Below are 144,179 nucleotides of genomic sequence, written 5' to 3' on the forward strand. Positions count from 1 at the left end.
CGTACTGTCTGCAACTCTCTTACCTTGCTTATCACAGAGGAAGGTTGCATTTAGTATTTTTTAAGAAATCTCTCTAACCCTAAAATTTTAATTTCTGTGACTCTACCAAAAAGTATTGACAGTTATTGTACAATTTATATAAATTATTATTATTAAGATCAAAGAGAAAGATTTGCTTCTAGATTCTAAAAACTAGAATATGCAAGATTATTTGCACTTTTTTTGCATTTGAAAATTAGCTTTAGGTTAATTTTAGGCTAACAGTGTTTTAAAAATAACTTCTCATTTAGGTCAGGATAGAATATCAGAAAGAATGTGTGTATTTCTATTATATTTTAGGTTTTAAACTTAAATATCCAGCTTGGAAAGTGTATTGCAGTGATTACTAATGTTGATATAATAAGAAACGCAGTAAAGTCCTGTTTTGATTTAAAAGAATTGCTAATTTGCTTGAAGCACTATTCTTTTATCGGAAGGCAAGGAGCTGGACCCTGGGAGTAACATAGTTGGTTGATGTGTTAAGATACATCTTTCCCTCTTTGGCATGAGAGTTAAGGTTGGACTAATTTATAGGATGAAATAGACTTTACAATGAAAAAACAACCTGTCAGAATTGTTAAAAGGTCCTTAAAACTCTTTAAACTTTACATGGCTATGAATTCCTTTATGTAAATTAATCAGAAATACATGAATTTTGTTATTTTAAACTATACTTTTATTTTTTAAATGAAGAAGAACTACACCTTCCACTTTTCTTAAGTTAGCTTCTTTAAAAATAAGCACAACAACAACAACTTCATGATGTTTAAGAAGCTACAGGCACAGCAAGGAGATACTCAACTAACAGAATTCATCCTTTCAAAGGTGTTGTCACTGAACATGGGAGACTGTGGCATTTTATTTTGTAACCTTCAATCTTCCTTGGAAAATGAAAGATCAGCTTTGAAGTTCATATTTTCCCATAGCCTGTGAGCAGAAGATGGATAAGTAAAAGAAGAACCCAGTATGCCTACTTTCTGGAGGGTTTTTATCATAAATGGGTGTTGAATTTTGTTGAAAGCTTTTTCTGCATCTATTGAGATGATCATATGGTTTTTATCCTTCAATTTGTTAATATGGTGTATCACATTGATTGATTTGTGTATATTGAAGAATCCTTGCTTTCCTGGGATAAACCCCACTTGATCATGGTGTATGACCCTTTTAATGTGCTGTTGGATTCTGTTTGCTACTATTTTGTTGAGGATTTTTGCATCTATGTTCATCAGTGACATTGGCCTGTAGTTTTCTTTCTTTGTGACATCTTTGTCTGGTTTTGGTATCAGGGTGATGGTGACCTCATAGAATGAGTTAGGGAGTGTTCCTCCCTCTGCTATATTTTGGAAGAGTTTGAGAAGGATAGGTGTTAGCTCTTCTCTAAATGTTTGATAGAATTCGCCTGTGAAGCCATCTGTTCCTGGGCTTTTGTTTGTTGGAAGATTTTTAATCACAGTCTCAATTTAATAAAGGCCATATATGACAAACCCACAGCCAACATCATTCTCGATGGTAAAAAACTGAAAACATTTCCACTAAGATCAGGAACAAGACAAGGTTGTCCACTCTTACCACTATTATTCAACATAGTTTTAGAAGTTTTAGCCACAGCAATCAGAGAAGAAAAAGAAATGAAAGGAATCCAAATCAGAAAAGAAGAAGTAAAGCTGTCACTGTTTGCAGATGATATGATACTATACATAGAGAATCCTAAAGATGCTACCAGAAAACTACTAGAGCTAATCCATGAATTTGGTAAAGTAGCAGGATACAAAGTTAATGCACAGAAATCTCTTGCATTCCTACACACTAATGATGAAATATCTGACAGAGAAATTAAGGAAACACCCCCATTTACCATTGCAACAAAAAGAATAAAATAACTAGGAATAAACCTACCTAAGGAGACAAAAGACCTGTATGCAGAAAACTATAAGACACTGTTGAAAGAAATTAAAGATGATACAAACAGATAGAGAGATATACCATGTTCTTGGTTTGGAAGAATCAACATTGTGAAAATGACTCTACTACCCAAAGCAATCTACAGATTCAATGCAATCCCTATCAAACTACCAATGGCATTTTTCACAGAACTAGAACAAAAAATTTCACAATTTGTGTGGAAACACAAAAGACCCCAAATAGCCTAAGCAATCTTGAGAAAGAGAAACGGAGCTGGAGGAATCAGGCTCCCAGACTTCAGACTATACTACAAAGCTACAGTAATCAAAACAGTATGATACTGGCCCAAAAACAGAAATATAGATCAATGGAACAGGATAGAAAGCCCAGAGATAAACCCATGCACCTATGGTCACCTTATTTTTGATAAAGGAGGCAAGAGTATACACTGGAGAAAAGACAGCCTCTTCAATTAGTGGTGCTGGGAAAACTGGACAGCTACATATAAAAGAATGAAATTAGAACACTCCTTAACACCATACACAAAAATAAACTCAAAGTGGATTAAAGACCTAAATATAAGGCCAGACACTATCAAAGTCTTAGCGGAAAACATAGGCAGAACACTCTATGACATAAATCACAGCAAGGTCCTTTTTGATCCACCTCCTAGCAAAATGGAAATAAAAACAAAAATAAACAAATGGGATTTAATGAGACCCGAAATCTTTTGCATAGCAAAGGAAACCATAAACCAGACCAAAAGACAACCCTCAGAATGGGAGAAAATATTTTCAAGTGAAATAACTGACAAAGATTTAATCTCCAAAATTTACAGGCAGCTCATGTAGCTCAATAACAAAAAAACAAACAACCCAATCCAAAACTGGGCAGGAGACCTAAATAGACATTTCTCCAAAGAAGATATACAGATTGCCAACAAACACATGAAAGGATGGTCAACATCACTAATCATTAGAGAAATGCAAATCAAACCTACACTGAGGTATCACCTCACACCAGTCAGAATGGCCATCATCAAAAAATCTACAAACAGGGCTTCCCTGGTGGCGCAATGGTTGAGAGTCCGCCTGCCGATGCAGGGGACACGGGTTCGTGCCCCGGTCTGGGAAGATCCCACATGCTACAGAGTGGCTGGGCCCGTGAGCCATGGCTGCTGAGCCTGCGCATCCGGAGCCTGTGCTCCACAACGGGAGAGGCCACAACAGTGAGAGGCCCGCATACTACCAAAAAAAAAAAAAAAAAAATCTACAAACAATAAATGCTGGAGAGGGTGTGGAGAAAAGGGAACCCTCTTGCACTGTTGGTGGGAATGTAAATTGATAGAGCCACTGTGGAGAACAATATGAAGGTTCCTTAAAAAACTAAAAATAGAACTACCATATGACCCAGCAACCCCACTACTGGGCACATACCGTCAAAAAACCATAATTCAAAAAGAGTCATGTACCACAGTGTTCATTGCAGCTCTATTTACAATAGCCAGGATATGGAAGCAACCTAAGTGTCCATCGACAGATGAATGGATAAAGAAGTTGTGGCACATGTATACAATAGAATATTACTCAGCCATAAAAAGAAATGAAATTAAGTTATTTGTACTGCAATGGATGGACCTAGAGTCTGTCATACAGAGTGAAGTAAGTCAGAAAGAGGAAAACAAATACCGTATGCTAACACATATATATGGAATCTAAAAAAAAAAAATGGTTCTGAAGAACCTAGGGGCAGGATAGGAATAATGACACAGATGTAGAGAATGGACTTGAGGACATGGGGAGTGGGAAGGGTAAGCTGGGACAAAGTGAGAGAGTGGCGTGGACTTATATATACTACCAAATGTAAAATAGATAGCTAGTGGGAAGCAGCCATATAGCACAGGGAGATCAGCTCGGTGCTTTGTGACCACCTAGAGGGGTGGGAGGGAGACACAAGAGGGAGGATGTATGGGGATATATGTATATGTATATGTATAGCTGATTCACTTTGTTATAAAGCAGAAACTAACACACCATTGTAAAGCAATTATACTGCAATAAAGATGTTTAAAAAAAAAAAAAAGCTAGCAGTCAGTGACCTGAGAGAGGACTCTATCACATCTAGAGTCTAAACAAAGCTTATCCTTGGGCCAGTCTTATACCTGCTGGAATGACCAGTGACCTCGGTGGTCACTTCCCATTGTGTTCAACTCTCCATCATGTTGCTGTCTATAGTGGGTTTCTGGACCCTAGTTATGTCATGCTTAGTCCCTCTTCTCTCACAAGAACCTGTTTATCCTACTTCATTTTCTCAAGTATTCCAAGTCCTTACCCTGTATTTCAACATGTCTTTGCAAAAGAACCCTGTTCTTCAGAAACATCTGTTTGTGTTCCTAGACTTTTCCATGTATGAAATATGGAACTACTTTCTGAATACTTGTGGATGCAGGAAACAGATACCTGCCAAATGGATTCAACAGTTAGTCAGTAATGAAAAGCAATAATTATTCTTACATTCTTCATTTTGCTTCACATAATCGTGAAACTCCCATGGCCTTTCCTCACTGCTTAGGATATATGGAAACGTTGCAGGGAAGAACTGAAAGAACAGATGTATGTGCCTGGGCTCTCATAAATCCTAGATTAAATGTTAGATGTCTTTTATACAAAATAATTTTTATTTATGTGTTTTTCTTTCTCAAACTGTGTCCTAATAGTTGCTCATCATTACTCTGTTAATATAACCTTCTTGGGACCTGTGACATCCTGAATTTGGTCATCATATGATGTCAGAATGATATTTATATTTTCTTTACCTCATGAGCATTTAAATATCTGAATGTAGTCAAACTAGGCCGAATAATAATAGCAGGTTACGTTTGTTGAGCGTTTATTATTTGCAGGTACTGTGCTGAGTCCTGTCCATGTATGATTTTCCTTAATTTTCTCAGTATCCCTGTAAGGTAGGTCTTAATTAACCACGTCTTACAAAAATGAAAGCTACGGCCTAGATTCTAAGTATCATGCCCAAGGGTACACAGCTAGTCCCTTGTAGAACTAGAACTCAAACTCACATTGAGTACAAAGCTCTAAATGGGGAATTTTATCTAACTACTCAGTTCCTCCTAAACAAATAATTTTCAAAGATATACTTGGAAAATATTAATAAGCTGGAAATAAATTACCAGCTGTCACGATCCTCTCGTAGCTCACAGAGTGCACCCTTCTACCATATAAAAACACATCGACAACAAACACTTGGATATGCTCCAGTGTCAATTAAAAGAAATTGCAGGATAGAGAACTCTATGGGAGCATTTCAAACTCAAAATTGTGTTTCATTATTGCCCCCACCAATGCCTTTTCCTCCTCCAAACCTGTGTCAGCTAGCGGTTACTTGTGCTCTTTCTTTCTTTCTTTCTTTCTTCCTTCCTTCCTTCCTTCCTTCCTTCCTTCCTTTCTTTCCTTTCTTTCTTTCTTTCTTTCTTTTTCTTTCTTTTCCTTCTTTCTTTTCTTTCTTTCTTTCTTTCTTTTCCTTCTTTCTTTTCTTTCTTTCATTTTCTTTCTTTCTTTCTTTCTTTCTTTCTTTCCTTTCTTTCCTTTCTTTTCTTTCTTTCTTTCTTTCTTTCTTTCTTTCTTTCTTTCTTTCTTTTCTTTCTTTCTTTTCTTTCTTTCTTTCCTACATTTCAGGTCCTATTTGTCAAACATTTTTGTTTGCCTCTTATGTGACTGAAATGATCAAATGAATAAGTTGCCCTCCACTGGCATGCTGGGGCATTTGGGGATGTACCACAAATGTTTCCTGAGTGTGCTGCCAAATTTTCAGCAATGTGTAAAAGGTATAATGTGTTTGGTTACAGCTAAGGATGTATATGGTCCCTGAGATGTCTGTCAGATGGAATATGGAACAAAGAAGTTCTATACTTTGCTCTGGAGCAGGTTAGGACTTTCTGAGGGGAGGGGAAGAAATAAAAAAAAGCTGGTCAGTGTGTTTTCAAACTGGCTTCAAAGTAACATGGGGGGTTCCTTAGTAAATTCCAGATTTTTGTCACTTGGGGTTTTAAGAAAGCATTTATCTGCAATTATCAGTTATTCTCAAGCAGAGACTCAGTGCTAAAGGTCAACCTCTTGAATCCCGGGATGACTATGGCTGCATTTATAGACTGGGAAATGTTGTTACACTGTGAATGTGATCATGTGGTAATCACTCTAAGTAGTGAAACAAATCCAAAAAGTTCAAGACCTGCTGAAATAGACTGACTTTTTTGCATATAGGCCTGACTTTAGAAAAAATTATCTTCCATCCTTTTCCTTCCAGCGACTTTCTTATCCTTCAGAAAACCAGTGCACTCTTGCTACTCTGGCATTTTCCATGTTCCCACTACTCTACCACCCTTGAGTCTGAGCTCCGAAATAGTAATCTTCATTGTCATACTAGTTCCTGGTTATGTCTCAGCAACCCAAGCCAATTTAACTGCTTGGAATAATTGACTACCTAATAGTCTGCCAGCATTAGTAATCTAAATATCTGAGGTCTGTGGGTTTCATAATCAGTTCTAATTTGTCACTTAGACAAAATAGTCAAACTGATTTTGCATGCCTACACACTACCATTGATTAAAAGATGCCTACCCATCCAAGTGACAAAAATGATCAATCCATAAATAACCATGTGTATATCACACACATATATTCAATCATCTACTATTCTGGGGAAAAAAACAATCAGTCTCTATATTTTTATGAAGAAAGCATGATTCTTACCTAAATTATTAAATGTTGAATGATTGAATCATATTTTCTCAAGTATTAGAAAAGATCCTAAACACTATTTGAAATATCAAAAATCATGAAGCACATTGCTCTACTTTTTTGGGATCACATTTTGACAAACTTATACACCGGCCATCCACCTATTTTCATAGGAGCTTTCACTTTCATTTTTTTAATCAAGTACAGAAACTGCTCTGCAAATGTGAGCCTATATTTGCCTATAAATGTGACATTCCTAGCCAAAAGCATAAATTCAAATTTGTAAGGCTCATCTCCAAATCCCACTAGTTGCCCTCAGTGAATGTGCTAATTGCATTCCTTAGCTCTCCATTTTCTTATCTTAGCCTTTGTGGTTTTATGCACATTTTACTAGATGTTACACTTTCTTGTGTTTAGGTTTTATTTGCATGACACCAAAGTGTGAGTCAGTTGGCTCATTGCATTTTGCATACATCGTGCATAATGAATACCAAAATGAAGATTATCTTTTCACAGAGCAAAACTGAAAACATGTGTTTCTCTGCCAGATCTGCTTTGATGAAAAACAGAGAAACCTAAAATGTTGGGCAGTATATGGTAATCTTTCTACAGTCCAATCTTCTGAGCCATGGGAGGCTTTGTTTCTTGCCTTTTTTATGTTATACATACCTCAATATTCTTTAAATTTGACAAGTGACATCTAAGAAAACCCTACTTAAATTCTTTAATCAAAGTGTAACATTTGTGTATGTATGTTTGTGACGTGTGTAGATATGGTTGCCATGTGATTTTGCACTTTGATAAAGTATGCTATATATGTTACATTATAATTCAGATTTATTCTTAAAAATATAGAAAGGAGAAACAATCATAAAGGAAGAAAATTGAAATAGGCCCAAATCTTAATAGTGTTAGCACAGTTTTTTTTAAACATACCATTTTTCTTATGCCGAATTCTTGTTGGCCTTCTGACTATTCTCGCCTCCTTCCATGTCTTGTTTTCACTCTTTTAAGTTTACGATGTTTTAATATCTAATATTGCAGATACATCCCTCATTACTTTAAATGGAATTGCATTGCATCTCTGGAAAAATTCATGAGAGAACTTTGTGCCACCACCCAATATGGGAAAAACCCTTCCTGGGGGTTTTCTGTTCCTTCAACTTCCCACTTCAGAAAGAAACTCAGCCTGTGCAGGGTTTCTTCTTGGAGAAACACCTGCCATTGTGTTTTTCATTTGTTTGCTGACTTGCTTGTCGTGGCCTCTGCTCAATGACTTTGCCCTCCCCTCACCAAATTATGGGCTGTTCGGGTTTCCTCAAATTATTTCCCAAGCACCCCCACATTTTCACAAGAAGGAGAACATAAACCTCTTTAATCTGGGTGCCCCTGCATAGCTCTGGCAGAAAGTCCCTGAAGTTTAGGGTCTGAAGATAGTAACCTTCAATCTTTTCAGCATGGATGTAAGTCATGGTTGGCAGAATAATGGTCCCTCAAAGGTGTTCAGGTACCAGGAACCTGTGAGTGTGTTACCTTGCATGGCAAAAGACACTTTGAAGATCTGATTAAGTTTGGAACTTTGAGATTGGGAAATTAGCCTGGATTATCTAGGTGGCTCCAATTTAATCACATGGGTGCTTAAAAGTAAAGAAGCTGTTGTTACAGAACTCAGGTTTGGCTGCTCACTGCTCAAAAGCCAATAATTCAAGAGGCAAGTGTCAGTAGAAAGGAAAGGTGCTTTAATCAGAAAAGTCAGAAAAAGGCAAGGAATTGAATTCTCTCTGAGTCTCCAGGAAGAAATGCAGCCCTGCCAACATCTTGATTTTAGCTCAGTGAAACCTGTATTAGATTTCTGATTTGCAGAACTGTGGCTAATTAAGTTTATGTTATTTTAAGCCACTTAAGTTTGTGCTAATTTGTTACAGCAGCAATGGAAACTACTACACAGGTTTCCCCACTTTTTTCCTTGCTTGTTTTTTTTGTTTGTTTTTATTATTCTATTGGACATTTCCCTGGGATTGCTGGATAGAAGAGGAGGTGCAAGGGAGTTAGATACCTGAGCTCTTTCACCACAGTACCAAAAATTTCTGTAGTGGGAGTGTTCAGGAAAGGAGGGAGGGAGGGAAGAAGGAAGGGATGAAGGAAGAAAAAGAAAGGAAAGAAGAAGGAGCGAGGGAGGGAGAAAGGAAGAGAGGGAGGTTGGTTCTTCTAATATTATGGGTATATTCCAGTTTTAAATTTTGCACCCAAGAAATTGAAATTTGCCAAATAATCTTTTTAGTTTTTAGAGAGTCTTAGTCTGATACATGGCAGCAAAGTGTCTTTACAATGGTATTTGTATCACTGGCAGTACACTGGAAGGATCGTGTTCTACATTATCGTGTATACAGACTTGACTGCTAGTTTTATCAACACTTATAAATGAAAGGATTCCCGAATTCTTTCTTTTATGATATTGAAATATAAAGAATTCTGTTTTCCAAGGTTATCAGCTTCAGTAAAAACTTACCTCATAAATTACAAAATGAACTTATTTATCTCCCAAGAGCTCCCAAAGAAATAATCTATGGCTTTTTATTATAATAAAGTGTTCTACTTAAAAAAAATTCTAAAATGTAATACTTCCTTTCTGTTAAAAAAAAAAAAGTATCCAGAACTTGAGAGTAAGAAAAAGAATGGCTGCATGTCCTTTCAATGGCATCCAAGGACTATTTAATTCTGTAGGGCAGTGCTCCCCAACCTTTTTGGCACCAGGGACTGGTTTTGTGTAAGACAGTTTTTCCATAGACGGGGGGTGGGGGGGGAATGGTTCAGGCGGTAATGGGAGCATTGGGGAGTGATGGGGAGCGGCAGATGAAGCTTCACTCGCTCATCCACCTGCCGCTCACCTCCTGCTGTGCGGCCCAGTTCCTAACCTTGCAGCCTGGAGGTTGGGGACCCCTGCTGTAGGGGATGTACTTTTGTTGCACTTACTATTTACTATTGATTAAGGCCCAGCTATGTAAGTTAACGTGAAATTGTATATTTTTGTCCGAGAGAGATGCAAATCACTTCTTTACAGTAGAAAAGGTAGCCACAAATATTACGTTTTATTGTTCTATAGGACATTAATCAGTTTTGTCTCTAACTTATCCAACTTATTTCACTTACTTCAGAGCTCCTTTCCTTACTGATGATGTAAACTGCTGTTCATAAAATTCACCACTTAATCGGCTTACTGTTCTGCTGTTTTACTCTTTAATGGCTTAAAAAATCTTTGACATGTGTTCATTTTATATTTGTATGAGTCATGTTTTTAAATTTTTGAAAATTATATTTTGGCATTCCAAAATATTTTAGCCATGTATATGTGTGTATATGTGTGCACATGAAATGATTAATGATGTCATTTAAGCAATATTAATAAAGGGATTCTATGTTGGTCTTAATTATATATGTAATTATGTGTGTGTATATATATGTACATAATATTAAGAAATATTAGAGAAAGTCTAGACAATACTTAATGTCTGAAATTCAGTTGCCAAGAAACTGCTAAACATAATAAATTATGTAATTATATACTATTTCTTATTCTGGGATAAAAATATTTATAGAAATATTTTTGAAAAGATAAAATGTAGAATCTAGCTTTTGAGTTTGGGGTCTGAGAAAATTATTTCTTGTTCTCTTTTACCCTCCATATAGAGTATATGCAATAATGTTTCATCAATTTTTAATTTATAATTTAAATACTAAGCAATGAAGAGATTTACATAAAAGATTTTACAACTAGTCATTTGCACGGTAAAAATGTGGTTTCTTATTATTTCTAGCTCTTAAAATGTTAATGTAATACATAGCTGTGTAATTTTATAGGACAGTTTAATTCCCTTGAAAATACGGAGCTCGGTGAAGAGTCCAAATTAAAAAGAAATTAATATGTTTTAAATATAAAGTTATAGTTCTGGTCTTCTGAGTTCTCTTATATGTTGGCCTGGTGAAAATTTTACTTAAATGAAGTTATCAACAACCAATCCTAGTTGGGGATTTTTCACATTACCAGAAAATAAAAATGCTTTTAGAATGGGTATTCCATATTTGTTTCATTATTTTAATTACTGTCAAATATCACAATAATCAAAATTCTGTTGGCATGGAAACTAGTAGAAACATATCCTTCAAATACACTAGTTGTTTCCCAGCTTTTTCTATGTAGAATAAAAATCTTCATCATTTGCTCTGTCCAGAATCTTTCTAGTTTGGGACCAGATGCTAGTTAAAAGGTGAAGTTAATCCATATATGTGAAAAGTTTACTTGGTAAGTTTTAATAATAGATAATATTTGAACTTCAAGTTTTATACCCATTTTATAGAAGCAAGAGTTATGTTGAAATTATAAAAACAGATTATGGCTCTAATAACAAATTTAGAAAACCTAAGATTCTTGGCCTGCACTGTCCAAAATACTAAACCCTAGACAACATGTAATATTTGTACATAAGATTAAGTTAATTAAAATTAATTAAAATGTAAAATGCAGTCCTTTATTATACTACTTTATTGTAAAATGCAGTCCTTTATTATACTACTACCACATTTCTAGTGCTCAGTATTTTCATGTCGTTGGTGGCTCTCGTATTGGACAGGGCAGATATAGAACATTTCCATCACTGCAGAAAATTCTAGTTGACAGCGCTGTTCTAGATTTCTGTCATGTCGGTCGTACTTCTTCCTCTTTTCAAATATTAATGATAAATTCGATCTTATCCAGAGCTTAAGCAATATTAGATCGGACAGATATCACACAAGAGAGCAAGCTCAGCACCCTTAATTCACGAAGCAGAGAATTTCAGTATGCTTCACATTTACCTGTTTTAAGTACGTAAAACATTCTCTTCTTATTCTTTAGATTAAGATGCGTAGAATGTGCTTTATTCATCCCTAAGATTTCTTAAAATGGTTTTGATTTTGAGTGAGAATTATTTAGAATATTAATGATATTAGAAAATAAATGGTATTTTATCAATTCACAATTCACTACTCTTGACCAAAGCCCAATAAAAATCAGAATATGGATAATTTTATCTCATGATGCTTTGTTTTGCAGACTGCAAAACTATTTACTAATTTTCTTTAATACATCTATGATTTCCATTTCTTGGGCCAAATTCAGTAGTCATTACTCATATAATTCAGCAAGAATAAAAGTTGAAATCAGTGATGGTTCCAGGCATCTTTTTTCCTATTCATTCTGATCGTAGGCCGATGATTCATACTGATAGTAATAATGCTTGCTTTAAAGTAATTTAATTTAAATACTTTCTGATTCTGTAAAATAAGGGTAAAATGGAATATCTACTATTTTACACTTAGGGATTTTACATGACATTGATCACTTCTTAATATTAATCCTGTGTTTTAATCTTTCTGTAGATCAAATTATATTTTTGTTCAACTTAATAGAAAGAATGTATTTAGAAATGCTACAGAATCCTGAAGGAAACCTCCCTTTATAAAGATTTATAAACTTATTATTTAGAATTTTAATAACAGGGATTTGCACTAAAATTAATGCAGCTTCGTAAACTCTGGAAAACTGTTTATATGTTTTCAGTTTTCAAGCAGTCAAAGGAAACCTCTGTGCCATTTTATTGAGAAAAACATGAGAAGAGAGGAATATTACTGATATCCTGCTTCTCCCAGGATCTAGATAACCCAACATTATATGTGAAGAAAGAGTTAACTTGAGTCTTGAGCTAGAGATTCTGATGTTATTGTAGCAGACAAGGTAGATCGTAAAATTACAATAAATTATATTTAAATATTGTGTATGTGTGTTTAATGCAATCTCCTATATAAAAAGAGCCTAATTGAGTAATTTAAAACCAAATATTAGCAATAGGGGAAACATTTAACCTAAACTAAAATTAAAATATGTGTTTTTCATTAAATTATATTGATTTAAATAAAACCACTTTCATTCAGATCACTGATGTAACAGTGAAAGTTTCATAATCTTGCCTAATTACAGCAATCAAAAAGTTCTGAGCCTGAGAAAATGATTATATCTCTTGTAGAACACATGAAATGCACATAATCTTGAGTTAAAAGCACTCTAATTTCCAACCATGTATTTAAAACAAAACAAAGTGCTGCTGGCATGAAAGAATGGTTAGCTATCAGAAGATTTATCAATGGAATTAACTGCATTAACGGATCAAGGAGAAGAATTGTGTTAGCATTTCATAAGGTGCAGAAAAAAGGATTTGATATAATAGATATTCAACTATGATTTTAAAAATAAAATCAAGAAAACAAGAAATAGAAGAAAATTGCCCTAACCTTATAAAGTATATTTAGCAAAACCTATAGTAAACTCCATAGTAAACAGTAAAATTTTAGAAGCAGTCCTATCAAAGTCAAGAGGAAGACAACTATGACTGTTAGGTCCAGTACAATATGTATTGTACCAGAGGTTCTTACAATAAGACAATATAAGGAGGTAAAAAAGTGTAAAAAAATAAAAGAGGCAAAAATTTTGTGTTCAGGCAACATGATTGAATGAAGAAAAAAATCAAAAGGTGTACATAAACTTTTATTAATAAGAGAGGACAATAATGTTCTTGGATGCAAGACCAACTTTCAAAAATTAATAGCTTTCCAGTACACAAGTAGAAATTAATTAGAAAATAATAGTAACAACAATCAAAAGGAACCTACCAGAATATGAGCAAGACTTTTGTTGAGAAAATTGCACCCATTGTTGAAGGACATAAAAGAAGATCTGACTAAATGTCAAGATGTACTAAGTTCACTAATGGGGTGAATCCATGCTGAAATTACGTTAATTCTACACTAACTCATATAGAAATGTAATGCAATAAAATAAAAATCCCACAGAATTCTATACGCAACCAGGTAAATTGAGTCTAAAATTCATATGAAAGACTAAAGTTCCAAGAATTGGCCAAACAATTTTGTGGAAAATGAAAAGAGAAAACTTGCTTTGCCAGACATCAAACCTATAATAAAAGTATAATAAAGAAAACAGCATGTATTATTTATCAGGGCAAAGATGGACAAATAATCTAATGAGCAAGATAGAAAGCCCAGAAAGGCACATGCATGTGTAGAAGTTCGGCACATGACCAAGTTAATAACTGACCATCATACAGGAGAAAAAAATAGGTACTCATCTTATAGCATATCAAAAATAAATTGCCAGTGCATTAAAACTAAACTCTTTTGCAGCGAAAGCTAAAACTTTTAGAAGACATCAAGATAAGAAAGAATTTCTAAAGACAGGAAGACCATGACCATAACAGAAAATATTTGCACATTTATCTATATTCAAATTTTAATAAAAGTAAGCCACATTACGGGGATATATTGTAAGACAACCTGAAGTATGGGAGAAGGTATTAAAATGTGACTTTTGATAAAGTTAAGTGCCTGGAATCCATAAAAAGTTCTTCCAAATCAGTAAGTTAACTGCAAATGACTGAATGGCCTGTAAATATACAAAAAGATGCTCAGCCTCACCAGTAGTCAACAAAATGCACATTAATACAATGAAATACCATTTTATAACCATGAAATTGGCAACATTTAAGAAGCTTTACAATACCAAGTTTTGTCAAAGGTTAAGGAAGAGAGTGAACTCTGCTATACTGCTTTGGAAATGTAAATTAGTTAAAATCACTTTGGGGAGCAATTTTAAAGTATCTAATAAATGTGAAGACGTACATACATTGTAATCCAATAATTCTACTTCTAGGGATATAGAGCTCTCTCATTATGTGGAAACTCTCTCTTATGCACATAAGGAGAAATAAGTAAGGATAATTGTTTAGGTATTATTCGTAATATTTAAAACTTAGAAACAACTTTGACATCCATCAATAGGAAAATAAATAAACAAATTGTATGTTGATACCAAGGAATACTATTGAGCAATAAAGTTAATGATTTGGAAGTAAATGCATAAACATGACTACAACTCAGAAAAATTATTTTTAAGTAAAATTTTTCAAAATTTTAAGGTTCTTCAAGGAAGAGTTTTCAGACTCTTTAACAAAAATGAAAGAAAGAGGTTTGTAATTCCTCCCCTACAGTAGGCAACAGCAGGCTGAAACTGTGAAGTGGCTCCCTTTTAGAGAGAACACATGCTTTCACGTTCACCTTGGTCCCCATCCTACCCTTCTGTATCTCCAAAATGAAGGCCAAATATCAGTTGCTATTTTATATCATTTTGGTAGAGTTTTTCTTATAATATACAAGTGTTTTTCTTTATCCATGCCTCCATCAAAAGATATATGGAGAAGGCTTTTCATATAAAGTTTTAAAACACAAAAACTAACACAACATATTATCTGTAAACATTTACACAAATTATTATATTACACAAATTGTAAAATTGTTGAAAACATGGATAGGAAGGATATATATCTTAAGGAAATTGTATATATTTCTGAAGGAGGAGGGAGTGAATTTGATTAGAGTGGACTAAAACCTTACCTGAACATTTGATTAAATGTAGAAGATCAGCAAATCTGGCCAAACATTGACATTAGTTAAATGTAGATGATGGATATACAGGTGTTCATGATACTATTCTTGTTGGTACATTTTGAATTAGTGTGAAATGGTTAAACAATAATTTAAAAAGCATTCTTTGCAAACAGAAAAACAGTAGAGAAATAGAGAGCAGGTTTTTGAAAAGTTCAATAAAGTTGACAAATCTCTAGCAAGACTGTCAAAAGAGAAAGACAGAGAAAGAGACAGAGAGAAGACTGAAATTACAAACATCTGGAATGAAATAGGCAATATCACTGTGGACCCCCCAGATACCAAAAAAATAATAAAGAAATACTGCAAACAAGTCTCGACACATACATTTGACCACTTAGACAAAATTGACCAACTCCTTAAATAACACAAACAGCTACAACTCATCCAATATACAGCAGATTGTCTGAATAGCCATGTAACTATTAAGGAAATTGAATTTATAGTTTTATAAGCCCCCCAAAAAGAAATTCCCATGCCCAGATAGTTTTGCCGAGAAATTCTACCAAACATTTAAAGAAGTAACACCAATTCGACACAATCTCTTCCAAAAAATAGAAGAGCAGGAAATATTTCCTAACTCATTTTTTGAATCTTATCTAACCTGATACCAAAACCAGCTAAAGAGAGTACAACAAAAACAAAAACAAAACCTGTAGACCAATACCCTTCATGATTATAGATATAGAACTATAAAACTCCTAGAAGATAGCATAGGAGAAAACCTAGATAACTTTGGGTATGGCAATGCCTTCTTAGATACAGCACCAAAGACATGATCTATAAAAGAAATAATTGATAAGCTGGACTTCGTTAAAATAAAAAAATTCTGTTCTATGAAGGACTCTGTCAAGATAGTGAGAAGACAAGCCACAGACTGGGAGAAAATATTTGCAAAAAAACCTATCTGATAAAGGACTGTTAAGTCAAAATACACAAAGAACTCTTAAAACTTGACAATAAGAAAGCAAATGACCCAATTAAAAAATGGGCCAAAGACCTTAACAGACACCTCATCAAAGAAGAAATATAGGTGGCAAATAAGCATGTGAAAAGATGTTCCACATCAAATGTCATCAGGGAAATGCGAATTAAAACAACAATGAGATACCACTACACACCTATTAGAATGGCCAAAATCTGGAACACTGACAACAGCAAATGCTGGAGAAGATGTGGAGCCAGACATGTCATGCATTGTTGGTGGAAATGCAAAATGGTACAGCCATTTTGGAAGACAGTTTGTCAGTTTCTTATAAAACTAAACATACTCTTGCCATAGGATCCAGCTCCCACATTTTCTGGTATATATCTAAAGGAGAAGAAAATGTGTGTGCACACAAAAACCTACACACAGGACTTCCCTGGTGGCGCAGTGGTTAAGAATCCACCTGCCAATGCAGGGAACATGGGTTCAAGCCCTGGTCTGGGAAGGTGCCACATGCTGCGGAATAACTAAGCCCGTGCACCACAACTACTGAGCCCGTGTGCCTAAAGCCCATGCTCCACAGCAAGAGAAGCCACCACAATGAGAAGCCTGCGCGCCACAGCGAAGAGTAGCTCCCGCTTGCCACAACTAGAGAAAGCCTGTGTGCAGCAGTGAAGACCCAGTGCAGCCATAAATAAATAAATAAATAAATAAATTTTAAAAACCTACACACAGATGCTTATGGCAGCTTTATTCATAATTGCCAAAACTTGGAAACAACTAAGATGTCTTTCAGTAGGTGGATGGATAAATAAACTATGGTACATCCAGACAATGGAATATTATTCCACACTCAAAGGAGGTGAGCATCAAGTCATGAAAGACATGGAGGAATCTTTAGTGCATACTACTAAGTGAAAGAAGCTAATCTGAAAAGGCTATATACTGTGTAATTCCAACTATATGACATTCTGGAAATGGCAAAACTATGGAAACAGGAAAAAGATCAGTGGTTGCTAGAGGTTAGGGGGAAAATGTGGGGCACAGAAGATTTTATGGCAGTGAAAATACTCTGTGAGATTCTATAATGGTAGATACATGTCATGATACATTTGTTTAAACACATAGAATGTACAACACCCAGAGTGAACTGTAATGTAAAGTACAGACTTAGGGTAATTATGATGTGTCAAGGTAGTTTCATCAGTTGTAACAAATGTACCATTCTGGTGGGGGATGCTGATAATGAGGGAGGCTGTGCATTGTGTGGGGTGGGGGAGGCAGAGACAATATGGGGTATATGTATACCTTTCTCAGTTTTGCTGTGAACCTAAAACTTCTCTAAAAAATTGTCTTTTGAAAAACTTAGTACAATGCCCAAGCATTGAATAAATATTTGAACTCAAACATATTCTAACTTATAACACCTCCTCCTTGCTTGTCGTCCAGTTGCAAACTCCTTAGGCTGATCTTTAAGACTGTCAGTAATATGAATCTGGCTTACCTACCACTGCTTTCCCCTACATCCAGCCCTTATTGTCCACCCCAGCTGAGCTACGGATCTTGTTACCGAGTCCAAGCTTGTACTGGCTCACCGAACGACAGGCCAGTAAATCGAGAGACGAGGCATTGGGGCAAGGAATAGCAACTTTATTCAGAAAGCCAGCAGAAGGAGAAAATGGTGGGCTAGGGTCCCAAAGAACCTTCTTACCCGAGTTAGAATTCAGGCTTCTTTTATATTAAAAGGGGAAGGGTGTAGTTGGTTGTTGCTAACCTTTTGGTGTCAGAAGGCTTTGTTCTTGCAGCTGTCAGGGTAGGTAAGATCACAGTATTCCTGTAAACCTCCAGCAAGACGACCGTTATTCTCTGTTCTGCAACTTTATCTCTGTACAAATGGGAAAGTGTTATACCCTTAAAAGTCAGAGCCTTGAGAACGGGCTATCCTGTATATTTCAGACTATAGTCACTTTCTTAACCTGTAGCAGAAGCAAGAGAGTACAAAGGTTAAAGTACAAGAAACAGATCCAATATGGAGTCAGATTTGTTTTTCCATATTACGTGCTTATAGTTCCTGCCTCTGTGCTTTACCCAGTGGAACCTCCTCCACTAGGACCCTAGTTCCCCATCATCTCTACCTGTCAGGTGTTTGTCCATTCTTCACCTGGTTCTTTCTCTCTGAGGTATTTCTCTCCTTATAAACTAAAAGTTGTCACCCCTTTCTCTAAAAACGCTCCCACCACCACTGAACCTCTTTTACGGCACCAAGAGATCAGACACCCCTGTGTGTGATTATGTGTGTGTTCAGCTGATATTTGTCCATTTTTTATCTCCTCAGAGATTTCCTGGCACAGAGTGAGTGAGCAATAAATAAATTTATTAAATTAAGTAGCGTTTTTTTTTAACTGTTTAATGCATGATTTTTTATTCTGGATCATCATTTTCTGCATAGAAATAACAATTTCTTGGACTTTTTAAAAGGACTTAAAATATGGCATTGCAAATGGTATGGAAATGCTGCAATGTAAAAATAGTCACCTATTTCATGCAACTGTAATGAACATAGCAAAAGGAGGTGCCCAGCTTTATATCATCTGGAATATTTTCATAAAATTAAAACATTTAAGAAATACTTGGTGACGGATTTGGAATGCTAATCCTTGGCAATGTTAAGTATAATTTTTCTTGGGTAATATGACGGAAAATACAAATAAAATAGTTTGCTGTGACTACTAACCTAGAGTGATTTTATATGTTAGATAACGAGTAAATCAGTATATCTGTTATCTGCATTATCCCAATATGATTGTCAACATTCGTGTCAGTTACTCTGCTCCATTTATTTGGCTTCTCTCTGTAAAGCAGATCAGTCAGTTGTTGTTTTGTTGGAACAATGCACATGCTATATGTGTTTTGCTCATCATATAGCACAGAGTTAATTAAGATTTAAAATAAAAATATTTCTTTTACTTTATAGATACTCCAATTACCAGTCACTTATTTATAAGTTATAATAATATTTAGATACACTCAAGCATGTACATTATCGAGAACAAGATATTTATCTATTATATTCAGTAATACAATATTTTAATCACCTAGAAAGTTTATAGTCTTACTTTATTCCTCATTAGTACTTTAATGTTATAAGTCAACATAACAGTATAAATATTATAACAGTGTGGATCCTCTTGGTCAGGAATGTTAAGGAATATTATAATATTTTATTTTTGGAGAAGCGTTCTTCAGGTTATATGGAAGGATCCAGAAGTGTTACCATCTGAATTGTTACTAAAAATACATCCACAGCTCTGGGAATTAATGCCTAGCAAACAGAAAGTACCCCTAGTTGTCAGGGTAATTGGCTTTACTTTAGTGTGCCTGAGAAGTCTTAGTTACGTTCAACGGTCTGTCTGAGTCAAATGCTTGTTATTTTTTAAAAAACTGGCACCAAGTAAAGCCAACATAACATTAAGTTCTACCTTATTAACATCAACAGTTTAAGTGTTTCTCAGAGCAACAGTGCCACTATGACATCTAACTTATTAGGCTTGAATCCTTCTCCTATCCAAATGGTTCATTCAATCATTCATTCATTCATGTAACAGATATTTATTATTATTATATCTAATATATCCCAGGCACTGTGATATAGAAAGGTACTAGTATTTAAGAAATTCAATCTAGTGGGGGATCTATATTATCAGAAAGATTATAATAAGATATGGTATGTATAACTCATTAAACCATTCAACAAAATTATATTGAACACTCACTATGTATGCCTGGTAGTGGGTATTCAAAGAACTAGAAGTAACATCACAAGTAAACACACACGGTCATTGTCTTTAGGGAGTTTGTAGTCTCGAAAGTTCTTTAACAAATAAATAGAAGACAAAATTGATAGTTATTGGTAGTTATCAATAGCTGGGTTATATAATCGATGAGTGAGAGTTTAAAGTTGAAGAACACACAAACAATTGCTTTCAAGGTTCTAACATGGGTTTGTTTATTTGGTTATTCATTTATTTATATTTAATACATGCTAGGCTCCGTTATAAGCACTTATTAATTCATTGAATCCTCCATAACAACCCTACTGCTGTTTTATCCCTATTTGTGAATGAGAGGTCAAGTAACTCCCCCAAGGTCACAGAGCTATTAAGTGTTAATACTGGAACTCCACCCAGGCAATCTGGCTCATGAATCCATATTTCTAACCACTAATCTAGGCTGCCTTTTACAAGTCACAGGTGACAATAGGCATGTCCCATGGCCTGTTGCCATGGAAAATAAAAAAGGATAGCTCTGATGGGGAAGACGTCGGTTTGAGATACTTAGAGAATGTAACTATCGGTAGGTGGCTTGCTGGATGTGAGTCTTAAATTTAAGAAACAGGGCTGGGCTAAAGATAAAGATTCAATAGTTGCTAATTTATAGAAATTAGTGAAAGCCTTAAAAGTAGGTGAGCTCACTTAGTGGTGATCCACAGACCATTTGGGGTCTATGTTGAAACTTAGCAGGTCTTCGCAAAGTAGAGAAATAAGGATTGTTGAAGGCTTTAGTACCTGTGATGGTTAGTATTATGTGTCAACTGGACTGGGCTGAGGGATGCCCCCAGATAGCTGGTTATTGACAAGACATGGAAAATTAAATAAATAAAATAAATACAGTTATTAATCTCATAGAAAATACAGTTGTTATGCAGCAAATGTAATCATAATATATTACATGGTCCAGCTTTTAAAGATGCAATAATGTAAATAATGCATATTTTATAACCAAAATTACTCTCTAACCACATTGATGGGAGGGGGATAGAAAATGTGTGTTGAAGAGGGAAGGGTTATGGGACAGAAGGGTAAAAGAGCAGTAAACTTTTATCTTCCAAATTGTCAAGTCAATAGACAATGCCTAAAACTCAAAATAAAAGCTGACACATTTTATTTAGAAATATAGAGATAAGTACAAATAATCAGTTAAGAATTGAGTGTGAAAGTTTCCGGTAAGGAAGAAAGAAGGCTTGGGGACTACTGTTTTTCAGAACAGAATCTGTGGTGCTATTGAATTCTACTTAACTGTGTATACATGTAATTTTTATTTTAAAGCTAAATAATATGTACACTTGAAGAAGGAAAACACAATGAAAGCCATAGATAGCAGAATTTGTATTGGCAAATATTGAAATAGTAAGCTCCTGGAAGATGGGGTTGAAAAATTCCACCAGAGACAGAAAGTTCTAATATTTGGAAAATAGGAGTTTCCAGAGAAGAAGGGAAAAAAATAAAGTTTAAAAAAGATTGAATGGATTCTTAGGATGACAAAAAATAACAGATAACAAATATCCTGTTTCTGACTCATTATAGTGAAATTCAGGATTATCAAAGACAAAGAAAAATTTCTAAAAGCTTCCAAAGAGAAAGAGCAGATCACTCATCAAGAAAAGAATGTTAATCAGATTGACATCTGACTCCCCAACAAAACTGCTGGAAATAAGACAATGGAGGAATATTTTCAAAATATAGAAGAAAAAGAACTCCGATTTTAGAATATATCTTCCTAGACTGTCATTTAAATGTAAAAGTGAAATTAAGACATTCTCATGCATTCAAGGTATCAGAGGTTTTGTGTAACAGTGATCCTCTAAAAATACTCTTTGAGGAAGTGCTACAATAAAAAGTAGAATATTACTAGAAATATGAAAAGAATTGGTGAACAAGTAACTTAGCAATGTTATTGTGGTATGGAATAGCAAGAACCAAAATTAAAAAGAAAAAGCAAGCAAGAAAAAAAATAGAACTCAAAAAAAAGAGGAAAAGGAAATCCATTTCAACACAAAACTAACATTCTGGAACTTATATGGTACCAATACAGTAGCAGAACCAAAAGTTGGAGAGGTGAAAAGGTATAAAATATTTATCCTGTGTGAAGGAATATATAGATATTGGTAAATTCATGAAATTGGCAAGAAAAATTAACCTTACGTGTGCCTTAAAATGTTAGTGACAATGGACAAAGAGAAATAAATATGTATATTGCATTTTAATCAGTGAAAAATTTGGTTTATCTAATGCAAAACAGGAAAGAATGAAAAACAAAAATGTGTACAGTAAAGAGAAAATATAAAATAAGATAGAATTTTAAAAATCTCAATATAGAAGCAAGTATAATAACTATAAATAAATTCAAATCTCCAATAAAACGCCAGAGACGATCAGATTAGATTTAAAAAGCAGTACCCAGCAATACCTTGTCAGAGTAACGCAAGATAAACTTACAAATTCTATGGCACTTTTTACAAACAGCAAATAGAAAGCATACCATTTTCAATAACACCCAACACTCTACACTACAGAGGAATTAAAGAATTTACAAGACCTCATGAAGAAAATTGCAAAACTCAATCAAAAATCATAAAATTCTAAGTTTCTAAGTGAAGAGATACCCTGTGCTTGTGTAAAGGGTGACTGAATATTATTAAGATGTCTTTTCTCCACAAGTAATGTGTACAAGCAATGCAATCACAATTAAAATCTAGCCAGAATTTTTCTGAAGGATACAACATGTTTATTATAAAACCAAAATAACAGATTACAGATCAGTAAATAACTATGTTAACTTTTTAAAAAAAATCTGCAAAACTGGGAAGAGAGGTTTGGCATCTAGCCTACCAACATTCAACCATACTAATAGTCTTAAAAGACAGAACAGAAGCATAATCTTTTTTATTTTTTTAATACATCTTTATTGGAGTATAATTGCTTCACAATGGTGTGTTAGTTTCTGTTGTACAACAAAGTGCATCGTCCATATGCATACATACATCCCTACATCCCCTCCCTCTTGAGCCTCCCTCCCACTCTCCCTATCCCACCCCTCTAGGTTGTCGCAAAGAAGCATAATCTTTAAGTAAAAGCATATAAATTAATGGGTTTGAATGCACCAAAATAAGAATATTTGTTCAAAAGAAGAATATCCTAGACAAAGCTAATGAACAATGACACTATAGGAGAAGAACTTTGCAACACCTAAAACTGACAAAGGAATGATATACAGTAGGGGTTAGGAGGAACTAATACTTCAGGAATATAAGAAAAAGAGAAGAAACCCAAACTTGATAAATACGCATTTAAGAAAGGGGGAAGCACAAATGTTAAATAATTATACGAAGAAATACTCAATTTCAATTTGTAATGGGACTAAAGTAAATCAAAACAAATGGATCCCACTTTAAACCTTAAAAGACTGAAAAAAATTAGAAAATGGACAAGGATATGGGGAAACAGAAACCACCATAGTTCAACTGGTGCTTCCTAGAGTAGTGTAGCTACTCTGGAGAGCAATGTGGCAGTTATTAGTAATATTAAAGAAAAGAACACCCTACGCCCAGCAACCCCTCTACCGGAATTTCCTCTCCAGAGACAGTCTCAACTAGGGTACATGCCAGAGTATGCATATTGCAGGGGGACTTGAGGGCATCTAGCCGTCCCTCACTGAGGGGAAATGGGCAGGGTAAAGGGGGTGGATGCGTACTATGGAATATTATTCAGATTAGAAGTATTAAGCTTCTTAAGATGTGCCCTAAGGACAAAGATGTATCTTGAAAACATAGTGTAGAAAAAAGTGAAAACCAAAATGGGATCTATGATGAAATTAACTTTATGTAAATTTAAAATATATGCCAAAATTTACTGTATATTTTATATATTAAAATCATTGTCCATACAGGGGAGAGCAATTGAAGGATAATAACATGAGAAGAAATATGTTAACAAAACAAGAGACGGGTCTTGTGGGACAATGCTGATACCAGAACCTGAACTGAAAAGAACAACTCCATGCTCTTTAGCTGAGAAGGAAGGAAAGGGAAGAAGGAGAGAGGAAGAGAGAGAAAAGAAAAAGTAAAAGTTTAAAAGTTCAGACCTTTAAATATCTATCATTTTCTAATTAAGTTAGTCCAGTTATTATCAATTTATAACATAACCTGTGCATACATTTGTTTTCTCTCTTAAATCTATGGAGTTCCCAGAACGTCCAAGTTCTGTCATATGACAGTCATTCTACACTCTCCTGTTTTGATCCAAACAAGGGGGCAAAAAACAATAGACTGTGGACATTTCCCTCCCAGGCCCCAGGACTCAGGGGCTGCCACTGATGTGAAGTCCAGCAACCTTGAAGCGAATGTGTTGAGAGTGCCCCAAACAATGAGCCTCTGGACTAATTTAAGTGGTAGAATCTCTGATCTTTGGGGGTATCACCGTAGTTCTATCTTACTACTAAACAAGACAGTAGTTTCCTAAAATATGCTTTTGTTCAAAACCTTAATTCTTAATTCCTTCATGAGACTATCTTTTTGGATTCCAGTAGTATAAAATGTTGCCAACACCCTTAAGATAATAAACTGTGTTCAATAATCATTATTTCAGGGAATGCTTTGATGATGGAGATTTTAGATTCCAAAGTAAGTGGTGTGACTTCATGAAGAGATTTCCAATCTCATACAAGAGCTAGTGTGGAGCATTTAAAATAAGGAATAGAGACAGGAAAATTCCAGAAAGCCAGGGAAATTTTTGAAAGTGACAGTAAGCAGGCAATAAGGTGAACATTGGCAAAAAGTAGTAAATGCAGTGAGAAGACAGGAAAAGATAAGCATTAGGAAATAATGACAACAACAAAAATAGAATAGGGAAATGGAAAACCAGTAAAATATGTGCTTAGGTGATGTTGTATTCATTCATCCAACAACATTTATTGATTGCCCACTCTGTGACTGTCTCTGTGGGAAAACGGCTGTGAATAAAACGTTACCTCAGAACTAACACTCTGAAGTGGAAGACAGGCTAAAAAATAATGAAGATACAATATGTTAAGTACTATAATAAGGGTATAAAAATGCTGTGGGAAGACAATGGAGAGAGTAATTAATTCTTACCACAGGGATTAAGAAAAGATTCACAGGATGGCATTTGACCCTCAATCAAGAATAAAGAGCAAAGATTGTTTGAGGATAATCACTGAGTAAATAATATATTCTTGTAATTTATTAGTATTTTGTACTTACCAAAGACTCCTTATTCTAGAACGATCTCTGCCTGGTATGAATATGAAAATTATTTTAAAAAAAACAAGTCTTGTGGGCTAACACTGATTGTTTTGATGGAAACACAGTTTTGAAAGATGAGTTTCACAATACAATTCTTAACGAGGTGTTTGCCCAGATTTTCCCTAAATTGGCCTAAAAATCACTCACTTCTCTTTTATGAATTAAAAAATGTATTCTTTTCAAAAATAAGATTAGTTTTATTTGAATTTAACAACTCCTAGAGCATGACTCCAATCAATCCAGTATAATTTTAATTAATGCAATTTGAATGTAAAATGAATAACACCATAGTATCATCTCAGTTTAGCTTTGAAGATAATAGAGTAATTTATCAAAATACTAAATGATAAAGAAGTTATCATATAGGTTAATGCCTACCCCAGTGCCTGGCAGGCCATAAATGTTTTCTGATTAAATAAATAAACTATAATATATCAACATGAAGAAGTTAATCATTTTAAATGAATTTACTAAATTAATTGAGAATGAGATTGGTCAAACTACTTACTGAAATGAATTGGCCATTTGTCTGAGTAACTCAAATATCTAGTCAGATCCTGTAGTCAAAACAATTTTCCACGTAGATGAAGATTTAGTCTCCATCTCCATGTGGAAAATAAGCACTGGCAATAATGAACATTAATGGAGTCTTCAGTACAGGAAGAAGGAAAGGTCAAATCCTTTCTAAAAAACAGCAGTCTTTGGTTCTCTAGTCCTCATTGGTTCTTTACTGGTTTGAAAACTATTGAATTTACGTCATCCAACTTAGATGTAAATAACAGTAGTAGGCAGTATGCTGAATTTTCCCCATGATAAGAGAAGAACAAAAGAAAAATACACAGGAGTTCTTGGGAAAACAAAACTAACACAGAACAGAAAGTATAATATATGAGGATGATGAAAGATGCTAGCATATCTCTTTGTATAATTCAATGCCTGTTTTCATTACAAAAGAAGATATTATGACAAATTCAGAACTCCCTTTGAAATCAAAACCTAAATGCTCAACCGGAACTTTAAAATTTGTTGTTCCAAGTTCCTTTTAGAGACAGAAAATTGAGTCCTAAGCTGTCATTTGTTTCCAAATTGTATTTCAGTTTCCCAGAAGACAAAGGAAAAAGGAAAAAAAATCCATTTTGCAGAAACCATGGCAGTTTGAATAGTTTGATTTTGCTGTTGTTTATAATGAAAGATTGTTTAAAAGATAACACAAGTATGGAGAGGAGACCGAGAATTGAAAGTCACCTGTCTTAATACTATCCTCATATAAGATAGTTCCTTCAGGACACAGAAATATAACATAACAATATACATGTTTGGTGACAGGGACCATAGTTCCTTCTGAACTTTAGTAATAGAGGTTTGTTTCATCAGTGATTTCAAAACTGTCGGAATGTTTTAAAATTTTAGAAATAGATTTGTAACAAATATTTACATATCTATTTTGTTCGATCATGGTACTCAAGGGTTGGAGAAGGAGGGAGTGGAATTTTATTCTTTGTTCTGACGAGAATCAGATATACGACCCACACAAAGCAGGTCAGTCAGATTTCCACGGTGCCGTATTAGCTGCTTTCCCATAGATGCAGGTTAAGGGTTGTAAGGCTCTTGGTGCAAGCAACAGAACCAACTGGCTGTCAGGAGTGAAAAGGGAATTATTAGAAAAATACAGAGTCTGCAAATTGGAGGGACTTGTTCTGGACAATGTGTGAGACCCAAAGGGATTCTGGAAGTTAGGCAGCATGGATTTTCTGGCCAAGATACTAACACTGCACACAACAATTGGACACTCATTGCTACAGCTCACCACACCTTCATTCAAAGCTCTAGAATGCTTAGTTCTGTCTGCCAAGAGGTAGGGAGAGAAAGGAATTTTCCCATTCGGGCTCCATAACAGAAGTGGGGCACCAGATCCCACTGATACTACACCCAATTACAGTCTTCCTAAAAAGAAAGGCAGGGCTTCCCTGGTGGCGCAGTGGTTGAGAGTCCGCCTGTCGATGCAGGGGACACGGGTTCGTGCCCTGGTCTGGGAAGATCCCACATGCCGCGGAGCGGCTGGGCCTGTGAGCCATGGCCGCTGAGCCTACGCGTGCGGAGCCTGTGCTCTGCAATGGGAGAGGCCACAGTAGTGAGAGGCCCGCATACCGTTAAAAAAAACAAAAAAGAAAGGCAGATATTAGATGCCGAACAGAAACAAAAAGAAGAAAGTAAGAGAAAAATATTTATGGCATTCCTGTTCCCTCTTCTTCTCTAAAAGATATAAAAGATGAAGACAAGAGCAAGAGATAGAAAAGCTTCCTCTTTTAGGCTCACCTGATTACGTTCTGAGCCCTGGACCCTGTGTGCATTTTAAAGGCTAATTTAAATGACTGTAATGCATTGGAATGTCTTAGATGAAAGACAGTTTTCAAAATAGCATTTCAGTCAACTGGGATTTCAATGAAACCTCAAACATAATCTATTTATACGTTTTATAAATGACATGACACAAAACTGCTGGTTAAAATGTGAAGGAAGCGGTAAACTAACAGGTGTTCTGTTAACATGGTATCTATATTTTTGGAAAGGTACAGAATGACTTTAAGAATGATACCTTACTTAGGGAAAATCGTAGTCATTGAAATAAATCTCTGATTTGTAGACAGAGATGGCAACATGAAGAGGTTAAAATCGCAGGCCAAATACATTATAATAAATAACATAGCTGTCAAAATTGCTTTATGACGGGTAAAATAAAACAAAAATCTAGTACAGCTAGAGTCCTTTGGAATTAAACAAAAAGGAAATCAACCCATAGAAATAATTTTCAACTTTTTTTTTTCTAATGGCTCCTGAAAAGTGCTTTAGATGCCTAAGTTTGAAAATCTCAGCCCAGAATATAAAATCTATGTCCAAATCCATTTTTCACATGGGAACCAAAGTGAACTTTCTAAAACACAAATTGGATCATGTACTTCCCCTTTCTTAAACCTTCCAGTGTCTTCTTATGCCACTTAGAACATAATTCAAACAGCACACCAGAACCTTCAGTCCTCTCTGTTTTCTGCTCCTGAAACCTCACCTCTAGCCAATTCTCCCCTTTGTTTTCTGTTTCCTGGACTCACTGACATTTCAGGTTCTTGAGCAAGCCCAAGCTCCTTCCCACCTCAGGATCTTTGCACACTCTGTTTTCTTTGCTTAGAATGTCCTTGCTCTTCCCTTCCTTCCCTTCTCATGGCTCGTTACTTCTCAACCATCAAATCTCAGCCTACATGAGCACTGCCCCCTCAATATTTAGCAAAATGTAAAACCTTTATTTATTTAATGTCTATCACCCTCACCACAGGACTATATACATCTTGAGGGTAGTGGACAGGTCTTTCCCTCCCTGCACATTTCATAGTATCTGGCATGTAGCAAGTAGTCCATTAATATTGGTTATACAAATTAATGTTTTGAATAAATATTTTATTCTATCATTTTCAAAAAGGTCAAGTATATTTTATATGAAATATTTTGTTTCATGATTCATATGAATTCTTTTTCAGCAGATGAGATAAAAGTATAAATTATCAAGTTCACTAAGGCAAACTAATTGGCTGAAGTTTCAGAGTAAGGGGATACCCTGTAATTAAGACAGAACTCTGAATGACCCAGTAGCTAAGAGTGGAGACCAGGGAGACAGGCTGATTAGGTTGGAATCCAGGCTGACCTATGTATTCGCTGTATGACCCTAAAAACGTTAGTTTCAGAAACTCAACTTTCTCATCTGAAAATTGGGAAAAATAATCCCCTCATTGGTTTGAGGTGAGAATTAAATAAGACACCATAAAGGAAGCATTTGAAATAGCACCTGACATATTATGAGCAATTATTATTATTACCCAAGTAAAACCTCCAAGTTCAGTGGACCTTAGTACATTGAAAATTGCAACATTTTTCATAATCATTGACCCTTCCTAGTTACTTGCCAGTTGCCATAAGTGATGAAGATCATTTTAGAGTTTGTGTTATGCTATCTTTCTAACCTCATGCCAAAAAAGCTCTGGTTATAAGGAGCTTCGTCAGTTACTTCGGAGTATCTGCCTTAGCCAGCTATTCTGATCTGTTTCCAACTTTAACATATTTTGGTTATTTGAAATGTTGGTGTCAACATTTTTAAAAAGAAATTGAACCTGATTTGCACCTGGCATTATTTATTACTCCAAATCATTTAAATCTTATGCAACTTCAAACCCCCATCTGTAAAAAGTGCTGGCAAGCAGAGAAAAAATATATGAAACTATTACTTGTTATAATATGCTTTCTCTTCCCCCAATCTCTTATCCCCATGACTCATGGAATAATTTTGAAGTTATGTGGAACATAGTATCAGTCTAATAATCACCTACTCACTGTTATCAAATGGTTTTCAGGAAAGAACAATACTTGTATAATAACAAAAAAATGAAGGAAAACAGATTTAAAGATGCTTTCTTTATGAAAAATGAAATGGCTCATTACCTGAGCTCATAGCAGATGATCATGGTCATTAAAGACATATATAGAACAACATGTGCATATTAAAAACCCCTTGTAATCCTTGTCAGTCAGAGTTCTATAATTATTGCATCTTCCTTTCAAACACTCTGGAGCCCTCCTCCAGCTTACATTTAGTCTTATTCCATATACTCAACTGTTTCTACCAGGAATTTATGAGCAATATTGTTAAACAAAACACTGTTAACCAGTGTCCTTAGACTTGAAAAATATCTATACATAATTTTTACTTGTGTGTAGGGAAAGAAAATTGTAGAATCATAAAATACAGACTTCAATGGGGCCTAGAAAATATTCTAGCTCAGCCTTCTAGAGACTTTTGTACAAAGCACTCACAACTTACATCACTCACTCTATTTGTACACATCTTTGCTAATGGAATTGTTTGGATTTAATTAGGTTCAAATGTGCCTTCCTGAAACTTTTGGATCTGCCCCAGAGAGCTTCACAGAATACATCTAAGCCTTTTCCTACATGGCATTCCATAAAAATGAGAAGATAGCAATTGTATCACCCCTCCCCTGAAAAATAATTTAGTCAGTTTTTGAAATATTGAATTTATTATCTTCACAAAGAAGTTGGACTCAGTCTACACCCCTAAGTTTCCAGTTTTCATTTCCAGGGTCTGAAGCGCTTCAGGTCTTTTTGTTAGCGGGTGGTTCATTCATAATTAAGAGCTTATTCTTGGCCTCTCCCTTAAGAAATGGAGTTACAGAAGTCAAATCTATTTGGGTTAATTTTGTTCTTCCTTTATTTTCAGAATTCAATAATATTAGACCCTGTATTGGGTTAAATGGTGGCCCCCCAAAAGATTGGTACTCATCCTAACCCCTGAAACCTGTGAATGTGTCTCCTTTGGAAAAGGGGGGTTTGCAGGTGTAATTAAGTTAAGGATCTTGAGTTGAGAGCAGCCAGAATTTAGAGTGGGCCCTAAATCTAATGACCAGTGTCCTTATTAGGGACACACAGAGGAGAGACACATGGAGAGAAGGGAAGACACAGAGAACGCCATGAGAAGACAGGGGTAGAAATTAGGGAGAGGCAGCCACAAGCCAAGGAAAGCCTGGAGCCACCAGAAGCTGGAAGAGGCAGGAAAGATTTCTCCCCTAAAACCCTCAGAGGGAATGTAATTTTATTTCAGACTTCTGGACTCCAGGACTGTGAGAGATTAAATTTCTGTTGTTGTAAGCCACCCAGTTTGTGGTAATTTATTATGGCAAACCTAGGAAACTGATACAGAGTTCTCTCTCATTCTGCATTTCCAAATCTGTAAAACAGAGCAGCTACCGAAGGATAGCCTGTTCTCCTTTTGTCTCAGAATAACGTTACCTCACCTTCCTTGGTTTTCATTTAAGATTGATTTATTTGTCATTTTTAATCACATTTTTAATGCTTACTATGGGGAAAGATCCAAGAGATACCCTTGGATTCAAGATGCTGACTAAAGAAAGCTCAGATGAATCTGGAAAATCAAAGTTTGCATACTCTTGTGTCATAAGATGATAAACATTCATGAGCTGAAGATATCATGAGAACCCTCAAATTAAAATAGGGATAAATGTCACATTGGAGGCTCATTTTTTCCATCTATCTTGATTATGCGCCTGCCACTCATCATGAAAAGTGGGTTGTTAGAAGAGGAAATTGTGAGATTGTGCAAAAGAGAAAAAAAAAAATGTGTACCAATAGATGCAAACACACACAATTTTACATACAATTTTATGGATCCACCATTGACCACACAAGAGTGAGTAGCCCTGTATTAGTTTGCTAGGGCTGTCATAACAAAGTCCTACAAACTGGGTGGCTTAAATAACAGAAATTTATTTTCTCATAGTCTGGAAACTAGAAGTCCGAGATCAAAGTGTCAGCAGGATTAACTCCTTTGAAAGCTGTGAGGGAGAAACTATTGCATGCCTCTCCCCTAGCTTCTAGTGGTTTTCTGGCAATCGTTTGGCATTTCTTGGCATGTAGAAGCATCACCCAGTCTCTTCCTTCATGTTCACATGGCGTTTTTCTTATATGCTGTCTACCTCCAAATTTCCCCTTTTTATGACACCAGTCATAATGGATTAGAGGCCCACCTACTTCACTAAGTCCTCATCTTAACTAATTACTTCTGCAATGACCCTATTTCCAAATAAGGTCACATTCTGAAATACTAGGGGTTAGAACTTTAACATATGAATTTAAGGGGGGGGGACGCAATTTAATCCATAATAACCCCCCAAATTAATTACCCTTGAGGTATGTACTACATGTTCAGAATTGTGCCCATTGTCATGTAAAGTAGAAAGAATTGTGTCACGATCTCTGCTCTCAGAGAATCTCCCTAAATGGGCATGTGAAACAATGACTGAAAAAAATAAGATTATTTACTATGTGTGACATGGAGACAAATACTGTATGATTCCACTTATATCAGGTATCTAGTCAAATTTATATAAATAGAAAGTAGAATGGTGGTTCCCAGGACTGGGAGTGGGGATGGGTAGTAAAAAGGGGAGCTGTTTTATTGTTTAATGGGTATAGAGTTTCAGTTTTGCAAGGTGAAAAAGCTCTGGAGATCTGTTTCACAGCGATGTAAATATATTTAACACTACTGAACTGTACACTTAAAAATGGTTAAGATGATAAATTTTATGTTATATATCTTCTACAACAATAAAAAATAAAATAACTGAAGCAAAAAACTGAGTAGATGGGTACATGAACAAATGAGATTCTAAAGTATGAAGAAAAAGTAGTAAGAGTGACAAAAAATAAGATTTCGTGAAAGTCATGAAAGACAAGAAAAGATTGAGGAAATATTAAAGGCCAGAGACAAGTGAGGAGAAATCACTCCCAACTTCAAGGGAGATTCTGGATTAGAAAAAGGACATTAGTGAAAAGCTGGTAAATATAATTAATTAATTAATTTTTTAAAATAAAATTTAGTTTAGTTAATAATATTGTCCCAAAGTTCCATTCCTGTTCTTGATAATTGTACTATGGTAAGGTCAGATTAGTTAACATTAGAGGAAAGGGTGATTGGAGTTATAAGTTCCTCCTTTGACCTATTTTTGCACTTTTTTTGTGAGTCTAAAATGTGTTCATAATGTTTTAAAAATAGCCTTCCAGCACAGTATAAATTGCTGTGTTCAAATTCGTTCAATTGTGTTCAAATCCTACTAGCTGTGTGAATTTGAGAAAGTTACTTAACCTCTCTGGTATCATATTCCTTATATGTAAGCTGGGAATACTATAGGCATATACTTCCCTTGGTTGTTATGGAGATTAAATGAGTTAATATTAGTAAAGTGACTGGCACATAACAAATACTATAAAAGTGATAGATAAAAAATAAATTATTGCTAAAAGGATGTGTTGACTAGTTAAGAATGTAATTAAATAGACTTGCAATTGGTTAATAAAATATCCAGAGTCTCTGAGAGAAAGCAAGGAGAAACAAGTCATTGAGAAGAGGCTCGGCTTTGGACAACATAAAGGATACTTTTTCCACTGAGGCTGGAGGAAATATTGTGGGATGGGTATATACTAACGTTTATCATTGAAAATAGGAAGTCAAAGGACTTTCCTACCTAAAAGATGCTTTATAATTGATAAAATAGAAAGGAGGATTCTTGACTAAATATGAGATGGCAGAAGGAGTTAGAGCAGTTGGCCTGTGTGTATTTGTAGTTGGGGATGGAGGAACCTTCTGGGGAAGGAAAAAAATTAGGAGATCCGTGTAGACATGTTGATAGTTGAACACCCTGTAAATAGACTGATGATATTTGCTAGAAGGAGAGCCCTTATCTTTGGAATTCTTTTAACAGGATGTTCCTATTTTAGGATTGCTCATGATAAACAGACCCAGGTCATAAGGATTTATGGTGCATGGCTCTCTGGAAAATGTCACACAAGCTAAGTGACTACTTGGGGTCCAAAATGGAGACATTTCATAACCTAAATGCTCCTGCTTTATAAAGTAATAACCCATCAGCATTGCTTAGAGACCTCATCTATTACTCTGGACCACACAGTGCATGGCTAATGTGGGAATGATGGACCATGAGAGCTTTGCAAGATTCTTAGACCTCTCCAGGCTTCCCTTATGTCTCTTGATTGTTTGTATTCTTGAATGTTTTAGTAAAGCTTGATACTGGAGAAGATCTCTCATTTATGTGAGCCAATTTGATAATCAAATTCTTTAGGTTAGCTCAGTGACTAGGAAATAATGGAGCAGGTGGTGTAAGGAAAAAAATTTGGAACAGAGAAGGGAGGTGACAAAGGACACATAGCTAAAGTGCTCAAGACCCAGCTGGACTAGAGACATTGAATGGGTAGTGTCACCAGTCCTCGTGGACATGTGATCTCTCCAGTAGTTCCTGACAACCCGAATACAGGAACAGAGAAGGTGGATGATTCATCTAATGGAATCAGAGAGAGAGAGAGGTTGAAGTGAGGTGTTAGGAGGTAAAGTTTGAATATGGAAGCGTAAGAGCTGTATGGGGTAGGCTATGGAGCAACTAGACCTGAATTTGAATCACTGTCCTCCCCCTGCCCTTAAGCCTCAATTTCCTCATGTGTGAAGTGGGATAATAATTCCTACTTCATAAGCTTGCCATATGGTTTATGTGAGATAATGTGGTAAAGCACTTTGGACAATATAAGTACACAGTAAATTGTAATTTTTATTGAATAAGTTGGTTGAAAGAAAATGGAGAGGTCAAGGAGATCAAAGCTCTGATGAAGTTAAGACATGCTTGGCAGGAACATAACTGAGAGGATTGAAAGAATCTGAAGTTGCTCAGAGAATGGAATGTTAGAGTTTACGATTTCAAGGATGGAACAGTCCCAGGGAATAAAAAGGTGCAGAATGGGGACCCAGGGTTCCATGGGTAGCTAACATGCATGAGTACGGTGGTCACTGACGTTCACGGAATCCCAGAACTGTGAGGCTTCTGGGACAGGTCCCAAAAGAGTCAGTTTCAACATTTTTGCTTTTCACTAATGTAAGCATCATGCAGCTACAACTTAACTCCACCTTATATCAGTAAATTCTTAAATAACGCTCTGAAGTGTGTGTTGAAAATAGATTGATTTGGTTTTTATTATTTCCTATGTAATGAAAACACTGGTGAGGACAGTTGTGCCTCTCTTATCCTGTTAATTTTAGTGCATCTGGTTCTGCTGTTTCCCCATGAACAACATATTACCTGAGGTCCATGAAGCAATGAGGCAAGAAACGATGTAATGGCAGTTTTCATTTAAATTATAAACAACATTCCATTTGGCTAATTTATAAGATCAAAGCATAATTATTCTAGCATAGTTTCTAAAGAACAAATTAGTTCAAATCACTAACAGATTTGCTGAAATTGGTTATGTAATATAGTATTTTAGCAGAATAAATGATTTAAACTAACATAACTTGTTGAAGTTAATAGTAACAAACTTGAGAATAATTCATAGACAAGGTTAGAAATATACTAATATTAATGTTAATGACATTAACGTGATTCTTCTATATTTTAGTGATGTAACTAGTCCAGAAAACACATAGTAAGTAACAACAAGAAAAAATTAGAACCTCCAATAGTGACCAATGCTGTTGAATATAATTATAAGAAATTATAAATTGGCAGGTAAAACTCTAATCCTAAATATTATATCCATGTGATATCCCTGTAATTTGTTTTAAGTGTAGATTAAGATCCTATTCAGAAGAATAATTTTATTTCTATTTTGAGTTTACAAAAATGTTATGTTATATTTACAAATAATTTTTTTTTTTTTTTTTTTTTTTTGCGGTAACGCGGGCCTCTCACTGTTGTGGCCTCTCCCGTTGCAGAGCACAGGCTCCGGACGCACAGGCTCAGCGGCCATGGCTCACGGGCTCAGCCACTCCGCGGCATGTGGGATCTTCCCGGACTGGGGCCCGAACCCGCGTCCCCTGCATTGGCAGGCAGACTCTCAACCACTGCGCCACCAGGGAAGCCCACAAATAATTTTTTTTCAGTTTAATCTATTCTACAAAATATCAAGCATTCAAATATTTAGGGACATTGGTATGACTGATTTTTTGGTATAATATTGTAGTAAAGTATAATATATACATAAACATAGTAATATAATAATACTACAGTTTCATGTTTTATAAAATTTTAGTTGGTGGATTTTGCCATAAATTTTCATCAGAATAGTTTCTTCTTTCCAAGTGAAAAAAGGAATGGTTTGACAGCTATTTCTACTATCATTGTAGACCAGTAGCCAAATCCATTCTAAAGTTACAGTGAAGATAAGATTTCTGGTGTTTAAATCCGTCAAAAGAGTAATATGCTGTTGTATAACATTCATCTTACAGGTTTAAATGCACTTTATCTTCTTTTTCTTGCTTCTTTTCTCACATCTGCGCCTTTAATGCAAGATTTGGCCAAGTTCCTATTCTCTGGCCTCTTCTATTTTCTCTCCTTTAAAATAAATTATTGCAATCAAAATAATGCATGCTTATTACAGCTACTCAAATACTACCAAAAAATGTGATGGCAAACAACAGTATCCCTCTGCTTTTCTACCAATCCCGCTTCTATTCCTTAGAAACAACTCTTAATAATTGCAATTTTAATAACTAAATAGTACGCTTCTATATACTTCAGTTTATTGATTTGACGACTCGATACTATCTATTGATTCAGCACTATGAATTTTGAGATTTAGCATATTTATACTTTCTTTTTCCCACCTCTGCTTCCTTCTCCCAATGTTTATAGTTAGATCATTATCTTTAATACTCCTGTTGCTTACATTTATCGTATTAAGTAAAATATCCTTAAACTTCTCTCTTGTTCTGTTCATTTTAGGCAGGATCCCTTAACTCTCCACTTAAAAAATTAAGGTATTTGGCTTCATACCCTTCCTTCCACTTTTCTTCCATCTCCATATCCCTTCCACATCCCACCTTCTACCACTTACCTCTTATTTTTGTGTTTTCAAGGCTGTTAACATTCACCTTCTTTCGTGCAACCACAGCCCAACTTTCCATTCTTTTCCACAGATTAGCTCTAAATGTAGTGACCCAGAAACAGCATTTACATTATCATTACTATATAAATGTTGTTCACAGTTGGACCAAGTACTATACTAAAATTGTATTACTTTTTTCTGTAGTTCTAAAGTTACAACCTCCAGGGACACTCAAAGGAGATTGTGGTGGCTTTGTAATGTCAATGTGTAATGTGATCAGCTAGGCTGAACTACATTTCCCAGGATTGCCTTCCCCACATGATTCAAGTTAGAGTGGGCCCGGAAATTTTGTGTGAGATTTTGAAGGCCAAAGTGAAGAAGTAGTCATGTTGTTTTTAAGCCCAGCAGTTTGAGGCAGGGGCAACAGGAGGTGTCAAACTCTCGCACATTTTTGCTTATTTACTGGTTCATCTTGTTGGCAAGCAGCAAAGCTCAGCCTGCAGTGGCTGCGTCTCTCCCTAGATTTTTCAGTTTCTTTGACTTCTGGGCCAGGTGGATGTTTAGTTCCATGACAAAAGGAGCCAGCTTATCCTGCAGAACACACACATCATCCAAGTTGGAGGTGGTGAGAAATTGGCACAGATTTCAGTCTGCTTTTGTAGCTCTCAGCTAGTGTTCATTGGTTCTGCTATGCTTACTCCTCACTATTTTATTTATCTTTCCTTCTCCATTGAATGTCCTGCAGACTTCTTAATGCCTCAGACATCAGATGCCAGTTGCCTTGTGTAAACAGCTTCTACAACTGCGTGTATATGACTGATATAAATTTGTTTCCAACATTCATTTCAAAGGAATTTTCTTTTTTTAAAACATTCTACAATTGCTTAAAATTGTATCACATCTTAGCTTGCTTCATATTTTATCCTGAAATTTCTCATTGCATTTCTTTGTTCCTTGAATTTGTGACTTTACCATACTCACATTCTTCTACCTCCTCGATCATATTGTCCACAAAGTTCCTTTTTCCCTTCCCAGAAATCTACTTCCTAGAGTCCTTTCTTTTCAGTGCGAATCCAGAATTGTGCAAAGGTGTCGTTCTGAGATTTCACTGACTTTTTTTACCAAGTTAGATTGACTGTTTCCTGGATCCCCTATCTCCTTTCTTTGTGTACATTCCTGTATTGCTGGAGTATATCCTGTAGTCACTTAGAGAAAGGTTTGATGAAGAATGAGTCTTTTGAATCTTTGCATGTCTATATATGTCTTCAAACACCCCTGATTTTTGTTGAACATAAGATATTTTTTTCCCCTCAGAACTTTGAAGAACTTCTTTATATAAGTTTTTAGTGCCTTTTATCCTTGGTTCTCTATAAAATTTCATTACAATATATCTTTGTGGGGGTCTTTTATGGAGTTCTGGACAGTTGGTGAGTCTTAATATAAAGGCTTATGTCTTTTTCAGTTTGGGATAATTTCCTTCTTTTTTGTTTGATAATTCTCCCTCTTCCACTACCACCAACAAACACGCACACACACACACACAATTTTTTGTCCTGTCTTTCCAAAACTCTAATTAATCAAAATTTAAACATTCCATATTTGAATCCCCTGCCTGCCTCATCTTTTCACTAGCATTTACATTACTTTCTAACTTTGGTCACATTTCTGGAAGTTTTTTTTTTTTTTTAATCCGCTTGTAATTCCTTTGCATTGCTTTTCTGTTCTTGGATTAAGAATGTAATATCTTTTTGAATCTCTCTGAATATATTAGGTACTTCAGATAGAATAGAAAACACATGTGGACCTTAGTTATTTAACTAGCTAAACAAGGATAATAATAACTATTCTGTGGGATTATTGTTAAGCATTGAGAAACTATATGAAAAATGACTTGTAAATTATAAAATATATAAGTATAATATAGAAAAAAGATCTATAATTATATACTCCTACATAATAATATTTCAGAGCATGGCAAATAAATGTTCATATTTATTTCTTTTTATTATTTTTTAAAATTTATTTATTTATTTATTTGTTTTTATTTTTGGCTGTGTTGGGTCTTCGTTGCTGTGCGCAGACTTTCTCTAGTTGTGGCCAGCGGGGGCTACCCTTTGTTGCAGTGTGCGGGCTTCTCATTGTCGTGGCTTCTCTTGCTGCAGAGCACAGGCTCTAGGCACATGGGCTTCAGTAGTTGTGGCACATGAGCTCAGTAGTTGTGGTTCGCGGGCTCTAGAGCACAGGCTCAGTAGTTGTGGTGCACGGGCTTAGTTGCTCCGTGACACGTGGCATCTTCCTGGGCCAGGATCAAACCTGTGTCCCCTGTATTGGCAGGCAGATTCTTAACCACTGCGCCACCAGGGAAGCCCTAAATGTTTTTATTAACCTTGCTTTATAGTCGTATTCCCTTCTATATTCCATACACGTACAATTCCGGCCAAATCACGCAACAAAATTTTCCAAGTTATTTTTCTGAATCCTTTGCTGTGATACCTCCTTGCCTTTTTTCTTGTGGCATATATCCCCAATACTCATTTTCCACATCTTCTTCAGTAATAAAATCTTTAGTTTTCAGCAAGACACATCATTTTTCCCCCTTTCCACCTCTCTGTGGTTGATTATGAAAATAAGCAAAATCAGTGTATCCAACTTTTGGTAAATGTCCAGAAATAAAGGGGGCATGCTCTTCTTCTCTACTACCTCCTCCCTTACTTAGTTCTAGCTGGAATGCAGATAAGATGGCTGGAAATCAAGCAGCCATCTTAGAGCCTGAACTGGAAGCTACGTGCAGGAGATAGGCAGAAAAACAACAGTGAGGGAGCACCCTGGATTCCTATCCCCGAGCACTATACTAGCGCTAGGCTAATTATATCCGGATTACTTTCATGGGAGGGGGAGACAATTTCCTAGCTTGTTGGACCAATGTTATTTGGGGTTTTTTAGTACTCAGAGATGAATCTAATCCTAATACACTAATATACTCCCCATGCTAATACAGTCCTTATCAGTGCATGACACTATTTACTCATCTTTTGAGACTCAGTTAAAATATCACTCTCTCCAGTAAGCTCTGCCTTATTAGGCATCCCCAATCAAATTTAATGTCTCACCTCTAGAGTATATTTTTCATGAGACCAAGGACCCTGTTTATTTTATTCACTACTCTATGCCTAGTGCCTAGAACCTCATGTAGGTCATATTAGGCACTCTTTAAATATGTTAACTATGCATAACTCTATGACCCTTAGGACTTAGTGGCTACCTACTATAACATATATGCTTTTCACTAAGTTTCTCCCCCAACTCAAATTGTAACCTCACTCATAACCATAGGTGGGTAAAACCATGTATGTCATATCACTGTTTTGCTCATTTATATATAGTACATTCTGACAGTGCTGATGAATTGAATGCTTTAAAATGAGAATAAACTTAATATATAAACAATTAAATTTTAAAGAAAATTTAAACAAAAGTATTAAAATTTGGGGTGAAATACATCAAGACTGCCATCAAAAAGTAGTGTTTCCGGGCTTCCCTGGTGGCACAGTGGTTGAGAGTCCGCCTGCCGATGCAGGGGACACGGGTTCGTGCCCTGGTCCGGGAAGATCCCACATGCCGCGGAGCGGCTGGGCCCGTGAGCCACGGCCGCTGAGCCTGCGCTTCTGGAGCCTGTGCTCCGCAACGGGAGAGGCCACAACAGTGAGAGGCCCGCGTGCTGCAAAAAAAAAAAAAAAAAAAGCATATATGCATTATGGTCTCTTATATTTAAAATTATACCCATTTATCTAAATTATTATATATATACATATATTCACAAGTATTGATTTTTAATAAAATAAAATATTATAAAAGTTGGACTTGCACACCTAAAAATATAATTAAGAGGTGATTATGTCTTAAAAAATTAATAACAGGGCTTCCCTGGTGGCGCAGTGGTTGAGAGTCCGCCTGCCGATGCAGGGGACACGGGTTCGTGCCCCGGTCCGGGAAGGTCCCACATACTGCAGAGCGGCTGGGCCCGTGAGCCATGGCCGCTGAGCCTGTGCGTCCGGAGCCTGTGCTCCGCAGCGGGAGAGGCCACAACAGTGAGAAGCCCACGTACCGCAGAAAAACAAACAAACAAACAAACAAAAAAATTAATAACAGAATTTGTTTAAATAGAAAATATGATACATATGGAATGATTTGTTTTAAAAATCCAGGGAAGCCCTGCATATATGCTTTTAACACATATATTTTTAGAATATTAGGTGGTAGCACTATTCTAAATAATAACATGTTCCATTTGAAGCAAGAGACTGAATATACATTAAAGTCACTTATTTAACAGTCTATTTATATTTTTAATATGTTCAAATTTAACACATTTTTAAGAGTAAGTAAGTTACTGAGTTTTTCTCTTAAAATCATGGTAATATTGCTAAAGTCCTTCTAACTTGCTTCCCTTTGTTATAACACCGAGCATCTTTCAAATGTTTAGAAATCTACTGTGAACATGTTTTTTTTCAAATGTAAGAAAAGCCAATTGATTTTTTTAGCAACAAAAATCAGGTCGTAGGAGAAAGAGGAAGAAGACTGATGCATTCATCCTAAAATGGCAAGGCTAGTGTAAAGGAGAAGTAGAAGTTTATGTAAATGAAGGAGGTTAGGACCCAAAAGGTTATGACACAGTTGGATCATTCTCATTACAGAGACATTAACATAGATGAGTACAATCTGCAGACCAGCTAAATCCAAATTGCACAACTGTACCCAAGGGAACTGAACAATTTCAATAGTTTCCTTAAACATAGAGCTAAACAGTTTGAGTTTGAAAGGGTTGCTAAGTTATTAAGAAGAACTGTTTAATCTTTAACAGTAAAATATTAAGCCAAAGAGATTTTTTGATCTATGACTTATTTCTAGAGAGCAATAAATTTATTATTCATATATTCTGAATGAGCTTGCATCAATCACTACAAGACATTCAATCAAATTCATCTTGAAAAATGAAATGGCAAATGCATTTAAATTCAAGAAAGCCAATTTGGGGCAACTGACTATAATTAAGACTGTTCACTGGGATGAGGTCTACTAGATTCATGAATATCTAAGAAAGAGCCTTGAAAACACTAAAATACCAGAGTTGGGATTTTAATAACCAACTGTAAAGAATAAGATTGGAAAGAAGGTTTGCCTGAGTGAGTGACCAAGTTACCGAGTGAGTGATGAGTACGTATGAGTGTGTTTTGGGGTGTGTGTGTGTGTGTGTGTGTGTGTTTATGCACACGTACAGAACCACAGTTAAAGTTACCAAAAGGAAAAACTGTAATTCTTCTTCCTCCCAACCCCCAAGCCTCACCACTATCAGAGAGTAATATATTCTCTATCTTTACTCCTCCTATAAAATAAAGCCTTGAATTCTTGTGAGTTTCTACTTAAATAATGAAAAATTGACAGGACAAGTTTTGGAGTGTATAATTTAAGAAGAGTATGCCCTGGTGGTATAGTATCAGACAAATTCACTTTCTGAAACCAAGCTTTTAGGGAGAAGCAGGAGGTTCCTGCCACCTTCTTGAGTAGGTACTAATTGAGCGATATCCAAAGTTATTATTCCTGCAGACACAAGACAGTCAGTCCCAGATCACAGAGCAAACTGTGCCTGCTTATGAATCAGGTCTTTTCACCATTAGTTTGCAGCTTTAAAATATGGTACTTCCTTAAGTGCAGTTAAATTTGATGCCCTGAGCTCACTCTAGTCCCAGTAACACCTTCAACTGGCTTCTCCCCAAGAAGCACCATATTGATGTCACTGGCAGGCACTGTTGTCAATTTAATTAATACTTTAGACTACACAATCTCCAAAAGAGTAGTTCTCAGTTTAACCAAAGCACTTTCCATGATGCCAAAAATCAACATGTTTGGTTGCCTTCACTCTTCCAGCAAAAGTACTTGGACAACTGCCAAATGCAGAGCGCCCGGGTGGGTACCTCAGGGATACACAGATGCAGGCAAGAGCTGGGTGTGGTTAAAAAGAAAACGTAAGCAATTATGCTCCAATGAAGATGTTAAAAAAAAAAATACTATCAACTAAAACACGACACAGATTGTAGTGAATGCCAAAGTTAGATTCAAAGGCTATGGGCGTTCAGTAAAGGCAGAGAACATATTTTTACTTCTCTTTCACCCAGTGCAGTAATAATCTGCATACAGTGACCTGCTCTGTCCCCCCCCCACCCCCCAGTCCAGGACTCATTCCTTTCCTGCCCAGCATCGATCCCAGCACAGACTTCAGTTTCTCTGTACCATCAATTTTTTAACCTTTTAATCTCATTATTATGTCCAGTCTGCAAATTCTCAACTAGAGAACATTCTAAACTTCCAGTGCCTCTATTATTAAAAATAGGTAACCTTTTTTTCTTGATTGAAGTATAGTTGGTGTACAACATTATAAGCTACAGGTATACAATATAGTGATTCATAATTTTTAAAAGTAATACTCCACGTATAGTTATTATAAAGTATTGGCTATATTCCCTGTGTTGTACAATATATCCCCATAACTTACTTTGCATAATAAGTTAAACTTACTATGCATAATAAACTATGCATAATAGTTTATACCTCTTAATACCCTCAGTAGGTACTAACTATTATATATAAAATAAGCTACCCCTTTCTTGCCCCTCCCCACTTCCCTCTCCCCACTGGTAACCACCAGTTTGTTCTCTTTATCTGTGAGTCTGCTTCTTTTATGTTATATTCATGTGTTTGTTGTATAAAAATAGGCACTCTTGATGGAGAAATGCACATAATTGCAGAGAATGATGCCACCATTACAAAGTTAAGATATCTGACCTCAAAGAAGGCTTCAAGACAACTTGCTAATTCTTTGATTTTCCTCAGCAACTTCTCCCCTCTTATTTTCTTCAGCAAGTATCCAGAACCACCAGTAGTCTCTGTAAATCTAGTATTCAACTCCTCACCCTCAGCAAGCGTTGCCTGAAAACACAGAAAGAAAATCAAGGTCATAGAGTACAAATTCCCTCAGGTTCTGGCTCTCATCCTTGCTTCCTAAGGCTTTTTATTTATTCCTCATACTTTCCTATTCAGGCCTAATTTCCCCATCAGTGCTCTAGAGCTCAACCAGTCTCCTCCAAGACCTTTCCTCAGCAATTTTTAGCCCTTTTCATCTTCAATTGGTTCTTCTCCACTGCCTCTTTCCTTTCAGCCTGCAAGCCCGTATAAATCTCTCCCTCTTTGCAAACAACCTTCCACAACACTGTGTGCCTCTAGATCTTTTGACTTCACATCAGTCCTTTTTTCAGGTTCTCTACAGAATATTTGAAAGTTTCAGAAATGTATAATGAAATAAAATTTGTCCAGAAATCATCATTTTAGTTAACTGTTTAATGTATTGGTATATTCCTTTGAGTATTTTATTCTGTGCATTTGTACGTCTGGGTTGTTTTATTTTTTAACACAATTTTAACTTAATTTTAATGTAGCTTAAATCCTAATGTTTTCACCGTATTATATCAAGAATATTTGTCACCAAATATTTCTTGAAAAATAATTTTAATGGCAGCATATTAGTCCATTTATTACTGTAGCATGCATTTTTCCCCATACTGTGGCATTAACAAATATTTTATAATATTTGTCAGTTTAATTGACAAATGTATATTTATTTCAATGTGTATTAATTTGATAACTGGAAATTTGGGTATTATCTGTGGCTGTTTTATCTTTTTTTATGAAATATCTGTTATTTTTGCTCACTTTTCTATTTATTTATGAAACTGTTTTTTTTTTACTTTTATAGTATTAACCCTTTTTCATATGTTTACTAATATTTTCTCACTTTGTTATGTGTCTTAATTTTGTATGGTGTTATTTTACATTTAAATTATCAAAGGTTTTTTCAGATTTTTTCCGTTGCTTTTATGCACAATAAATCATCCCCCCTTCTAAAAATCTTTCTTTCTTATAGAGCTTCAATTGTTTACATTTAACTCTTTCACACCCCTGTAATTTATTTGGAGCTACAGTAGGAGATGAAAACCCAATTTAGCTTGATATTTTTCATAATATAGGTAACAATGATGCCAGTAGCACTTACTAAATCATCATTGCTGTCCCCTCTGGTTTGTGATGTCATTTTCATCATATATTCTATTTGCCGTTCTGTTAGCCCTTTCTTGTCCTGCTGCTGCTCTGCTCTGTGTATCCTGAGCAGGCCGACCTTCATAGCTTTTTTCCGCACTCCCTTATTAACAGGTAAGAGGCACTGATGGGAGGAAGTGAGGCGCTAAAGTATTTCATCCCTCTTTCTGCTTCAGGTCTTGGGCAGAGGTTGCACTTCTCTGGCACTTTGTCCCTGCTTGGACAGGCACCTCATGATTCTACCTAGCTCCCTAGTTGACCCCGCGCCTGAGCTCTGGGAACTTCACTCCCTACCTTTATTCCTCCAGCCTAGGTGTACAGCAGCTGCAGCTGTAGTATTAATCTTCGGGTGGCTTCTCAGTCTTTTCTCTCATCTATGTAACCCATTATATGCATTAAGTTCCCTCTGCTTTAAATATTCAGTTTGGTTCCTGTTTGGAACCTAACTGATGTAACTATCTTTCCTGTTCATAGATGTATGTGTACTAGGGCTACAATTTTAATGATTGTCTTTTTAAAAATGTCATTGCCTAATTTTGTATTGGAAACACTAATTTTTCCAAGTGAACTTTAAAATTATTTTGTCAACTTTTTTTTTCATTTTATCCCATTGACATGCTTAACAATACACTCACATGAGTAAACAAAAATACCTATGAAATGTTTATTGAAGGACTGCTGTACTACTAAAAATAAAAACACTGAAAGTAACCAAATTTACAATATATTTATACAATGCGATACTCTAGGGCTTTAAAAAGAATATGTTACACACACTGCTATAGGAGTATAAATTGCTATAATTATTTTGAAAACTCTTTGGCAGTATCTGCTAAAACTAAATATATGAATACCCTATCACCCAGCTGTTCCAATTCTAGGTGTATACCCAACAGAAATATGTACATATGTTCACAAACAGACGTGCACAAGAATGTTCCCACAGCCCCTATTCATAATATACTCTGTCTCAGAACAACCCAAATGTCCACTAAAAGAGGAATGCACAAATTGTATCATATTCGTGTAATGTAATACAGCAATGAAAAGCCAAATTACAGAATGACTCACATGTAATGTTGAGTATAAGAAGCCAGACACAATAATAACACACTGCTTGATTCCATTTGTATAAAGTTCAAAAATGAGTAATATTAACCAATTCTGAAAAAATATCACAATAGTATTTACCTTTGGGGAATTATGATTGGAAAGGGACATGAGGGAGGAATGATTTCTGCAATCTTTTGTATGTGTGATAACTTTCCATTTTAGAAGTTTAAAAATGTATAAGGTAGATCCATATGTATTGATGTAGAAAGATATCCAAGTTATGCTGCTAAGTTAAATAAAATAGTTGCTGGAGTGTACATAAAGAAAGAGTCCATATGTGTTAAAAAAAAGACTATTATGTATATGTATGTGTGTATAAACATATATTCATGTGTGAATACATACACACACACAAGAGAAAGTAAGAGAATGAGAGACTTGACTTTTCCCCACAAACATGAACTATTTTTATAATAAAAAATTATTAATAAAAAATTCAATGAAATATCTGTACTACATTGCACTGAAACTATAAATTAATTTAGAAAAATAATTCTATCTAATAATATTGTTTTCCCAGCCAGAAATATGGTACATCTCACCATGTGTTCATCTCTTAGTTTATACCCTCCAGTCAAGATTCTTCACTTTCTTCCTGTATGCCCTGCATGAATCTTGAGAGGTTTTTCCTCTGTGATATTTATTTGTCATTGCTCTTATGAATTAAATTGTTTAATAACTAAGTTTCTCAAAAGGGAAGTCTAACTTCTGTTTCCTTGTTTCCCTTCCTTTCTTACCTGCTCAACCCTAATGAAGCTGTCCTGGCAGAGATTACCAGTTGCGAAATACAACAGATGGCTTCCATTTTTTAGCATGATACTTTTAGACAGTTATTAATTCCTTAATTCAGTAAATACTTGTTGATCACTTGATGTATGCTGGACATAGTGCTGTACACTGTAGGTTCAGAGTAAATACAAGCCCTACCCTCAAATTGCTTATACCTCAAAGGAGCAAACAGTAGATGGGTACTTAACAACAGAATATGGTATGTGCTGAAGTAGAGATAAACACAAGATTCTGGGGACAAACTTCAAAGGCCCCTACCCAGGTTTTGAGTTATTAGAAACCACTCATTGTATCAGATGTTGTATAAGCTGAATGCTAACTTATGAAGTAAAGACGAGAATGATGAACATTTTAGACATAGGTTAGATTATTTCATAATCAGCAGAAGATCAGGATCAAGAGAAAGAACAGCATATTTCAGGAGATTTAAGGAAATGCTAGTAATTCAATATGGCTGGATTACAGAGTTTGGGGGAGGTAATTGTAGAAAGTTAGACTCAAACAGTAAGCAGAAGGCAGGTCATGAGGCCTTTCATGGCATCATAAGGAGTTTGGAGGTCTGTGACAAGCCACAAAAGGTATTAAAGACAGGGATTGATATGATCAAACTTGCACTTTAGAAAATACAGCTAAGGTACAGTATGAAGAGCAGATTAGAATGGCAGAGGCACTGGAAGCAGAGAACCCCAACTTGTTTTATAATCTGGACAGTGGAAATGAAGGGAAGTAATTAGATTCCGGAAGTCAAACAAGTAAAAGTAAGGAGACTTGGTAATTAACTAGATATAAGAGGTAAGGATTGAGGGGAGTCAAGGATGAAAATAAGGTTAGGAAGAAGATCAAGGAAAATGTAATGTCACCTAGGCTAAGGGAGGGATGGGGAGGGAAGGAAAGAGCATTTCAAGAAGAAAAAGTAGACAACAGTCTAAAATGCAGTGATAGAGGCAAGTAAATAGCGACTCATTTAGCATCAAACTATCTTAATAAGCACAGATTCATTGGTGTTCTAGAAACAAAAGCCAGATTACATTAGGCTGAGGAATGAATAGAAGTTGAGAAAAATGAAGTCACTGAGTGTAAAAAGAGAAAGATGATAGAGAAAGAAAGATGGAGGAAGAAGGATGTCTGGCTATAAATAAAATAATAGAGACTTGCCCGTGTAAATGCTGGTGGGAAGAAACCTTGTGTGTGAGGGTGGTTGTAGCTATTGAAGAGAAAAGATAGCTGATAGTAAAGAGTTAAAGATGAAGTGGGAGAAGGTGGATCCAGTACAGAAGCAGGAAGGTCCTGGATCCTAAGGAGGCGCATCTACTCCACAGTGACTGGAGGGAAGGAAGGCAAGAGAAAGTGGCAGGAGCTGGGAGGTTTGCAAATTCAGTGGGAGGAATTGGAGGAAAGTTCCCTCTGATATTGTCTAGTTTCTCTGTAAAGTGTCCGCTTTGAGTGAAGAGTGAGACAGAGACATCAGAGCTTTGAGAAGGAAAAGTTGAAAAAAGTACTATGGAAATTAAAAGAGGGAACCAACTAGAGGAACTCAGAAAATGATCTAGGTAGATTTCAGGACCCAGTTCTTCTTGAAACTGTTAATTTGTCAGATCTTCAATCTATTATTTGTGCTAATTTGCTCCAGCAGTACTTAGTAGCTCAAGAAGGAGAATGGAGAAAGTGGGCAATTAAATAGGCTGAAACTTTGGTTTTGCCTGTGGATACAGGGGAAAGGAAAGTGGCAAGAGTTGAGAGAAATGGCAAGAAAGTGTTGCTAAAAACTGGATTTGACTCTTGGTGGGTGTCAAGCCAAAAGACACAACCAAGCCAAAGCACGGGAGAAGAAAGGATTTATTTTCTGCAGCAAGTAAGCAGTGCCTCTCTGAACAGCAAAATTGGGGAAGTTTTAAGCTAAGCGTGCATGCATATTCATGCAGGGGCTTGGGCAGACAACAGAGTCCAGGCTTTAGTTGATTGACATCACGAGGGTCAGAAAAGGTCAGCATCATCCCTTAGGTTCCAGTTGATCTGGTGGTTGAGGACTTCAGGCTAATCTTTACCAATGAAACAGAACTGGGAGTCTTTACAACCAACATAATATCTTTGCTATTGTTACTTCTCTTGCCTGACAACAGTCATCTGTTTCTGCAGTCTTTTGTTCCCTTAAGATTGTTAATTACTGAGACCTGTTCACGGGCAAGTATTGTGGCCAGGCTTAGATCACAAAATGACTTGGGCCAAAAAATGGCTTCTCTTGTATCAAGAAAGCCATGCCTGTTCTCTGTATCTGGAGACCCCTTACCCTATCTGGTTACCAAAAGGGTTCAAAGGTTGGCGCATGGACAGAGAAGAAAGTGAGGAAAGGAGGGAACCCTGGATAAAAATAAAGGGAGCAAGAAATTGTAGATGCTGACGAGGTTGTGAAAAAGTGGTGAGAAGAACCAGAGGGGTAAGTGTTCATGATATGACAGCAAGTTGTGAATGTTTCAGAAATGGAGCACTGTCTGATGAAGCATGGTCTGAGTCGGGGCATGGAATATATGTGAAGATCATTGGCATAGAAAAAAACTATCTAACAAGAAGTGAGGGTGTTCTCTGAAAGACCCAGTGATCACTGCAGTTACCCCAGGTAACGACAGGAATAGGATTAGAAAGAACGATGCATCGGGTGCCAACATACATAATGAATGAAAGGTAGTGACTGGAAAGTTTATGAGAGCATAATATATACTGTAAAAGTGTCATGAACCTCCAAGGAGGAGAGAGATGAAGAATCATAAAAAGTCTGGATGTGGCGTTGAGGCATGAGAATTTTGAGTCTACACCCACCTCCCCAGCTTGACATGGGAAGATAGGTGGCGTCCATTTGAGACAGATGCTGGAGAAGCCACTTTTCAGTGAAGGTCAGGGAGTAGGGTCAGCTGTCTATGTAGATGGTAAAGATGTGGGAGAGGTAGCTTACATAAGCTAGGCATCGCAGAGGGTGGTGTGCGAAAGTCTGGGAAGTGGGGGAGGGGAACGGTGGGGCAGAGAAGCCCCTTCAACATGAGGGTGAGAATACGGAAAACAACACACAGTGGAAGGCTTTACATTAGGGGCAATGACCATAGATGACACCGACCTGAGGCATGGTGGGATTCACCGACTCTAATTTTAAACATTTCATGCCTAAACTATTGTAATAAACTCCTGCCTGGCCACTCTGCTTCCAGCTTTGCTCTTTTAAATTTGTTTTTTATTTTTTGGATGCATCTGGATTAGATTATATAAAATGCAGTTCCAATCCTGTCATTCATCTCCCTGATTAAAATCCTCCAATCTCCAGTGCTAATTGCAAACTCCTAAAGTTAGGAGTTTGTATACAAATCTCTATAGTTGTCTGGCTCCAGTCCTCCTTCCTGGCTTTATCTCCTCAGAGGTCCTCAAATGGACCCTGTTGCTCGGTTTCAATGAACCACGTGAAACTTCCCCAAATGCCGCACGTGCTAAATGGAGATGTGAGAAAAAAAAAAAAAATTCCAGGTGGAATAAACAGTCTGAAGAGAGATGTAGAGACGAAGGCATGGGGAAAAGTCAAGAGATACAATTTAACTGGACTCCAAAGCAGAAATACATGATAAGACATGAAAAATAAGGATTGCTCACAGCTATGATTCTTGAAAAAAGTACTGCCTCTTTGAAATGTATTAGAATATAGGTGCTTTTAATTTTTCTCAAGGAGTTTAATTTTATGCACCTACCAGGCTAAATATTTTTGGTTAAGATACACTTGTGTGATGCTGCTGTTAATAATTGTGGTACACATGACCTTTTCCTCATCTTTCCAATTTTTATACAGTCAAATTTTTTGATGTTGAGAGGCATATTCGTTAAGAGGTACTCTTCACAGCATGTAACTCATAACAGACACCTTGCAAAAATGTGTGAGTTTGTATATTTTTCAAAGATAATGAGGCGAAAGATTTAAAATCTGTTCAAACATTTTCTGGCAAAATGTCCATGAATCGTGCCAAAAGGAATTGCATATTGCATGCCCTCATCTGTTTTTGAAATATTTGTAGATACAGGCAACATCTGTTCCACTGGACAGGGATATACTACTAGTGCTAATAACTTTGGAAAGCCCTGATTTTAAATTTGAACTTGAAAATTAAATATTTTTTAAACAGGTACATGCTGAAATTCTCAAAGTGAACTTAAAAAAAGGTTTTTTAATCACAGAAATTATAAAGAAAATATTTTACAGGGTAAACTGAAGTCTAAAACTTAAGGAACTTTCTGAGTGGTTTCATCACGTGTTAAATACACCTACTGGCAAAACATAATATTGCAACGAAGCTCTATTAAGCATAGATGGTGAGGGCTGAGGGAGAGAACTGAGGGAACTATCTACAAATATGTAAAAGAGATTCCAGTTTTGGGCAAAAGCAAAAGCTATGTAGTCTTGAGAGAACATGAATGTGAGGAAAAAAAACCAAAATCCAAGTGTAAAGAAAATGACGAAAAAGTATCACTGGACTGGAAAAAAAAAAAGAAAAGAAAAGCGGGGGTGAGGGCAGGGAGTGATTCGGTGGAGACTTCTGCTCTCACCAGCACAGGTAAAGACCGGACCTGGTTTAGGATTAGTAAATACTGGAACTGCTGGTACACCAGCAGTGACCAGATTGTCAACTGGAGTAATATTATTCCAGAAAAGTATAGGTATGAATTAAATAATTGAAAACAAGATTCACTTTATAAAAATCCTATTTTGCAGTAGATTACATGAAATGGTAGACATTTCTCTTTTATGGCTGCAGAAGGAACATCTTTGACAATGTGCAGATTGTCATTATATAATAGTTTTCAAATTTCAGGAAGTCTTACATTAGTGGATCGTGAAATCCATTTGCATGGATCATAACATTTTTTAAATGAAAAATAATGGAAAATAGGACATTGCATCACAGAGAGTTAGGGTAAGAATTGTTAAAATTTTGTTTCAAATGTGTATGTGTGAGAAAGATAGGAAATGTACTTCTTATTGTAGATCACAGTCTTAAAAAAAGACTTGAAACCCACTGCAAAAGGAACACCTCCATGGAACCTCTTTGGAGGCTGACCTAGTTAACACTTTGGTCTTAAGAGCAGATCTTAATCAGAGAAGATCCTGGGCCAGATAAAGTCTTGGGTATTACAGACTCCTCTGAGGGCCAGAAGTACAGAGAGGCCACATCAGCCAGGAAGGATTCTAGGGAAGGTGACAGGGAGTTGGGTGGGGATTGCAACAATTACCCTACTCCTTCCCTTACAACTGGGGGAGCCCAGACTGGGCTTTGGAGAAAGAGGGGTACTTCTGCACTACACTATGAAACATTCATCCCATTTCTTTGGAGTATATAAGGAAATGATAGCAAGGGAATACATGGCTGGTTTTATAATCCACAAGAAAAGTGTACCTTATTAACTATTATAGTTGTGGAATCAGTATTCAAGGGTCCATGGGTATTGGTCAACAAATTCTAATTATCTCATGTGATTTAGGAATTCAAATGCCTAAAACAGGACATAAAACCCTGCATATGTAGTGAATTGAAAAGTTGTTGTTGTGTAATTGAATGATGACTATGGTAATACTTTTGTTATCTAGCCTGATCAAAAAACAAGGAGTTGAAAGACTGGTAAGGAGGTCGATCTGGGGAGGAGAACTAGGTGGCCAGGTGGTTAGGAAATAGGTTAGGAGGGACACACTTTTCACTGCACATGCTTTTGCAACTCTTGAATTTTAAATCATGTGCATTTTATCAGTTTAAAAAAATCATTTTATGCATTTAGAAAATAAAATAAATATCAAACATTAGGGAAAGTTTCAGATAAAACTAGCTTTATATGGGACACCTTGTAGGTTATTTAGCCAGCATTCTCCTGGATCCTTTTTGTTAAAAATCCCTGATTTTCTTCTGGCGGTAACATATCCAAGCCCCAGAAGATGAATCAAGGTTAGGCTACATCAAGCCAGTGATGGCAGGAAAAATCAAACCAGAGAAGGGTGCTTGCTCCAAACGTAGAAGCATCGATAGCCAGCCCAAGAGAGGAAGGCAAGGCCATTACGAAGATGTAAAGATGCCTGTCAGGGTGATGCCTTCCACCTACCCCTCTTGTGCTAGGCCATAAGAGAAAAAGTATTTATCCACAGCTAAAGCAATAAATCTGGACGTGCGCGTGTGCGCGCGCGTGCACACACACACACACACACACACACACACACACACACACCCCTCTACTTCTAAATGCAGGCAATGGTAATCAACATTAATTTCACAAACAGGTCTTCCCAAATACACAGATGTGAATACTATAAAAAAATCACAAAACATTTGAAGGAAAATCATTATAAAAGGAAGCCACAAATAGTTTAAAGGAACAAAAATATTTTCAGGGGGCTATCTCATCCATGAAAAAAAAAACAGGCTGACTTTTAAATTCTGAAGATAAAAATGATGTGGTCATGAGTACTAAAAACAAGGACTGATGGGCTGAATAGTAGAATGATTACACCTGAAAAGTAAATTAGAGCGCTAGCCTGTTACAGCAGTCGCTTCACCTGCAACACAGCATGAAGAGACAAACAGACTTGGGCAGGTGGCAGGGAGAGAAACATGGAAGAGAGACCCAGAAGCTCCAACATTCAACCAATGAGAGTTTTTGAAAGGACTGACAGAAGGAAATAGTCAAAAAATAAAATGGAGTAGGAGATTCTCAAAGCTGAAGAAATATAGGTGTTTTTCTGTTTAGAACAGACCATCCAGTGCTAAGCAGGATAAATAAAAAGGACAACCACCTGGAAACACTTGGAAAACTGCAAAAGAGAAAAGATAATTTGAAAATCCTTGAAACTTAAAGAGACAGAAGTAAAAAATTTAATTACAAGGGAATGGGATTAATATAAAAGATTTCTCTTTGGTAAAAATGGATATTAAAAGACAATGGAACAATTCTGAAAAGTAAAACCATAGGCCAAGTTTACATTTAAGTATAGCTGCAAAACTTCTATAAAAAGTTAATAGGTAAAATACAGCAGTGTATAAAAAGTTGCTTGATAATGTATAGCTGATTCACTTTGTTATAAAGCAGAAACTAACACACCATTGTAAAGCAATTATACTACAATAAAGATGTTAAAAAAAAGAGTTGCTTGATAATAGTAATGCAAGGAAGATTCAACACCATAAAATGTTTTAATGGAATTTATTTTTTAAACGATTAAAGAGAAAAAACAATCATTTCAATAAATGCAAAAAACTCATTTATTAAAAGTGACACCTATTTATGATTTTTTTTTTTGTTTTTTTATGGGTAAATTCTATAATAGTTTTATTTTATTGCACTTTTTATTTCTGAGATGTACATTTTAAAGTAATAACTAGAATTATGACACAACGTTATACCAGAACATATAAGATTTTTAGAAATTTCATGTAATGTCTGAAACATTTATATTAACATATTTCCATACAAGTAACCCAAAGAGGTTTAGTATTAGTTGTTTTTGTTTGTTTGTTGTTGTTTTTTTAAGAACTGCAGGTTCTTATTAGTCATCAATTTTATACACATCAGTGTATACATGTCAGTCCCAATTGCCCAATTCAGGGCACCACCATCCCACCCCACCACGGTTTTCCCTCCTCAGCGTCCATACGTTTGTTCTCTACATCTGTGTCTCAACTTCTGCCCTGCAAACTGGTTAATCTGTACCATTTTTCTAGGTTCCACATACATGCGTTAATATACGATATTAGTTCTTCTCTTTCTGACTTACTTCACTCTGTATGACAGACTCTAGATCCAACCACATCTCAACAAATGACTCGATTTCATTCTTTTTTATGGCTGAGTAATATTCCATTCCATATATGTACCACATCTTCTTTATCCATTCGTCTGTCGATGGGCATTTAGGTTGCTTCCATGACTTGGCTATTGTAAATAGTGCTTCAATGAACATTGGGGTGCATGTGTCTTTTTGAATTATGGTTTTCTCTGGGTATATGCCCAGTAGTAGGATTGCTGGATCATATGGTAATTCGATTTTTAGTTTTTTAAGGAACCTCCATACTGTTCTCCATAGTGGCTGTATCAATTTACATTCCCACCAACAGTGCAAGAGGGTTTCCTTTTCTCCACGCCCTCTCCAGAATTTGCTGTTTGTAGATTTTCTGATGATGCCCATTCTAACTGGTGTGAGGTGATACCTCATTGTAGTTTTGATTTGTATTTCCCTAATAATTAGTGATATTGAGCAGTTTTTCACGTGCTTCTTGGCCATCTGTATGTCTTCTTTGGAGAAATGTCTATTTAGGTCTTCTGCCCATTTTTGGATTGGTTTGTTTGTTTCTTTAATATTGAGCTGCATAAGCTGTTTATATATTTTGGAGATTAATCCTTTGTCCACTGATTCATTTGCAAATATTTTCTCCCATTCTGAGGGTTGTCTTTTTGTCTTGTTTATGGTTTCCTTTGCTGTGCAAAAGCTTTCAAGTTTCATTAGGTCCCATTTGTTTATTTTTGTTTTTATTTCATTTACTCTAGGAAGTAGATCAAAAAAGATCTTGCTGTGATTTATGTCAAAGAGTGTTCTTCCTATGTTTTCCTCTAAGAGTTTTATAGTGTCCAGTCTTACATTTAGGTCTTTAATCCATTTTGAGTTTATTTTTGTGTATGGCGTTAGAGAGTGTTCTAATTTCATTCTTTTACATGTAGCTGTACAGTTTTCCTGGCACCATTTATTGAAGAGACTGTCTTTTCTCCATTGTATATCTTTGCCTCTTTTGTCATAGATTAGTTGACCATAGGTGCGTGGGTTTACCTCCGGGCTTTCTATCTTGTTCCATTGATCTATGTTTCTGTTTTTGTGCCACTAATTGTCTTGATTACTGTAGCTTTGTAGTATAGTCCAAAGTCAGGGAGTCTGATTCCTCCAGCTCCGTTTTTTTCCCTCAAGACTGCTTTGGCTATTTGGGGTCTTTTGTGTATTGATGCAAAATTTAAGATGATTTGTCCTAGTTCTGTAAAAAATGCCAGTGGCAGTGTGATAGGGATTGCATTGAATCTGTAGATTGCTTTGGGTAGTACAGTCATTTTCACAATATTGATTCTTCCAAACCAAGAACATGGTATATCTCTCCATCTGTTGGTATCATCTTTAATTTCTTTCATCAGTGTCTTATAGTTTTCTGCGTACAGGTCTTTTGTCTCCCTAGGTAGGTTTATTCCTAGGTATTTTATTCTTTTTGTTGCAGTGGTAAATGGGAGTGTTTCCATAATTTCTCTTTCAGATTTTTCATCATTAGTGTATAGGAATGCAAGAGATTTCTGTGCATTAATTTTGTATCCTGCAACTTTACCAAATTCATTGATTAGCTCTGGTAGTTTTCTGGTGACATTTTTAGGATTCTCTATGTATAGTATCTTGGCATCTGCAAACAGTGACAGTTTTACTTCTTCTTTTCCAATTTGTATTCCTTTTATTTCTTTTTCTTCTCTGATTGCCATGGCTAGGACTTCCAAAACTATGTTGAATAATAGCGGTGAGAGTGGACATCCTTGTCGCGTTCCTGATCTTAGAGGAAATGTTTTCAGTTTTTCACCATTGAGAATGATGTTTGCTGTGGATTTGTCATATATGGCCTTTATTATGTTGAGGTAGGTTCCCTCTATGCCCACTTTCTGGAGAGTTTTCATAAATGGGTGTTGAATTTTGTCAAAAGCTTTTTCTGCATCTACTGAGATTATCATATGGTTTTTATTCTTCAGTTTATTAGTATGGTGTATCCCATTGCTTGATTTGTGTATATTGAAGAATGCTTGCATCCCTGGGATAAATCCCACTTGATCATGGTGTATGATCCTTTTAATGTGTTGTTGGATTGTGTTTGCTAGTATCTTGTTGAGGATTTTTGCACCTATATTCATCAGTGATATTGGTCTGTAATTTTCTTTTTTTGTGGTGTCTTTGTCTTGTCTTGGTATCAGGGTGATGGTGGCCTCATAGAATGAGTTTGGGAGTGTTCCTTCCTCTGCAAATTTTTGGAAGGGTTTGAGAAGAATGGGTGTTAGCTCTTCTCTAAATGTTTGATAGAATTCACCTGTGAAGCCATCTGGTCCTGGACTTTTGTTTTCTGGAAGATTTTTAATCACACTTTCAATTTCATTACTTGTGATTGGTCTGTTCCTATATTTTGTTTCTTCCTGGTTCAGTGTTGGAAGGTTGTACCTTTCTAAGAATTTGTCCATTTCTTCCAGGTTGTCCATTTTATTGGCATAGAGTTGCTTGTAGTAGTCTCTTGGGATGCTTGGTATTTCTGCGGTGTCTGTTGTAACTTCTCCTTTTTCATTTCTAATTTTATTGATTTGAATCCTCTGCCTCTTTTTCTTGATGAGTCTGGCTAATGGTTTATCAATTTTGTTTATCTTCTCAAAGAACCAGCTTTTAGTTTTATTGATCTTTGCTATTGTTTTCTTTGTTTCTATTTCATTTATTTCTGCTCTGATCTTCATGATTTGTTTCCTTCTGCCAACTTTGGGTTCTGTTTGTTCTTCTTTCTCTAGTTCTTTTAGGTGTAAGGTTAGATTGTTTACTTGAGATTTTTCTTGTTTCTTGAGGTAGGCTTTTATAGCTATAAACTTCCGTCTTAGAACTGCTTTCGCTGCATCCCATAGGTTTTGGATTGTCGTGTTTTCATTGTCATTTGTCTCTAGATATTTTTTTTATTTCCTCTTTGATTTCTTCAGTGATCTCTTGGTTATTTAGTAACGTATTGGTTAGCCCCATGTGTTTGTGTTTTTTACGTTTTTTTCCCTGTAATTGATTTCTAATCTCATAGCATTGTGGTCAGAAAAGATGCTTGATATGATTTCAGTTTTCTTAAATTTACTGAGGCTTGATTTGTGACCCAAGATGTAATCTATCCTGGAGAAAGTTCCATGCGCACTTGAGAAGAAAGTGTAATCTGCTGTTTTTGGATGGATGTCTTATAAATATCAATTAAATTTATCTGGTCTATTGTGTCATTTAAAGCTTCTGTTTCCTTATTTATTTTTATTTTGGATGATCTGTCCTTTGGTGTAAGTGAGTTGTTAAAGTCCCCCACTATTATTGTTTTACTGTCGATTTCCTCTTCTATAGCTGTTAGCAGTTGCCTTATGTATTGAGGTACTCCTGTGTTGGGTGCATGTATATTTATAATTGTTATATATTCTTCTTGGACTGATCCCTTGATCATTATGTAGTGTCCTTCCTTGTCTCTTGTAACATTCTTTATTTTAAAGTCTATTTTATCTGATATGAGGATTGCTACTCCAGCTTTCTTTTGATTTCCATTTGCATGGAATATCTTTTTCTATCCCCTCACTTTCAGACTGTATGTGTTCCTAGGTCTGAAGTCGGTGTCTTGTAGACAGCATATAGATGGGTCTTGTTTTTGTATCCATTCAGCAAGCCTGTGTCTTTTGGTTGGAGCATTTAATCCATTCACGTTTAAGGTAATTATCGATACATATGTTCCTATGACCATTTTCTTAATTGTTTTGCGTTTGTTTTTGTAGATCCTTTTCTTCTCTTGTGTTTCTCACTTACAGAAGTTCCTTTAGCATTTGTTGTAGAGCTGGTTTGGTGGTGCTGAATTCTCTTAGCTTTTGCTTATCTGTAAAGCTTTTGATTTCTCCATCGAATCTGAATGAGATCCTTGCCCAGTAGAGTAATCTTGGTTGTAGGTTCTTCCCTTTCATCACTTTACGTATACCATGCCACTCCCTTCTGGCTTGTAGAGTTTCTACTGAGAAATCAGCTGTTAGCCTTATGGGAGTTCCCCTGTATGTTATATGTCGTTTTTCCCTTGCTGCTTTCAGTAATTTTTCTTTGTCTTTAACTTTTGCCAATTTGATTACTGTGTGTCTCGGCATATTTCTCCTTGGGTTTATCCTGTATGGGACTCGCTGCGCTTCCTGGACTTGGGTGGCTCTTTCCTTTCCCATGTTAGGGAAGTTTTCAACTATAATCTCTTCAGATATTTTCTCTGTTCCTTTCTCTCTCTCTTCTCCTTCTGGGAGCCCTATAATACGAATGTTGTTGCATTTAATGTCCCAGAGGTCTCTTAGGCTGTCTTCATTTCTTTTCATTCCTTTTTCTTTATTCTGTTCCACAGCAGTGAATGCCACCATTCTGTCTTCCAGGTCACTTATCCGTTCTTCTGCCTCACTTATTCTGCTACTGATTCCTTCTAGTGTATTTTTCATTTCAGTTTTGTATTGTTCATCTCTGTTTGTTTGATCTTTAATTCTTCTAGGTCTTTGTTAAACATTTCTTGCATCTTCTCAGTCTTTGCCTCCATTCTTTTTCCGAGGTCCTGGATCATCTTCACTATCATTATTCTGCATTCTTTTTCTGGAATGTTGTATATCTCCACTTCATTTAGTTGTTTTTCTGGTGTTTTATCTTTTTCCTTCATCTGGCACATAGCCCTCTGCCTTTTCATCTTGTCTGTCTTTCTGTGAATGTGGTTTTCGTTCCACAGGCTGCAGGATTAGAGTTCTTCTTGCTTCTGCTCTTTGCCCTCTGGTGGATGAGGCTATCTAAGAGGCTTGTTGGGAGGGACTGGTGGTGGGTACAGTTGACTGTTGCTCTGGTGGGCAGAGCTCAGTAAAACTTTATTCCACTTGACTGTTGATGGGTGGGGCTGGGTTCCCTCTCTGTTGGTTGTTTGGCCTGAGGCGACCCAATACTGGAGCCTACCTGGGCTCTTTGGTGGGGCTAATGGTGCACTCTGGGAGGGCTCATGCCAAACAGTACTTCCCAGAACTACTGCTGTCAGTGTCCTTGTCCCCACGGTGAGCCACAGCCCCCCCCCCACCCTGCCTCTGCAGGAGACCCTCCAACACTCGCAGGTAGGTCTGTTTCAGTCTCCCCTGGGGTCACTGCTCCTTCCCCTGAGTCCCGATGCGCATACTACTTTCTGTGTGCCCTCCAAGAGTGGAGTCTCTGTTTCCCCTAGTCCTGTCAAAGTCCGGCAATCAAATCTCACTAGGCTACGAAGTCTGATTCTCTAGGAATTCCTCCTCCCATTGCTGGACCCCCAGGTTGGGAATCCCAACGTGGGGCTCAGAACCTTCACTCCACTGGGTGGACTTCTGTGGTATAAGTGTTCTCCAGTCTGTGAGTCACCCACCCAGCAGTTATGGGATTTGATCTTACTGTGATTGTGCCCCTCCTACCATCTCATTGTGGCTTCTCCTTTGTCTTTGGATGTGAGGTATCTTTTTGGGTGAGTTCCAGTGTCTTCCTGTTGATGATTTCCAGCAGCTAGTTGTGATTCTGGTGTTCTTGCAAGAGGGAGTGAGAGCACATCCTTCTACTTGCCATCTTGGTTCCTCTCCTATTTATGATACTTTTTATTTGGCAGGTATGTAGTACAAGAAGAAATTTTCCTCGCTTGATGTGGCATATCTATCAAAATATCAGCAATGGAAAATTAGAAAATGTAAATTTTAAAAAGCCCTACTCATAAATGACAGAAAATTAAAGAAAGTATCTAGGAATAAAGCTATTGCAAATGTGCAATATCTATAATAAAATCATTACCATAGGTCATAAAAGAAAATATAATTAAATAGATTAATTAATCAATTAATTAATTCCAAACAGAAATAAAATATAGTAAAGATAGACATTCTCCACTAAATAAGTTACAGAATAAATGCAATCCCAATTCAAAGCCTTACAAGATTTTTTTTAACATCTTTATTGGAATATAATTGCTTTACAATGGTGTGTGAGTTTCTGCTTTATAACAAAGTGAATCAGTTATACATATACATATGTCCCCATATCTCTTCCCTCTTGTGTCTCCCTCCCTCCTACCCTCCCTATCCCACCCCTCTAGTTGGTCACAAAGCAACGAGCTGATCTCCCTGTGCTATGCGGCTGCTTCCCACTAGCTATCTATTTTACCTTTGGTAGTGTATATATGTCCATGCCACTCTCTCACTTTGTCCCAGCTTACCCTTCCCCCTCCCCATATCCTCAAGTCCATTCTCTAGTAGGTCTGTGTCTTTATTCCTGTCTTGCCCCTAGGTTCTTCATGACCACTATTTTTTTTTTTTTTTTTTAGATTCCATATATATATGTTAGCATACGGTGTTTGTTTTTCTCTTTTTGACTTACTTCACTCTGTATGACAGACTCTGTCCATCCACCTCACTGCAAATAACTCAATTTCATTTCCTTTTATGGCTGAGTAATATTCCATTGTATATATGTGCCACATCTTCTTTATCCATCCATCTGTCGATAGACACTTAAGTTGCATCCATGTCCTGGCTATTGTAAATAGAGCTGCAATGAACATTGTGGTACACGACTCTTTTTGAATTATGGTTTTTTCAGGGTATGTGCCCAGTAGTGGGATAGCTGGGTTGTATGGTAGTTCTATTTTTAGTTTTTTAAGGAACCTCCATACTGTTCTCCATAGTGGCTGTATCAATTTACATTCCCACCAACAGTGCAAGAGGGTTCCCATTTCTCCACACCCTCTCCAACATTTATCATTTGTAGATTTTTTGATGATGGCCATTCTGACCAGTGTGAGATGATATCTCATTGTAGTTTTGATTTGCATTTCTCTAATGATTAATGATGTTGAGCATTCTTTCATGTGTTTGTTGGCAATCTGTATATCTACTTTGGAGCAATATCTATTTGGGTCTTCTGCCCATTTTTGAGAAATGGAAATAAAAGCCAAAATAAACAAATGGGACCTAATGAAGCTTAAAAGCTTTTGCACAGCAAAGGAAATCATAAACAAGATGAAAAGACAACCCTCAGAATGGGAGAAAATATTTGCAAATGAAGCAACTGACAAAGGATTAATCTCCAAAATATGCAAGCAGCTCATGCAGCTCAATATCAAAAAAACTAACAAGATTTTTAAATGAAACTTGACAGTCCAATTCTCAGAAAAGATGCAGAAGTAGCCAAAAAAATTTAACGAAAGAAGGAAAAAGATGGAGAATTTATGCTATCAGATATCAAGTATGCTTTAAAGATATAACAATTAGAATTGTATGACACTGATACATTCATATACATATGGAAATGGAGGAGAACAGAATCCATGGTGTGGGGCATGCCAAACTATTGAGAATAGGACTGAACAAATGGAGGTGAAAAAAACCTGTTAGATTCCTAACTTGGTGCCAAGACAAAAACAACATATATTCGAGGTAGATTAAAGATATAAATGTCTAAAATAAAACTATAAGAGCATTCAAAAAATATATGTGTAATCTTGGAGAAGTTTGTAAGATACAAAGTATATACGCCATAAAAGAAACGATTGATAGATTTGACATTAATGTTTAAAACGTGTGCACGAAAAAAATAGTATTCCTACAAATATTATTAATCTTTACCATTAAGAAATTTAGACTCCTCAGAAGAAATGGCTGAAAACTCAGGAAATTAAGGAACTCCCAATTGTTCAAGGCCTGCTCAGTAATTGACTCCATGCTGGGGTCTTGACAGACTATCTCATTTAATCTCAGGGAATCCTCATCAAACTTAAAAGGATGTATTACTATCATCATGTTGCTGAAGAAGTAACTTGCCTTTAATCACATGTCAAGCAGTTGGCTGGAGTGGAATTCTAACCCAATGCTTTCAGCACCATCTTGACTCCCTGTTAATATGAAAACATAAGGAATTATACAGGAAATTGCATGAGTGCTGAATAGCCTGCAAAAATAGTGAATCAGTTAGGATTGGTAGATTAAGATAGAAATAATCAATTAAAATGCACTCAAAGTTAACAGCTATTTAGTGTATTGTATGGAGGAAACAAAGGATAAGAAGGAAGCAGAGGACTTACTGAGAGGCTGTTGAAATGATTTAGTAAAACACAGAGAGCCTGGACCAGTTAGACTTCCAAGGCATGAATCTGTAAAATGTTACCAAGTGCTAAATAACAGCACATTAGAGCCAGATTCAGCTGTGAGAAAAATCATTTTAGTCTACTTCCAAGGTTTTAACGAGGTGGCTGGTGTGCGGACAGCACTGATACTGTTTGTTAGTTAAGAGTAGTGGTGGCCAGCTGAAAATGTGACCGGGGACTACCTCTTGTGACGTCATGTCAGTTGTCACTAATCTCCTTAAACTTGTGTTCTTGATACTAGGTGTAGTGATCTTGTGTCTTGGGAAGTTTCTGGACCACTAAGTAGAGGCAGTAGAAAGCTTATCAAAAGGGTTCCCTGAGAGAAATTTGGGATCTTCAGAGTGTTTGCTGATTTGAAAAGGACAGAATCTACTTAAAAGAAGATAAGATCCTATTATTCATGTTAGCAGATGATAGGAGGATTTCTTCAGTGTGGTTTTTTTCTTTTTTTCTATTGATAGGAATAATTCTGACGTATTTATATTATTTTTTTACCTTTTTTTACACACTTATTTTTGACTGCGCTGGGTCTTTGTTGCTGTGTGCGGGCTTTCTCTAGTTGTGGCGAGCGGGGGCTACTCTTCATTGCGGTACGCGGGCTTCTCATTGCAGTGGCTTCTCTTGTTGTGGAACACAGGCTCTAGGCGCACGGCTTCAGTAGTTGTGGCACACGGGCTCAGTAGTTGTGGCTCATGGGCTGTAGAGCACAGGCTCAGTAGTTGTGGCGCATGGGCATAGTTGCTCCACGGCATGTTGGATCTTCCCGGACCAGGGCTCGAACCTATGTCCCCTGCACTGGCAGGTGGATTCTTAACCACTGTGCCACCAGAGAAGTCCCCTATATTATTTTAAGTAGTGTCAATCCCTACTCTGTGTCAATCTACTAGGTTAACACTACCACATCCCAAAGTCCTTCAATCCATTAGGTCCTTTCAAAGACCTGTAGTGGTTTAAGAACACTGGTGAGCTTTGCAATGAATATGACCATTCAAATTATAGGATTTGGGACACCAAGAGTAAGGTCCTGGCCCCCAGCATGCCAACTAAAATATGAAACCTCGCCTAGTAATCTCTCCCCATATGCCCAATTTATGTGACTTGATGTCTGCCTCAATTTTTGTTTGCTTGCATTCAGTAAAAATGGCACTACCCATCTGGCCTAAGCCTGATAAGTACATGGCTCTTCCCAGCCTCTTAGGAGGCTTAGTTCTACATCTGGACCCACAGGCAGCAGTTGGATTGACTTTAACATGAACCAACAGCCTGCTGGTCCCCAAATGTTTCCATGTTTGCTGAGCTCCCATGGTTAATGAGACCTAGAATGATAGTCCAACTCTTTGAAAAGGAATATGCTTCACAAATGTGAACAACTCCCCATCAGTATATTAGGAGGAAATAAAAAACATTGCCTGAATTAAACAAAAAGGGGAAATTAAAATGTTGCTGTCTGGTTATTATGGTATATAATATCACCAAATAAACAGGTTAAAATGTTTATTTTGATGGGTGGTTAAAAATCTTTTTTTTCAATTTATATTGTTTGTTATGGCCGATAAAATTCTTAGCTGTTTCCACTTTGGACACTTGAGTTAGAATGTTAACATTTGGGGGTAAATATTATTTTGGTCCGATGAAGACTGCTGCCTTGTATAAGTTGAAACAGTTTTCCACTAGAAAAAAATTGGAAGGTAAATGTAAAGCAATGTGCCAATATATTTGTGAGATTTAAGCCACCTAAAAAAGTGAGAAAAGAATGTCTAAGGTTTTCTCCTTCAATGAAAAAAAACCTATAAACTAGAGATGCCTTTGTTTTACTTTTTGAAAATACAGTCTGGTGCCTTGAGTGGTTTCTTTCTCAACACATAATTGATTCTTGGAATGACATTCACTTTGAGTGTGGACAGTTGTGCCTTTGGGACAGAAGCAGTTGTTTCTACCTTTGTCATTTTGTACAACAGCTATAGTAGGAGAACTGTTTTCTCCCCCAAATTACCACTTAAGAGACCTAGAAAGCTAAACAATGTCATTTTGTATGTTTGTGAAGGAGAAAATGTCCTTCTACTCTAAACCAAGGAGAGGAAAAAAACAATTGAACTAATGGTATCTTCATCACTGGGAATATACCACAAGTCATTAAAAATAGAGACATGTAGAATATTTAAGGATACAGTTAAAACAGTGGTGTATTGAAATTTTTGAAAAGGGTTTAAAAAATAGGAAAGAGTTTTTTCAGACTAGCAAAAAAAATAATGAAATTTTTTTAAAAGACTACAGATATAGAAATTTTTTCAATGTATTTTTCTTATCTCTTTCCTTTTTGAGAAGAGACCTTGGGAACAAAGTGTGCCTCACATGACTAGTGAATCCTGGAACAGATAGATTATGCATTTGTTACTAAGTAACTTTTTCTCTTAGCTGTAATAATAGATCACCATTGTTCTTTATATTCGATTCATAATTCTAAGGAGCCAAATGGTGTATTTATCCAGCTATAGATAAAACTTCAAAGTCATATAACTTGAGTGAACCAAGTGTGAACTATATAAACATCATATGGAAAAAAAATCAGAAACTAAGGATAAGTTAAGTATAATTTAAGTATAAATATATACCTAGTGTTGTACATATGTTCTTTCTTTCTTTTTCTTCCTCAGGGTTTGTAGGTAAATTTAGTGATTATGAAAAGAATATTACTGAGAATGACCTAAATCAACAAGTATATTACAGTGAAATGGCAATAAATGACTACAGAGCACTGATGAGAATGTGTTCCGTTTTGCTTCAACTGACCTTCCATTAAACACAAAATTTGATAGTATTGGATTTGTTAAACAAGCTACAAATAGTAAAGTGCTGTTATTTTTTAGTGTTTATTAATATTTTACCAAATTTCTTGCTAAGAACGTTTTATCATTGCCTTCAAGTTAGAATTCTAATCTATATACTACAATTTATTTTAAATTGTCCCATATTACTTTTTCTACCTCTTTATCAGTAATCCAAATCCTCAAAAACTTCCAAACTTAGTCTTTTAAAAACCTGAAATTTGTTTACCAAAGTACTTGACAAAAAATAAGAAAAAAAGGCCATTATTGTGTTGGCCAATTAACCAGGTTTTTTACACAATTTAAAAATATTATTTATAAGAATTTAATTAGAATGTTGGCCTTCCTATAATTAAAAAGATTATGCCCAAAATTATTGTAGCTTTCTTTCAAAATATTTTCAGGGGATTGTTATATGGTCAAATATATTTTTCAGTGAGAAAAACAATGGATTAAACTTTAACCTGAAGACATGAGGCGTTAAGAAGTAACAACACCATCAATAAAAGAAGGCACTATAAATTTCCTGAAAACATTTTTCCTATAGCATTTCTAATTCAACCTGAAAAAAATCAATTTGCACACAATTTTTATAAGTTCAGCTATTCAGTGATGTATCATAAATATGTATTTTTCTCATATCTCTCTCACAAAATGATTATGAGCCATTATATTCCCTCTCTGCCTAAGAGAATATGGAAATTCAATGAGGTCATGTCTCTGCCTCATCATTTGGATACAAAACATCTTCATTGTCCATGTTTCCCAGTTTATTGATATTTTCACTTCAAAGAAACTCATATTCACAGTTTTATACCTGAAATAATCATTACCTAGGAGAAAGTTTTAAGTTAAAATGAAAATGACCTTTAATATTGGTATTATACTTCCGATGATCACCATCATTAAATGCATATCATCGGGACATATGTGTAGTTTACAAGCTGGCAAATATTTTTGTTGAAAGAAAAATATGTTAAACCTATAAAGAAGATATTATATGTTTTACTCAAAGTTTTTTCTCTATCTCTAGATTATTTTTAATAATAAAGCTTCAAGTGTAGAACTGAACCCTCCCTAATGTGTAACAATGTAAACATCTCTTGATATATGAATCAATTAGGAAAGGCAATGTTTGTGTAGGAGGGTGCCTGTTAAGCTAAACTTTTCCTTTTTAAGCAAAAAAGGGGGAAAAAGGCAAGTTTGAGTCAATTTTGAGGAGACACGTGAAGGAAAATGTTTGCAGAGGCTAAGTGGGTATGCATATGCGAATGGGCTTGTTGAATGTAAGGTAACTGGAATATATAAGGAAAAATTAATGCATAGCCCACTTAAAAGCATTCAAGCACAAAAATTTCAAAATCCTGTGGTAGTCATTAACCCTTGTTTAGCTGAGATTTAGAAAACACAAGTCACCTTGGAGCATTTAGTTCTTTGTTTTCAGAGTCACTGGACCAGCACCTCCTATTTCAGAAACGCCAGTTTTACACTTGTTACTCCTGGGGAAGAGTATAAAACAATTATTTTTTGATTTGACGAAGGCTGCTGCTTCTAATAACTTCTTGAAATGCAGGACATCACAGGGAGAGGGGAGAAAATTTCCTAGCGACAGAGAAGGCTACCAGAAAGAAAAGGATTTCGACATAACTTATTCTCTATGCTCAGGACTTGAGATGGTCTGACTGGGGGTCATTGGTAGAAAACAACACCAATGACTGCAAAGAGGATCTTGCCATGCTATAAGGGAGAATCTTAAGACCAGGACCACAAAGTTCATGAACGTGTGGCTGAGACTAGAAGCCCCTTCAAACCTTTTTGCCTCATCATTTAGGTACAAAGTAAGTGTTCTGCACATGAATGTGACTGACAACGCTATATCCTGGGTGCCAAATCAGATATCATGACTGAATGAAAAAGGGTAATCCTTGCTTGATGCAAAGGAACAAATTAAAATAGCAGCACGGGGTGGTGAAAACAGAGGCAAGGGCATCCCTGAATCGGATCTACAAGTAACTGATTAGAATGTCCCACTGCTCACCACCTCATGCTTGAAATCAACTCCAACAGCTGTGGACCTTAGTAAGTAAGCCCCAGGAATCTTGGACAACTGGCCCAATGATGTCCTAAAAGGGAGATTCTGGTCTTCTGCCTTCTATGGCTAGTGAAGATAGAGTAGGGATCAAGTAATTAACTAAAGAAATAGAAAAGATATCATATTTGTAGTCCTGGCTGGAGAAGTGGGACTTTCTGGTTGCATCTGGTTTATTAAGAAATCAAAGATTGATGAGTACATTTTTCAGGTAGAGAATTCAAATTCAAATTCTGATTTAGAGCTTATAGTGATATGGTTCCCTTTTCAAATCAAAATTTTAAAAACTACACATATTCAAAAAAGTATAGACATTTACCATTAGAATATTTTAGCTATCTTTAATAAACAAAATCTAGTAATGAAGATATGATTTCACATTTGCATCGCATACCACTTTACATATGCTTTTTCATTTCAGCTTCACTGCACCACTGTGATTTAAGCCAAACTACAGTTTTGTTATTCACGACTCAGAGGATAGGTAATGTTTGAAAAGTTAGACCAAGCACCCAGGTCTTTTGGACCAAATGACGGTGCATACAATAGCAGAGAACCTCAAATAAATAGCCAAGTACACCTTAAAGGACCGTAGGATCAAAAGTATAAAGAGAGTTGATGTTTCTCTCCTTGCCCACCCAGCGTCCATTTCAGCTACCTACATCTTTGTATTTTGGGAGCAGAAAAGAGAAAGAGGAAGACGGCAATGCTACTTGCCAAAAGAGGAACCAGAAAGGAGATCCCCCTGACCCTCCTTCCCCACCTTTTATCCCCAAATGGGATAAAAGGGCCCTTGCATAAGAGTCACATGGGGTCTTGTTACCAACACAGAGCCCCAGGCTCACCTCCAGAACCTATGGCTGGGATCCCTCAGGTGACCTATGGGGATCTTCATTTTTAATGGCCTGAAGTGCTCAGTCTGCACACTAATGTGTGTAAGGACCACTGCCTACTCCCTGCAAGAAGTGCCTTACATATTAAAGTCCTAGTGTTAAAGCTGTTTGATTAACAGTATTTTCAATATCACATAATTTGTTTATAAAGTCTTAGTGCGTGGGTCTGTGTTGAAGTCATTATGAATTCCAGAAAATTCCTCTTTGCATTTTCCCATCTCCTACCCGAAATGGATCAGCTTATGAATTGGCTTTTGAAATAAAAACCGTGTTGTTTTTAAATATTTCCCTTCTGTTTTCAACTAGTAAAATATCTTATGTCCTGAGGAAAATATATAAAACATTAAAGGAAAGGTCAATATTGAAATTGGAATCTTGTAATAAAATGATATAGAAAATTTGAATATGGTTTGTTTAGTCTGATGTTGCCAGAACTTCAGTTACTCCCTTCATTAAGTCTGACAGTTACCACAGGACTATTTCGATCTTACTCAATTCTGACAAAAGGCACTTGGCTTAAACAAGATGAGAAGATTTGAGTTTAGGTAAATTTCTGCTTTAGAAGAGACAGTGCTTTGGGGAAAAAAGAAAAATTCTTTAGAAGCTATCTATAAATGAAAACTCATAAATGAATTAATATAAAAGTCAATATTTTTCTGTATAAAAGACCAATTTTCTTACTATCATTTATTTACTAATACGTTCTTTTTCCAACTGAATTCTAATGATTCTTCTATTATGTCCTAAGTTCCCATAGATGCTTGGCATTAGGTCTTTACTATTTTGTTTCAATTATTAGAATTGTCATAAGATATGCCAGGACAAGATTCCCCTCTTTGTTCTACTTTTTCAGAATTGTATTGGACCATGAACCCCTCATATAGATTTCAGATTCAGTTTGTCTGGTTATGTAAAATGCTATTAAGAATTTTATTTTAATTGCGCTACAATTATGGACTAATAAAGCAGAAGTTTGACATATTTCTAGTTTTGAAACTTTTCATCCATAACCCTGGCAAATTTTCACATTATTATATTTTTCAATAACATTTTATGTTTCTTTCATATAGTTATTACACATCTTTTGTGAAGTTTATTTCTGCATATTTGTATTTTTTGAGTAGTATCCGTTTCCTATAAGATTTCATTTTTGGTTTTTGCTGATACACAGATTTATTTTTGTGTGCTGATGTTTTTTGTAAATGGGAATCATTTTAGACTCTCTTTTTAGTTCCAACATTTGTCTGCATATTTTCTTGGACTTGATGTATATCCTGTCACCTACAAATGAAAATCACTTTGCCTCCTTCTTCCCTCTCATTATTCTACTTTTTAACATTTTTTCTGGTTTTAATGCATCAGCCAGATTCTTCAGTAAAATAGTGAAAAACAGGCTGATAGCACACATTCTTGTCCTAACTTCAATCAAAATGTTTCTAAATGTTTGCCACTAAACGTTTGTAGGGGATGTTGGTAGTTGTCCTTTATCATGTTAAGATAGTTCTCTTCTATCCCTAGCTTGCAAAGAGTTTATATGTAATAAATTTTATCAATTTCTTCTTTGGAAACTATTGAGATGTTCTCTTTAACCCTTTAGTCTGCTAATATGGTATATTGCTCTAATGTTTTTTCTGATGCTAATCTGTCTTTATACTTCTAATATAAACCCCCTTGGTCATCATGCCTTATTTTTTAATACTGGTGGATTTGATATGGTAATGATTTATTTAGGATTTTTACATCAATGTCCATATTGCATAGCCTTTCTTTTTAGTCTTCCTACCCTTCTGTGTCTTCCTTAGAGCATATTTGCCCCACACCTGCTATTGATCCTTCTAAATCAGACCATGTTACTAAAACGAAAAACCAAAGTCCTTAACAGAGCTCACAACACACTATGTAAGCCACTCCCGCAACCTCCCAGACTGCATCTCCTGTCCCATTACCGTTGCTAACCCCTGTGCTTGCTGTTTCTTGAACCAACCACATATACCCTTGCCTCAGAGCATTTGTCCTCACTATTCTCTCTGCCTGGAGTGCTTTCCCTTAAATGTCTGCATGGCCGCTCTCTAATTTTTTTAGGGCTGCTCAAATGTCACCTCTTAAGTGAAGCCGTCCCTAATGAAGCTACATAAAATGACACCCCCTTCTCTATTCCTATCCTACTCAACTTAATTTTTCTTCATAGCATTTGTCATTACATGACATGTTTTGTATTTATCGTCATGCATTTATTTGTGGTTGGTTTTCAGACAACTAAAATGTGAGTTTCATGAGAGCAAGGACTGTATTTATTTTGTTTTTCATTGTTTGTATCCCCATCAGTGAACACATCTGGACCATGGTAGCTGCTCAAGAAAGTTGGAGGTAGTGTTGCGTGGGGTACCTGCCTGTGGTACCTGCATGCAGTAATAGTGTTCATTCATTCATCCAGTACATAATTGCTCACTTACAGTGTGCCTAGTCTTGTGCCAGACATTGGAGTGTCCATGCCCAGCGTTCTGGTTTCTGAGAGTGACTTGTCCACTCTCACCAAGAGAAGGCCAGCCACTCAGTCACTTGCCCATGTCAAGGCACACAGTGGTTCTGAGTATCACTTTCAGGCAAGGCAGTCATTTCCTAACCCTGGCTTTCTCCTAGTATTTCAACTCTAGCTCTCTGATTCCAAGGAGACTTCAAACAGGACTCCTTTTCCACTCAGCCACAAGACCAGTAATTCTTTCTCATCCTCCCCTCTCGCCCCGTCCTTCCACCTCAGCCTATGCTTTGTTTTGTTTTTATATCGCCTAACATTTCACTTCAGTTCCTGCTCACTCTGACTTGAGGTTCTTTATTTTTGGCACATGGGGATTTCTGTTAGTGATAGGCTCTTTATTCAAAACATTTGTTAGCTTTTAACCAGCATGTCCATGTATTGGTGACAAGAGACACGGCCTTTTGCATTGGCTAAAATTTTGTATGGGAACTGAAATTTTCTTAAATGTCTGAGAAACTGTGTTTACAACTCTGGATATTACGCGTAGTGAGTAATTGTGTACATTCATTTTTGTGGCAATGTGCCCTTAGTACTCTGGTGAAAAATGAAAATCCTAGTTCTTTCTATATTGATTTTTCACCTCATTGTCCTTAAAAATATGCTTTTAAATGCCCCATTCTAAATCTTCCATAACTATTCCGTGACTGTTTCTTTGAATGGTTGGTATTTCATAGCCCTATGGGTATAAATTATTATTCCAAAGGTCCTATGTCATATTCAGTGCATCACACTGGAGTCTTAGGCCTGACTTATCTTCCTGCATCTCAAGGTGCCAGTAAAATATGCTCAAAAAAGGTCTCACCAAAGATACCTTAGTATAGAACCTTTTAATATGAGCAAAGCTAAAAATACTCAGAGGAGGTTAAAATGCACAGGACAGCCCCAGATCAGAGAAAGAATGTATTTATAATTGAGTGATTTTCTTTTACGAAACAATAAAATTTGAATAAAATTTTATTTGAATAAAATTTGTCTCCCTGTCTCTGCCAGGCCAATTATGTACTGCCACTGTAAGAAATCCTATCCCAAAGAGCCTACATGTCCCCATTTCATTAAACAGTTGGCTGAATGTATTCAACATTTATTAGATTAATTTAACCATCTTTCCTTGAAAGGGAATGCTCTCCCAAAGTTTTTTCTTCTTCTTCTTTTATTTTTTTTAGTTTCAGCAGATTTTTTTTAATGGCCTTATACCAAGAATAATAATTATGAGGGGAAATGTCCAGGCATTTTTTTCCAAATAGCACACTAATTACTTTGAACACAATGCTAAAACTGACATGTTTAGACTTAACAATCACTCACATGGCTTATGTCTACATAATACCAAAGTAATAAGTTAAACATGTTCTTCCCTAAAACTGATTCATGTTAATTAAAAAACCAGTTGAGGGGCTTCCCTGGTGGCGCAGTGGTTGAGAGTCCGCCTGCCAATGCAGGGGACACGGGTTCGTGCCCCGGTCCGGGAAGATCCCACATGCCGCGGAGCGGCTGGGCCCGTGAGCCATGGCCGCTGAGCCTGTGCATCCGGAGCCTGTGCTCCGCAACGGGAGAGGCCACAACAGTGAGAGGCCCGTGTACCGCAAAATAACTAAATAAATAAATAACCAGTTGAAATTATCTTTGTCATTTGGTACAGGCAAAAGAACTGCTTAATTGGCTCAGTTTAATACAAGATCTAAAGATGGTCTACATTATTCTTTACAATTTGTACGGAAGACACGTTAGAGTATTCTCTTAGCTTCAAAAGTGAAATCATGATTTGATGTACTAATCATTACTCTTAATGTATAACAGTAATTCAGAGCAAAAAGAATGCATTTAGGCATTCTCCGCTCAAGTTTAGTAAGAAGTAGGATCAAGTACTAGTTCAAAGCTCAAGCTCCAAAGCCAGGCTCTCTAGGTTCAGTCCACTTACTAGCTGTGTGACCTTGAGAGAGTTACTTCATCTGTAAAAAATTTCTTCTTGATTATAGTGGTATAAGGTTATTATAGGGTGAAGTAATTATAATTACATATAAAATGCTTAAAACAGGGCTTGGCATATACAAGTACATTATAACTGTGAGCTCACTTGCTCTTTTTCTCTTATCCACAAATTATTGTCATAAAAAATTATGTTTCCCACAACAGTGCTACATACATACATAAACATAGTCATGAGATCACATTTATTTTATCTTTATTCACAGTTCCTTAGGAAGAGACATCTTTAGATTTAAGTTGTATTAATCTGATAAAAGACCAGATTGGACCCAGCCTTGTCTAATATTGTGCTTTCTAGATTAGAGTATCAATAATCCAACCTTATAGTGGTTACCAATTTGAGTACATCTTATTTTTGAGGTGGTAGGCAGCAGATTAACAGAACTATCCAGAATTCACGTATTCCAGTTATCCTCCAACCACTCCTTCTCCCAAAAAGATAAACCAAAAACTGTCTTGACTAAATAGGAAAAAAATAATAGATCTTGAACAGAAAGAGTTCCTATTCATTTTCAAAGCCTCATTATCAACTTCTCTTTCTTTTCCCTCCAAATACACAGTATGGAGTCTACATTTCTAAAAACTGGAAATGGTATTATTGCTAGTAGGTGGAGTTAATAACATTAAATGCTAGCAACATTTGAGAAGTCAAGACTTCTTTATTAATGTAAAATTCATGATACCTATAATTTTTTCATTTTTATAACATGAATAAAAAATACTTTAGATAGTAATGAAATGACTTAGTTTAATGCCCATAAATTTAAATACATCAGTCTTGGATACCAAGTAGTGTAAACAGGTTAAAAATTCTCCAACATATGGCAAGGATGTGGAGAACAAGCAAGCCTAGTACACTGTTGGTGAGAATGTAAACTGGTGCAGCCACTATGGAAAGCGGTATGGAGTTTCATCAAAAAACTAAAAATAGAACAGCTGTATGATCTGGGAATTCCACCCCTGGGTCTATATCCAAAGACAATGAAAACACTAATTCAGAAAGGTACATGTACCCCAATGTTCATAGCAGCATTATTTACAGTAGCCAAGATATGGAAACAACCTAAGTGCCCATCAACAGATGAATGGATAAAGAAGAAGTGATAAATAAATAAATAAATAAACACACACACACACACACACACACGTACACACACACACACACACATACACACACACACACACACACGGAATATTACTCAGCCATAGAAAAGAATGAAATTTTGCAACCACATGGATGGACCTGGAGGGTATTATGCTTAGTGAAATAAGTTAGACAGATAAAGACAAATACTGTATGTTACCACTAATATGTGGAATCTAAAAACTGAACAAACAGATGAATATAACAAAAAGTAAACAAATTTACAGATATAGGGAACAAACTAGTGGTTACCAGTGGGGATAGGGTAGGGAGGAGAGGTTAGATAAGGGTAGGAGATTAAGAGATACAAAATACTATGTATAGAATAGATAAACCACAAGGATACATTGTATAGCACAGGGAAAATAGAGGCATTATTTTGTAATAACTTTAAATGGAATATAATCCATAAAAATACTGAGTTAACTATGCTGTACACCTGAAACTAATATAATATGTAAATCAACTATACTTCAATACAATGTTTAAAATTTATCCAACATAAAATATGCTGAATACTTCATTTCTACCATTTTCCAAGACAGCATAAAAATAGTTTTCTAACTCAAGATAGATAGTTATAGAAATAAAATATATTCAGAATATATTCTTAACCCATTTAAGCTTTGTTACTTCTGATCAAGTATATATATTACATAGAGCAGATAGGTAGATTCAATTTATACTTCTGCATAAATCCTCAGAATAGATTCTCTGGAATTTATATCATTGAACATTTTTATACATATGAAAATATTTTTACACAATCCAAACTCTGAAGGAAATATTCTTCCTATATATTTAGAAAAGTTTATTTCCCCCTTTCTTTGTGCAGGATATCTTTCATTTGTCCCTGTAAATACCCTTTCCACTCTTCTCCACCCTGCTCTCTGCTCTGGGAGAACATTTGTGGACTATAATGGCTCTCTTGCCCACTGGCTTCCTGTTGAGTTTAGTTAATGAAGAGCACTGGCATGAGATCAAAAGGAAAAAAGAGAGTGAAGTCATGGTATTTATGCCACAGGCTGACTGATCCCTCAACCAAAAGCCACAGCTGCTGTCAGGCAGACCTCACCACTAGCCTCTGTGTCTCTGGTTTTCAAGTACTGTTCTCTTCCCCATGTCTCTTCTTGCCTGGGTGATAATCTGGGCTCCCCATGCTGTCCCCTCCCTTTGTCCCTTCTTGCCTGGGGTGGTAACAGCTGTTACTAGCCCTGATTCCTACAGTATCCCTTGTAGTTTTCCTGCACTCTGCCCACAGTAAACACTCCCTTTATTAAACTGTTGTCAAATTATAATATGAATATGCCATCACCACACTCAAGACACTCAGCTAAATTTTCCTGCCAGCACCATGACTGATACCCTTACCTAAAAGTCCTGTGAGACCACCCAAAATAGAAGCTTTATTTTGTTCTAGAAAACAGAGTTTACCCTAAGCAGCATGTTTGAGTTTTGGTCATTTTTAGTGCCTCTTAATGGTTCATGTTGCCACATTTCTTTCCCTTAGTTGTCCCAAGGTATTCAATGCTGGGCCCCTCTATTGCCCTACACCCTTTACTGAATCAGCCATCCAGTAGTGCTTCACATCTAGAGCTTGTCTTCTGTTTCCACAGCATCTACAATTTACCTATCTTAGTTCCATTTCCTTAAGTACCTGCTTACAGGTAAAAGCTACCGAACTGTGATGACATGATAATTGGTTGGTTAGCATATTTTCAGGTTGATGGATCTTTTCTCGAAGCAATGTCTTAATTCAAAGAATTGTAGTAGATTTCTGGAGAAAATATTTTGGGATGAGCAGGCTTTGCACTGCTTCAAAATCATTCCCTAGAGGTGACCATTTACTTTGCCTAAAAATGGAGTCAGATATGTTACAGTCATTAGATATCAGTTTTTAACAAAAATTTGAGAATTATAAAAGTGAATGCAACAATAGTATTAAACATGTTCTAATAGGAAGTTGAAAGGATTTTTGCCTTTGAAAATAAATTAAGACATGCATTGTCTAACAACAGCATTCCACGAGTAACTGTTGAAAATCCATTATCTATAATATATGAGGAACAAACTTCATATTCATTATTTTCATAATATTAAAAGACTGAAAAAGGATTCAATTTAAAGATATGTAAAACTTACACCTTATTTTTATATAACTGGATTCTGTTGGTGGTTGTTTGGTGGAGATAATTTTTCTTTAGTAGGCAGTCAATTTTTAAAAATCCAAAGTGGATTCTCTTGGTACCATTAAGAGGCACTAAAAATGAACAAAACTCAAATATGCTGCTTAGGGTAAGCTCTGTTTTCTAGAACAAAATAAAGCTTCTATTTTGGGTGGTCTCATAGGACTTTTAGGTAAGGGTATCAGTCATGGTGCTGGTAGGAAAATTTAGCTAAGTGTCTGTTGGTAGTTGTTTGGTGGAGATAATTTTTCTTTAGTAGGCAGTCAGTTTTCAAAAATCCAAAGTTATTTTCTCATGTTTAAAGACATTCCAAAAATATACTCTGGTAGCATCATTTGTCTTCTCACAAGTAGTAGAATATCACAAGCTATTTAAGTCACACTGAAGGTAGAGTTTCCATCTCTTTACATAAAATTGCCTTCAGTTTTTCATGATCACAATTATAAAATGATAGATCTCTCATATTAGCTTAATAGATGAGCTGCATCTAAGTGTACAGTTTTAAGTCATTGCAATTCAATTCCTAGCTCTATTTATCAGGATCGATGTTTATGTGATAGTGAATAATGAGAGTCCCAATTGAGTGATGAGAAGTGGCTTTGATAAAATGTCACAAATCAAAACTCAGCATTGGTTGGTAAAAAAAAAAACAAAAAAAACTACATCCTTTAATAATTAAATATGTATAGTAGTTATGTGATGCCAATATTTTGGAAATTATTGTGAAAAAGTAAAACTGCTGATTAATAAAACCAATTAAAATGATAGTTATTCATGATAATAATGATATTATATTTCTCTCAGTCATTTTTCTCATCGAGCTTCAAATAATATTCCAATCCACAGAAGCAATATCTATGTCTTGATACGTGGGGATAAACCCTGCTTACAATGAAAACAAGAGTACAGAGGCATTTGAAAAGAAAGATGATTTGGATTTTAAACATGAAAAACTATGTACAGTTATAGGATCAGAAAGAAGAGAATATTTATGTTAATGATCACTAGTTGGAAATACTTTTGGTTGGACTGCCCTGGGACTGATTTTGAATCGTCTCTCCAAGATCAGGAACCCAAATATGAACTCACTTGATACAATCTGCTCTAATGGATGTTCTGATTTCTATGATCCCTGAGAAAAGAGAAACTCATAAGGTAAGGCTCATAATTGCACTGACTCTGCCTGAGGACCATTTCCTGACCTGGCAGAGAAAGCTAGAGTCCAGAAAGAGCATGGAATTCCTACTGGGCTAAAATGGAAGAGATTAGAGTACAGGATAGCTAAAACAACTGGCATCTGTGCAGCAAGTTACTGAAGAGGAGGAGGTGATGTATGGAGAAGGGCTGAAGTCATACAGGAGTCCCCTATGAGTCTTTGCTGGTGACTGGTTTGAATATTGACAGTGCAAGACTACCTGGGGCTTACAACAGAGTAGCTGGTCTGGAATTTAGAACAGAACAGATATACCAGAGGTCAAACAGAGATGGGAGATGTTGGAGATCTAGCCTAGCCAGAGTGGAGAAATTTCATTAACACCTTGGGAACACCCAGAATACCCAGCTGAGACAACAGGAATAACAAGCCTTAGAAGTAAGAAACATGCCTTAGAATAAGGCTTGCTTTAGACCTGCATTAGCAAAGCCTAAAACTATGCCGTGAAAAAAAAAAAAAAAAAAACCCAGGAGAAACAGTGTTTAAAAACGTTTGAGTCTTACCAATCTAAAGAGCTTGAGAACCACTTGGGATTTTTATGGATTTGTCCTAACATAGTAAAAACAAGCCTACCTAAGTTCAAATTGACCAACCAGTAATTGAACTAACTATGGAAGCAAAAATCAACACTCCTCAAAGTAAGATAATAGAATTCAGAATCTCTAAAAAATACCATTGATGATGTCCAGTATACCATTAAAAATTATGAAGTGTGCAAAGAAAAGTGAAAATGTAGCCCATAGTCAAAAAATTTAAAAAGCAGTCAATAGAAATGGAACCCGAGATAGCCCGGATGTTAGATTTAGCTAACAGCTATAAATATGTTCAAGGAATTAAGGGAAAATGTGTTCAAAACTAAAAGAAGATATGATTTTAATGAATGAATAGATAGATAACCTAAGCAGAGAAATGGAAACTAGTTTTTACAAAATAGTTATAACAGCATGAATATAACAGCATGAATACTGTGAAAGGTAAATGGAATTATATTGTTGTAAGATTATTACCCTTGTGATGTCAAAAGTAGAAAGTGTGAAATGACAGTTGTGAGATGGAATATGGTACCATTTTGAGTATGAAAAGACTTAGATGAGCCAAGGGTGAATGTTACTAACTTTAGAGCAACCAATAAAAATAAATATGGAGATTTTAACAGCCCTCTTTCAGTAACTGAAAGAAAAAAAAATACAGAAAAATCAATAAAGATATGAGAGTTTGAAAAACACTATCCACCAACTTGATTGGACATCTAAAGAATTCCACACCCCAAAACTGCAGAATACACTTTCTGAAAAGTATGATAAAAAGAGTACACATAGAACATTAGCCATGATAGACCACGTGCAAGGCCATAAGATATGTCTCAATGAATTTCAAAAGACTGAAATCTTGGAGTATGTTCTGTGACCACAACAAAATCAACTTAGAAATCAATAATAAGAAATCTAGAAATTCCCCAAATATTTGTAAATTGAATGACATCTAAATAACACGGAGGTCAAAGAAGAAATCACAAGGGAAATTTTAAAATTTTCTGACTAAATATTAATACAGTACAATACAAAAATTTTTTAGGATTTAGCTGAAAAAGTGCTTGGAAGAAATGTATAGCTTTAAATGCCTGTATTAGAGAAGAAAGTTTTTAAATCAATAAATTTCTATTTAAGAAGCTATAAAACAAAGAGGAAATGTAATGCAAAGTCAGAAAGAAATAATACGTATAAGAGCATATGTTAATAAAAATAGAATACCTAAAACAAAAGAGAAAACTAATCAAACCAAATGTTGTTTCTTTGAAAAGGTTAATAAGATTGATATGCCCTGCATAAAACTAATCAAGAATAAAAAGAGGGGAAAAAAGGACAAATTAACAACATCAAGAATGATATAAAGGATATCACTGCAGATCACGTATATATTAAAAAGATACTAATGAAGATTAAAAACAGTTTTATGCCAGTAAATTTGAAAATTTAGATGCAGTTTTAAACTTTCTTGACAAAGGGACATACCAGAATTGACACAAGAGTAAGTGGAATATCTGAATAGTCTAAATTTATTAAAGAAATTGAATCTGTAATCAAAAAACTTCCCAAAAAGGAAATACCAGGCCCAGATGGCTTAACTGTTAAGATTTATCAAACATTTAAAGAAGAAATAAAAACAATCTTACACAAAGTTTTTTAAAAATAGGAGAGCCTTATTTATAAGTAAGTATTAATTAGAACTTAATAGTTGATATAATGATTATAAGTGGGTCACTGCTTTCATTTTTTTTCAGATTTGAAAAAATCCAAGTATAGATTTGAAAAACTATTCTCAGATTGATAACAAAAGAATAGTGCTGCGGGGGTGTGTGGGGTGGTGGGATGAATTGGGAGGTTGGGATTGACATATATACACTAATATGTATAAAATGGATAACTAATAGGAACCTGCTGTATAAAAAAATAATAAAATAAAATTCAAAAAATAATCATAAATTAGACTTTTAAAATGTAATTTTCAATATTATCCAGAAACATAAAATGCATAGGTAGAAATTTAATGAAAAATATACAAGACCTCTACACTGAAAATTATAAATATTGCTGAGAGATATTAAAGAAAATCTATATAAATGGAGAGTTATACCATGTTTATGGAGCAATAGTCTTAAAACGTATATTCTCCCAAAATTAATCTATAGATTCAATGCAATCCCAATAAAAATCCCAAAAGAATTTTGCAAAAACTGACAGTCTGTTCTAAAATTTATATGAAAATGTTAAGGACATAGAATTATCAAAATTTTGAAAAAGAGCTAAGTTAGAGAGCTTACACTACCTCAACTTCAAGACAGCATAAAGTTTCAGAATCGAGTCAGTGTGATATTGGTAAAAAGATGAAAATATAGATAAAAGGAAGAGAATAAAGGATTCGAAATAAAATAAAATTACTTTTATAGTGCAGGTTGATTTTCAGCAGAATGCCAAGTTAATTCAACAATGATGCTGAAATAATTGGAGTTTTGAATAAAAACATTAACCTCACATCATACACAAAAAATAATTTTAAATGGGTTGTACACCTAAATGTATAAATGAATGTATAAAACTTCTAGAACAAAACATTGAAAATTTTTGCAAACCTGGATCGGTGATTATTTCTTAAGCAGGACACAAAAGACACAAATCACGAAAGAAAAATTGATAAATTAGACTTCGTTGAAATGTAAATCTTCTCCATTAAGAAAATGAGAAAGCGAAGTAAAGACTTACCTTTAAGTCTTAAAATATTCACAATATGTATATTTGAGGAAAGATTGGTATCCAAGATACATAAAGTACTCAAACTAAATAATAAAAAGAAAATTCAATTATAAAATAGGACAAAAGCTTGAACAGACATGATTGGGCACTAAGCACTTGAAAAGATGTTCAACATCAGCCATCAAGGATGTCACAATGAGATTCCACTGCACATCCCCTGAAACAATCAAAATGTTAAAACTGACACAGTTAGGATGTGAAGCAACTGAAACTCACATGTGACTGATGAGAGTGTAAAGTGGTTTAACCACTTTGGAAAACAGTTTGTCAGTTTCACACAAAGTCAAACATACACTTACTATAAAACCATCAATTTCGCGCCTACATATTATTCTAAGAGAAAAAGAAATGTGTCCTCAAAAAATACTTATATACTGATATTTACAGCAATTTCATTCATAATAGGAAAAAGTGGAAGCAGTTCAGATGTCTGTCAACAGGTGAATGGATAAACAATTTGTGGCATAATCATACAATAGAATAGTACTCACCAATGAAAAGGCTCAGATTACTGGTACATACAACAGCATGCATGCATCTCAACAAGGAGCATAACACAAAAATGTACATGCTGTAGGGGTTCATTCATGCAAAGTTTTAAAATGGGTAAAGCTAAACTACAAAGGGAGAAATCAGATCAGTGGTTGTCTGGGGAGGGAGAGCTGAGGAGTTTGACAGCCCAAAAGAATTTTCTGGGATGATGAAAACATTCTGTGTCTTGAATAGGTTGGTGGTACCCACTGGAAAGTACATATGCTTTGCAAAACTCTCTGAGCTTAAAATGTGCACATTTTACTTTATATAAAGTATTTTGCAATAAAGTTGATATAAAAATAAAATTTTTGAATGAAAAAATGATTCGTGAAAATGCATATATACATATCTCAAGGGCAGCAATATAAGAGGGAAAGGGATTGCCTGATGGATGCAGTCAATTCGTCTAATATATTAAGCCAACAGGTTGAGAATTCATGTTGCTGGTGGGTGCTGTTTTAAATTGAACACGTGATGCTTTGTCAACCTGAGTTAGCAGTTTACAAAAGTAAGTCATATTAGTTTATAGGCAATTAGGAATTAAGCATAAAGTATAATTGTTGTTGCTATATTTGTAGTCAAGTGAAAATTGTGGTATGATTAGACTAATTGAACAGTGTAAAAAAATCAGTTGTGTAAACTTTATTAAGGATTGCTCTCCAAGCAGAAGAAAGATATTAGCAACATTAAACTAAAACAACAAAAAAATCCTTTCTATCCTGAAGATTTCTGATTTTCACCAAGGTACTAAAGTTACTAGAGGTTTCATCTACTACTCACCCAGGGGTATTGTGTCTTACCAAAGCTAAAGATTTCTTAGTCAAGAAGAACCTATACACCTCTTAGATTTTAGTAGGCTCTCTTAAGGACATTGCTGAGAGGTTGAGCTGGAAGCAACTTCTACACCCAAATGTGAGTGTCTAGGGTGTTTACCCAGAAGGATTTGCAGGTTCATTTTAAACACTGTGCTTGTTCAGCTCCTGATCATCTCTAAATGAACCATTTCAGTCGCTTCCTAAATTACACTGTTCTCCATACAATGTCAGAGTTGTCTCTCTAAGATATAAATGTGATCTTGCTAATTTTAGCTAACTCTCCCACTGCACACAGGGGAGTCCCAAATTCTTTGGCAGGAGATGCCTGGCTCCTCACACCATAGTCCCAGCCAGTCTTTCCAGTTTCCTCTCCCACTATACCCTTTCCACAATCAATTCTCTATCCATTCTGAATTCCTCACCATTTGCCAATTATGCCATGTTCACTCATAAATCACTTATTACTCCCAAAACTTCTCAAATGCTTGGAAAATTCTTGCTCATCCATCCAGACCTATGTTAAATGTTACCTCCTTTGTGAAAATATTCGTATTCCCCCAAGAGGAGCACTTCCTTCCTCTCAGGAACTACCTCACTTTGTGCAGTACCCTCATTATAATATATATGTCATCTTTTTCCAATTGCATGTAAATATGTCTAACTCAACTATCAGATTTTGATTGGCTTAAGGCCTGGTACTGTGGATAATTTATGATAAACTTTTCCCCAGCACTATGTACAGTACATGAAACTCAGTAGCAACTTAGTAAATGTTTGCTGAAGAATGAAAATCTGATCAGATACAAATCTCTTCCCATGGGGATAGGAAGAATATGGAATCCCCAAACTAAATTAAGCCCTCTCTTACACCAGAGATTTCCCTTTTTCTGTACCAGAGAGTGGACAGAGTTTCCCTTCAATCAGATCCCTATCCCCTGTCAGTTTCTAGGCTTCTTGATGTGACAAGGATATAGTCTTGTGCTTTGGAAAACAATCAAGTTTATCCTTATAGAGACTGCAATGGGGGACTACTATGGAGATAATTTAAGTCAAATTTCATCTTAGAAAAGAATTATAAGAATATTTCTAAATAAAACTATTTTGATCAGAATTTTTTTTTTTCCACGAGAACTCTAATAGCCAAAAGTAGATGGTCTCTAACGTGGGTACTCTTTGGACACTGAAAGAATGGTATTCTTGGAAGCTTTAGTTATTAATGAGAAAACAGACCAGTAGACCAAAGCTGTAAATGTCTAGTGAATTAAAGGGCTTGTTAAAAGAAACTTGTAAGAACACGAGAAACTTGAAGCTGTTTAATGTCGGTGCCAATGGATGGAAATTTAAAGAGAAAGGTTGATTTCCTTGTATCGTCAGAAACAGAGGTGTGATTGCGTCACTTAAGCAAATCTTCACATTGATCTGAATGCAGAAAGCACTGCCCTGTCAATGGACAGATATATATATCTGCCCATTCAGAGAAAAAAATAGCACGAGGTTCTACATCTCTGGTTTCCCTACTGTGCCAAAGCATCTTCAAACATGAAAAGAGCTGCGCCCAAGACACCCCGCTTCTTTTCCCACAGTCTGACATTGTTTCAGTTCTTACTTGGGAACACATACAAGGCCTGTAAAACAAGGATGTTCTGTACATGATTTTAAATAAAACATTTATTATAAAAATTGAAAAAATGGCTGGAGGAAGGAAACCTATCCTACTCATTGGTACTTCTGTAAATGCACAAAAGACCGCATTGTGCTGTACCCAGTAATTATTGTTAAGCACTTGTATAGAATTTTATATTTACAAAGTGCTTTGTAGTCCTTTATATTATTATTCCTCACAGCAGCCTTATGAGGTAGGTTGGTATTGTTCAATCTATTTTACTTCACGTCAGGAGGTCCCTCTTTGAAGTACTTTGAAATAAACCTTGAAGAATCAAAATGCTTCAGTGTGTCTGGAAAAACAAGGTGGAAAAACCCCATGGTGAAAGTTTGTGTTAAAAAAGAAATCCCTAAGGGAGCCTGTGTGCTGAAGAAGGAGATCAGAGATCAAAACAGGAGCTGGAAATTGTATCAATCTGATTTGGAAATAATGGGCAGCCTGAATATACTGAGATCGATGGACTGGTTATGGGACCCATTTTCTTCTTGTTTCTCTAGAACAGTTGGTCTTGGGTATTGATAAGTTGTCAATAAACCATATATTTTTATATGATATCCAGATAAGATTGGTGAATACCCTTCAGCTTCATTTTTATGTTTTTATATCATATAACATATAAGTGATGAAGTGCAGTGCAGTTAGTCACTGGGTTCTGTTACACAACCAAGTATTAACTAACTGGCTTATAGAAAGAAATTTTTATTTGCATAGTCTTGGAAGATGAACTTTATCTTTTTTGTCCATTTTAAAAATAGCTCACTCTCTGACATAAATCTCAGCGATGTCTTTTTCGATCCGTCTCCCAGAATAATGGAAATAAAAGCAAAAATAAACAAATGGGACCAAATTAAACTCAAAAGCTAAAGGAAACCGTAAACAAAACTAAAGACAACCCACAGATTGGGAGAAAATATTTGCAAATAATGTGACCAACAAGGGATTAGTCTCCAAAGTTTACAAACAGCTCATGAGGCTTAATACCATCAAAACAAACAACCCAATCAAAAAGTGGGCAGAAGACCTAAATAGACATTTCTCCAAAGACGACATACAGATGGCCAAGAGGCACACGAAAAGATGTCCAACATCACAAATTATTTAGAGAAATGCAAATCAAAACTACAATGAGATATCACCTCACACCAGTCAAAATGCCATCATCAAAAAATCCACAAACAATAAATGCCAGAGAAGGTGTGGAGAGAAGGGAACCCTCCTGCACTGTTTGTGGGAATGTAAATTGGTTCAGCCACTATGGAGAACAGTAAGGAAGTTCCTTAAAAAACTACAAATAGAGCTACCATATGACCCTGCAATCCCAGTCCTGGACATATATCTGGAGAAAAACATGGCCCAAAAGGATACATGCACCCCAATGTTCACTGCAGCACTGTTTACGATAGCCAAGACATGGAAGCAACCTAAATGTCCATCAACAGAGGAATGGATAAAGAAGATGTGAGATAGATATATATATATATATACAGTGGAATATTAGCCATTAAAAAGAATGAAATAATGCCATTTGCAGCAACATGGATGGACCTAGAGATTGTCATACTGAGTGAAGTAAGTCAGAGAAAGAGAAATATCATATGATATTTCCACATATTTATATGCAGAATCTAAAAAGAAATGATACAAGTGAACCTATTTACAAAACAGAAACAGACTCACAGACTTAGAGAATGAACTTATGGTTACTGGGGGAAGGATGGGGGGAAGGGATAGTCAGGGAGTTTGGGATCAACATGTACACACTGCTATATTTAAAAAGGATAAGCAACAAGGACCTACTGTATAGCACAGGGAACTCTGCTCAATGTTATGTGCAGCCTAGATGGGAGGGGAGTTTGGGGGAGAATGGACACATGCACATGTATGGCTGAGTCCCTTTGCTGTGCACCTGAAACTATCACAACATTGTTAATCGGCTGTACTCCAATATAAAATAAAAAGTTTAAAAAAATTAAAATAGCTCATACTTTATGGAAAATTTGGAGAATGAATAAAAGTTGGAAAAGTTGGAAAATTTTATCCATTCTCCTAATACCCAAGATAACCAAAATCAAAAATTACCTATTTCCTTCACATCTTTGTCTAAGCATATTTTACATTCTTCTGATTATATAATGCATATAATTTTGCATTCTCCTTTTTCATTATGATTATAACATAAGCATTATTCTATGTTTTGTGTAAAAACACCAGGACCTGCAGCTCTTCTAAGCCTGCAGAAATTTACTGAGTTCTAGAAAGCACGGAGATTTAGCATTACCCTAAAATAGCATTACCTTTAAAATAGCTTTACTCTTGAAACGTAATATGATAAACTTCCCTAGTAATGGCAGAAGTCTGTCACAATTGGTATGAAATAGATCATCAGTCTCATGGCTTTAAATACCATCTACATGCTGTTGACTCCCAAATTACATGCTCATGTCTTTCTTCTGAATTCCAAACTTATATATCCAACTGCCAACTCAGCCTTTTCATTTGAATGTTTACTGGGCATCTCCAAACCTAAAATGAACAACACTAAACTCTTGATATCAGTCTCCCTTATACCCCCACTAAGCCCACTCCACCAGGGGTCTTTCCGTCTGTGTTAACCAAAACTCTACAATGCTTCCAGTTGCTCAAGCCAAGACGAGGAATCAGTCTTCACTGCTCCATTTCTGTCATGCTCAACACCTCATTTATTAGCAACCTAGGCTCTGCCTTCAAAATCTCACCTCTGCTCGCAATCTCTACTGATAGCACCACGTTCACGGCACTGGTTTCCCTCTGGATTATTTCATTCGCCTGCTGTCTAGTCTCTGTTTTTGTTCTTGCTCCTTTTAATACTACCGTTGATCTAGCAGCCAATGCAGTTCTGTTCAGACCTACCAGAATACATCCCTCCTGTTGAAAACCCTGAAGTGGCTTCTCATTTCATTCACAGCACAAGACTTCCTTGTATTTAAACCTATGTGATCTGCTCCCCACATACACATTCTATATCTCTTGGACTTCATCTCTGATTACTGCCCAGCATGTCCAGTCTGCTTCCACCACACTGGACTCCTCCTATAGACAACCCAGAGCTGTCCTGCCTTGGGACTTTTTTTTGCTTCCTGACCCCTATCTGAAGTGCTCTTTCTCTAAATAGCCACACAGCTCCAGGCTACAGCTATTCCCTTCCTGGTCACCCCATCTAAAATTCAATAGCTACTCCCACCATGAAACCATCTATCTTCCTTCCCTACTTTTCCCCTCTTTAATATTTACTTTGGGTTAATATACTATATATGTTTCTTATTTATCCTGTTTTTTTTATGAGAATATCAGTGATTTTATTCTTCATATTATATACTTTTCAGTATTTTCTGCATGTATATTCCAATCAGGAATCAAACAATACAAAGTAATTTTTACAATAGAAGAATCAGTTGTCTTATGAATTTAGGTGATGTTTTTCTTCTACGTTTCTGCATTTACATTTTTTTCTAAAACAATATTAATACTTCTGTTATGGAAAAACTTTATTTTTTAGAGAAAAAACTACAAATATTGTTATGTTGAAAGTTCATTCTCATGAGTATAGGTGATTTTTTCTCACCTTTCTTAAAAAATTTTTATTAGCGTATAGTTGATTTTCAGTGTTGTATTAGTTTCAGGTGTACAGCAAAGTGAATCAGTTATACATATACATATATCCACTCTTTTATACATTCTTTTCCCACATAGGTCACTACAGAGTATTGAGTAGAGTTCTCTGTGTTATACAGTATGTCCTTATTAGTTATCACTTTTACATATAGTAGTGTGTATACGTCAATCCCAATCTCCCAATTTATCTCCCCCCATTTATCCTGTTTAATATATTATTTCCCCACTAGTATGTAAACTAGAATGTAATGTAAATATAAGGGCATGGTTTTTTGTCTGTTGCTATATTTCTAGTACCTAAAAGAATATTAAATACACAGTGTATGACAAATATTTGTTGGCTAAACAAACCTTCGGAGGCACAGTATGTGGAAATCTCTTTTAACAGACATAGCTAATTTAAAACTTTGGTACAGGGCTTCCCTGGTGGCGCAGTGGTTGAGAGTCCGCCTGCCGATGCAGGGGACACGGGTTCATGCCCCGGTCCGGGAAGATCCCACATGCCGCGGAGCAGCTGGGCCCGTGAGCCATGGCCGCTGAGCCTGTGCGTCCGGAGCCTGTGCTCCGCAACGGGAGAGGCCACAACAGTGAGAGGCCCGCGTACCGCAAAAAAAAAAAAAAATTAGGTACAGTGGAAAGAGTTAAACAGAAGGTATTTAGAGACGGTGCAGAGTAAAGTAGCCTGTACAATGATGAGATGACCCTGGGCCACTTGCCAAAGAAGGTACCAACTCTTCATCTTCGGAGGAAGTCATTGATATTCAAGGCCAAGGTTTTTGATTGTATTCTATTCTCTTTATAAGATTCAGAGCAGTGTTGCCCGTTAGGTTCTAATGATGGAGCTCTTCCTGCATTATCAGTAGTATCTTGGAAACTTTTTCTACATAAATTTTCTACAACACCTGGTTCTCATAACATTTCTCTTTTTTTCTTTCCAGTTTTACTGAGATATAATTGACATATAACACTGTATAAGTTTAAAGTGTACAGCACAATGATTTGACTTACATACATCATGAAATGATTATCACAGTAAGTTCAGTGAATATCCATTATCTCATACAGATACAAAATTAAAGAAATAGAAAAAAAACCTTTTCTTGTGATAAGAACTTTTAGGAGTTACTCTCTTAACACTTTCATATATAACATACACCAGTGTTAACTATTATATTCCTAGTACTTATTTACCTTATTAGTGGAAGTCTGTACCCTTTGACCACCTTCATCCAATTCCCACTCCCACAACTTCCAGGCATCTGGTAAACAAATCTGATCTTTTTATGTGAGTTTGCTTATTTTTTAAGTATAACTGACCTACAACACTATGTTAGTTCCTGTTACTCAGCATAGTGATTTGGAATTTCTGTACATTTCAGAATGATCACTGCAGTAAGTCTAGTTACAATATGTCACCATACAAAGATATTACACAATTATTGACTATATTCCACACTGTACATGGCAATGTATGTAGATATATAAATATAATTATTTTAAGTTGCTGATCTCTTAAGTTCAAAAGCATTTTGATAACCCTGCAATTTTACTGCCCCCCCCCCCCGCCAGACATTTACTGTTTTGACATCTTATATTACAGTTTTTGTTTTGTGTGTCCCTTATCTACTTATTGTAGATATAGATGATTTTATTACTTTTGTCTCCTAACCATCCTACTAGCTTTATACATAGCAGATTAACTACCTTTACTGTATATTTGCCTTTACCAATGAGATTTTTCCATTTGTCATTTTCATGTTTCCAGTTGTGGCCTTTTCTTTTATGGTTAGAGAAGTCCCCTCTAACATTTCTTGTAACACTGGTTTGGTGGTACTGAACTCTTTTAGCTTTTGCTTGTCTCTAAAGCTTTGGATCTCTACATCCAATCTGAATGAAAGCCTTGCCAGGTAGAATATTTTTGGTTGTAGGTTTTTCCCTTTTATCACTATAAATATATCATGCCACTCCCTTCTGGCCTTCAGAGTTTCCGCTGAAAAGTCAGCTCATAGCCTTATGGGAGTTTCCTTGTACCTAGCTTGTTGCTTTTCCCTTGCTGCTTTTAATATTCTCTCTTTCTCTTTAATTTTTGCCATTTTAATTACAGTGTGTCTTGACCTGGTCCTCTTTGGGTTGATCCTATCTGAGACTCTCTGTGCTTCCTAGACCTGGATGTCTGTTTCCTTTCCCAGGTTAGGGAAATTTTCAGCTATTATGTCTTCAGGTATGTTCTCTGCCCCTTTCTGTCTCTCTTCTCCTTCTGAGACTCCTATAATGTGAACATTAGTATGCTTGATTTTGTCCCAGAGGTCTCTTAAACTGTCTTCATTTCTTTTTATTCTGTTTTCTGTTCTGCTTCGGTGGTTTCCATTACTCTGTCTTGTAGCTCACTGATCTGTTCCGCTGTATCATCTAATCTACTATTGATTCCTTCTAGTGTATTTTTCATTTCAGTTATTGGATTCTTCATCTCTGTTTGGTTGTTCTTTATATTTTCTAACTCTTTATTAAAAACTTCTCACTCTGTTCTTCCATTCTTCTCCAAAGTTCTTTGAACATCTTTATGATCATTACCTTGAACTCTTTACCAGGTAGATTGACTATCTGCACCTCACTTAGTTCTTCTTCTGGGGTTTTATCTTATCCTTTTGTTTGGAAGCTATTCCTCTGTTGCCTCATTTTGCCTAATTTGCTATTTTTATTTCTACATATCTGATAGGTTGGCTACATTTACCAACCTTAGACAAAGTGACCTTTTGTAGGAGACATCCTATGCATCCCAGCAGTGCTTTCCACTCTAGTCACCAGAGCTATATGTTCTAGTGGTTCCCCCTATGTGGGCTGTGTGGGTGCTCCTCTTGTGGCAGACTGACTGACTACTTTGGGTGGTCTGGTAGGCATGGCTGGCCCCCAGTTCAGTTGATTGCCAGGCCTTGCCTTGTGCAGAGGCTGCTGGCCACTGGTTGGTGGGGTCAGGTTATGGGGCTGCTGGCTGCAGTGCCCCAGGGGGTCCCTGAGCTAGTGCTGGCCCACTGCTGGGCAAAGCAGGGTTCTTGAGTGAGTGGTTGTAGAACCAGAATCTAGTGTCAGCCTGCTTGTAGGTGGTGCCAGTTCCTGACATGGCTGGCTGTGGTGTGTGTTCCAAAGCTGGTGTTGGCCCACTGGTGAGTAGGGCTGGACCCCGGGCTAGCAGGCTGAGGGGTCCAAAGTGTGTCAGAGCTGGTATCAGCCTGCTGGTTGGTGGGACTGGGGCCCAGAGATTCCCAGAACTAGTGCCAGCTCATTGATGGGCATAGCTGAATCCCAGGGTCTCTGGCTGTAGGTGCCTGGGTTTGGGGGCTCCCAGGGCTAGTGCCAGGGCACCGTTGTGTGGGTCGGTGTCCTGAGCCCTCTGGTGAACAGGGCTAGGTCCTGGGGCGGCTGTGAGCTCAGGGGTCTTAAGGCAGCAGGCCTGCTGGTGCTGGATGGGGTTATGTCCTTGCCTGGCTAGTTGCTTGGCCTGAGGCATCCCAGTACTGGTGCCAAAAGGCTACTGGGTGGGGTCAGGTCCCAGCGCAAATAAACTCGAGAGGATCTGAAATGGTGCTTGCCAGCACCAGTGTCCACATGGTAGAACGAGCTCCCCAAAACGTGAGGAGCTGTCCCCAGGGTGAGCTCAGGTTGCCTGCTGCCTCTCCAGGAGGTTCTCCAAGACAGCAAGTGGATCTGATCCAGGTTCCTTTCAAGTTACTGTTCCTGCCCTGGGTCCCAGAGCATATGAGATTTTGTGTGTGCCTTTTAAGAGTTGAGTCTCTTTCCCACAGCTCTCTGGCTCTCCTGAAAATAAGCCCTGTCGGCCTTCAAAGCTAGATGTTCTTGGGGCTTGTCTTCCCAGTGCAGGACCCCCGGCTGGGGAGTCCAATGTGGGAGTCAGATGACTTGCTCATTGAGGAGAACCTCTGCAATTGTAATTATTCTCCCATTCTCTTAGCCTGGGGGTATAGGTCTTGACTATACCACATCTCCATCCTCCTACCTGTCTCGTTGTTATTCCTTCTTTATATCTTTAGTTGTAGAAGATCTTTTTCGTGAGTCTTCCAGTCTTTCTCATCAATAGTTGCTCTGTAAATAGTTGTAATTTTGGTGTGCCATGGGAGGAGGTGAACTCAGGGTCTTCCAACTGTACCACCTTGGCCATCTTTCATACGATTTCTTAGGAAAAAAATCACATAAAAAGAATTTTAGTTGGTAAAATGTCATTATTGAACCAAATGAATATACATTAATTTTAAGTAATCATGAACATAACGAAATTAATTTTGTGCAGCAACATATTTGATTTTCAACCTGTAAAATACGGTCATTTGCACTAGGCTCTATACCAATGTTCAAAACTTAGAAGGTTTTTATGAGTCAAAATAACTAAAAACAAACAAAAATATTACCATTTGAAGTGCCTCTTAAGAATAAATAGAATTTATTCAAAGTCCAGCAATAGAACAAATTAATGTTTCAAAGTAACAAAGAGAAAAAAATGTAACTGAATCTGCACAAAAGAATTATTAAGGTGAGGTTAACTTACAAAATCAGTTTTCAAAATAAAGCTATTTAATAATCATTTTAATTGTGTATAGTGGGGAAATTCCTTACAGATTTAGATCTATAATATAAACCAAACAGCTTATCCAGGTCATATTTTAAACCTTAAGAAATGGACTTAAATGTTAGTGAAAGTTAAGACTTTGTTTTTATTTACAGTAGTTCCCCTTATCCATGATTTGTTTTCCATGGTTTCAGTTACTTGTGGTCAACCAAGCTCCAAAAATATTAGATGGAAAATTACAAAAACAAACAATCCATAAGTTTTAAATTGTGCTCCGTTGCAAGTAGTGAAATGAAATCTCACGCTGTCCCACTCCATCCTGCCCAGATGTGACTCAACCCTTTGTCCAGCATGTTCCATCCATTAGTCATTCAGTAGCCGTGTCCATTAGCAGAGTGACTATCATGTATCACAGTGCTTGTGTTCAAGTAACCCTTATTTTACTTAATCATGACCCCAAAGTGCCAGAGCAGTGATGCTGGCAATCCAGATCTTCCGAATAGAAGCCATAAAGTACTTCCTTTAAGTGAAAAGGTAAAAGTTCTTGACTTAATAGCACTGAAATAGAAGAGAATGAAAAAGGAGAAGCTCAACAGTCAGCAGAAAGAGAGGGAATTCTAGCCAGTGCATCTGCTGTTTGTGAAAGACTCTTGTTTCGTTTTAGCATGTACTTACTGAGTGCCTCATGTGTGCCTGGTATTGTGTGGGACACCAGGAAGGATGCAAGGCTAAATGTATAAGATCCAGATACTTGAGCAAGCAATTGAAATATTGGGGATTGCCTGTTGTGAGAAAACTGAACTTAATCTAACCTCACTGAGGAATGTTGAAGGATTTGACTAATCAGATATATTAGATACACTGTCAGGGGCAACCTTAGGAAGTACTAATAATTATGAAGAACAAAACCTCAGGGTAAGCTCAATGTAACTACTGATGCGAATTGAATATCTGCTGACCATTTACTAGAAGTAGGATGATATATAACAACTGTAGGGTTTTTTTTTTTTTGGCTGTGTTGGGTCTTCGTTTCTGTGCGTGGGCTTTCTCTAGGTGCAGCGAGCAGGGGCTACTCTTCATCGCGGTGCGCGGGCCTCTCACTATCGCGGCCTCTCTTGTTGTGGAGCACAAGCTCCAGACACGCAGGCTCAGTAGTCGTGGCTCATGGGCCTAGTTGCTCTGCGGCATGTGGGATCTTCCCAGACCAGGGCTCGAACCCGTGTCCCCTGTATTGGCAGGCAGATTCTCAACCACTGCGCCACCAGGGAAGCATACAACTGTAGTTTTAATTCTATAAATAGAGCTGAAAATCCACTTGATGGCTACCTACATGCATTCGGGATATTTGCTTTGCTCAACCATAAAATCTACTAATTCTGAATTTATGAATTGGCATGTCCCCTTTGGGTCCAAATTTCTTTTTTTTTTTTTTCCTCCCAACACTATATATGTATAGGCATAACTGAATAAGAAAAATATATATGCATACTATCATTCAAAAAGAGCAAGGACTTGTCATGAATATTTAACTAGAAAACTCACTCTATAACCTTTAGAATTCCTTCAAGCATTATGATTTCATGGGGGATTCAATTTTTAGCAAAATGCTCTTTACAACATGGTTTAAATAAAAAGTAAAGCATGCTTTTGAACCAACTTAGAATCAAAGGGCATTTGAAAATATTTATCCAATAAACTATATCACTTTTTCCTGAGTACGTCTTTCAACCAATTAGATAGGAAAGGTAAACATACTTAACACGTATTTTATGTTGAAAGGTCCAAAATATTCAACATGCCGTACTTCAGAGCAGCTCTAGAGTAAGCCAATATTTCATGTAAAAGTCGAGTTTCCTTCTTCCAAAGTCATAGTTTTGTCTTTTTGCATAATCTCTTACCAATATTTTGCCCTTGTCACATTTTCTCCCGTTTCTAGACCGTTGTGTGATGGGTTTATCATTGTTATTTTATTTTGGTCACAAACCATGAGTAATTCATTTTTCAATTGATTTATGCTATTTATAAAGTGCCACATCAACTGTTACTGAAGTTCAGCTTTTGAATTCTGACAGCTCTAGTAAATAAAACACTATCTGCAATAGAGGAACTGCTGAGTGCTGTTTGGAAGAATTCTCTTTTGACCTAATTGTCCAAATGTAGTCAGCAATGCCTTCACACAAGCTCAGATTATAAGAAACTGCTCTTCCCATGAAGACAAGTTACAGGTCTTTGCTATTTCAGCATGTAAACACATAGTACACAATTGTTTGTATGTATGTATCTGATCATGTACTATTCAAAGGCTTCTGCAAATACCATGCTCCAAAACACGTTGAAAAAATGTTGAAAAAATACATGTGTAATTGTGTGCAATCACTTATAAAATCATATTCAAGTCAAGTAGGAAAATGCAGACCCATCTTGGCACCAAAGGCATGCTGTACTCCGTATATGCAGAGGAGGCTTGTGTTTTTGTTACGTAGAAAGAGGCAGGTGGTCTAGCAACCCCCTTGAACAACTGGCAGCGTAGTTTACATTCTGCAGGCAGCTGCCTCCTCCGATTTTAACTGACATTGCATCACAAAACACAATAGTCACTTGTGTAACTTGTAACACTGACGGGAACTGACCTTATTCCCGCACTACTCTGCAATATTTGAGAAGGTTATCTAGTTTGCTCACATCGAATACTATTTAGAGGTCTGTCCAATGCAAGTATTTATCTTTACCAACACCTAGGATTGTTAACAATCCTTTAACTTTTCTAAGTATTGTTAATGCCAGAAGAATATTCTAACTTTCTTAGGTATTGTTACAGATAACTTGGAATTCTCTAACTTGGAACTCAGAGACACTCAAAATATTCAGAGATTGAACAAAGAACACAGTATGTAGTAAGAACTGTATACTGTTTACTTGAGAGGCAACTGTAACACAGTAAGCTTCAAAAACTAAACAGTATTGTTCTGGTATTGAGTGATTGATTGATTATCAGCCCCTCCTCATCAGGATGTAGTGAAACCCTCAGCCACTTGGAAAACACCTAGGTCTATGACAGGCCATATGGACATCTTTTTTCATCACCTGCTGAGCATCCTAACTGAATCCCATTCCTGTCTACTTTAACAAGAGCAACTCTATCGTCAGAGCTTCTGATATTAAATGAAGAAATTACCTAACTCTGTCTACATCTGCTCCAAATCTACTCTTTCAGCACCGATTCTTTATGAATGTTCTAAGAAGACCAGAACTGTGGTAATTTGTTTCGAGTTGTTGACATAAGCATAGCTCTGCCCTTCTGCAAAAAAAACAAAAACAAAAACAAAAACACTCTCCTCATTTATTTCATTTTAAGCCTTGATATACATGTGTGGAAACTGAGTAAAATGGCTACTGCAGTTGCCAACTTCCTGGGGATGACCCCTCTCTGTTTACAGTTTTGTACAGTTTTTTTCTAAGGTTTAATGTAGCAGCTGGAGGAGTTTTATATCTCACTCTAGCTTTCGGCAAGAGGAGAAGAGAACAGCCTCCAGGCTTGATTTAACATTTAAAAATCTTCCTTTGGGATCCTTCTGTTAGACTTACACATTCCCCTCCCCACTGCCATCCCAGCTCAGGTGCCTGGGGCCTTCCTATTTAACCATTTGGTGATCACTTCCCCAAAGGCTGCCTCTACAGAAGCAGAACACTTTCAAAATTATTTAGACCATGTCAGTCAAAGCAATTCATTTTCTTTGGTCCTTTAAGAACTCATAGATATCGCAGTCATGTTAACTGCTACACATAAAGAATCCATTTGGGGGCTTCCCTGGTGGCGCAGTGGTTGAGAGTCCGCCTGCCGATGCAGGAGACACGGGTTCATGCCCTGGTCCGGGAGGATCCCACATGCCGCGGAGTGGCTGGGCCCGTGAACCGTGGCCGCTGAGCCTGCGCGTCCGGAGCCTGTGCTCCGCAACGGGAGAGGCCGCAACAGTGAGAGGCCCGCATATCGAAAAAAAAAAAAAAGAATCCATTTGACCAAAATTTGACCATCTGATAAAAAATTAGTTAGATCAGAACCTAGTTCGGTTACTAGTATTTGTTCCTTAAAGCAGAAAGGCACAGAACTGTAATTTGTCCCATTGTCTCCTCTTCTCTCTTACATAAGACTCAACTGGCTGTCAGTCAAGTCAAAGCTTAGAAACTTTCTAAGGAAAAATAAGCATCTGCAAACTGGAATGAAACACATATCACTTCAATAGCTTATATTTATACTTTGAAACGTGTCAAACTAAACTAATCACAGCAGGAAGTGATGGAGTATTAGCTCTGGATTTCAAGTTATTATAATTTTTTAATGTCTGTCTCACATTTTTGGCTGTCTGTCAGATATAATTACCTTGGAAATCCCATCTTCAGTGTTGGTTCTCTCTTTAGGGCCCCAGGGGAGCAGCTATAAAAATGAATTAGTCCCATGAAAACAAACTACTTACGGGTATTTCCTGCATGGTATTTGGACTACAGAATAGACATTCTATAACTTTGACTTGACAAGAGTGCAAGGTGGTAGATGCACAGTATTGAAGAAGGCAATGAATACAAACACACAAAGATGGTTCTACATTGTTCCAGCCATCCCGACCCTGACTCAAATGTCTAGAGGGAAACATTGACACTGTTCTCAAATTATGCGAAAAAACTATTTAGTGCCTTCTTCATCTGAAGACCCATAACCTTCATTTTTAGACAATCTGCAGAAAAGTAAAACAAATTCATTTAATGCTGTTTTTGTATTCCATCTACTAAAATTTCTTACTTTCATAAACCATAAATTTCATGGTCCCAGGAAGTGATCATTTGAATAATCTTCTAGAAGAGTAGGGCAAAATGGTTAAGATTAATGGTTCTCTCACAAGGCTGCTGCTTTCTAGTTGTAAGACCTTGGGTAAGCTATTTTTAACCACTAATTAACACTTTCATTCATGAAAGGAAAACAAAAATGAAAAAAAGATAATACTGAATTCATAGAATTAAGGTTAAATAAGATAAGGCATATGGAGACCAATTATTGTTTTGTACAAAATGAATTATAATATGTATACCTTCTAGTATAGGTTGTACGATGCACTATTCAATTTTTTAAAGATTTTATTGAACCTGTGTATACTTCCAATATTTATACATGCTAGGCGGTTTTTGCATTGAATGTGTTCACATTTAATTACTTATCTATGTAAACTGTTGAATCTATTTTCTATATATATGGCAAATTACTTAAACCAGATGTCCCATAGGCATATGATGGTGCCCCCTCATCAAACATCTGTGGCCACATTTTAATAAAGACAATAAATACGATAATAAACAAGAAGAGTTATGAATGAGACAGCTAAATGTTCCCAGGTTTGTCCTGGGCTTCTAATCAAGAAAGTATCCATTAATAAGTTACTAAATATAAGAGTGATTGGAGTATTTAGCATCGGTCTTTGGTAGATACAGGCCCACACCTAAATAAGCCCCAATTTAGGCCAACTCAGTAGGTATTATACATTGACAACACACTGGTATTCCCTCAGATCTATTTATATATTGGATGACTGCTCTAGTACTATCCTCGGAATGGGCACATGAAACAGACATATTGGAGGCTACAGTTCAGTGTCCAATGGGAGAGACAGAAAATGAACAGTATATATTATGAATTGTAATATGTATTGTGAAGAAATAACCAGGACACAGTGTATTTGTATAAAGGGTAATTATCCACCGTAAATGGCCCAAGAAATGTTCTCTGGGGAATTAACATTTAAGTTGAGATCTGAAGGATAGAGGGGTCAGTAATGTGACTAATGGGGAAGAGGGTGTTATGAACTGAATGTTTGTGTCCCCCCCAAATTCATGTTGAAACCATACCCCTCAGTGTGATGGCCTTATGAGGTGGGACCTTTGGAAGGTAATGAGGATTAGATGAGGTCATGAGGGTGGAGCCCTCATGAATATGATTGGTGCCCTTATAAGAGTGAGAGAGAGCTTGCTCCCTCTCTCTGCTCTGTGCCATAAGAGGATGCAGTGAGAAGTAGGCACTCTGCAGCCTTGAAGAGGGTTCTCACCCTGATCTTGGACCTCCAAGTCTCCAGAACCATGAGAAATAAATTCCTGTCGTTTGTAAGCCACCAAGTCTATATTTTGTTATAGCAGCCCAGATTGACTAATACAGGAGGTTTTATGCAAAGTGGTTAGGGATATTTGTCAGAAGCCAGAGAGGAAATGGTTAAGCAGTAATGGTCCAATGTTACTGCTTGCACAAAGAGGATGTCTAACGGTGTTCCATAGGAAGTATCACAGTATCACATCCTAAGACATGAGTGTCATTGCAGCTTCCAATCAGAAAGTGACTTTTCTTACCAAAGAGGACAATTATAGAGTGTCTCCTTCCTCAGAGACCAGTAAAGAAGGCTGAGGATGGAGCTGATTCAGTTAGAAGGAGCTACAGGGCAAACAGAGCCAGCTGCCTGCATTTTGCAGAGCATTTCAAAGGCAAGCAAAGCCTCAGGTTCAATTAGTTAAAAGATGTACTTTCTTTCATTTTACAGAGCTTGAGAATAGGCTAAAACAACAAAAGTATTAATCAGGGCAGTCTGAAAGAGTAAAATAGTGTGGAGTACACACAAAAGAAGCTACAAAATTTGGACAATAGAGAAAAAGAAAATTCAGGACAAAGAATATACTGTTACCTGCAATAATTATCACCAGCTTGTGAGAAGAGACTGAAAGGTAATGTTGTTAATTCAACAAATATTTATTGTGTTACATCAGGGTGCAAAGAAAACAAGGAGACAAAGATACCTGCTCTCAGGGTACTTACACCACAGGGGCTAGGAGGGGAAGGGGAGAAATGACTGGCATCAAGCATTAAACACAAGGAGCATGTAAATGATATAGTATGTTAGCAAATGCTAAGTGCTGTGGGAAAAGAAAAAGTCCAGTAGGAAAGGGAAGATGGAGAAGGGAGAAGGGGTGATTCACAATGTTAAAGAGTTGTTCAAGCCAGCGTCATTGATAAGCGGACATTTGAGCAGACTTGAAGGAGATGAAGGAATTCCTCAACAGCTATCTGAGGGAAGAGGATACTATGTTAACAGTATCCAGCTCAGGCATTGTTGTCGGTACTTACACTTAGGTTTCCTTGTAGTAATATGAGTATTTTATTCATTTACATGATCATTATAAATATATTAAAATATATTTTAAGCCTGAATTATCATTCAGGCAAATCCTTTTCCTGCCTCCAACTAAAAAAAATAACTCTTACAGGTGTCACTAGAAATAGATTCCATGGCTTCTTGGACCTTAACTAACAACCACAATCACGATTCTGGATCCCAGAATATAGGATCAGCTTCAAAGGAGCAGCACCCGTTACAGAATGCTGCTTTGCGAGGGATCATTTCTGTCCCAGCATGTTTCACAGTATATTAGGTAATGTAGAGGAAGTAAATAGGTCATGAACCCTCCCTGAGTAGTAATTAAAAAATAATTTAGCTTAATATCCAACTCTTACTTTTGACTTTGTAGTCCCAGGTAAATTCTGCTTTCCCCGGTTCTAAGGCAAATGTTAAAAGCTTATGAGGGGACTTCCCTGGTGGCGCCGTGGTTGAGAATCTGCCTGCCAATGCAGGGGACATGGGTTCGGGTCCTGGTCTGGGAAGATCCCACATGCATCGGAGCAGCTAAGCCCGTGCGCCACAACTACTGAGCCTGTGCTCTAGAGCCCACGTGCCACAACTACTGAGACCGGGTGCCACAACTACTGAAGCCCACGTGCCTAGAGCCTGTGCTCCGCAGCAAGAGAAGCCACCACAGTGAGAAGCCCGTGCACCGCAATGAAGAGTAGTCCCTGCTCGCTGCAACTAGAGAAAGCCCACGCGCAGCAGCGAAGACCCAACGCAGCCAAAAATAAATACATAAATAAATAAATTAAAAAAAAAAAAAGCTTATGCGGAGGCTTGGAAGAGTCAAGGAAAGGTACCATCCCGACTCTCCCTACCATCCCAGTTGGGAGGGTTGTCTTAGGAGAAGTGAAAAATGATTTAGTACTTAAAATGATATTGTTCTTAGAACAAGGTATGTTATATATATATTTTTTATTTTATTTTGGAGTATAGTTGATTCACAATGTTGTGTTAGTTTCAGGTATACAGCAAAGTGATTTAGTTATACATATTCATATATCTATTCTTTTTCAGATTCTTCTCCCATATAGGTTATTACAGAGCATTGAGTATAGTTCCCTGTGTTATACAGTAGGCCTTTGTTGATTATCTGTTTTACATACAGTAGTGTATGTATGCCAATCCCAATCTCCCAATTCATCCCTCTCCCCCCACCTTTCCTGCGTGGCAACCACAATCCCACCCTCTAAGTCTGTGAGTCTGTTTCTGTTCTATAAACAAGTTTACCTGCATCATTTTTTTAGATTCTACATATAAGTGATATCATATGATATTTGTCTCTCTGTGTCTGACTTACTTAGTATGATAATCTCTAGGACCATCCATGTTGCTGCAAATAGCATTATTTCATTCTTTTTTATGGCTGAGTAATATTCCATTGTATATATGTACCACATCTCCTTTATCCATTCATCTGTTAATGGACATTTAGGTTATTTCCATGTCTTGGCTATCGTCAATAGTGCTGCTATGAACGTTGGGGTGCACGTATCTTTTCGAATTAGAGTTTTTATCTTTTCTGGATATATGCCCAGGAGTGGGATTGTGGATCATATGGCAACTCTATTTTTAGTTTTTTAAGGAATGTTCATACTGTTTTCCATAGTGGCTGCGCCAATTTACATTCCCACCAACAGTGTAGGAGGGTTCCCTTTTCTCCACGCCCTTTCTAGCATTTATTATTTGTAGACTTTTTGATGATGGCCATTCTGACCAATGTGAGGTGATACCTCACTATAGTTTTGATTTGCACTTCTCTAATAATTAGTGATGTTGGGCATGTTTTCATGTGTTATATATATATTTTTAATATAAAAACAGTTCAGTGATTCCTTGATGCCTGAAAAAAGAGATTACTAGGTTTTTTTAATGATGGGGTGGGGGGAGAGGGGTACTAACTAAGACAAAAATGTGATGTAATTATTTGAAAGAGCCAGTCAAATCTTAAGGCAGCATTCATGGAAATATAGTATCCAGATCTTAAAAGTAATATATCTAGTGTATTTTGCATCAAACCTATCATGTCTAACTAATAAAGTTCATTTCTGAACATCACATTTTAAAATAAATTTTGAGAAGAGATTGTTACAAGATAATGACCTCAGTGATGTGGGGTTACAGAGACTGCCATATGAGGAATGGTTAATGACCACGGTTAGAGACAAGATAAGACAGAACCTTCAAGTATTTGGAGGGCTGTCATAATGGTTATCACAGAGTGGTTAGTACATTCCAGATGACAGAATGAGGCCCAGTGGCAGGCAGTTAAGAAGAAGCAGATTTTGGCACAGCCTAAGGAGAAACTTTGTGAAAATTAGAACTTTCTAGATTTAAAAAAGTGGTTTATCAGCTCAGGAGCTAAACCCTAGTAATTGGAAGTACTCAAAAAGAATTTTTAGATGGTGACCTATAGTCAAAATTCCCATACATAATGGAATCCTACTGTCTAGGCTTGATCTCTGAAAAAGTTTTCCCATATTCGCATTCCTTGATTTTATGATGTTTATAAATGAGCAACGGCTAATCTAAAACGCCTTCTCTTCTGAATCATATGTGTCGCATAAAAGTGAGAATAAATTTGGGAAACTTGATTTATGTGTTTGTTGATACCATGATTATTATCCAAGCTATCAAGCACCAAATTAAAAGTGCTAGAAGTGAGGTAAGACTGCCTAGTGAGTTAACTTTCTTTAGTGACAATGATGAATTGAGTCCTTCTGGTTCCTAAGTTGTTACCTTTTATCTCCACACATTCTTTTGGCCCTGCCTTGTGATACCAGAACTGGGCTCTGCAGACCGCATTTCTCCTTTGCCAGCTGGCTTAGTGTTAGGTTCTGCCAACAGAGGGAGCTGGGAGAGACTGCAAGGCTGGAAGAAGGAAGGAGATTTTTCCTCTTCCAGGGCTCTGTTTTTCATCCTGTGGTGAGAAAATTGGCCGGGGTGGGTGGGGCTTGGGGGTCCTAGAAGTCTTCCCCAGTAGTGGCAGCTCTCATAGTTCTATAGCAGCAGACAACCTCCATCTACTTCTCCATCAGCCCAGCATCAGGTAGCACGTTTGTGCCAGAGACACAGCCTCTCATCAGAGATCTGAATCTCAGCGTGGTAAGAGATCCTTTCTTCCAGAAGTCCCTTCTTCCTTGCATTTTGCTAAGTCCCAAGGGTCCTTCTTTCTACAGTTGCTACCTCAGAATACCTTCGAGTTCTCTTTTATGTTTTTTAGTAGTTAACCATCCTATATCTAGTTGATAATCATTTATGTTTTCCTGTTCAAATTACTGTTGTGGTTCCCATCCCCTAATTGTACCGTGAATAATACAAGACTTGGCAACAAAAATAAAAACCAATTCAAAGTCTCTCATTATTGGTTTCCCCTAAAACTGTCATACAACAAGTAAGAATGTTATTCTCTTTCCCCTGATTTTGTGATGACTTCTGGAGTAGTGGGTTGAGTAGAAATGGTTTTAAACACATTTCACTGGACACGTGTCCCATTCTGACACAAGAGCTTTGTGAGTATCTTATATATTCATAGTCTTCCTACAGCTTGCCTGACCATAGCCCCCCAAAACTGCTTAGACATACTTGAAGCCCTTATTTGTGGAAGGCAGAAGCTTGACATGATAATCAGTCATGCAAAACCTCATGATAAAAAAAAGAAATTAACACGTCACACTAGCTTCCTTGGTGTCAGATTTAACCACATCCAGTGATTATGAAAAGGATGCTAAAAACTCAGGATCTACTTTAAGTCTACATATCAAATAATACACTATGAATTTGGCATAAAAACATTGTATATTCATGTTTGAGTATAAATGTATATAAACTATAGATGTTCAATCACCTCTAAGATCTCAGTAGTCTCTAGGTACTCGCCCCAACCCGAATTATATGCAACAAGATAATAAGCACCAAAAACAAATGATGTGAAGAGGTCGAACTTTAAAAGTCACACTTTCCCCACCTTTCCTCTTCTTCTGCTTATGAAAGAGAGACTTTTAGTTGCTCAACTACACTTCTTTGTTATGCTGATTTAGATCGTGTTGGTGCTGGAGGTTATAGGTAAGGGTGGAGAATGAAAAAAGCCAGATAAAGAGGGTGATTTTGCTGTGCAACAAAATGAAGTGTAGGGAGCAAAGAAGGAGCAAATTAAAGGCTCCTTAAGTATTAACAGAGGGAACAAAAAAAGTAGGGGAGCAGAGAATTGGGGAATGACGTAGAAGAGCCAAGGAGAAACTGACTCAGAAGTAGACAGTTCTAGTTGTGAGCTGGGGAAACAAAATGTGTGATTACAATAAAGGCAGGAACTCGGGCAGAAAATTTTAATATGTTTTCCTGTGTGATGTTTGTTTAATACTCCCCATACTACCCTTGATAAAATGTAATAAAGTTTTCCATTGCTTTTCAAGACTTCTTCTGTTTTATTTGGTGTGGCATATGTGTTTATTTTGGATGCGACAGGGTGAAAGAGGCAAGCCTCAAGATGGTCCAGTTATATTCAGGACCCAGGTGAAAAGGAGAAGCCTTCCCAGACTTCCCAGAATGGTGCACCTTTCTATTACATGCTTTCATTATATATCAGTTTTCCATTAAAAAAAAAGCAACTTGAAAAAGTAGTAAATACTTACAGCTCTTTGTATTATATGTGTTCCCTTCTTCCTACCCCAGATTTCATAATATAATTCAAATATATCCCTACTATCCAGTTAAAGATGTCCATCAGTACTGAACATAATAGCTGGCCCTTTTTAGATACTGTTTAGCTTATTGAATATACTATTAAGTATAATTCTGTTATAAAATTTATAGTGTTCGGTCACATAGCTTATATGGTCAAGATTATACTCTTCACATAACAACAAATGCTAAAATTAAAAGGAGATATACCACTACTCATTGGTTAATATATTTCTTACTTCAGAGTACCACTTATATATTTTTAAATATCTGGAATAAACATTTAATATCTGCTTGGGAGTTGGGGGACTGGAAAATTGTGGGGAGGCCAAGATGAATAGCACACAGCGCCACCATCAGGCTAATGGGTGAGAATGATTTAAATGTGGCAGGGCACAATTGATGAGCCCTCTTAATTACAAAAAGAATGTCGGATATTCTAGGAACTGAGGTCTTTCTATTTGGTATGTAAAAGAAACTGTACAGGCTACTCGAAAGCCTTCACTTCTTATGATACAAAACTACTGCCTCTAAGTATTGTGGGTTTCGCTTCAAGTAACAGAATTCGTTCTTATCAAACCAGTGTCCCCACAGATAACAATAAGAAACTTTGTACGAAGAGGATTTTTTAATTACCAGGACTGGGACTAGGGTGAGGTGAGTAAGGTATTCACCTCAAGGTGCAAAATTTAAGGGGTGCCAGAGCTCAGTAATTTAGAGAAATCACATTCTAATGCAATATTTTTAAAATCAAAATTCGGGCTTCCCTAGTGGTGCAGAGGTTAAGAATCCACCTGCCAATGCAGGGGACACGGGTTTGATCTCTGGTCTGGGAAGATCCCACATGCCGTGGAGCAATTAAGCCCCTGTGCTACAACTACTGAGCCTGCACTCTAGAACCCACGAGCCACAACTACTGAGCCTGCACGCAACAACTACTGAAGCCCGCGCTCCGCAACAAGAGAAGCCACCGCAGTGAGAAGCCCGCGCACCGCAACAAAGAGTAGCCTCCACTCGCTGCCACTAGAGGAAGACCGCGCACAGAAACGAAGACCCAATGCAGCTAAAAATAAATAAATAAATTTATTAAAAATAATTAAAAATAAAAATTCGTGCAAAAACTCCATGGTGAAGATAGTATCAAAATTTTAAATAAAGGGCCAGTGTTCTAGATTTTTCTCTCTTACCTCTGGTTCTAATATGCTTCAGCATGGGTCTGTTACTCATCCTGTCCTTATTTAAAATGTCGGTATTTTTCTGATCATGGATTTTTGCATTAATTTAGTAAACAAGAATTAGAATGGAAAATTCTAAACCCAGGAAATTCTCTGGGTTCTGTGAAGGAGGTAGTTGCCCAGGGAACAACTGAGAGAGAAATGATACAAAAAATGAGTGGGGATCATCTCTGCCCCATCCAAACTAATCATAGTTATTCCTCTGCAAAGTGCGACAAATGTGACTGTGAATGTTATCATCTAAACAGAGCCAAACATTTCCTGACCATTAAGGTTAAATACCAGTTTCATCTTCATCTCTGCCTGGGGTTTGAAGCTTGCTGTAGTCTGGAGTAACTCCAGTTTGGAACACTACAGAACAACTTGACAGTTTGAACCAAAACTACTGCAAAGGGAATCATTATCTAGTTGCCACTAAGGAAAGTCTCCAAAAAATAGGAAAAATAATCTTTTGGAAACGGCCTCCCTCTCAGGTTATTTGAGTGCAGTTCAACAGAATTTGGCGATAGGGATGTTTGGTAGACTCAGAGATGCACTGCCAGAACCCTTTCAATGAAAGTACTTGCTGCCCGGCTCTGGGGAATCCAGTCAGCACGCTGACAGCTGTCAGCTCCTTCAGGGTTCACCTCAGCTGTAAAGAACCACCTCCCCTGGATGAGCAGGGCAGGAGTTGAAGGGCCCTCGGCATCTTGATCTAAGTCAAACAACTCTGAAGGGCAGGATTCCTGTATAACTCCTGCTGGATCAGTCTAAGATTTGCTGGCCTGCATCGGTTCAGTTTCTCCTGGCGCCCAGCCCTGCTTCCTCCCTCTTCCTTTCACATCTCTCACTCCAAAGCCCATCTCCACATTTCCTTCCCAAAAACCCAACCTGAGACAGAGAGGTAAACTAGATGACATTTTTTTCTTTTTACAATTATTATTCTGAACAACAACAACAACAACAAAAAACTAATGGAAAAAACTATTTGCGACCTAACTCTTTGAGCTCTGTCAATTTCGACCTGAATTATACATGGCTGTAATTGGCACGTACATATGATATTGGATTCAGATTTTTTTGACTGCCATTTTTTAACACGCAATACCTTGTAGCAGATTTGTCCACATGTTGTCTTTTGTAATGCCCTTGTGGTATTCCATAGTGGATTTCTTAACTGTCTCCAAATTTATGGCCTTAAATTTTTTCTATTTTTTCAGTGCTTAAGATAGTGCTGTTATAAATATCTTTGTACAAATTGCTTTCTTGCTTTTTTGATTAATTCCTTTGACAGTTGCTTTCCTAGAGTTGGATCAGAGTCCTGTGAATATCAGCACTGGGACCAGTTAGCAGAGGAGAAAGAAAGAATAAAAGGGAAAAGGATTCACATAACTACCACCTTTTCCTTTCTCATATATAAAAGATGTATATAAATGGAGTGAATATAAATCTGGAACAACCTAAATTCCAAGTCCTGGCTAACTTCATTTCCCTATGAATCATCCTGAATAACCCTACTTTACAGTAATTTGGACTTTGAATATGGATATTGAATTATATTTGTTTATAGCACCATTATCCAAAATCCAGCTCATAGAATGTTAGATGACTGATGTTTACTATGAAGGAAAAAAAGTTCAACGGGTAAACAATTTTTCAAATGCTGCATATTAAATAATCTTCTTAAAGATTAATAATGTAGAGGGTTATGTTAAAAGCAGAATTCTCACAGCAAAGAAACATTAAATTTATTTAATCCACCTATCCAGGAAATTTAATATTATAAGGAAAACAGTTTGTGAAACTGTGGAATACATGGTATCATTAAAAAACTTTTAGAAAAAAATATATGCACACTTACTCTTTAACATGTACATATCTTTCTAGAAAAGCCCATTATGCATTACATTATTATCCCCTCCAGAACCTACCACCGATTCAGGCAAATTTTAGATGTTCTACAAAGGTTTATGAAATCTCACTAAACATCTGTTAAAAATTGCTTTGTTCATTGCTAGACATTTATATAATATAGTTTTAAAGCAAGATAACAGCTGAGGGGAGCTGCAGGAAAAAAATCACAGAACTTATGTTGAATTATTTTTCTTGTACATATGAAGTTGTTCTGTGAGAACAAGAACACTCAGCAGATGTACAGATCCATTATCTTTTCTCATGGCAATATGTTCCTCCTTTCAGAAAATTTGAGCAAGTTTGGAACATAAAATAATACAAATAGGCTAAAATGCAAAGCAGAGAAAATGAAGGTGATTGGCACAAAATAATGACACAATCATAAGCGATGTCACATAGATGAGCATTAATTGGGGCATTAACCGTTGATGTTCACCATTTAACGAAGCATCTAAAGATATAATAATCCTGCTATATACTTGGAGCAGCAGATTTCCAGCACATATATCCACATGTACCTCCCCCATTAAAACACAATGACAATGGTTTTCACATCTTGTCATTTCACCCTTGACGCTCTCCAAAGGCTCACTGGATCTACGCCATGACTCACATAACCTGTGCATTCAGAAACAGGTGTTTGGAACTCTACATCTGGTGATAAATATTAAAGATAGAAGAAGAGACTTCGGAAACAGCCTACTTAATTCATTCTCACTTGGCATTGCCACCACTAGCTACACTATTACAGATTGAGCTCCAAGGACTACTCAGAAATCCCCTCCAGTCTGGAAATTCCAAATTATATTTCTCTCTGTATTTTTAGATAGTCATAAAATTATTACTCAAGAAAAGATTTTAGAAATCAAGATTAACCCTTCACTTTAAAGTTGAGAAAACTGAGAGCCAGAAAGTTGAAAGTACTTGCCCAGATTCAGAGAATAAATTTTGTGTAAATGTGTATGAAAATACAGCGCCTGGGCTTCCCTGGTGGCGCAGTGGTTGAGAGTTCGCCTGCCGATGCAGGGGACACGGGTTCGTGCCCCGGTCCGGGAAGATCCCACATGCCGCGGAGCGGCTGGGCCCGTGAGCCATGGCCGCTGAGCCTGAGCGTCCGGAGCCTGTGCTCCGCAACGGGAGAGGCCACAACAGTGAGAGGCCCGTGTACCGCAAAAAAAAAAAAAAGAAAAAAAAAAAAGAATAACACCATTCTTTACGACATAGTATTGTTGGGAGTTTTATAGAACATGGTTAAGTGCCAAAAAACAATTTATTATTATATATGTAAGTAAAATTTATTTTCTGTGTATTATCATAGCCTTCAAAAACTGCTGCTAGATTCGTATCAAATTTGGAGACTAAGCTCATGTAAATGATAAGCCAGGTGTCATATTCAAAAGTCATGCTGACTTCAGTCTCTGAAAGGAGAGGGTAGAAATACTTTTCCCTATTCGTCCCACTGGGTACAACTAAAAATCCTACACATTATATGTAAAAGCAACATAAGAAGCTTTTCAAAGGTGGAAAGAAGGCAGGCCATCTAGGGAATTAGACTCCCAGGATCTACACCCCTGCATTGTCTTCTCACCTCATACATCCCAGGCTGGGTACTGAAGAAGCCAGTACCCTTAAAATACTAATGACAGAGACAAAAAAACCTCCAAGAAAAGCCTGTCCTTTCCAGTGGCCCAGCAAAGGGGCAGCTTAGCAAGACAGCCAACATTTAGACAATAATCCCAGGAATGTGTCAGCCCTGCCCCCGCCAACAAAGGCCCACTGGAGAGTCTAGACTTTCCCCCATGCAGGCCGTCAGGATGTGCCCCAGCCCCATCCTCACGTCCGTGGTGTCAGAGGAGGCCTGTAGTGGAGTCAGGACTTTCACCGCGGTGCAGTGGCAACATGGCCACCCCAGCAGTACTGGTGGAGGCCTTGTGGGAAGCAGTAAGGAGATGTCCCTCCTCCTCCCAGCCAGGGTGATATCCACAGAGGCCAAGAGGGGAGGGGATTTTTGACCCAAGTGCAGAAGCAATTCAGTGGAGGAGCATAGGCTTTTTAACAAATAGCACTGGAGCAACTGGACATCTGTAAGCAAAAAAAAAAAATAGAAACCTCGACCCAAGCCTCAAACAACTTACCAAAAAACCTCAAAATAAATCATAGATTTAAAAATAAAATGTAGAACTGTAAGACTTTTAGAAAATAACATAGGAGAAATCTGGGGGGACCTAGACTTGGTGAAGAGTTCGCAGTCGTGACACCAAAAACACAATGCATAAAAGTGAAAAATCAATAAATTCTACCTCATCAAAATGAAAACTTTTGCTCTGTGAAAGATCTTGTTAAGAGGATGAAAAGACAAGCTACAGAGTAGAAGAAAAAAAATATTTGCAAACGTATCTGACAAAGCACTCATCGAGAACTCTTTTTTAAATTTACTTATTATTTTGGCTGCGTTGGGTCTTCGTTGCTGCGCGCGGGCTTTCTCTAGTTGTGGCGCGTGGGCTTTCTCTAGTTGTGGTGACCGGGGGCTACCCTTCGTTGTGGTGTGCAGGCTTCTCACTGCGGTGCCTTCTCTTGTCGCGGAGCACGGGCTCTAGCCACGCAGGCTTCAGCAGTAGTTGTGACGCATGGGCTCAGTAGTTGTGGCTCGCGGACTCTAGAGCACAGGCTCAGTAGTTGTGGCACACGTGCTTAGTTGCTCCGCCGCATGTGGGCTCTTTCCCAACCAGGGCTCGAACCCGTGTCCCCTGCATTGGCAGGTGGATTCTTAACCACCGCGCCACCAGGGAAGCCCTCATCTAGAACTCTTAAAACTGAACAGTAAAAACAAATAATCCAATTAGAAAATGGGCAAAAAACATGAAGAGACATTTCACTGAAGAGGATATACAAATGGCAAGTATGCATGTGAAAAGATGTTCAGCATCACTAGCTATTAGAGAAATGCAAATTAAAGCCAAAATGAGATATTATATATGTCTCAGTGTGGTAAAATAAAAAATATATAGTGACAACACCAAATACTCGCCAGAATGCAGGTACTTGATATCCTATACATTGCTGGTAGGAGTATAAAATGGCACAGCAACTTTGACCGTTTCTTAGTTAAACATACGCTTGCCGAACAGCCCAGCAATTGTGCTCCTGGGCATTTATCTGGGAGAAATGAAACATTATTGTCATAGCTTCATTGTAAGAGCCAAAAACTAGAAACAACCAAAATGTAATACTGCTGAGCAGTAAAAAGAAATGAACTATTGATAACACACAACAACTTGGATCTCAAGGACATTATGCTAAGGGAAAATAAAAATCTCAAAAGGACACATACACTATGAGTCCACTTCTATAACATTCTTGAAATGATAAAAGTTTAGAGACGGGAAACAGATTAATAGTTGCTAGGGGTTAGCAGTGGTGGTGGGGGGAGGGAATTGGGTGTGGCAATAAGAGGGTAGCACGAGGGAGATCTTTGTGGTGGTGGAATAGTTCTGTATTTTAATTGCACTGATGGTTACATGAGTCTACACATGAGATAAAATAACATAGAATTCTGCACACACATCATGTCAATGTCTAAAATTCCTGTCTTTGATATTAAATTATGTAAGATGGACCATTGGGAGAAACTGAATGAAGGATACATGGGTCTTCCACATACTACCTTTACAACTCCCTGTGAATCAATAATTATTTCAAACTGAAAAGTTTGTTTTGTTTTCATTTCATTTGAGGGGTATTCCTAGGAAAAAACTGAGGCTTAAATGACTTAAATGACAGTCAGAAGAACCATGCTCTGTCAAGGGCAGTTGAAAGCAAAATGCAATGCAAAGGAAGACTGGCTACCAACTGCAGGGAAACGCCTTACATAGAGACTTCTGTGGCCAAGAAAACAATCATTCCTTTCCCATATGAGTTCCAAGTAGGTTTATGGTTTTTAACCGCTGATTGCAGATTAGAACTAAATGAGGAGTTTTAAAAATGTTCAATGTCCAGCCCTACCTGCAGTGATTCTGACTTTTTTGAGTTAGGATGATCATAATTATCCTGGAAGGTTCTAGAGTGCAGTATGCAATGAGGAACACCATATTACACTAAGGAATGTAACAGCAGTTCAGTGTCTGAAATGTGACACTCTTTTGAGCCCCATAAAGGCAAAGTAAACCCGAAGACTTATGTTATTCTAATGGTGAGGTTATTTTAAAGCCAGTTTCTGAGCCCTCAGAACCTCCTATATCTCAATTAATTGAGCAATATTCAGAACCCAGGCAGTTTAAAAATACCATAGGTGGTTCTCAATGTGCTGTGTTAAAAAAGAAATCAATATTTTATCTTTTAAATATCACTGATTCTCTCAAATGATCCTTTTACTTTTTCATGGCTATTAGTAAGATGCAAGAAAAAAGGCTCTAAATTTCAGGCATTAATCTGTGTTGAAATGCTTCTAGAAGGAGGAATTCTATATGGTATAAACCGAGGAAAAGAGCAGCAGAGACCCTTTCGTATTAGAAAGGATAGTGGATATGACAGATGTGTTCTTTAAGAGGACTTGACACAAATTAAAAAATTAAAAATCATTAAGCTTTATATTAATTACTATAATTATGAAACGTTCTTAAAATTCCACATTAATATTTATAGTTTCAATTAAACTGTATTTAACAACAGTTAACGACGTTCCTGAGCAAAGCTGGATATTACAGTTAATATCCAACTGTGATATAGGGAAAAATTCTGGAAACAATATGAGAGCAGAAGTAGAGGACTTCTGTTCACGTCTCTGCTATTCTACTTACTGGTTATTTGACCCTGGATGAGTTCTTTATCAGTTTCCTCATGTGTAAATTTAAGATAATAATATTCTGAGGAACAAAAAAAATACTAATATGAGAAAGCACTGTATGCTACAAAGTACCAAACATTTTGTCATCATCATAATTATTACCATTTTAAAAATTCAATTCTTAAATTTTTAACTGCCTACTTACAGGTCTATGAAACTAACTTTTTAAAAAACACTCATAGTTTATATATCTAGAACAAGTTTCCCATGATCAAAACTACTGTATGGAGAATCAGTTAATTGAAGGGTGATGGTTTCCAAATTGAAAATGACTTGGGCATATTTACTGACACTGATGAATCCTATTAATTATACTCATGGAAATAGCCAGCTCCCTTGGCACACAGAGCCACGTGGCATGCAAATATTGGATGCCATTTACAGTTTTCCTTTTAAAAATCTAAAAGTTACATTTTATTTCTATATCTAGCCTTTCCATTCAAGGGCGCTTCAGCTGAGCTGGCACTAAATTTTTGAGCTTTAGATTTAGTAGCAAAAGGTTTCTAATAGTGTACATAGAGCTGTCAGTATCGCACACCCTGAAGCAATGTGGAGGGCTGCAAGATATCTGGAAGAATTTCAAAATGTCTGTAGCATTCAATACTAATTGGAAAGTATGAACATGATATTGAATCGTGTGAGAATGAATGACATGTAAATTTTTTAAACTTCACAAATATAAAATTATACAGCAATCCTAAATAATAAATTATAAATAAGCCTCAGTGGATGATTTATCAGAACAATTGAATAATAATAATTTAAGAACTAGCTATGACTTGAATACTGAAAATCACAAATAATATTTTAATTGGGACAATTTTAGTATTACCCATAAATTATGACTTTGTAATTAACAACAACAACAACAAAAATATATATATATATATATATATATATATATTTTTTTTTTTTTTTTTTGCGATACGCGGGCCTCTCACTGCTGTGGCCTCTCCGATTGCGGAGCACAGGCTCCGGACGCGCAGGCTCAGCGGCCATGGCTCATGGGCCCAGCCGCTCCACGGCATGTGGGATCCTCCCGGACCGGGACACGAACCCGTGTCCCCTGCATCAGCAGGCGGACTTTCTACCACTGCGCCACCAGGGAAGCCCCAACAAAAATATTTTTATTATACAAGTATGGGGACTTGCCTTCTTTTATCTATTTAGATATATAACTAATTTCTTGTTTCTATTTCAAACATACTAATTCCACATCTTTAAGAAAATTACTGTTAAATGTTAAGATTTAAAGTATGAATGTAAACTTGATGATTCCTCAATATCCATCATTTTCCGTACTACAGCTTTTTCTTCTCCCCCAAGTTGAGATGTCTACTTCAAAGTATACCTATACGGTTGTCCTTACATATGCAAGCAACAGGCAGTGTGATTTTATTGGCTCGTCTGTTTTGTTTATACCTCTCTTTCTCCCAGACAGAATTACAATGTCCTATTATAACTGGCTACATCATAACATACAATAATTAGCCAAGAAAACTGAGATAAATAGAACAATGAGTGTTTGAAAAATAAGTTGAAGCTCTAAGTAGTTTAGAATGCACGTGGCTCAGAGTCCTTGCCAGAGAAGGGCTACAAATTTTGCTTTAAGGGGGAAATATGATGGGTTAATGATCCATCAGGTCTACATGCTCAGGTGGTGTGGTTATTTCCCGTGCTGACGTATGTGAGACCTCTCTCCCATGCGTCGTCATAAAGTAGACCCTGTTTGATACAGTAAATGGCATCATCAGCACCACCTCTACACTAGTGATAAGTGTCACAGGCCTTTTCTTATAACATCTCTCTAAGCTGGCTGATGCTATAGCATAAAAGTTTAGGAAAATTAATTTGACAGGAGCCAAAATCATGCAGAACAGGGACCCAGTTCCCTAACGGGCAAGAAATATGAACTTAAACCATAGCCAAGTAGTGGTAAAGTGACTCCATCTTAAGCCACAGACAATTTTAAAGTTAACTAGAGGAAAGACTTATTGAGACTTTTATTTCATATGTAACAAGACAGAATTTGGAAACAAGGAATGTTGTTAAAACATTGTTTTAGATCGCTGGAGGAACACTCTGGAGCTATTGTAATAACTCCAACTGCCAACTGGTTTTATTTAATCATATTTCTATGATCTAAAAATCTCAAAAGAATTTGTCAAAATAATTATCTTGAAGTTGAATCAGAGAAGATACAATTGTCATTAAATTAAATTACAGAATCTCTTATGAAAGGAGGAACTTAGTGCTCCATTCAACTTTTTTTTACTATCGTACTATCAAAGTAATAATCATTGCACATTTAGCACTCACAGTGTGAAAGGTGCTGAATTAACAGTCTTTTAAAAATAGCAGATCACACTGTCCTCAGGTGCAGAAATCCAGGGAAATGCTATGTAAATATTTGAGGTCGGAATTTGGTTTGAAGTGTTTAGAAAGAGGAACGAGATATTTAAATGAGACAAATGGCTTAGACGCTTAATGGAAACAGATGGATAGCAATTAGAGGGAACGCTAAGCTAGAAGCACCACTGCAAACAGTTCCCGACTGGAGAAGAGCAGATGATGGGAACCCGAGAATGCGAGGACCGAGAGAGGACGAGCAGAAATTGCTTACTCCAGCTCCAGTTTCATCTTAACTTGTCAGTTAAAAATAAAATAATAATTTTAAGGTTGAAAAATATCTTAAGCGGTGCTAGAAGATGAAAGTCCACTTTAAGTCATAGGATATAGTTCATTCTTTCTCTCCTGCTTCCCACCCCATCCCTCTCCTTCTCTTCTACCTTCTCCTGTTTACTTCTCACAAAAAGTCAGGATTTGTTTTGCAGCTTTGTCATTTTCTTCATTTTGTCAGAAAAGGGCACAGACATCCTCCCAACTGCAGTCTTGGGTTAATATTGTAAAGGAGAGAGGAAAAGAACCTATGTGTGAAAGGATGGGAGGATGAGGTAGAAAGGGATTGGCTACTAACATTTATTTTTTTCATGTTCAGTAAATCTAGCAAATCTGAATAAAGCAGGAGAGGAAAGGGGCTAATATGGCTTAGAGATTTACCAGGTTCACTTTCAAAAACTAGTCGTAAATTTCCGGCTTGGGAAATCACCCTTTAACGGGGATGAGAGGGGCAAGTCGGGATAAGTGCAGAACTGTTGCATTATTACTACCCGGTTTGTTCTGGTTATATTTAAAAATATTGCACAATGACATGCAAAATATACCATGCTAGTGATCTTAATTTCATGTTTTCTTTTTTGAGGCTACCACGTAAATAGCCTGAGGCATTAGTATTTTGACAGAAAATGCTGGGCATACTTGTAAACTACTCACCTTCAAAATCTGGAAACATGTATCTTGACCGTTAGCAACCTAATGGAAATGTTTTGTCAAATAAGATGAATAGTATAAGAAACAGTGTACATGAAGAATGAAAATATTTGGTAGGAAAATAAATCTAATTACCGACTGGTGTTTGGCAGAAAGCAGGCACTTGCTCTCAAGGATAGTAACTTACTTTAAGTATGGAAATTGCATGCTTTTTTGGTAATGGAAAAGCCATGGAGTTTTCAAAACATGTATCAAGTTATAATAATAAATATGTATGTATCCTGAAGTGGAACAAAAAATTAAATTTTAAATACTAAAATAAATATAACTTACTGAATAACAGAAGAGATAAAGTAAATATTAGAAATTACCTAGACTTGGTAATTAGCACCAAATATCTTCACAGAGTCTTTAGCCAAACATTTTAAAATTTATATTAGAGTGAGAAGTATTCAAAGGATTACCCAAAAATCAGTGACCAAAATTCATGAAGAAGCATGAATTTTCAATTTCAATCTCAAAAAGCTTGTATTAAGATACTGTATAGGAGTCATATTATATGGCAGAAAAAAGTCTGGCTGAAGTTCAAAGACCTGGACTTTACAACACCCATTTTGTCTCACACTCTAAGAGTAAGTTTTCCCTTCTATCTACTATGAAAGGTTTGGACTAAATATCTTGAGTTCCCTTCTAATTCTCATACTTTATGAATCTGCAAAATCTTATCATAAGAAGAGAACATATTCTCAATCCAAGATTAGTGTTCAAAGTTCAGTTATGTTCCAGGATTCAAAATGTGCACACTATGACCTCATTTTTCAAAGAATATTTACATATAAATGAATTCTAGGAAGGCATACACCAAAATGCCAACATTTATTTTATTTAGCAGATATTTATTATCACTGCCACGTGCCAGGCACTGGGGTCTTCACCGTAGGTACAGTGGTGAACAGGAAGGGCCTGGGCCTGGCCCTCATGAAGCATGTGACCCAGTGACTCCATCTCAGGGAGGCAGAATTGCAGTGTGATTTTTCTTTCTTTTTCTTTTTTTTAATCTCATTTCTGAAGTTGCTACATGTAATGCTTGTGTAATAAGAGAAAGTTACTAAAAAATTTCCACTGTTTTCAAGAATCACATAATCCTACTATATCTATACTGTGATGTACAAAAGAATATTCAGAACTTGAATGATGCCACAATTCTTAGCAAAAGCAAGACACCCGATTAAATCTATTCTCACAAGTGATGGGTTTTATAAATTTTATTGCTGACTTATTATTATATCAGACCCTTGTGGCCAGGTGACGAGAGGATCCAGGTTAGAAACATTAGACTGCTTACAATTCTAGATCCTATCTAGAAACCTAGAGGATTCTTGTAAGCAGTCTGGTCATAAAATACCCAGAAGAAACTTTATTTTTAAATAAAACCATTATGGACAAAACTCAGTAGTCATATGCCCCATAGTAAAAATTTACAGTGCTACCCGTAAAGATAGATTTGATCCTGAACTGAAGTAGCCTCTCTGATGAGGTCTGTAATACTGTCAAAATCCTTGCCTCTTCTTGATCCATTTTTTTTCTACTCATAATTGATTGATATCTGTTTAGTCTTGTATGACTCACTTTTGTTGTCCTATAGTTCTCCTTGACAAAGGACCTATTTTGGAGAAATGAGAAATTCTTTCTAACATTTGCAATAGTTCAGCTTTTCAGCCAGGTATGGCTTTCCTTCTCATTACATTTTTGCACCTTTTCTTTCCTTTCTAAGTTTTCATGAGTATCTTCTTCTAAATCATACATACGCCTACATTCCACATGAATTTCACCTGATTGCATTTTAGAAATTATTGTTATTGTGCTATTACAATTATTTTTCCCAATCTGATAATACGTAACTTCCTAGATATTTTCATTATTATTCTTTTTATTATTATTGTTTATTATTATTGATATAGTTATCAGTAATCTATTACTAACATTTAAAAGCAAATGTATGTACAAACAATATACTAATAACAGCTCAAAGGAATACATATTAAATGTGATATTGAGGATGGCCTAGGTAATAATACCAAAAAACGTTTGCATTTTCAATAATCTAGGTGGGAGTGTATCATTTCTGTAGGCAGCCTAATCTGATACTCAGTAATTTTGGAAAATTCAGGATAATATAATAGAAATGACATTGTTTGTTAACTCGTGGAACTGGATTTTAACCACTCTTCTTTCAGTTTCCTGTAGTCTTCTATAGTGGTGTTTTATTTTGCACCTAAGCTACATTCATCATCCTGTCGTTTAAGCCTGTGTCATGATATTCTCTAACCAGTAGCATTAATCTCTATTTTTATCTATAGTTTAAGGTATATTAGGTTGAAATTATCCTTCCTGTGTCTTATCACTAACTTTTTAATTTATCTTAACAAAAATTTTTCAAATCTTATAAATACAAGGCTCTTTTGCAGACATGAAGTCAAACTAAATATTATCTCTGACCTCAGGGAAATTTCAGTCTAGCTATGGAAATAAAACAAAGTATAATAACCCAAACTTGGTTACTAGTTAAATTTAATCCAAGTTCTTTTGGGTTGTCAGTGTAAACTGTGACGTGTAAACTTCATATTCACTTGAATATGAAGATAATGTGGCTGCAACAGTCCAGACCTCATTAATCACCAGTATTGATTTAGTTGATCTGACTTGACAAATGTATGTTTCCCTTCACCTCTTAGCCCAGCATAGAGCACCCGTCATAAAATGTCCAAAGTGCTTTCCTCTGAACAACACTGATAGATATTACTATGTACATTTTACATACCAAGAAATTAAGACTCAGAGAAGTTAGGTTCTTTGCCCAAGTGCCACATCTAGGATTCCTTTTGAGTCTAAGTCCCAATCTTGTCAATAAAACATGGTCACTATGGAACCACTAATGTCAGAATCATTGTTCCTTTAGTAGATCCCCCAACCAACTGCCTAGATCTATCCTCAGGAAGAGTAGAATCTGATCTATGCAAAATTTATGGAGAGGATTGCCTTCTCTTTCTGTATTCAGAAATGAGAATTGAGAGGAACTGAGGTCAATTAATAGTCACTTCTTACAATATTGTGCTGTAAAGGATCTGAAGCCTCGTTTGAGATTAATTTTAAAAAGTGCCATAATTAATCATTGATGTTACCATGGGCATAGAAAGGGGAAGTAGTTGTATACAGCTAAAGTATTTTTCGTCCCCAATCATCTGTAGAGCTGCACAGTTTATACATTTTACCTACAATACAATTTTACTGATTTATGGTCACTTTATTTTTCACTACAACCCATGCTGTAATCTACCACGACCCTCTGCTTTCCCTCCCTTATCACACAACATACTAATTTTTCTATTCTTGCTCATAATAGCTTATCTACTTCAAACAGTTCCTTTTATAATCATTAGGGGGAAAGATCTTTAACCCATTTAACTTATCTTTATGGAGAGACTATAGTTTGTCACTTTGAATAGCTAGGTATCACATGGACATAAAGAATCAAAGTTAATGTCTAGGAATAAAAAGTAATTTATAGTCACAAAGAACTGAGTTATGGTTACCATAGTAACCTTAACTATGAACATTAAGGATTTCTAAGGTAGAAAACTCAACCATAATACTACAGAAACATGGCTTTTTCAAGCTTAATAAGCTGGAGATATTATATATCATAATTGTGCACAATAAATTATTTCTGTGGAGTAAAGAAACCTCTAAGATGGTAAATCAGCAGTTTTTAAGGGCTGACTAGCTTCTGCAAGATGTCCTGTGGGCAGAAAAACAATATACCTTCTACTGCAAACTGTCTATTGATATCTATGTAATAAGAGAAGTAAAAATAAACATTTGGACATATAGTAGCCTTGGAAATAAAGAAAAATTTCTAATAAAATCATAGAACCTGAGAGTTGGTAAGGACCTTAGGGACCAGCCCAAAGCAGAAACGTACTGTATAGATTCCTTAATAGATTGCAGCCAGCCTTGGCTGAAACCTTCAACAATAGAGATCTTATTTTTTCACCAAGCAGCCCTTCTTATTGTTGTACAGATAGAGGTGTTATTATAAAGTTGTTTCTGTGAGCCAACCAGCTGCCTCCTTTTTGCTTTCATCCCCTGATTCCTGCTCTGCTCTCTGGAATGACACAGAGTGAAAATAAAGCCTGTAACAACACTTGACAGACCTTCAGATATTTGAAGATAGCTATTAAGGTTTTTCACTAGTCTGATTCCTAAGGTTAACCTGTCTTAGTTCCTTCCACTCTTCCTGTAGATCATAGTTTCCTGACACTGCCAGATCTACTGGTCACGTAACAGACCATAGATGCCTGCCTTGAATTAAGGGGAAAGGGGTGCTGAACTGAGCAAAGTAACTTTTTCCTGTATCTCTTACATTCCAGGCATTCAACCAATGTGGTCTGTCTGAGACCGAAGAGAACTAAGCTTTTCATAACATTCTTATGAACCACGTAGTCAACCAAACATTGCAGATTGTTTCACATAAACTGCTACCTGATTGCTTTTTCCTACTGTTTTGGGCTTGTATATTAGCATTTCCAATCTAAGCAGCAGCCCTTTATTCCTGCTAAATTTCATCTTGTTTTGGTCTGATATTTTTTGCCTGGAAATATAATTTGGCAGAGTTGGGGAGTAAAGTTTTGAGACTACCTTTGCCAAGCTTTTTATTTCTAATGTCTTCTATTTCCATTGATGAGAGTATTGGTCAGGATCACTTTAGGAAGGGAACCCTCTGGTCTTCCATATTTGCCCTCATTCCAGATTGAAACAGAGACAGTGATGATACCCTTGTCTTGTATTTTGATGCCTAGGTATACTTCATAAAGCCTTTTAAACCTCACAACCACCTGAAAGATTTACTTATAGCAACTGTTGTATCTTTATTTTAGAGATAAGTATACTTGCAAGGCCACACAGCTACCAAAAGTCACGGTTAGGACTAGAACACAGCCTAATTTCTCCCCTTATGTCCTATTGTAGCTTTCAATGGGATTCATGCTCACTCTGAGGAGGGAAACAGGATCCATCACTACCAACATGGCTGCCATTGAGATCCAGGCTGTAACAGGAAAAAAGGAACACCTTCAGTATCCCCTAAACTCATATGCAGTCTATTCATGATAAACAAAGAGAGCCAATATTTAAAGTAATACAGCCATCAGTGTTTTAGCTACAGATGTTAAATAAGCTGTGAATATATCTGGACTATTATTCACCTATATAACCAGCTTATCCATAAGGATATCATGAGACGTAATTCTTTTTTCTAAAATTATTGTATACCAGTCCTAACATTCCATCCCTACCAGTCTAGTAACTCTGACAAAATATAATAAAATATTTTGGAATGTTTTATCCTAAAGAATCCATGTAAAATCTTATGCTCTTTTCTAAATATTAATCATTTATTTAATAATTTGTTCTACTATCTCACAATGAATAGGTTTTTACTCAATGAAATGGGGATGTTATTATCTTTCAAGTTTCCAGAAACCTTTGCAGGACTCTATGATTTTTTTTGGTATTTTGCTAATAGAAAATCTTAGGTAACTGATGGAAGTTTCTTTGCCATCCAGAAATGACACTTTATTTGCTTCTGGAGATTAAAACTCATTTGAAGTTATCAGAAGTTTCATATAAACTCACATATCTTGGTCTTTGATTCCTTCTATAATTTGTTGATTTTCCATTTTTATTTGGAAAGCTTGCCATTTGGTAGCAAACGTGGAAGCAAAACAGGTTTTGGATATTGTTTGTGACCTCTATAAACCTGAAATCATTTTCCTCTAACATTGAGTCTAACCCTTTCTTATTCTTCTGCCTGCTCTAAACACGGTGTGGGTTGTTTCCAGTAACTTTTTTCAAACCTTCAGTTTATTCCAGATCTTAATCTTTCTAATATTATTTCTAGATATTTGTGATGCCCTTTTGAATTAACCCTTATTTTTGAGTCTCTTCTTCATCTTTTTGCACGTCTTTTTTTTTTTTTTTTTTTTTTTTTTTTTTTGTGGTACGCGGGCCTCTCACTGTGTGGCCTCTCCCGTTGCGGAGCACAGGCTCCGGACGCGCAGGCTCAGCGGCCATGGCTCACGGGCCCAGCAGCTCCGCGGCATGTGGGATCTTCCCGGACCGGGGCACGAACCCGCGTCCCCTGCATCGGCAGGTGGACTCCCAACCACTGCGCCACCAGGGAAGCCCTGCACGTCTTTTTAAACAAAAGATGTTAATCAGAAAGCTCCTTATACAGTCATACTGATTTTTTACTAATGCTACCTTGTATTCTCTTTCTTTGAGGAATTTCATTTTCAGTGCCATTTTTACAAATCTCCAACCCTCAATGATGTTTTTAAAAAAGAAAAAAAAAAAAAACCAGAAATCTCTTACCCATTGTATGTCGTATATCATTTTAGAGTCCCTAATTTAGAAATGTATCTGTCTTTTCACTGAGAAATTTGAAATGTTTTCCTACTTTAATATTTTTTTATGATCTTTGAGTTACTGGCAAGTACAAATTAGCCAAGAATATGGCCAAGGAAACCTTCATACTATAGACAAACAGGTGTGACAAATGAGTTTGACCAGATGTTTTCCTCTTTGGTTTAAGCAGAAAAATCTGGGGAAATATTTTTCCCAATTCATACAGATTTCTTATGGATAAAGCGTTGGCAGCACCAAATGGGATGAGAAAGATCTTTGTAAATGTAAGCTGTTATTCAGTGAAGTTTTATTACTATTATTGCTAGCATGCCTTTATCTTAGGATTATTATTCCATATGGTGGAAAATTTGAAGAGGTACATGAAAATTATGTAATTCCCAATGTATTCAGACTTGATATCTTTAGGACTTGGTATTTTATATGTATTAAGGCATAGCACATTAGTCTTATCAGAAATCCTGACATGTAGAAATAAGCCGTATCATTGTGGATTAGCTACCTCAGGAGCTAATCAGTTACAGCGATGCTAACCAGAGACAAGTTTCCTAACATAAAGGGCTGCTTCCACCAAAGTCACTCGGGAAACTTGACAAGTGGTAGACAAAAAGGAATTGGAACCTTGACAAGTAGAAATTCATTTTGTTATAATCAGTCTTTTGTGCACATAGTACAGTGATGGCAGACCTGTAGGTTAGAAGATTCTTTCTTTCCATTTATTTAATCATCTAGTCTCTTTCCTCATTTCAGGGTCCTCCCTGTGGGAGGATTACACATTCCTTTCCTGTTCCACTTAGAAGTTGTTCATGAAACGTAGAAGTGAATGTGTGGCTTTAGTGTGAAAGCTGTTAAGAGCCAGCTTATGCTTTGCTGTGTCACTTTTCTCTGCCTCAAGAACTGCAACATAAAGGTAGCTCCTTCAGCCTGGTTCCTAGAGATATGGAAATATGAAGGAGAGCCACAGCCTGCTTGCAATGAACATATACCATGAGTGAGAAACTTTTGTGGTTATGACCACTAAAAATGCTGGAGTTGTTTGTTACTGCAGTATAACCTATACTCTGCTGACAGATATATTCCTCCTTCTATGTGTTTATCCTAAAAGAACTGGATAAATAGTGAAATGTACACTCATTCAGCCTCTTAATAATGATTGTCCTATTCATTTATTATCTTTTTAAATAACAGATTAAAATGACATGGGATTTAAATATTTCTAAAGAATATGATACCAGTAAAATAGAAACTGGGGAATTGAAATGATACACAAATGCTTGAGAAATATCTATAGATATATATGAAAAGTCATGAAATTTTACACATAGTTGGTGCTTAATGGTTACAGATGCAGCAGTGACAAAGTTCTTCATAAGCAAAGTGTCCCATTGAGGAAAGCAAAAAATACATACCTTTTTTTTTAAGTAAAGCTAAAATTTTTCCCAGAAATTCCCCTAGTTCTAAGAATCTTTCCAATTATTCCTATCACACTTAAGAGTTCCCCAGTAATTCCAAAAGAATTTTGAAAATCAAAAGAGCCTATTCCACTTAAATTTGCTACTTCAAAATTGAAAGTCACGGGGAGTTAGTTACTTCTAATTTTAATCTTTAGCTGTTTTGTTTTGTTTATTTGACAAGAAAAGAAATATTTGTATTTTATGTCTAAACTAATAGCTTTGCCAGTGGTCATAACCTGCATTTTCATTTGTGCATTCTCTATTTAAAGAATAATTTCTGGTATTTTTTATCTCATTACTAAAATTTAAAACTTTAATTTCTTTACTTAAGATGGTGAGACTGTTTTACTCCAGGTATATTTCTTTTACAGTTAACTTCAAGCTCACGTGTGGGGAGATTGCTTTACCTATATGTTATACACTGAATCCCCATATCAGCAGTACCTCAAAATATTTCTTTCCACTGGACTCTCAGAGCACATCCTATAATCCTAACCTTTTTCATCCTAGGCACTTAAGGTTCCAGTTAAAATACTAAGTTTAGTCGGGAGTTGATACTATCAATACTAGGATGATTTCATTTACCACATCAACAAGGTGTGGGTATGTTTTGATACAGGAAGAAAAAACGGAAAGAGCCCAAAGTATGAACATACCCAACTGCTAGCTTATCTCTCTCTCTCTCTCTCTCTCTCTCTCTCTCCCCTCTCTCTCTCTCTCTCTCTCACACACACACACACACACACACACACACACACACACACACACACGTAAAACCTAATGTCAATGCACATTACTGCATCTTCTCCCCAACCCAGCATTAGAGCGCCTAGGGTCGATCCTGAGACACTTCTCTTCATCACTCCAACTACAGGCACACTCTAGGTGGTCACATCCAGTCCCGTGACTTTAAAAACAATCTACAAAGGAACAACTATATGTTTATCTCCAGTCCCAATCTCTCCTGTGAACTCCAGGCTCATATATTCTACATCTCCTCTTTGATACTGAATAGGGATATTACATCTAATATGAAAAAACACACCATTTGAATTTTCCCCAAGACCTCTTCACTGCCTTTTCTATGTCAGTAAATGATAATTGCCTTCTCACTGTTCAGGCGAAGACCTCAAGATTGTCCATGTCTCCTCAGTTTTTTCTCATGAGCTATATTCAGTTGGCAAATCTTGTCAACTCTGCCTTCAGATTATACCCAGAATCTAACTACTTTACCTCCACTTTTATCCTATATCCTAAACCATCACCTCTCTTATCTGATTGTTGCAGTGGGCTTCTATTGAAATCCCCTCCAACTGGCCTCTTGCCAGTGTATTCTCCACATACAGGAGCTGATGGGATCATTTAAAAATAAAATGTCCCAACTCATCAGCTTTCTCGAAGGAAAATTAATGTTTATTATCTCCCCCTCCTCCCCCACTCCCGGTTGCCCCCTCACACACATTTTCTCCCTTCTTCTCAGGTTTCATCTCTCACCCTCTGGCCCTCAGTCACTACCATCCACACTGACCTCCTACCTGCTGCCACCTCAGGACACTTGCATCTACTTCTCTGCTTCGAAAAGGTCATCCCCCAGTGAACTTTACACTTTAATTCAACTGTCTGCTCAAACAACACCTTATCAAAAAGGCTTCCCTGCGCATACTAAACAAAATAGCATCTAACCCTCCATCCCACTTTCCCACCTTTATTTCTACCTCGTAGTCCTGACCACCCCCTGACTAATTGTATATTTATTTGCGTCATTCTCCTGCTACTTAAACACTAGTTCCTAGAGGGCAGGGCCTTTGTCTGTTTTGTTCACTCTTGTGCCTCCAGTGCAAGGAACAGTGCCTGGTATATAGCAACTATTTTCTGAATGAATGAACTTCTGATGCCAGGGAGGAGTTTGGGTGATGAGAAAGCAGCATGAGAGATGCTGGAAAGGTGTATGAGAGAGGAAAGAAGTAGGACCTAATTGGGAATGTACAGGTACTAAAGATAAATTTTGTCTAGTGTGCATTTTCCCTAAAGTTAGCTCTGTATAATTTATTTTTCAGTGTGAAATGTCAGAGAGCCTCCAAGTTCTACACTATGCATGGGAGATCATTTAAGTAATTTTGACAATAAAAAATAGAGCATGATGCTACCTCCCTTCCTACTCATTTTACACTTTAGCTATGTCCTCTTTGGAGTGTGAGTTATTGTCTGTAGCATAATCTCCAAATTTATTTCAGTCTTTTTATGACTCCATAGTCATCAGGCAGATGCCGTCTTCTCCACTTTGTTCTCAGTTCATTCGCAAAACAATGTAATGTGGGAGCTCTGTGTCTTCCTTTAGGATGTGAGATTCTGACTTGGGTGTATGTGGTTGATTTTAGAAGCTACCATAGGAAGCAGGAGGGAGGAAGCAGGTAGAGTGAAGAGAAAAGGAGGAAAAGGCCAATGTAAAGGGATATTATCCATGTCACTGCTGTAGGCAACAGTCCCAATGTCACTGGGACTTCCTCAGAAGCCTGTATAAGGGGCCTTCCAGGACTGTCCACCTGAAGGCAGACAGTGAGAGCAGGGGTAGACCAACTGTGGCCCATGGGCCAAATCTGGACAGTGACTTGTAAATAAAGTTTTGTTGGAACATAGCCACGCTGATTTGTTTACTTATTGCTTGTGGCTGTGTTGGGGCAATAAGGACAGAGTTGAGTAGTTGCCACAGAGACCATACAGCCTACGAAACCTGAAATAATTACCATCTGGCCCTCTTCAGAACATATTTGTCTACCCCTATTTAAGAGCCTTTATCCTCAAGTTCCTATCCACAACTGTTGAAGGATTTCCAGGAGGAGTTTTGTATCTTCCTCACTTCCTGGCCTTGCTTGTAAGAAGGGCAAGTAATTTCTTACAGAGTTGAGAAGCCCCTGGCTAAATGGGGAGTTATGCTGCATGTGATCTAGGGACTGGTCAGTGTCCGTGCAAGGTGAGTCTGAACTGGCACAGAACTGCCCTTGTAGCTTCAGCTGAAATGCAGAGTGGGCTGAGAGAGTGTAAAGCATGCCTCAGAGGCATCTACTAGTCTTGATGTGGGGATATGTTAACAAGTTTGTGCCCTGGGAAATGAAATTGTATTTACAGATGAAAACACTTAACTAATGACGGTACTGAATGACACTTGGAGAAAGTTGACTCACTGATTTAGGCAATTATTACAAACAAATTGACTAGTCAGTAGTAATCCTAGCAATTTTATTCAATACTAATGCACAATGAGGTCAAGTTTCCCTAAACTTCTCATAGATTACTTTTATTCTCTTGCAAGCCATTAATACTCAATTCTTTTGTTGTTTTATTTTGTATTCGTTTCAGATTTATACGTCTAAATAAAAATTCATAAATGCTTCATGCAAAACAAAAAGTTATAAGAGCCTATGAATAAATGAAAGTTTTACCTTTCATATCCCACTGCCAGAAGTTTTTTTTAAATGCTGTGGTTTGGTATATAATCTTCCAGATTTTTAAAATATTCTATTTGAATGCACACTACTTATGTATATTTAAAATAAACTATACTTACTGTTCACTAACTTGCTTTTCCCAAACGTAATATATATTAGACCCTCTTCCATATCAGTTCAATAAAGAGTCTTAATGATTTTTAATAGCTGTATAATATTCCATTCCATGGATATACTTTAACTCATTCTTCTGATAAATGTTAAATTGTTTCTCATTTGTTCACTATTTAAAATGGTGCTCAAAAAAAAAAAAACCAATAAAAACAAAGAAAGAAAGGACACTGCTCTACACACCTACTGCCCAGATCCTGGTTTCAAAATACCTTTCTCCACTAAATGGAACCAGGGATCCTTGGGAAAATGGCTGATTCCAGGGCTTGCACAAAAACAGTGAGTCTGGACTATCATGTTGTGCCAGAAAGTAGGAAGGTGTTCTAAAAATGCTCGGGATATATCAGAAGAACACTTGCTTGAAGTGGTCCTATTTGCCAATCTGGTCCAATTTGAGCACCAAAATAATAAAGATTGTATCTTAATAATTAATATAATATTGTTAATATTACATGTTAATAAAGATTATTTTATTATCTAAAATTAGAATCTATCAGTCCACATGGATATAAAGAAAAACTAAATACATAGATAAAAAGAGAAAGCTCTTCCTTAGAGTACAAAGCAAAAAATATAGAAGAAATGATAGAATTAGAAAATCACCGTTTGGCAACCATCATATTAATAATTGACTCATGTACGAATCAACATTGGACACTAAAATTAGTGGGTGAAAGTTTGAGGAATAACCAATTTTTTTTTCTTTTGGTCTCAAAGTATACCCACAAGATACTTATTAATTACAAAGAGAAATGTAGTATCTTTACACTAAAATAACCTGGCAAACACCTTAGCCAAGTGATCAAAGTTAATACCAGTAAGTAGACAAAACTGTAGCATGTGCCTCTCAGTGTGCTTCACTAAGGAAAACACAGCAACACTTCTGTGGTATTCTTGCCAAAAGTGCAGGACATGAACCTAATCACGAGAAAACATCAGATTAACCCAAAATGAGAAAAATTCTACAAACTACCTGGCCTGTACTCTTTCAGAAATGTCAAAGTCATGACATATGAAGAAAGACACAGTAACTGTTCCAGATTAAATGACACTAAAGAGATAAGCCAATGAATACAACTCATGGATTTTCTTGTTATAAAGAGCATTACTGGGACAATTGAAGAAATCTGAATCTTATCTAGAGAACTTATTCAGTTCTCTAGATAAGATTATAGTATTGTATTAATATTAATTTCTTAACTTGGATAAATGTACTGAGATTGTATGAAAGTATTCTGGATTATTAGGAAATATACTATGGAGCACTGAGGGGTAAAGGAGTGCTTTGTCTGCAATTTACTCCCAGTGCAGAAAAAAAGAAGTTATGTGTGAGTGTGTGTGGAGAGAGCGTGAGAGGAAAAGAAGGAGAAGAAATATAAAATGTTAATATTTGAGAATTCCGGGTAAAAGTTGTATTCTTTGGTTATTCTTGGAATTTTTCTATAAAGCTCAGAATGTAGGAACAGTAAATTTTATAAACAGCACTCTAGTGAACATCAATACATATAAATATTTGTGTTATTCTAAAGGTGTTATTGTGGGATAAATTCCAAGTGGAATTGTTAAATCAAAGAATACACACATCTTAGATTTTCAGAGAAAATAACAAAATTCCATTTTTCTCTTGTGTACAATTTGACAGTCCACAGATGACACAGAAGATAGCACATTTTCTGACACCTCAACATCAGTGAACACTGTCCTACTTTTGAATGGAGTCTGATAAGTAAGAAATGAGATCTCCTTGCTGTTGGGATTTTCATTCCTTTGACTGGTAGAGAGGTTGAACATCTTTTCATATATTCAATAACCATTTGAATTTCATTCTCTTTAAAGTGCCTGTTCATACACTTTACCATTTCAGATGTTATTTTTTCCTTAATCATTTATAATAATTATTATGTTCAGAACAATAACCAATGTAATATTGATTGCAAATGTTAATTTCACTAGTTTATCTTTAATAAACTTTTATTAAAGTTTATTAAAGATAAACTTTTTAATAGTGCTTTGTAATTTCGTATAATCAAATCAGTCTTTTTCATAGGGATTCAGGATTTCATATCATGTTTAGAAAAATCTTCTCTATTCCCAAGAATATAAAAACATTCTTCCATGGCTTCTTTTTCTGGAACTTTTATTGTTTTATTATCGCTAGTTTGCTTTCTAGATCATAATTAAAATCCACTTTGGAGGATGATAAACTGAGTCTATGTAAAACTTTCTTAAAAGTTTTCTATCGATAGAAGGGAAATCAATAACAATCTGTAAACTAAATGCGCCGCATGTTCTATCTTTAAAACAGCATGTCACAATTCAATTTCCCTAGCTTGCTAAAGATTTATGACTAATTTGGATCCCAAGGACAGGTTTGGTAGATTCTCCCCCCACCCCAGTCCTACTCTAACAGATGACAGGATGTGTAGGAAAGATGCTGTCATCCTTCCCAAATAAGCTATCTTTTCCCAGAAATAATATCTTAGAGTAAATATCCGCCTAGAGAGAATCTAGTTGTTTTCTGCTTAGATGGGGCTGGCGGGCGGTATCGGTCCCTTTGATCCCTTGGAAGCACATGGGACTATGGGCTGCCATCCTCTTGAAGGATCCTGTCATTCCCTGTCAACCCGCATTAAACAAGGATGGTGTTTTGTAACAATTTATCTCCTTCAAGGTGATTTAGATATTTTCTGCCAAGATTATGCTAGAGGATGTCATTACTTTTGTCCTGTCTGTCTCGTTATTTTTATTGCCAGAGAATGTTGTTGTTTACTTTCACTGATAATCCATCTCTCTGGGAAAAGATTGTATTAATACTTTCATGCTGGGTAAGAGCTCCATTTTTACGTGGAAGAACACAGAAGTAAGATTTCTCCCTGTTCTTTGAAGATGCTGTCGCAAATAAACAATAAACAACCCGAAGAAAAAAGGACTTTAAAACTAGCAACATGTTATGAGTAGAATACTTTAAAAAGAAAAGAGCATCTATATAAACATTCAGTTACATGCAAATCGGCATCTTTGCATCCACTTTGGTTAAGAGGAAAGCTTTGGACTTAGTCATTGCTAGCTAAGTAACATTGAATGCGTGTTATATGCACTTGTAATTTCACTTGCCTTATCTGTAAAATAGAAATAATAACAGTACTGTGTCCTAGTGTTGTTGTGAAGAATTATTTAGATAAATCCATGGAAAATATTTGACTACTACTTGGTATAAGGACTTGGTATTAAGGACTCAAGGAGTATTAGCTGTTGTCATCATCATCATCACTGTTATAAATAATCCTTATACATTGCAGTAATAACTATCTAAAATAATTAGATTCTAAAATAACATGACATATTTAATCCTTAATAGTATTATATAATATAGTACACAAATGCCCTTATACTGAATATTGACAGATATTGATGGGACCAAAAGCTTCTCATTAACTCATAAACTATTAAAACAAAGAAATCTGTACAGCATTGCAGACTGGAATACTTCTAATAATATAGTTTAGTTAAGTCTGGGCCTCTACAAAATACATTTTTCATTTTTGGATAATAATATTCTACTATAATGGCCTCTCTCACTGAAGAGGCTTGTAATGGACTTACTGTTAATAAAGTAAGACTTCTTTCTCATGGTGTCTTCTACCATTTTTTGGACCATTCTGAAAAAGGTGGCTGCCTGACATCTGTTTGATTTACACCTTGGACAGCTCCTTGCACAACCCCTAAATTTCTCATTCTGTGACTCCCTTACTCCTCTCGTTCTCCCTCTTGTTCAATGCCCAGCTCCAATATTTCTCCTCCCAGCCACCCCACCACCACCTTTAAGTTTAGAAGGATTTTGTTACTACTATTCTGTTATTCTTCCTTTTTAACGTTCTGTATATTTCATATTTGGGGACAGAATCCAAGTTGCTAGGAAATAGACTCTATGATGTATTAAAGGAGTTAAACATCACAATAAGTTATATAAATATAGAACAAGATATAAGAAGCAAAGAGAAAATAAGGTCAAAAAATGAATAGTTAATTATGAAACTTAAAACTGACTTCTGTGTCTAATCTCATCAGTGGTTAGAATTACTGGACCTTTTTATGTATTAAGGAGTATCACAAATATAACATAACTTTATTTAACATGATCAAGTAACTCATGATATCCTTGGAGACAATGGACAAACACTGACTGCATAAGATTCAGATAGAGTGATTCAATGGCAGCTGAATTGCCCTGCCCAACGTGTGCTAATTAATGGATTGAGGAAGGGGAGGCTCTAACGGAGAACAACAATTAAAATGTTAGATGCTGTTTTAAAAGTTATTGATATATGATTAAGGCACATAGAAATGCACAGATTTTAAGATATCTTTCACTTTTAACAAATGCAGGCACCGAAGTAACCCACCCATCTCTCAAGGCATAGGGTATTTCTCTCTTCAGGAAGTTCCCTGTGCCCCTTTCTGCAGTCATTCCCTCCCACCTAGAAGATAACTCTGTTCTGATTCCTATCACAAAAAAATTAATTTTGCATGGTTGAGAACTTCATATAACAGAAATCATGCAATATGTACTTTTTGGACTCCGGCCTCTTTCACTTAGCATAATATTTTTTGAGATACATCCATACTGCAGAGTATGCCACTAATTTGATCCTTTTTTTTCTGAATAGTATTCCATTGTATGAATATGCTAGTTTGTTTATCTGTTCTCCAGTTGATGGACAAACAGCTGGGTGGTTTCCAGTTTTTACTATTATGAATAGAGCTGCTATAAACATTCTTCTACTAGGCTTTCTGTTGATACATATTTTCATTTCTCTTGGATAAACATTAGGAAGTACAACGCTAAGTAAATATATGATTTTAAACTTTAACTCTGTAGGAAACTGCCACACTATTTCCCAAAGTGGTTTACCATATTTATTTCCACTAGCATTATGAGAATTTTGAAAGCTCCATATCCTTGACAGTATTTGGTGTTGCAAGTTGTTTTTTTGCTTTTGTTTTTGTTTTAAATTTTAACCCTCCTAATAAGAGGTATCTCGTGGTTTTAATTTGCTTTCCTGTGCTTCATGATGCTGAGCAATAAGTTCTTTGTCAGATATATGTCGTGAATATTTTCTCCCAATTCATGAATTGACTATTCATTTCTTGGTGGTGTCTTTGGAAAAACAAGTTTTGATTTTGATGAACTTCAATCAACAACATTTTTTCTTTTATGATTAGTGCTTTCTGTTTCATTGCTAAGAAATTTTCATTTTGCTCAAGGTTGCAAAGCTATTTTACAATGAATTTGTCTAGAAGCTTTATAAATTAGCCTTTAAGTCTATAAGCCCTCTTGAATTAATTTTGACGTGTAGTATGGAATAAGTAGGGTGGTATGTTCATTTTTTTCCCTTGTGGATATCCAAATGTTCCTACACCATTTGTTGAAAAACCTTCCTTCTCCATAAAACTACTTTAGTAATTTTGTATTAAAGCATTTGACCATATGTACATAGGTCTATTTGGGGCTGTTTATTCTATGCCATTGATCTATTTGTCTATATTTGACCAATACCACACTGCTTTGATTACTAAACCTTTATACAAGGTTTGAAATTAAGTAATGTAAGCCCTTCAACTTTTAAGATTATTTTAGCCATTTTAGAGATTTGCCCAAATCTTCCATATGTTTTAGAGTCAGCTTGTCAATTTCTCAAAAGTCTTGTGGTTGTTTTTATTAAGATTTCATTGACTCTGCAGATCAATTTGGGAAGAATTTATATCTTAAAGACATTGAGTCTGCCCATCCAAGAACATGGTATATCTTTTTATTTATTTAAGTTTAATTTAGTTGCTCTCAGCAATATTTTGTAGTTTTCAGAGTAGAGGTTCTATATATTTTGTTAAATTTATTTCTAAGTATTTTATGTTTGGATATTTTTTTAGAATTTTCTGTACACAACCATATTATCTGAAAATAGTTTTGTGTTTCCCTTAAAATCTTGTCTCTTGTTTTCTTAATGCATTGGCTAGAATGTCTTATCTAGTACAATGTTATACAGAAGTAGGCGAAACTTAAAATTTCAACACTGAGTGGTAGGCTTTTCATAAAGGGCATTCTATCAGATGGGTGATGTTTCCATCCATCTCTAGTTTGGTGAGAATTTTTATCATGAATAGGTGGTAAATTTTGCCAAATACTATTTCTGCATTTCTTGCAATGATTATGAGGGTTTTCCTACTTTAATAAACTATTGCAATGTAATCTGAATTACATTGATTTCTGAAAGTTAAAAGAATCTTGCATTTATGTCAACACTATGTGGTCATGATGTGTTTTGGTTTTAAAATATATTACTTAATTTGATGTGCTAAGATTTTATTAAGATTTCCTACAACTATGGTTATGAGAAATACTAGTTCATAATTTTTTTCTTGTAGTATTTTTATCTGGTTTTGGTAATAGCATAATGCTGGCCTTACAAAATGAGAATTGTCTTTTTCTCCTCTATTTTCTGAAAGACTTTGTGTAAGTTTGATATTATTTCTTAATTAAATGTTTGATAGAACTCACCACTGAAGCCATCTGGGCCAGGAATTTTCTTTGTGGAAAGGCTTTTATTAAAATTTCAATCTCTTTAAAGTATTAGTTATATTGACTTTTATTGCTGTGTAACAAATTATCCCTAAAACTTAGCAGTTAAAAGAACAAACATTTATTATCTCATAGTTTCTGTGGGTCAGAAATCAGGGAGCAGCTTAACTAGGTGCTTCTGGCTCAGAATCTCTCATGAGATTTCGGTCAAACTATCAGCCTAAGCTGCCATCATCAGAAGATTCAGCTGGAGGAGAGTCCACCTCAAACCACGCATGCGGTTTTTGGCAGCCTCAGTACCTTGCTGGTCATTGGCTGGAAACCCCAGTTCCTCCCCTTGTGGGCTTCTTCATAGGCTACCTCACTGTCCTCACAACATGGCAGCTGACTTACTCCAGAGTAAGTGATACAGTAATGTGTGTGTGTGTGTGTGTGTGTGTGTGTGTGAGTGTGTGGAGAGAGAGAGAGAATATCCCATGATGTTTTTTATAACCAAATCTCAGAAGTAACATGCCATAATTTCTGTTGTAGTCTATTGATTCTATTGGTGTGAATACCAGTATTGCTAAATGCACAAATTAATAGAATCATAAGCAGTGGAAAATATATACTTTTAAAAATGAAGTATTTGTCCCAATAATATCTGCACACACACTGGGAGTTTTATGTTCCTTTCTGACACTGATATAGAAAGGCATTGACAAACTGGAGTAGGTAGGCAAGATGATAGTCAACAAACATTGCTGAGTGTTTCTCAAATGCCAAATGAAGAATGGTACTTACAGATGGTTGAAAATCTTAAAATCAGCATATTCTTTGATTTGATGATCCTAACTTTATAGATTTATCCTGAGAAAATACCTGGATAAGTGCACAAAGAATTCTGTGCAAAGAGTCTTCACAGTGTTGTTCAGCAAAGAAAAACATGCAAAGAACTTAACTTGTTCAGGAGTAAGGAACTGTTAAATAAAATTTGTATTTTGTAGCTGTCAAAATGATTTTCTAAAGAATATTCATTGACATGGGGAAAGATTTTTATTATTGGTTTTAAATTAAATGAAAACAAGTCACGAAATAGTTTCCATATAATGATCCCACTGTAGAAAATATGTTTATTTTTAAAATGTAGATATCATTACTCAAAATATGAACAGCTATGCTAGCATGGACATTGGTTGTTTTGGCTCATCCAGGACCCATTTCTCCTCCTAACAACAAGACACAGACTTTCCAATTAACCCTTCTTATCTTCTGCCCAATGACTGGGTAAAATTAACTCGAACTCAAGCTCAACAAAGGGGTAGGCATGTGACCTAACCTCAGCCAATCATTGTATTCCCAGACAGTCACAGATACTGACTCAGGGATGGGATTGAGAGAGTCAAGCCCCAGACTTTTGTTTGAGTAAGTCTGGAGCTAAGATGGCCATGTTGCCACTGCTTGGAAGCCAAGAGATGGAGGGGGACACCTGATGATCATTTGACCTTGCATCTCCAGTTAAGCCTACTATCCTCACCTCAGTCAGGCTCCAATACCCTGTACTGTGACATCACTCCTCTCCCCACCACATATACCCCTGCTTTGCTTTGCTCCATTTCATGGCTTTTGGACTGAATCAGGAAGAAAGGATGGCAGGGAAGGAGGGATGAACAGAGAGGGAGTAAAGAAGAAAGCTTTGTTTTCATTTATTTTTTTTTGAAAGAGGGCTATATAAGAAATTAGGGAAATTCATTTTAGACAAAGGGAAATAGAAAGGGAACTATGATCATTGTCTTCAGATAGTTTAAGGACCCATGTATAGAAATACAAAAAAACCTCATTTTGAATTCAGTGATATAAGGTACAGGGAGCCATATTTTCTTCAGGATAAGCAACATAGTGTTTTAACAGTGTGAACTGTCTAAAGGTAAAATGGGATGCCTTGTAAAGTTATGAACCCTTGTAGCCACAAGCACTCAAGCAGAGACTGGAAGACAGCTGTCAGAGTTTTGTACAGAAGATTCATTCCTATTTTAAAAGAAGGGTAGTACCGAATGACAACTAAATTAGTTAATCTGGGTAGGTAACTAACTTGGGAAGCCTGGGCTTTCATTTCATCTTTTTATTTCCTAATGTGATAAATCAGTCCTTACACACCACACTTTTAAACATAACTGAAAACACATCTGAAAGAGAATATCTGGGAAAAGCTGTATTCACAATCTTCTAGTGGCAAAAATAATTAGGTCCTGATCTTTCTGTGACTCAGAACAACCAGTAGTCAATACATTAAATACAAACAACCTTAGAGGACACAGAGTTCCCTTTTGAAAAATAGAACTACTCTGAATTACACAAAGAAGAGAAATTTCCCTTGGATAAAATTTAAAACATTACATACCATATCCAAGAAAGAAAATGTTGTATTTTTATCAGCATGGGACTATAGAGTGTTTTCTAAGAAAACAAGCATGACAAAGTGAAAAAAAACAAAAATGTTGATACATTTATGAACCATCAGAGTTTAGCTAATGGAATAAAATCTCAAGTCCTTATAGAATAAATTTTACACGAGTGTTTATTCCTTTAAACAATAAAAGTTTTGTTTTGATAGAAATCTTTTTACAAACGTATAGGCACATTTGCTACTTTCCTGCCTTGTTAAACAGAGACTACAAAAACGTATTTTAAAGTGCCTTTCTGACCCACACAATTATCACTCTATACTCAACTTACACTGATGCCCTTGGAGTCTGCTGAAGCACGTGTGTGTGTGTGTGTGTGTGTGTGTGTGTGTGTGTGTGTGTGTGTATGTATGTATGTATCCCTACATTAGCATCCCAGTGATGTGTGTTTTGACTAGTAGTGTCTCCTTTTTAAAGTTTTTTGGTTTTCTTCCTTACTATCAGAATCTAGTCTGTCAGTCTTCAATCCTGTTAATAAGTCTATCTCTAGCAGACTTTTTCCTGACGTTAAATTTGCTGCTTTTTATCTGCCGCTGTTTTGAAAACTGGATAATTTAAGCAGAAAAAGAATCCATACGAAAGATTAGATCAAAACGGTAGACTGAGCACATGTGTATGCCTCGTCTTTCTTTTCCCAAATCCTTAGAAATGGAAGAAATAATATGCTGTATGTGTGCAATACGAGAATATATGACATGTTTATAATGAATTTATCTAAAGTGGAAAATTCCTAGGAGAGAACACACTCTTTGGAATATATTGTTCCCTGCAGTACTGGAGCTGGGGTTGAGGATTCATGATGTAGAGACAATCAAAGCCATGTGGATTGTGGGAGGGTTAATTTCTAAAAGAAAGGGGACCTTGACCAACAAAAACAAAGCATGTTCAATATGCTGACACTTGCTACAAGGAGCCCTTCCCCACCGCCATCCTGGCCACCTGTCAAACTTTAAGAAACTTGGATTTCAAAATGAGAAACTAACGCTTTTCGGTTTAACTTCAGCAGAATTCACATTTTCTTCAAGTCAATATGCAAACATCTTCTAAGAGTGGTAAAGTTTAATTGGTATGTGCATTATATTATTAAACCCATAAAATATACCTTAAAAGTTTTGGAGCTAGAGACTCATGACTTGGATCAGTTCTGGAAAGTTTCAAGGAATCATTGCTTCAAGTGTTACGTCTCTGCCAGTCCCTCCATTCTCTTCCGCGAGAACTCTTGTTAGAAGGACATTAGAATTTTCATGTCTATCCTCTATGTCTCTTAATTGGCTTTTCATATTTTAACCTCTTTTGTCTCCCTATGCTGTGTTTTAGGTGAATTTCTCAGACTATCTTCTCATTCCGAAATTCACATCAAAACTAGTGGTTTGAAATAAGGGCAATCTCTTATTTTTCATGATTTTGTAGGTTGGCTAGGTGTTTTCTTGCTTGGACTCCTTCATGTTAACTCCATTCATCTGGCAGGTCAGCTAGGGTCTGGACTTCACAGGGCTGTCGGACAGCTGAGATGGCTGAACCCCTTGCTCCACACGCTCTCTCACTACCCAGGAGGTAGCAACACAGGCTTCTTTCATGGTGGCTTTAGTATTCCCAGAAGCAAGGGTATGAAAGACCCCCATACTCAAGTACTTTTTCAAACCTCTATACTTGAGTCACTTTTGCTAGTGATCCATTGGCTAAAACAAGTCATGTTGCCTAGCCCAGATTCAAGGGATGGAGAATTGGACTCCACCTTTTGATAGTAGGAGCTACAAAGCACATTTGGCCAATCTTTGCAGTTTACCATACCTGGCTAGAGTTTATCCATCTTCTATATTTTGTATTGCAAATATAGTTTTTCTTTTCCAGTGTTTCTAACTAATTCTTTTTCATATCCACATATTCATTTCTACGCCTATTTTATTTCATGAAATCTTGTTCCTTGTAATGAATTCCTTTCTTTCCTTGAAAGAACAAACTTTTTTTTTGCAGTACGCGGGCCTCTCACTGTTGTGGCCTCTCCCGTTGCGGAGCACAGGCTCTGGACGCGCAGGCTCAGCGGCCATGGCTCACGGGCCCAGCCGCTCCGCGGCATGTGGGATCTTCCCGGACCGGGGCACGAACCCGTGTCCCCTGCATCGGCAGGCGGACTCTCAACCACTGCGCCACCAGGGAAGCCCAGAACAAACTTATTTTAAGGTCTTTGTCATATTGCGCCATGCAGTTGATCTCATACGGGGTGGATTTATTTTCTGATTCTTGATTTTGTTATCTGTTCTATCATTACTTTTTTCATGACATTTATTTTGAGGGGTAGACTTTGTTTTGATTTGTTGTTTTGGTTTGTTCTCAGTCTCTCTCCTGTACCCATGTTACTTTTACCTTCTCTCCCACTCCTTCAAACCTCAGGTCCAGGGTTGAGTCTTATAATGTGTTTTGGGATTCCTACACTATTATGACCTATGGGTTTATAATGAATTTAGGCCTTGGCACCAGAAGCAGCTTGACTCAGTTCCTAGTCACAAGTCCTCTTGCTTCCTTAGCCTATAGCTTCCTGTAAGCCTCAGACAGCAGGTCAGCAACAAGGAGAAAAGCAGGAAAATAGAGCTTTTCTTTTTCAGCTTCCTTTCAAAAAGGTGAGCCAGGGAGGCCTTACTCCGCCCACTGGCTTCAAACTATGAAACAGGCAATATCCCCCATCTCCTGGGGAGAAGTTAAAAAGTTCATTACCAGCAGGAGCCATCCATTCCCCACTTCTATTTCCAGGCCCATCATCTGGCAGGCCTTCAGCTTCAGTCTCGCTTACTCGTTCACATTTCTGTCTGTTATGAGCCTTGAAGATGTTTACATGTTTTGGACTCTGTCTGTGGCTTTTCCATTTTAACTGTTATGGGTTTCATCTAGGTGAAATATAGTACACATGAATCTACTACCCCACTAACCAAAGCCCACAATAGTTTTAGCAAAGCACCTTATATTAGTTCAAAAGTACATGACAGTAAGCACATGAAAAGATGCTCAATATCGTTAGTCATTAGGAAAATATAAATTAAAACCACAATGAGATGCTACCCCACAATTATTAGAATAGCTAAAATTAAAGACTGATCATACCAAGTGTTAACAGTGATATAGAACAACAGGAGTGTTCATACGTTGCTGGTGAGAATGAAAAATTATACAACCAATTTGGAAAATAGCTTGGCAGTTTTTTAAAAAGTTAAACATATACCTACATATATGATTTAGCCAGTCCACTCTTTGGTATTTATCCAATTAATGCATTCCTCCATATAAATACTGGGACATGAACGTTTATGACAGCTTTATTTGTAACAGCCAAAAATGAGAAGCAATCCAAATTCCATCAACAGCTGGATGGGTAAATAAACTGTGGTATATATATACAAGGCAATGCTACTTGGGAATTAAATAGACCGGGCTATTAATACAAATATCAGCATGACTAAATCTCAAAATAATTAAGCTGAGTAAAAGAAGCCAGACAAAAAAGCATACTACATTTTATTATAAACATTCTAGAAAATGTAAACTAATCTATAGCGTCAAAAAGTAGATCAGTAGTTGTCTGGGAATGAGGGTGGGAAATAGGGGAGGGTGGTAGGGAGAAATTATAGAGTTAGGGGGCTGCTGGAGGTGATGGCTCTGTTCATTACGGTGATGGTTTTATAATACAGTAGTTCCTTCTTATCTGCAGTTTTGCTTTTTGTAGTTTCAGTTACCTGAGGTCACTGGGGTCTGAAAGTATTAAATAGAAAATTCTAGAAATCAGCAATTCATAAATTTTAAATTGTGTGCTGTTCTGAGTAGCATGATGAAATCTCATGCTGTCCCACTCCATCCTGCCTAGAAGGTGAATCATCCCTTTGTCCTCCATATCCTACCTGTTAGTCACTTAGTAGGCATCTCAGTTACCTGATCGACTGTTGCCTATCTCAGTGCTTGCATTCAAATAACCCTTACTTTACTTAAAAATGGCCCCAGTACCAAGAGTAATGATGCTGGCAATTCCAGTATGCCAAAGAGAAGCCAGCCATAGTGCTTTCTTTAAGTAAAAAGGTGATAGTGCTTGACTTAATAAGGAACAGAAAAAGTCATATCTGAGGTTGCCAAAGATCTACCAATCTTCTAGCCGTAAAATAGTGCAAAAGGAAAAAGAAATTCACGCTAGCTTTACTGTTGCACTTCAAACTGCAAAGGTGTGTGATAAGTGCTAAGATGGAAAAGGCATTAAATTTGTACAATAAGATATTTTGAGAAAGAGACCACATTCACATAACTTTTATTACAGTATATTGTTGTAATTGTTCTATTTTATTATTAGTAGTAGTTATTGTTAATCTCTTACTGTGCCTAATTTATAAATTAAACTTTTTCACAGGTATATATGTATAGGAAGTACCATAGTATAAATAGGGTTCGGTACTATCTAAGGTTTCAGGCATCCACTAGGGGTCTTGGAACATATCCTCCCACAGATTAAGGGACTACTACTGTACACAGATGCCAAACTTCAATTGTATACTTCAAGTATATCCACTTTATTATATACCAATTATATCTAAACAAAGCTGTTTAAAAAATTAATTTGATGTTATTATACATCTGAGCTTGTTTAGCTTGGACATATTAGTTTCACTTAAAAGTATAATGTTGAAAAAACTATTAACGATGACAGCTAATATTTATTGGGCACTTTGCCATGCCAGTTATGTTAAGCCTGTTACTTAGGTCATCTCACTTGATCCCCATCAACAAACTTAGGTACTACTAATAATGCCATTATCTAGATAAAGAAACTGGGGCTTCAAAGGATTAAGTGAATTGCCTAATAGGCAACTCTGTGTACAAAGTGATAAAAATGGGATTTGAACTATATGCTGTGGTTCTAGGGCCCAAGCTCTTAACACCACCGCAAGTCAAGTGAGAAAGGACAGTTTGCCTCACTCTTACTCAGTTTCCAAGTTTTGACCTTTGAAACTGTCCTCTCTCCCCACTCTCCCTCACCCCCATTTTTATCTCCCAGGAAAGACTAATAAGCCAGTTTCCAGGATGGGAGTCAGGAAAGAGCACCACCTTTTGGTTATACTGCACCAGGTTCCATGTATAAGGAAAAACTGTGAAAGACTTGGAAATTATGGGATGTCCTTGCTAGTTTATACAGCTAGTGACCACCTTTGCTTGTCTTTGAGCTATTTTACAACTTTGTAGATATAGAAATTAACTTGTAGAAAATGGATAGTAATGCAAGTAATTCCTGTCCGTAGAAATGCAAACTATGTCTGGTGGAATGCTTGATTATTGCCCTGTGGACAGTGGCTTCTTTTGGCCAGTTTTATCCATTTATATATTCACTTCAGCATTCCTCATCTGACTGTAAGTTGTCATTTGAACTGCTTATAGCATCTGCTTGTTCCCTCATTCATTAATGAGTTAAATAAAATGTTTGACATATCTTCATTTTATATTTGTATGAGAGTTATGATTTCACCCTTTAAAAAATCTATCCTTTAACCCATATATATTATAGTATAATTTGAAATCACTTTAAAAATTTTTACCTAACAGAGCAGCTCACTGAATTCAGTAATCTCTTCCTTACCCTGTCCAACTATGAAATTCCCTTCTGTATATATTTTCAATGACGGTGAGAATTTCAGCTCTAATGTAAGACAATGGTGATCCCCTCTCATTGCATCTAATTAGGAAAAGATTTGGGAGAGGAAAATAGAGAGTAGAAATGAAATAGAGGTGGAGAAGTAAAAATAGGGTTCTTTTTTTCCCCCTACAAAGAGATATAAAATTTAAAAAGAGTAAGAGGGGGAAAAGTAAATGTAGGCTTCAAGAATGCCTTCTTGTGACATCCGTAAGGAGAAAGGAAGGAAGCCAAATACATGTTCTTTGGCTTAAAGTGATCATAGAAAGAACTGAGACTTTATAAAACTGAGTATTTGGAGAGAGTAAGAAATACCTGCTTTATGATGGTGAGTGTATTAAACACAGATGACTCATGGTTTTTTCCAGTTCAATCCAAGTTCTTTTCCATCCCTTAGTTAAAGCAGCAAGGAGGTAAGACAGGAGACATGAGGCCTGACCAAGGTACAGGTCCCTGGAGCATAAGATTGAATAACCTTGGATACAGAAAATTAGATAGAAAATTGATAGATCCAAAACTGAACAAAAGACTCTTATTATCCGTATGATCTGCCATAAAGAAAATAAGTTCATGGATATCTAGTTAGAACTGAAAGAAAGGGGCATTCATCTGAGATGATATTCATGATATTTAACAACCTTAAGGCATGAGAAAGACCTATCTGGAAGGATGCAGGGCCTCTAGGGTGCAGCGTTCTGGAGGCCCTTTGCTGTGCCTGCCATTGACCTGGGGTTCATGCTGGATCTTGGGAAGTTCAGTAGGTCTCAGAGGAATAATCAAGACCATTGGGGCAAGGGTCTGGCAGTTGGAAGCCTTGGGGCAGTAGTTATCTACAAACTGTATGGAAGTATTTCACTATTCTAAATAAAATGTTTCTCTCCCCACCCCCTCCTTTTCTAAGTAGAAAGTGAAAAGAGTTTGTAAAATTATTGGTCACTGTATGAGGTTTGGAATGTGCATAGCTGCAAATAATAGACAACTCTACCACAGTGGCTTAAACAGAAGAGTTTTTTCGTGTCATGATAAAACAGACTAGCTATGAGAAGTCTAGGGTGTGGACATAGGGATACACAGTGACATCATCAGGGACCCAGGCTCCTTACATCTTTCTCTTCCACCATCCTAGCCATCCTCATCACGCTTGTTGCCTCGTGATTGCAAGATGGTTCTTATACCCCTCCATTTCACATCTAAGTTTCAGAAAAGAATAAGATGGAAGAGTGAAGGAGTAGTTATCTGTTTTAGGAGAGCACATACACAGCAGACTTCTGCTTACCTTTGGCCAGAGTGTGTCATGTTACCTGCCTGGATGACAGGCAGCATCAGGAGGTCAGTATTTTTAGTGATGCACTTTGTTGCCTTGAGCAAAGTGAGAATTTGTTAGTAAGGGTGGAGGGGGAAAATAAATATTGGTTGGGTAGCACTTACCAGACTCATCTAAAAGCTCTATCAAAAATTGGATAGAATTGGCTCTACTGATGAATTCTTAACATTTACCAAAAAGTCTTAAAATAGCAAAGTACAGGCACTGTGCTATGAGTTTTTAAATAAATGTATTGTGTCACTTAGTAAATGTTATATTTAAATTTCACATCTGCAAAGATGTATATAATCACAACCTCATGTTTAAGTGGAAGCCGTTGTATTATGTATAAGCTGTTTCCAAACATGTATAACTAATCAAATTTCTAAGCCAAATTTCTTCATCCATGCAGAAAAAAATGCTCCTCATTGATGTTCACATAAAAGCTTTTTGTGAATGTAAAATTAATTTTTGTTGTGTTTGTGGAGAGAGAAAGGGCATAATTAAAAACTGTAAAACTATCTTAGTTGAGGCAATCAAATATAAAGGAATTTTCAACTTAAAAAAAATCGGGGGCTTCCCTGGTGGCGCAGTGGTTGAGAGTCCGCCTGCCGATGCAGGGGACGCGGGTTCGTGCCCCGGTCCGGGAAGATCCCACATGCCGCGGAGTGGCTGGGCCCGTGAGCCATGGCCACTGAGCCTGCGCATCTGGAGCCTGTGCTCCGCAACGGGAGAGGCCACAGCAGTGAGAGGCCCCGCGTACCGCAAAAAAAAAAAAAAAATTAATTTCAGAGTTACCTGCCATTTTGAGGTAATTACATTTTGCTCTTCCTGGTTGTGCTGCTTTTCTAGAGTGATGTTCAGTTTCCATTCTGTCTTTGTCTATTTTTGTTTGCCTTTTAATTTTTTTCTCTATTTCAGAACAAAGAGCAGTAGAGAGCTTTTCTCCGAATTGCCCAACATTACTTATCTCTTCTCTAGAAAATGGGATTCTCATCTGTCTCTGCAAAGAGGCTTTTCATAGTTTCTAGTGCAGCAAATGCAATGTAATAAGTTATGCTCCCAGTTTAAAAACACCCATGATGTAATATGTAAGAGTTCATTGGAGAATAACCCTTGCATAATACGTTTGAGCATGGTTTATTTAGTCTGAATCCCAATTTGGGAAGAAAAATGTCCTCAGAATAGTTTCCTTTTGGTAACTGTTAATACTGGTGACTCCACCTCTAAATACACCAGAGAGCAGAGGGCAATCAGCGAAAGACCAACATATACAGCTAGCTCTTTGTATG

The sequence above is a fragment of the Leucopleurus acutus genome (genome assembly GCF_964270905.1).
Source record: "Leucopleurus acutus genome assembly, chromosome: 6".
NCBI classification, from domain to species: domain Eukaryota; kingdom Metazoa; phylum Chordata; class Mammalia; order Artiodactyla; family Delphinidae; genus Leucopleurus; species Leucopleurus acutus.